This window comes from Helianthus annuus, chromosome 17, assembly GCF_002127325.2.
Source record: "Helianthus annuus cultivar XRQ/B chromosome 17, HanXRQr2.0-SUNRISE, whole genome shotgun sequence".
Taxonomy (NCBI): Eukaryota; Viridiplantae; Streptophyta; class Magnoliopsida; order Asterales; family Asteraceae; genus Helianthus; species Helianthus annuus.
The window spans coordinates 11,391,620-11,534,712 of record NC_035449.2 but is presented as its reverse complement, the minus strand read 5'-3'; the positions used below and the strand labels follow the sequence as shown (position 1 = coordinate 11,534,712).

Here is a 143,093-nt window from a genome sequence, read left to right as displayed (position 1 = left end):
ACGGCTGGCAAATCGTGTCTTAACAGGTTTCTGACGGCGTGTACAACATAAGTTTCAAACATGATTACGACTCGTTTAACTACTTTCTACGTTATAAAATAGTTTTATGTTTTATGTACAAAGATGAATAAATGATACATCCTAACATTATAATTTTAATTATTTTAAAAATTAAAAAAGTCAAAGTGTGTATTTTTCAGTTAAACAGGTCTAATCGTGTCTGAACAGGTACCCAATTGCCAGCCCCTATGGCTTATATCTCTTGTACATAATGCTTTAAAATTTATACGTGTGTTAAAATTACAATGTTGTACATCACATTTCCTTTATATAGTATATTATAGATAAAAAAAAATTCTTTTGTTAATGTAAATCAAATTTGTTCGCCATAGTCGACCACATAAGTTTCTTTTTTTTCTTTTTTTGTTAAATATGAGATTGTAAGACTTAATATGATCTAATAAAGTTTATCATGTTTTATTTAGAGCTATATGACTCCTAAGATAATATGACTTATTAAAACATGTATTACTCTTTATAAGTTATCATTCATTACAGTTTGCCTTGGTCAGCTAAAGTCGCTACTGGTTCATCAAAGTCGATCTTTGGCAAACATAGTTTATTTTATTAGTTATAAACGGTTATGGACATAATTCATCAAATCTAAGAAGTCGCGACGTGATATGATTTGATAATGATATCATATACCATCAAGAGTTGCCAATTTTTTAAAGACCTGTTATACCTCATTTATGACATGTATGTTTAAGTATAACTCATTACCATGTATATTTGTCAGGTAAAGTCATATTGGTTAATAAATTCAAACCTTGTTAAGCAAAGTCACTATTGTTCGAACCACCTTTGACAAAATAGAGTCAAAGTTGGTCACTTGTTGACATAATTCATCAAATCTTACACATTAGAACCTAATAATCCCTAAAATAGTAAGGTGTTTATGATGGATGATAAAAGTATTTATAATGAATAGATACATGAGTACTTATAATACATAGAGATATTGTCAATCCTGAATAAGATTGGAAAATAAATTTAAATTACAAACTTGAGTTTGTTTGTTAAAATTACTGTAGCTAAATTTTATTTCACTCTTTGTTACCACGTATCACTCCTTTATGCCACGTATATTTTTTCTTTACAACTCATGTCTACTTCTCATGTGTGTTTCTCTTCTTTATTCTTTCCAGTGTTCCACACTCCAAACTTTAGAGAGAATGGAGATTCCTGCTGCTCCATTCAGCCAACTTTGTTTTACAGTGACAATTTTAAGCGACAAAAACACATATGGGCACTGGCTTGTCTAGTTGGGCATGTGGTATGAAAACGCCTCATATAACTACAAAATAAACAACTAAATGACCTAAGGATAAAATGCACAACAAAAATCCTCTTCCATAACATAAATGAACATAGTAAAGCCTTGGTATCGTTATTAAACAAATTCTTGGAATTGGGTGCACAAAGAATATCACACTGTAATGGAAAGGATTCAAGAAAGGGTGGCCAAAGAAGTAGACTAGTTTATAAAACGCCATATTTTGCATCTTGTTGATTTGGTTATACTTCGCATGTTTATATAAAAACACCTGTAATTTTTTTATTTTTCTTGTGTATGGTTCAAAACGCCATAATTTCTTTTTTATATGACACAAATTATGTTTATATGTAACATAAACACGAACAACATAAAATTCTATCATGCTATCACATAAAATGGCAACAACTGCAAAACCTATATTACTAAAACGCCATGATTGATAAAGTAAGACATCAAGACAAAAAAAAAATACATATCCATCATATCTTCTAGCTTTTCATTGTCACTACTATGAAAAAGAGACTCTTCGTAGCATACAGTACTATTAAAAAGAGAATTCAGAAGGTATGTTGCAAGTATTTTTGTTTTGGCGCCAAAAATGTATAAACAGTCGAAGTATTAAAAGCAAAATTTATTGCCCATCTAAAATCACACCAAACACACCATTATACAATGAAAAACACCACAATACAGAGGTTCATCATTAGCACTACAAAAAACACAAAATAACACATAAAATGCCATACAGACTCAAACATATGGCCCAAGTTATTTCATAGAGGTTCCAGAGGTTAGAGAGCCATTTCGTTATAAAGTTCTCTAATAGGAGAAGTGTGAAAGCAAAACTATTAACGCCATCCTTCGTATGGATGAGGCAGTTCAGAGGGGGGACATTGGCCCTTGGTGTTCCAACGGCCAATGGGTGTGAGAGGACTGAAACAGTAATTTAAAGGTTAAATAGAAGACTTCCAGCTAAAAATGATGATGGTTTTGAGCAACGAACCGTTACAGGTTGGAGTTTGAATGAACAGATGAAGACGATGGCAATTACTTATAGAAACAGAGAAGATGATCGCTTCATGATGGACCAAATTCTAAACACAGAGAATATTACCTTCAACAACTCTGTGATTTAAGGGCTTCAAACCCTGTAAGAAACATGATTGTGGTTCTGTTTGAAGGAAGGATGGGAGGGAGGTTGCACCAATTGATGGCATTAAACTCTAATGTGGTTGATGATCATGAGTCTAATGAAAGTGATGAGTATATCTCTGATGATCCGTCAGATGAAGAGTATTAGATTGTTTTGTTTTATTGCTTTTAAATTGAAGTGTTTTGTTTGTTATTATTAATGAATTATGATGTTTTGAAAGAATGCCATGATCTTTAAACTTTGATTTTTTTAGGGAGATTAATTGTCGTCGATCTAGAACACGAAACAAACGCCAAAAAAAGTGTGATTGAGTGGATTGGATCCTCGCAACATTACAAATACATATGAATCATAATCAAAAAGAAAAAAAAACTATGCCAAAATTTAAGCAGAACAAAAAACGCCAAAAAAAGAAGCAAAAAGGATGATGATAAGTAACACACAACACATGATTGTGGGGAAAATAGAAAAAAACAAAAAATATAGGAAAGAGAAGGAAAAAGATGAAAACGCCCCTTCACCTGAATTATAGCGCGTGCCACGTGTTGTTAGAAGAGCCGTTTTCACACTTTATATCGTTTTCTCCAAACTTTTTTTTTTTTGGGTAAAGGGTTACCCCGGTAAATCTATTATAAACCGCAAATAAGTACAAGTAGTGAGGATGAATTCCACACTAGTTCATATACAGGACATGCCCCGTATATGTAAGCCAACAAATAAAAAAAACACCTAAGACATTCACATCAAACCTAGCCTACTACACATCATGCAAGATATCTAGTAGACAAAACAAAAACAAAAACATAACCAAAATCTTCAACCGCCATCATCGAAAATGAAGTTCCCACAAAAGGGCAGCCCCTTTAAACGAACCGAATGCAAACTAACCATTGAATCTCTTTGTCGAAGAGGTGCTTGCCCCTGTTCTAGAAGACGAAGTATATGTACCCGCATCTTTGGTTTCATCATAAACAACTTCAACCCCATCCTCATCTAAATCCACATGAGTCTGACTACCCCTTTTGGCTCTCTCTTGCGTTGCAGCCCCACGTTCTCCAACACCCTCAAGAGCAGAAAACGGATTATGAGTTTGGACTTTATGGGAAGTAGAAACCTGCTGAGGCGCAACGGCCTTTTTCTTCCTATCCACCGGTCTGTACTCAAATTTTGGCTTTTGGTTATTAACTTGAAAGCCATTCTTCTTTGCACTTTTCTTAACCGGAACATCAGTGAAACCATCCTCGTCTACTGTTGGCCTCGATGTTGTGCCAATACGAGTAGGACATTCCACAGAGTCATGCCCAAACACACAGCAGTGAGCACATCTCGGAGGTTCCCATTCATACTCCACCCGAATAGTAACCGTAACATAATTGTTCCCATCCAAATCAGGAATAGCCATGGTTATATTACTTTTCAACTCTTGATCAGCTGGTATTTCAATGAGAGCCCTAGCATAGCTGCTCCGACCCCAAGCATCATTACACATATCAACAGTATACGAATCCAGCCGCACAGGAGAACCAATTTTTGAAGCCAGCATGCTTAACCCATCATCAGAATATGCCACTAGGGGCACGTCATGCAATTTCACCCAAACCGCGACGTTTTTAAACTCTTCTTTCTTAAGGCTGTTTGTAGGGGACCAAATGTTGAGAAACAAGGGTTTGTTACGAATCATCCAAGGACCCCCTTCAAGAACAGCGTCCATTCCCTTTCTATCTTCAAACTTGAAGAAGAAGAACCCATTTGAATTCATCATCGTTTTCTGAAGACCATGTTTCTTCCAATTTGTTCTCACAAAGTAATCAACAACCGGATATGCAATTCTATCCCCCAAGAAGTAACCATAAAGAGTATTAGCTAACCTGTTATTAACTTGACGAATAGAGTCAATAGGCAGCACTACATCCACACCCTCCAATGAGGCATCCGAGCTTAGCTTCCGAAAATTGACTTTCGGTACTTGGTTAGCCACTTCATTGGTTTTCCTAGCACTTTCCTCTTCACTATGAGCCTGGTTTGTATTACCAACCCGTTTAGGGCCATTCTGATCAACCTGTTTGTTTAGAACCACATCAGCATACAACTGTTGCTGTACTCGAGCATTTTCAACCTGTTCCTGCTTTCGGACACGAGCCGGGCTGACATCATTTAGCGGAAGCACAAATGATACCTTTCTCTTATCAAAAACCATTGCATAATCCTCATCAGGTGAATCCGAACAGCCAAGAACATAATCAGTATCATTTAGCGGAACCATGAACCGAACCTTCTTATTCCCCACTTCTGAAACGGTAGGGATTTGTGAATTCTGTCGTGGCTCAAAAGGTTTCCCATCAATGCTTCGGATCTTCCTCACAAAGACATTTGAATCCTCCTCAGTTCGTTCATCCATTGATCAAACGTATGACGGCTGGAAACAAACCCTAAATCGTCCAAGAATTGAACCCGAAACAAAAGTTTGACACAATAACAGCCGCCTCAAACAAACCCTAATCAAACTGAAATAACCCCAAATCCACAATTACTGGTATTCGAGATCAATAATCAGCAAGAAAAACGTTGGATTACCGCCGCAACCGTAAACCCTAATCGAATTGAATGGAAAAGATGCAGCCGGTAAACCCTAATCGAATGAAACTTAATCTGAATTCAGAAACGATTGACAACCAAACCCTAGCGCACGTAACTCAATCTGATTTCAGATGATTTGAATCTAACGAAACGAATTAGGAATCCTTAGACACTAACCAGAATCGATCAAGACCAAGTTGTGATTGAATCGGCTAGGGTTTCACGAATTCACCAAAGTCGCCCAGAGCTTTTTTCTCCAAACTTGTATACACACACGCACATTATATGTGTGTGTTTGAATTGAGGTATAAATACATGAAATGAAGATAAGAAACATGAAATGGAGGTATAAAAGCTAGAAATATATGAAACTGTGAATGGTTCGGTTTGGCATGGTTATTTTTTGTTAACCAGGGGTACAAAAAAAACGTGATCACAAATTTTCGGTTACTTGGTTTTCGGTTAATTCAGTTGATTTCAGTTCGTTTTCGTCCGTTTTCGTTTTAGTTTCGATTAGCAATTTAGTTATTACGCATTGCACATCCCTAAACACTGTTAATCATGTAACATATGTTTTAAAACTTGTAATTACTTAAAGTCTTAAAAATATGTTAAATTACTATCATGTCCTATTTACATGCACTATAATATAGTGTAGATAGATATATACACACTTTATTTGTTTGATTTTTCTAACTGGTATGAATGAATTTGTAATATTGATAATAAGATAGATTAAATAGTTAGACTGCAAATGTATTTTGTGGACTGTTTGGTAGCATATCTATTTGTAAGATGCCATTCTTGCTTACTTGTGGACTGTTTGGTAGCATATCTATTTGTAAGATGCCATTCTTGCTTACTTCTTTGAATACCTAATGTATTAAATATTTTTAGGACAATTTGATCCTTGAACTTAATGAAATAGACATGATTGTTTATACCATGCGTAGTGGACGTATTTTTTTTTTTTTTAAAAAAGCCCCCAAACGCGCGCAATCATGCCCCACCCCCACCCCTTTGGGCGTTTTTGGGCGTTATTTTCGAAAAAAACTCCGAAGCGTGCTTTAAATCACGCCAAAATGGAAAACTGTTGGCCAATCACACGCATCCCTCTTTTTCTTGGCCAATCCCCTTTTTTTGGTTAGTTTTTTTATTTAATTCTTTACACCCCTTTTTAACATAATACCCACATTCCCACTACACCCATTTTAAAAAAACGCCCAATAATGCCCCTTGCTGACTAGACTGCCACATGGTGGAAAACGCCGAAGGGTGGGGGCATTATTCACCTTTACTACTACGTATGGTCTTAGCATTTGTGTAAATAGACTAAGACAAAAAGAGTCAGCCAGGATATGCCAGACACGGTCTGTGGGCTTAAATAGGCTACACAGAAGCTCATGGTAAACAGTGGCGGAACTAGCCCACTAATTTAGGGGTATCCCGAAATTTTTTTTATCGTGCAATCATACAATTAAAAAAAACGATAATCAATAAAGTAGAACAAATACCTAATAGATTTGTGCTCTTCTTTTTTTTCATAGCTTGAAATCGTTCCATCACATCGTCATGTTTTGCTTTATCAAAAGTTTCTTTTTCAACCGCACAAACCATAACATTGTTCAAATATTCCGGGCCCATTCGATTGCGTAAATCCGTCTTAACAAGCTCCAATTTAGAAAAAAAAACATATTTCTACGGTTGCGGTTGCAACCGGTAAAACCAAAGCTAGCTTCACTACCCGATAAACCAAAGGACAAGAACCATGTGTTTCAGTTTCCACCATAAAACGAGCAATATCACTTATTCAATTATAATATTGTTTTGGGTCTTGGGCTAACTTTATCAATTATATTTAGGTATTCTTTCAATTCTATTATTGTTAATTCGGGCTTATTTTATCATTCGGACTTAATTATTATACAAGTTTTCGGGTTGTAAAATGTTTTGGCTTATAAAAATGAGATTTTAGTAATATCAAGTATCTTATTTTTTGGTTAGGAGTATCCTCGTATTTTTTAGGGGTATCATTTGTATAAAACCGGAAGAAAACACTACGAATACGAGGTTGAGCCGTAGGCCGTGCTACGACTCCTAACTTTGTGGTTCCTCCCCTGATGGTAAAGCACAATAGAGTCACATAAAAACCAATAAAAAAGTCGCATTTAAAGCGACGGCTAAACAACCGTCAGATTGAAAAAAAATCGTGGGTTAAAAATTAAAGGCTAAAAATTTAAGGCTATTTAGCCTTCGTTTTACACGTAACTCAATTTGACTGGATACTATGTGGACGGATCTTATTTAGTAGGCTATGTCTTAGCCGTCGGATCCTATTTAGCTTGTCTTTATCTATTTTGTTAATCTAAATATGCATGATTATTTCATTAAAGCCAACAATCAACTTATCTATCAATAATTTTGTCAATATTGTTATTTGTATACAAACACACACAATTTCTCATATCTTCTTCATTTTTTTTTTTTTTTGACATTGGGGTTAATCAAACTAAAAAAAGTGTAGTTTGCATTGCATTAAACCCATAGTAATAAGAGGATTCATGTTTGCGACGATAACCTCTAATGTAAAAGACACCTAGAGGGTGTTTGGGATTACGTTTTGAAGTAATTATTTGATTATTGCGTTTGTAAAACATAAATAATCAAAAAAAATGTTTGGATGAAAAAGTGATTATTTGCATCCAAAAGCATATACCTACATGTTTTTTTCAAAAACGCAGTTTTAAAGACGCAAAATCTATTTTGAAAACGCAACCCAAACACATCCCTACTTAAACTTATATCTGAATAATAAGGCTTATGTGATCACAATATCCACACCAACCACATAATACTTCTATTCTCTCTTATATTTTACTAGTTAATTGGTATTAAGTAAATTGTGCCTGGCTTCATGATTTTCTACTATATTTATTCCACACGTCTTAAATATATTATATTCAACAAAATCATATAAACTATATAAACTTATATATATTATAATAAAGTCAACCAACATTCTCAAAGCAATGGAAATGGACAAATTTCCGACATAATTTCAAAGGGGGGTGGGGGTTACGAAATACAAAAGGCGAAGAAAGTCAATTCCCGAACCAAGAAACTTATCTGGTGCGCTCTTGACTACCCTCGTTAATATGCACTCTCTTCCCCACCATCTTCCATTGATTGATGTTGCAGACTCACTCTCTTAACTACCAACCACCTCTCTTCATTACACTCTGACCCTTCAGAACCATCATAATGTCATGTAAGTTAAAGACATTACTACCCTTTTAACCCTACCCTACACAAACCACACTCATGCATGCCCATGAAGTTTTAAGTTTGCTCAAAAATAAGAAGAAAAAGCATATATAATAGTATTTTTTTATATAGGTTAATTAATAGTTTAATTAACCTTGGAAGTTGCGCTTGAATCCACTTTCTTGGATGGCCTAGTAGTTGGTGGCTCGTCAAAGCTACCAACATTGTTGCCATCATCAACACTGGCGGTGCTGCCACCGCCAGTGCTGTTATTGGTGGCAACCCCGCCAAGAGTGGTGATGATCTGTTGCATTGTAGCTTGGATGTGGTTGTTGACTGTGTTGGCACTCATGAGGTTTAGTTTCGCGGTGGGCATTGAGTTGGCTAGCACTTGTAGTCCCACAGTTAATAGGCATCCTCCTCCGGATTCGGCGGTGGTGGTGGTGGAGGTTGAGGTGATGTTGCTGTTAGGGTTTTGTCCCAACGGGATAATGACAAACCCTAAAGGGAGGAGAGGGATGCATGATGGATCTCCACCGTTCATTGTAAGTTTGATGGCATCAACCTCGACTGTCGAGTACACCACGAGGCTGCCAGAGTCATCCGTGCAGCTCTCCTGTAGCACGAGCTCAACATTCTGTGACGAGTTACTAGCCACCTGGTATTAGATAGAATATATTAGTAACGGTTCATTATAATTATAACTATAATAATTTAAATGATTTAACTAGGTTTCCTTTGTAATTATCCTAATTTTATCGCTATACATAGTTGATTTATGTATTACATCTTTTAATGATTCGTTTCAGGCTATCAAAATTAACTCAAACGATTCACTAGAGACTCGCGGAATAATAAACTTACATTCACACGAAGCAAGGAGATACAATTTCCCGGATGAGAGCCATTTGCAATGTGAGCAACCTCTTCCAATGGATTCCCATTTGAGAGAATATCAAGCTGCCATTATCGATACACCAACATATATATTAGAACCAAAGTGAAGCACATAACTCCTTTGACCCATTTCGGGTCATTATGTTTGATTATTCATGACTAGTCAAATGAGCCAAACAACTTATAACCAAGTAGATCAAAATCTGTTAGCTAAGTGTACATTAGTATATATAGCCTCATAATTTACTCCAAACAAATATGATGTTATTTATTGAATTATATAATTTTCGGGTTAAGTACTTTGTTAAAGTTAAATTTGGACTGGGACAGGCCAACCAGTTTTTCGGGTTAAAACACCTGCCTGCTAAAGTATATTAGTCTAAAAACTTGTGTGTGTATTAGCGAACCTGAGATCGGCGACGTTCATCCCTTAAAAGATCAAAAACTTGATAGTGAGGATAAGGAAGCCAGGTTGTTGATACTGCTGTCAGGATCAAACCATTGGGCTGGCCTGGTTCAGTGACTTTTCTAGTCGTTATTCGAACTGTCTCCTCAACTGAATCCGAAAGGGCTGTCCATGATTGCCCACACGAGCCAGTGATGTGAAGGCAAAACATCCTTACCATCCTCTGAGCCACATTCATCAAATTTGTTCTTGCTTCTGGTGATGGTATTGCTGTAAACATACATTTATATAAGTACCTTGTCATGTTATTAAATGAATAAATATACGTTTGTTGGTACCTCCAATGTCGGATATATTTCGGGCCATAAGACTTGCAAGCCTCTCGCATTGGCGTTGTAAAACAGCTAGCCATCGTCGAGCTCCAAATGCCATTCCACTGCTAACATAATCGGTAAAGATCCCATGGACCAGCTCATTCTCAGCCTCAGCATGCTCAACCCAAGTAACCTGATTCAATAAAATGGTTCATAATTATATAACAAGATCAATATCAAGAAGTACACAATCAATATATAATACCGTTTGTGTTTTATCTAGAACAAGAAATGTCTTCTGAAAACTTGCAAGTATATATAAAAGGCTCACACTATCTACACACCTTGGCAGGCTATCTACACACTTAGGGTTTACATACGCTGCGTAGAGACCTCTACGCAGCGTATAGGGTTACCTATATACGCAGCGTAGAGACCTATACGCTGCGTATGCAAGGGGCAGGTACACGACCAGACAGTCAAACCTAGTACCATGTCAAATCAGTCTGACATACGGTGCGGTGCGTAGAGACCTATTTGCTAGGGTTTTGCTAGGGTTTGGTGTGCCAATAGGCACACCCATATATAAAATGATGTAGATTTCTCACCCTTGAATAGCCATTAGGCATGTCTTGTATAATGCAACCAGAGGGGTGACGTTTGTATCTAGTAAGCGATGGCTGGAAAGTCTCGTGAAAGCTATCTAGTGGGAAATCAACGATTGCCCAACTTCCATCGTCTGAATTTCGCGCACAATAACGAAGGAAATGAATTTCTCTAGTTGGCACAAGTGGAGATAGCATTTGCAGTTCAGCATACATCTGTTCATAACAAACAAGTGACAAAAATTCTATAAATTCTGCCAAAATTGGGCAAAAACAAAGCCATTACATATTTTGTTTGATTAATTTCCATTGTTTCATAACTAAAGATATATAGATATGACAATTACAACCCAGGCTTGATTTTAGTTATAACTTTTAACATGTCAAATAAACAAATTAGCAATGTTTTAATAACAGATTAAGTTTTCAAAACAATGCAATCTGGCATAAAAGAAAACGAATCAAACGAGTTTGAAGTTCGCTCAAAGCCTCAAAGTATAATCATGTTTTTAATACTAAAAAAATAAGACTCCCAAATAGTTTATAGGAAATTCAAATGAACTTTCTTTCTTTTTTTTTGTTTTTTGTTTTTTTGGTAAAAAGTGTTTCAGGAAAATTTACCCTTGTCTAAAAGTTCCATATTTAACATTTATTATATGTTCAACACACCAACCTACTTATTTTAGCACCTCTAACTAAGAACATATAAATACTCACTAGCTGCAGGGAAGCATTCGGCGTTCCATTAACACCAGAAGTGATGACTTGAAGCGTTTTTGCACGCGAGATGATTGAGGGAAACAACTCCATCCATTTATCCTATAAATCCCAAAAAAAAAAGATAGATTAAAAACCAACAAAATATCTATTTCCAAACAAGAAAAAAACATAAATTAACATGAACATGACATACTGCATCAAGAAAAGCATCAACCAGAGTGATACTATTAATAATCACAACTGAGCTAGCTCGAGAAGCTTCATATCGCAACTCATTCGAATCAATTTTCCTGCTAACCATACTTGGGAACATCTTAGCATGTTCATCAAAGTTAAGCACTTCTTTTCCAGCATCATTAACCTGAGTCCAAAGTGGTTCTCCAATCCTGCACATCTTAACAACTTCATCCATGAAAGATAGTGCATATTGGATTGCAAGAGGCTTTTCATCATCCATGATGATTAACCCATTAGCAGCAGCAAAGTTGGGACCTTCAGGTGCCATTAAAGGATTGATCTGCAAAATGTCATTGCAGTTTGGCATGCCATCTTGTTCATATGGTCTAGGATACATATTCATATCCAAGTCCAGGTTAGCGGTCATCATTGGAGGTAAATGACTTTGTCCTTGAGTTTGCATTGGATTGCTACCACAGAATTGACTTGCCATAAGGCAGACACGATCCAACTGCGAAAAACATCAGTTTCATTGTTAATTACAATCAAATCACAACCTTATTCTTTGTGAATTGAAAATAGATCAGTGTTTTAAAACGCGGTAGCGTGGAGATATCATGTGATGATCAAAAGATCTTCTAACGCTTAACAGGTTAAAGGTAGATTAGGACCAAAGTTTATGTAGAAAAAAAATGGTCGTTAATCCGATTTGCATCCAAATTATAAGAGTCGCAAATTTAGTGACCGTCCAAAATCTGGTTGCAAAATAGCAACCATAGTTTCGATCACAATTCAGTCGCAAAAATCATATTAAATAATTAGTCAAAATTAATGTATAAAGATTGATAAAGTCGAAAACATAAGTGTTTATTTAACAGATAGTGTATATATACATGGATCAATCACCCTTCAGTTACATGTTACACACTCACACTAACTACACTATATAATCAAGACAATGTTACTAGCCACCCAAATATCTAGTCACTACTACAAATCACTGAAATTATTTTTATATTAAACAAAAAAGCTAAGTATATGATAGGGACTATTATATACTAAAATAAATGAAACTAAAATAATAAATTTATGTATTTATTGTCTAAGAAGACTACTCAATCTTACTTTTTAAATACTTTCTAGCTATAAATGCAATTCCTTCTATTTATGAATGATTTTTTTTTTTCTTAAAACTTGAAATTTACTTGTAAAAATATGGTATAGTTTCTGTTAAGTTACTAGTTTGATACGATACTCAAACACCAAGATAATTAATTAGTTACCTCCTCTTTGAGCCGAGCGTTTTCCATCCGAAGTTGTTGCTCATCAAAAGATATCGAAGACCCTCCGCAGTTAGAGCAAACAAGCGAACGCAATGCATTTTCTAGTCGACTGTTTTCGTTTCTTAGATTCTCATTATCGTTTCTAAGAATAGCATTATCCGAACGGTCTTGTTGTGCCTACATAAAATAATAAACTCTAAATGGATTAACCCTCTCTAAAACACTTAATGTGCAACTAATAACACACAATAATTACAGTTGGGCATGTGGTACATACATGATCAATAATACTACAAAAGTGGAGCCCTTTAATTGATCAAACACAAATACTAGTAAAGTTACAAGTAGCAAGCAAGTAAGGTGGTAATAACCCTAACCCTAAAAGGACATGTATATTAAAAGAATGTGCTACCCTTGTGGGAGGCTCATTTAGTCATGTTGTAGGAGGGTGTAGGGGTTGACCGTGCACCCCACCAGTGTATATTAATGGGAAAGAAACCAAATTTAGTAAATGCATCTCTACAATCACCAAAGGCTCATAGTTGTGGTTAGCGTACGCTTGCAGAACTTAACCCAACCCCACCCCGACCCGACCCCTACCAAGTTTCATCATGTTTAAAGTACTCAAGAGAAAATGTTACTGTCACATTTATTAAAAACAAACTTATAAAACTAGTCTGACAGCATTTATATGTATGTCTTAAGCAATATAAAAAGTAAAAAAGAAATGTTATGTCTATTTAATACTTATCAAGTATTCTAAAATTTGTAAAATTTGTAAATTTATATTTATATGTATATTAAAATTCGTAAAGTTTGTAAATTTATATTTATATGTATTTTTTTAACGATATTGGTCACCCAAAAAATACACTAGTGGTGATTATTTTCCCTTATGTGTTAAATATTGGACTTTCAATAAAGTAAAACACAATTTATATATGTTATTTTATTTCATCTTTTCCCATACATATGTCACTTTAATTAATTCATTATAAACCGGAAGCTTGAATTAAATATTTTATGGTTTATAAAACTGTTTTGGAATTTAAATTAATGGTGATATATTGTATATTTAAAAATAAAAAAATCAAGCAAAATCAATCCAATATAACACACATGTGTATGAGAGAGACTGTGTAATGTTATGCTCATTTTTGTTATTTTCATGAATAAGATATCTACACAATCTTATATTCTTCTATGTTTTTTAAATCAAAACACCATTTCCGTTTTGCAAAAGGAAAAAAGCCATTTAAAACAAATATACACATAATCTCATATCCTCATATTGAGAATTATACCAAAACAATCTTGAAAACGTATCAGATAAAACCAAAACAAACTTAATATTCTATGTACACGTTATTCCCGTTATAATATAATGATATTATTAGGGATTATTATTATTATACTTGCAAAAAAACAAAAAATAAAAACTGAAAATCAAAACACGTCTTCTTGATATCTGTGCTGGGTGTATGTACGTTTCAACAGTATGCATTAAATTGTAGGTTTAGCCAAGAAAACAAGAACATGTATACCCAGCCAAAGTAGAAGAAAGGATGTAGACTAACGTGCGCACCTTCATTTGGGTACGCCGGTTTTGGAACCAAAATTTCACTTGACGTGGCTTCAGTCCAAGTTCTTGGCTTAATCTCATTCTTCTCTTATCATCTGGATGTGGACATTCCTTAAACAACCTGCCAAAAACACCAAAAAATCAAACATTTATATATAGTTTATTAATTTATTAATTTATTCACATTTCTTTATATGTATCATATATACGTGTGATGTTAATTTTATGTTCTTTTTGTTTAAGATATTTATGTAAAGAAGCGTGGAGCGCGTGCAAATCCTGCACGGTGTAGGTATAGGAGTATTTAGGAATATGTTAGTTTGTCGTTAAAAAAAATTAGCATACGCTTCCATTTCTTGGATCTGGTGAGCCGTGTGTCTATGATAACGCTTCTTCTTCGTAGGAGGCTGTTGTGGATCGGTGTCCACCTCGTTTCCCGACATTCCTCCTTCGATTTGATCGCTTCCGGAGCCACTTTCCATTTCTTCTTTTCCTGATCTCACCATGTTATCCATCTCTTCTTTCTGAAAATGTTTAAAACAATCAAACTATGTATATGACTAGAAAGAGAGAGAGAGAGAGAGAGAGAGAGAGAGAGAGAGAGAGAGAGAGATTACAGGCATGATGGAAGAAAATTCAGTGAAAGGCATGTAGTTGAAGTTAGGAAAAATAGATTCAGAAGAAATTCCAGTTCCACCACCATTCAAGCTTGACATCACTTGACAATCTCCACCGTACATCTTCCTCTACAAAACAATTAAAAGATTAACATTCAACACCAAATGGAGTATATAACATCACTAAGAAAGTAACAAATCATAATTCACCTACATGCAATATGTTAAATCATACACAAAAGCCCAAAAAAGATGAAAAATCCACTGAAATCAGGAACCAAAGACTGTCCCAGATACAAAAAGATTAAAAAAGACTTTTGACTTTTTATGTTTTTCAACAATTAGAAATGTAACAGTCAAGGTCCTAGCACATGTCTAAAGACCACCATCAAAGATGAAATATTTTATTAAAGATTTACACACATACATACATATATAGAGAGAGAAGAGAAGAGAGAGAGAGAGAGTAATGAAGTTACTTACCAGTGTCGGTGTAATTTCTGATATGAAGCTCCTTCTCTAATTTCTTGTAAGTTTTGTGTGTTGGGTTGGTGGTAAATGAGCACTTAAATACACTCAGTGGAAACCGATTGACTCCTCTTGACCTACTTGCCTGTTTCTGACACGTGGCAGAACTTCATTTGATGATGCGTGCGTTTCTTATATGAAAGTCAGCTAAAAAAATTGAAGAAATAAAGCTTAATAACATTTTTTTTTGAAAGGCAAAGTGCATTTTTTCCACAAAGCTTAATAACATAGTCTACAAAATATAATTGTAAATGTTATTAAAACATATATACACAACTACACTCACGTATGTGTTATCTGAATTTGTCATAAGATTAATTAATTAATACTTATCAGCGTGATAAGAAACAGGAAATATAGGTCATTTAACTAGTAGTGAAAAGTTTAAATGAAAAGAAATTTTTTGTATGAATAAAAAAGAAGAAATTTTCAATCAATAAGAATCCTTCATTTTACTTCATTTAATTTTTGTATTTAATATTAGTGTAAGGGTATATTAGTAAACTTAGATAAATCATTAATTGGTAATCTTTCTTTTTAATAGCTAAATACATTAAATTTGTAACTTATTTTCAAAAAAAAAACATATTTTTCGAAAAAAAATAGATAATTTAAAGTGTAGCATAAATTACGAGGTGTGTAGGATGAATTACGAGCTGTGTAGGATAAATTTCAATATGTGTAGGATGAATTTCAAAACGTGTAGGATAAATTTTGATGCATCTAAGCAAAAATTTAAGTGTGAAGGATGATAAGGTTTATGACTAGTTAATTAGTCAAAGATAATAATAAATGGGTTGAGAGAAAAACTATTTAATGTTTTACATTTGTATCCTTTGTTCTTTTTATTCTTAATTTAATTTTCTTCTCAAATGAACCTTACCCTATTAACTAGTATAAACCCAAAAAATTTGATTGGAAATTATGAATTTATAAATACCCACTTATATTAATATAATCTGTGTATTTTGTTTGTCTACAAAATATACTGATACCAAGCAGGAAAATGTTGTTTAATGTGTAATGGCATTGTTATGTATGTATGTATCAAACTACAGTCAGATTTGATTTATATATGTTGACCTTTAGTTACTTAATTATTCAGATTTGATCATATGTTGACCTTTAGTTACTTAACTGTTGGTAAGAAAAACTTGTAATTAATAACTTGTTTTTTTGCAAATTATTACATACATAGTCATCGTATCTATACTATATAGTAAAAGAAGCCAATTGAGGGACACATATCATTCATTAGAGTCATTTATTTTTTAGCTTTTTCATCTTTATCCTCTATTTAATTATAATTAATATTAATTAAAAGATAATTATAAAATAAAATTTAATATAAATTTAAACTATTCGTATAGGAGATAAGATAGTCTTTTGAGATATTTATTAGTACACTAAATATAAATTAATAAAATATAAAGAGTTAAATGTCATTTTAGTCCCTATGGTTTGAGTCATTCTGTCAGTTTAGTCCAAAGATTTTATAATACACTGGGTTTATAAAGATATAACAAAATATAACTTTTTATTGATTGATATATAAAATTACATGTGCTCAACCCATACAATACTTGAGGTTCTTAATAATTTTTTTTACTTTGGTTTATTTTATTTATTATCAGGTTAGATAATAATCACAACGATTCTAAAGATATCGTTATTATAACTCAACACCCATAAATCAAATTAATCGGAAATTTATACATATCGACAGTGGTCCAGAAATTCCATAACTTATAAAGATATAACAAAATATAACTTTTTATTGATTGATATATAAAATTACATGTGCCCATACAATACATGAGGTTCTTAGTAATTTTTTTTACTTAGCTTTATTTTATTTATTATCAGGTTATATAATAATCACAACGATTCTAAAGATGTCGTTATTATAACTCAACATCCATAAATCAAATTAATCGGAAATTTATACATATCGACAGTGGTCTAGAAATTCCATAACTTATAAAGCACAATTTATTCTTTATATGTTTAAAAAAACACTTAAAAATAATTTTAGAACTCAGAGCCTTCACTTTATCATTTTTATATAGGTATAATGAAGTTTATAGGCTACGTTATAATTCAGTGAAATGTTTGTAAATCTTGCTATAATAATAAAAATCTTTTTGGACACGTATCACTTTCTTGTGTTTTCTCATCTTATTTTCTTATTTATCTCTCATATTAAATAATAATAATTTTAAACAGAATATTATATAAGAATAAATATTTGTTATTCTATAATAATTTTAAACAAAAAAATAGATAAGGATAAACGTTTGGTTTTATTATGATCATATTAAATAATAAAAATAATTTTAAATAAAAAAATTAGAGAAGAATAAATATTTGTTTTTATATAAACAATTTTAAATAAAAATTTAAATAAGGATAAACGTTGTTTTTATCATGTACTTAATAATTTTTTTTCATTTTTAAATAACTATTCTAGGTTGGGCGCATATGCTTTTATCAAATTGCAAGTGTTTTTAGACGCATCACTGTAGGGGTCCGGACTCACCATTATAATCGCACAATTCTTCCAAATGTCAAATCCGGACAACTCAATTTCAACTATGTACGTAATGTTAGACGTACTATTATAATTGTTTTAAACCTATTATTTATCGCACATTTGCATCAACATGTAGAAAGAACACCATTTTTAGATATAACAATTCTCGATTTTACGGTATGACATTTTATTTTATTCAACACGTGCAATATATGAGTTTTTTCAAAAATATATATTTTTTATTATTATTTATTATATAAAATTACATTTATGCAACCCGTGTAATACACGGGGTTCTAACATAGTAGACTATATATAGAGGGTGCAAAATTTCTTTACAAAATGTTAGTTTAATAATTTTTTTTTTTTTTTTGGTTAAAAAATCAGAAACTATGTATGATCCTTGAATAAGATGATTTATACTCTAAAAGTATGCGCAATATAATTAATCCGCAAAAGGTGTGCAAATATAGAAGTTTAATTCCGGAAAAATATACTCATTAATACATTTTCTTTTTAAAGTATATTCTATTAAATGTATTCTTCAAAAAAAATTGATTATCCTTTTTCTTTTTACTTTCTAATACATCAACCAGCATGTTTTTACTTTCTAATATATCAACCAACTTTATGTGGCAAATGAACGTTAATTAAATTAAATCCAAAATCGAAAATATTTAGAACGGGTATTCGAGTATGAGACAATTATTTGACGAGTATAGTATGAAATGATTTGACGAGTATAGCATTAAGTGATTTTTGACCCGATTAATCGAAATGCATATTCATTTACCTGTACTATATCCATGAACATTTTCTTTTTATTTATTATTTTTATGTTTAATAGAATAATTTACTAATTTACTAAATTTTTAGTTTTTATATTTCTAACTTTCTTTGGTAATATAATTATACAAATATGGGTGAGGATCAGATAGAAAGTTTATTTTAGCTAGGAAAGATAGGAAGCGAATAGGATTTTAACATGTGACAAAATTTAAAATAAAGAGGAATGGTATTTAGTCAATTTTACATAATCTTCTCCCTTCTTCTTCTCTCTGTAACTTCAAAACCCACCATTTTCAAAACTCACCATCTTCAACCTTTTCTTCACTTTCTATCTCAATAATCACTACATTATAGGGCGATTTTCGTCACCAATTAATGATTCAAACACCCAATCAACGTGTTCTTCAACTTTTTTGAAATACCCAGTTTAATTTATACAATATCTCATTTTTTTTCTTGTGATTTTGAAGCGAATCACTCGATTCGATCGCTGATAAGTGTTTCTAACATTCAGATTTCGTCAATCGGTAATTTGTCACACCCCTATTTTCCACGTGTCACCGGTGGGCCCGGTGAGGAGTATCATGACGTAGTTGATATCATCATAGTCAAACAACACAATATTTAAATGCACAGCGGAAGCAAAAGATAGATTTTTTTTTATTTCAACCGAATAAAAGTGTAATTTTAAGTATCACATCATGGTTGAGTAATATCCATAGGAGGATCAAAGTAAAGAGGAAACTGTTTAACAGACTTTAAAGGCATCTAAAGCTTGCGAGACTTGAGTAATGATGCCTGGAGTAGCCAGCCTATTTCGTCTAGTACCTGCACTTAGCCTTTTTCGAAAATACGTCAGTTTGCACTGGTAAATACAACTTAACTGACTCATTTTGAAAATGGTTTGAAAATTGATTTGAATGCACTTCGGCAAAAATATTTTTATAACTTGTGACAATTATTTAAAAATAATCTTGTATACAGTTCTACTCATTTGTCGTCCATTAGGGCCGGTTTGTAGGGCCGGACTTAAGTTAACTGACACGCCACAGGTATAATGCCCACAAGGTTGATTCCTTTAAGTGGGATACCAGTTTTTACATAATGCATCTGTCAGGTGTACGCCTACACCCCGTGCTTAGGTCGTGGTCAAGAATGATGCCAAGGATATCCGGGACATGGTCATTTAACCCCCCAAAATCCATACACCAAATAATACATATTAAACAAGTTATGTAAATACATCAATCACAGTATGATTTAAATGACTACATACACCCGACCAAGCGGTACTTTATAGTACCGTATCCCAAGCCCGTATAGGGAAAATAAGTTAAGGGTATTTACCTGAGCAAAGTATAAATCAAATACAGCAAGTGCACGTAGCTTTTACTGGGCTCCTAATCTGGAATGAAGGTTTTTTTTTTTAATAATAACCTATTAGAATCCTAACGGGTCTTTAATTAAGCTTAGACTTAGACCGGTTAGTTTTCAAAAGAAAGACATGGATCAAACGCATGATAAAGTGAAGACCGATTTAGAATGTGGTTTTGACCCCACAAGCTTGCATGCTTGATTAATATGGGTATCTTAAACACATTCTGGAAATTGAGACAAAAACGATATGGTTTGACCCGTTTCGGCTAATATATGCAAACTAGTTACAATGCCGATCCGAACGCGAAAAGTGCGTAACGAGTAACCAAAAGAGTCATATGCAAGTTTCCTGAGTTAATATGCCTTAATTATGTTGTGACATCAGTAAGATATCTTCTATTATGCCCCAAATGAATTTAAACTCAAATTATGCCTTGTAAGGGCATTTTGGTCATTTAAAAGGTTATAAAAGAGTTTAAATATAATTATGAGTTTCGGGTCTGATGTAATCAGTAAAAAAATACTTAATTTTCTAAGTTATATCAGTAGGATATAACCTATATGTGAAATTTATCATTTCTAACCATTCTATGCACCGAAAGGGCATTTTGGTAATTTCACCTAAGGTTTAAAGGTCAAATCTGGAAATCCGAGTTTAAAACTTTTGCCTACTGCTAAAGTATAAAAATTTACTTAAACATCAGTAGGTATCATGTCTTATATATCTAAAATGGTTGTAATACATATTATGCGCTAAAAAATGCTTAAAAACGCTTAAAATGGCGATTTTAAACTATTTCCGGGTTCTTAAAGGAAAGCTGATATTCTTACTATTCCAGAAGGCTTAAAATATCCTATTTATCATATTAGATTAGTAGAAAAAAGTTTGGTATCAAAAGATTTGGTAAAACTCTTTTTATAGCTTAAAATGGTAAAACCAACAACCACCGAATTAAGCTTAGAACTCTAGGTTATGATCAGCCTAAAAATAAATAAAAATCTCCAAAAATCCCAAAATATTATTTTATATCAGTAGGCATAAAGTTTGGTATCAAAAATTGGGTTTAGATAGGCTATATGCTAATTACGCCATTAAATTACTAAAAAGTTTCCCAATTACGCTAATGAGCATAACTCTTAATCTAGTCCCCAAATTGATGCCAAATTTTTTGTACATGTTTACAAATCAGTAACTAAGGTTTCTACTCTTTTACATTTTCAAAATTCATGCTTTAGGGTCATATGGGCATAATAGTCAACATTTAGGCATTTAACGGAAATATGCATATGAATCGGATAACTAATGGACCAAGTTGTATAATCACAGAGGGTTATACTAACATGAAACTAGGTCCAAAAGAAGCTCTAAGGCAATTTTAAACTAGGCTTAAACGGGTCAGAACTGAAAGTCAAAGCATAAGTCAAACTATGCGACTTTCGGTCCCGAACCGAGCTTAAACTGAAAATTGTCAAGTTGAACATGTTTAGATATGTTCTAACATTAATTACCAAGTTATATTAGTGATAAAACAGGTTGCATAGCTTCTACATTGCTAATTATGCATTAATTTGAAAATTAGCTTTCTGTTGACTTTTTTAGATTAACTTTGACTCGACAATTGACCTAGTTAGAATGGGAACCAGAGGGTGCCCTTTTAAGGGTTTATTGCCCACATAATTACAAACTCATAGGTATTTTCAATTTGAATTTTGACTGGAGAAATTAAGATTAATGACGAAGTCAAATCTTAATTACGACGGTTTGACTTCAAGCTAATAAACTAAGCAAAGCTGAATTAAAAGGATTAAGGACACTTACAAGAGTCCTAATTATGAATCCCTAAGAAAACTTGTTGAAGTCCAGGGAAGCTCCAGAGCAATGATCCAAGTGAGTTGAAATGAGCAAGTTCAAAGTCACAACTTTCAAATCTTTATATAGTGATCCAAATGTTACAAGATCATGCCAAATCACCCTACAAGTGTTGCAAGATCATTCCAGGTGTCCCTATAATACCAATACCACTTGCAAGAGCCCCTGAATTCGAAAACCATCCATCTAAGGCGGTGTAACCGGATATAACAGGCAACTGCCAATTTCTGCTGCCAGCGACCTCCTTACGGACCGTAAGCAGATCTCTTGCGGACCGTAAGCACATTCTTACGGACCGTATGCTCTTGTCTTTGCGGTCCGTAACCGACCTTCTTCTGAAATGCCCAGTTACCATCCTTACGGACCGTAAGGCACCTTCTTTGCGGTCCGTAAGCCTTCATCAAAAGGCAAAAATTTTGCAAAGCTTTAAGGTTTTATCCATGTAATTTCCTAGTCCGAATCTTGTGTCTTTTAGCAACAGAATGGGACCACTTGACCATACTTGGCATGCCCTTGCATGTGAGCCATGCACTTATACAACTTGGATCCTTATGGAAAGGTTGGCCATGCTTTCAAATGAGGTTTAATTCTTTGAACAAGAATTTTAATTATGAACCTTGTAGTAACATTTTAAAGAACCCAATTCCTTTGTAGATTTGAATTTATTCATTTAGGAATAACCGGTTTAGTATATCAGATGTTTATCATAAATGATTTCAGGTCTCGGGATTTAAAATTTTGTCGCTCAGAGGTATTTTAATAACATGTCGACATTTTAGATCCTACCATACATCTTTTACTTGATCCGGGATTCCTGACACGTTTATCTTACATGACACGTGTCTTTATTTTATTGGGTAAAATTTTACGAGGTGTTACATAATTAAAATAGCATAATTCTCTGTAATTCGGGTCACGTTAGCGTTAAGTGTTGCGATAATAAAGCATTTAAACGTGCAGCGGTGCGGTGTGATGAAAATGTAATTAGTTTAACATAACCCTTTATTTATATCGAATCTCAGAGTACAAGACGGCTACAAATCGAAGCAAGTAGTAAACGGATAACAATCCGAAAAGTCGGGTTGTTACAGTCACCCCTACTTTAGGGAATTTCGTCCCGAAATTAAGTAGTGAACGTAACAAAGAGTTGCAGATATTTAGCTTTCATATCACTTTCGAGTTCCCAAGTGAACTCGGTGCCGCGTTTGCCTTCCCAGCGAACCTTCACTATGGGAATGCGAGAGCGTCGGAGTTTCTTGGTCTCTCGATCCATGATTTTTACTGGCTTCTCCACAAAGTGCAGAGTCTCGTTTATTTGCAAATCCTCGAGAGGTACATGAAGATTTTCTTCAGCTAAGCACTTCCTGAGGTTCGAGACGTGGAAAGTCGGGTGTACGTTGCAGAGTTCAACCGGTAACCGGGAAAAAGTTCAAAATACATGCACCTGGTTTTTCTTCATATTAGATGTTATCCTTGTTTTCCAAAGCAAAATGTTTGTCCAAGACAAACATGAATGTACCTACAACTCTCACACGCGTAAAGAAGCAAGCTTCTCACAAGAATTGAAATCTATATACTCATTTTATCGTTTCATGAAAAAAGTTTACCAAGTAATCTATTATTTAATTTGATTAGTTGAGAAGAAAGTAATTTACAGCAACAATGTTCAAACTCATTTTCGTAGGAATCACAGTTGCATTTAGCGTATGCAAGCAAGCCCTTTAAACCTCCCGATAGCTCAAGATGACGAGGAAGGTCACGTAAAGGTTATCTAGGGAACACACCCACAAAGTTCATTTAACTACACAAAAAGCAAATAAAAATAAACCAAAAGAAATAAATAAAGAAAAATAAAATAAAATCACATAAGCACTCAATAAAAGAAAAAGAAAGAACAATTATACAAAGTTCATTTACAAATTATCTCTTTTAACTATATGTGAAATTGGAGATTATGTCCTTTATCTTTACTAATTACATTGTACTTACCTCCTTTATTTGAAACTTTTGCATCTTTATGTCTTTTCCATTAACAAAAGTTAACTTTTTGTGTTAATTTTATGTAAATGAGAATTTTTCCTTTATTTATGCAAAAATATAATCGAATACTGTTTACAAAATCATTATATCAACTATAAACTGGGCCTGAATTAATAAACGGTATTGAGTTGTGTAGGGGTTCAGATTGAGGCCCACTGGGTATCAGCCCAATAGTTAGGCATGGCAATTGCGAAACAGAAGAAACGAACAAATCAATGGACATAGTCGATTAGCCGGGTCAGCGTACTTATGTCATCTTCTTTATGACTAATCGAATGGAAATTTATTCCTCTCATTTAAGTTAACCCTTGCAAAAAAGACGGTTCAGTTCAGTTAACGAGTCAGGTCAAGACAACGAGTCAGGTCAAGACAAGTTGTGGTTAAAATTAGTTCCCTATTCAAAAATAACAAAAGGTATTAATATGGGTTCACCACCCATATTTTGCTTTTATGGCTAATAGGGTTGACGGTCGAGGTGACGACAATAGCAGTGGAGGTGTCAGACACTGCGATAGTTGTGAATACGATAGTTATGACCGAGGTGGCGGTGATGGCCATGGTGGACGGCGGTGTAGACTCAAATTGACTGGTGTAGTTTTAGAAAGCCCAATATATATAAATTGAAATAATTATTGGATAGATGAAAATATGTACCCAAAAGGCGAAAGACGAATAGATGTTAGGCGTGGGGTCAATTGATATCACAACTTTTAACTCTATATACATGTTACATGTTTTATCGTTTTTCCAACTAACCTCAAAAGTATTTTGAACGCCGACCTCTATGATAACTATTTACGACCCTTATACCCAAACATTTTTTATACATTTTTAGCTCGTTAAAAATTGAGGCACGAGACCATTTTTTTTAGTAAAATAACAAGCCCAAAATATGTTTACCAACTAAACATGCATTTTTATTAGATATAATGAGCCCAAAATCATTTCGCACATTTGAGAGCGCATGGCAGAAATCTGAAGATCAAGTGCCCGACCCTTCGAACTTTTCGCTCACTAGTGTTATATATGTAGTTTCCGTATAGAAATTTTTGGGTATATACGTTCCCCCCCCTACGGCCACCGGTCATTCGGGTCAAGCTTTGCCACTACAGAAGATGCATTTGTGATCACCGGTTTTAATAGTTAGAATAAAACTAGAAGATTTATGAATCATGTTAGTGATGAGAATATTTTTACAACAAGCCACTTTAAAAATGTGAAGACTTACTTAAAACTGTATCAATCTATACATATACTATTTGATAAACAAATTGAAAAGCAAAAAAAATGAATATTAAATTTGGACTATCTGACCCTACTCTAGTTGGTCTAATCAATACGGGAGTTGTTCTTAATTATCTCGTGAAAATATATTTTTATTATTCATTAACTATGTATATTTATGTCGTATTTTATACATCTGACCTGAGCCGAACCAAAAATTTGGACGCCAAATTCAAATAAATTCAAGCATCGAGAAAACCGACACTGGTAAGAAAAAAAATAAGTCTACCACTTTGAATCAACCCGTTTTGTATGTGCCTTTGTGTGCCAAGCAGGGTATTCAGATTTTACTTATTTAGACAACCTATTTATTACTATTTTTCTTTATAGTAAATGAATATTTTTAACGTTTGAATGAAAAAGAAAGCTTGTGTTTATTTTGGTTAAGAGTGGAGGGAACATCAGTGGCGGACTTAGAAATTATTTGTTAGGGTTGCGAATGAGGTGTTCAACTATATTTTCAAGGGGTGCGGTCGGGTTTTTTGCCTAAAATATACACTAATTATTTTAAGGGGTGCGGCCGCCCACCCTGACCAAAGGGTAGGTCCGCCACTGGCGGACACCCATCTTTGAATCACTTTCGTCCTTGAATCCATTCAATAATATAATGTCATCTCATTTCAACCCAACTAACCCTAAAGAAAGGGACATTTATATATCCTGTTGAACTCGTTACTTATTTTAACCAACCATCCAATAAGGCAATAATATTGAGTCACGTCACCATCCAATACACATATTCCAAAACTAACTGAAAAAATCATCTATCTTGAATGGCTTCACCCAAATGTTCATGAACCGACGGTTCAACCCACTAAGGGAACCTGCATGGGTTGCGGCGGTATTCCTTTGCCAACCAGACCCGGCCACCCTAATCCAAATTATTTGCTTACTCTTAAAGAAAATGTTTTGAAAACTAAACACTATCGATAGGCGTTTGTATTAGTTCACTGGTTAGAACAGACTCAAAAACTAAATGACATGATAATTAGTTAATAATCAATATTTATACATTGTCCTATATATTAAAAATCAAAAGTTTTGAACAGTAAAAAAAATGAACAGTTCCAAACTAGAAAGAGTTAAAATAATATATATATATATATATATGGTTTTTTAAGACTATGGGTATAGGTCGGGGGTTGGGACGTGGGTTGGAGAGAAATGCCCAAGTCACCATCCTGGGTGGGCTTGGGTTTGGGCGTGGCCCCTTAGGCGGGAGTTTAAGGCCGGGCGGGGGGCATGCTAGCGATCCTATGTGGCCGGCTCTTATTTGTTTGTTTGCTAGGGCATAGCGGGCCATGTTTAACTTTTAAAATAGCCACGCCCCAAACCCCCGCCCCACCATACCGTCTTCAATGTGGGTCAGCCCAGCGAAGCCCACCCAAGCCACGTGTCAACCCATGCGCCAAACCCCCGCCCCACCATACCCCACGGTCTTAATAGTTTTATTATATTCTTTACTTTTTAAGTTAGATAAGCTTTTGTCAACCGGTACTGGTATCAAAAATACCAGTACGGTTATCGGTACATAAAGATAAAAATCGTCACCAGCCTGGTACAGAAAACACCAAAAGTCGGTATCGAATTGACCTATATATTAAAAACAGAAGGGATTGAACAGTAACAATAAATAAATATTAAAAAGAGTCTTTAATGAAAAGTAATAAAAATAGAAATGAATGAATAGTATTGGGTATCGGTATCAAATTTACTAAACTGAGTGTATTTTCGGTATTCGTTCGGCACCGGTATTCATCGGGTTTTACCCTTAAATACCGGTGCCGTACCAGTACCGACCGTATAAAGCCGCACTGTACCAGGTATATTCGGTACCGGTACCCATTTTGGGGGATTTCGGTAACGGTATTTTCGGTACCGGTTGGTACCAAGCTCACCAAATCCTGTAGCAACGTAGCAATGTAAGTAATTGCACAGTTTAGATTACTTTTCATACACACAGTAAGTAGACTTTATTTCGTTTGAATGAGGTTTTATATACACAACAACTTATTTTGCTATATTTTTTGTCTTTTTACGTAATAAATGAACTGTAGCATGTAAAATTAAGTTGGATATTTAGATTATTGATGAGAAAATCGTAGCAAATCCTGTAATCAAACCGGTATCGTATCGATACCAAATTTACTATACCAAATCATTTTCGGTACCAATTTGGTACCCACCTTTTGTCGTTTTCAGAATCGTTACTTTCGGTTCGACACCGATCTAGCACCATACCTATATTTATTGATTTTTACCTTCAAATACCATGTCGTATTGTACCGAGCATTTTCGGTGCCGGTACCTAATTTCGATGATTTTCCGGATCGGTACTTTCGGTACCGTTACAGGTACCGAGCTCATCCATATTTTAACGTGTTAGCACCGTAATAACTGAACTGAAAACAACCGAATTTCCAACGTGTAGTACGTGTGGGTCATATTATTATATATTAGGTTATTTAAAATCGCTTTTTTAGGACGGATTGACTATCCTTTTCACGACATTTTTATTTATGTTTTGATATTCGGTATCTGCTTGCCGTTACTGACACGCGTTTTGCAGTCATTGGGTCCCCGCCGCAATGCGCGGGCAGAAATTTAACTAGTTATTTAAATTTAAATACAATATAATAGTGATAATTATATTGGGAAAAAAAAAAGAAATATTGTTATCTAAAAAAAAATTTGAGTGGAAAGTATTGAATTCATCCTTCTACAAATACAACCCAAGCATTTCCCTAAATTAATTGATAAACACTTTGCGTGAAGGGCCAAAATGGGAAGAATTTCTACGACGGTGGTTTTGAAGAACCGTAACATTGAAATAGAGGAGGTGACGTGCTCGTTGTGCAATTCGGGAGACGAAACGGTTAGTCACCTTTTCTTGTTTTGTATTGTTGCGAACCAGGTTGGGCACCATGTGAGTAGATGGTGCAAAGTTGCTCCATTTAACACGATCCCGTTCAGAGAATTGTCACTACTAGAAAACTACTTTTTTTCCTACAAAAGTTTCCTACAAATTTCCCACAACTCAATTTTTTTAACAATTTTCCTACAATTTATTAGAAAACTACATTTTTTTCCTATAAAAGCTCCATGACAAAGTTGGATTGCAGGGATTAGCGAAAGAAGTTTTCCATGGGATAGTGTTGGTGGGGTGTTGGAGTATATGGCGCACACGGAATAAATTAAAGTTCAAGGGTAAGCAAGTTCGGGTGGAAAACATTATAAGCGAAACTAAATCTATTGGGTATCTTTGGATTAATAATAGGGATAACAATAGGTCCTTTATTTGGACTGAGTGGTGTAGTTTTGCAATTATGTAATATGTCTTGGTTTGGGCGTCCTGTTTTGTGGGTTGGTTAGTTTCTAAGGAAGTTTTCGTTTAAAAAATATAGATAAACGCTTTAATATGAGTATAAGATGCACAAAGTTCGAATCTCATAATTTTAAAGAAATTTTCAACAAAAAAAAAAATCTCGTCACTAAATTGAGTCGCATATCGTAAACTACGGGCCAGTTCAACCCATGTCAATCGTCCAGCTGAGCCGGTTAGGGCTGGTTTCTGGTTCATCAAGCACGACTAACCAATTCATATCTTGTGTATGGGTGTGACTCGTTTGTTTTGGTCAACATCCTAAAATGGGTATTGTAGAACTTTGAGTTGGTAAAAGACTTGCCATCACATTGTGGGAAAATAAAGAGATTGTCCCCTTCAAATGTACTTGAAAATGGATAGGACCCTCAACATGCCAATTAGTCAAACTAATTCTGGTGTCAAAAACAAGCTGAGTAGAAGTCAAAGGGCAGATTTGTAACTTCAAAAGAACGTGTGGGACCTCAAAGTCGTTGGGACGGCAACTGCAATTTGGCAGGATCCCGGTTTAACATATTCTCTACGAAGATTAATAAATTATTATTTTTAATGTTCCAAATTAGCATCAAACCTAGATATATTGTGTTAAAAAATGATAAATTCATATTCAATTCGAAAACCCCATTTGAAACTCGATTTGAGAACTCGAAATTCGAATTCAGTATAATTCGTATTTCAGGTTTTCTTGGCATGTAAGCGAATCAAATAAAACGAGAGTTGTTTGGGTTTGTTCGTCTAACTTCAACTAAACAAATAAACATGAAGAGTTAAACTAACAAATGATCATAATGAACATTAAACAAACAAAATGAAAAAAGAAAGTTTATCTATTTATTATATTTAAAAACACATTATGAAATGATTCACTATTCACTAAACATCTTATTCATTTACAAAGGTGCGATTTAATCCGATTCGAATAGCTTAACACTCTTCTTTCCGAGGGTTTGGTTTCATTTGTATATTGTTAAGTTTAATTCCATTACCTACATATACATTCACAGGTCAGGGAATAGTGCCAGGCAATGTTACTTTCCTATTCGACCAACCTATTTTTTATTTAATTTTATTTCTAGTTTAAAATTACGTCCTTCGTTTAAAATTACGTTTTTGCCTCCAGCTAAAAATAAAATTATCATTTTGCCTCTAGCTCAAAATTACGTTTTTGCCCCCGGTTCAAAAACTCATTTTTAATTTTGTTCTCAGTTTAAAATTACGGTTTCGCCTCCATTTAAAATTACGTTTTTGCCCCCAGTTCAAAATAAAATATTGTTTTTCCCTCTAGCTAAAAATTACGCTTCTGCCCTCAGCTCAAAATTAAGTTTGCCTGGCACTTCCCTATTAGACCAACCCACTTTTATTTTAATTTTATTCCCAGTTTAAAATTATGCTTTCGTGCTTCGTTTAAAATTACGGTTTTGCCCCCAGCTAAAAATAAAATTATAATTTTGCCTCTAGCTCAAAATTACGCTTTTGCCCTCGGTTCAAAAACTCATTCTTAATTTTGTTCCCAGTTTAAAATTACGGTTTCGCCCTCCGTTTAAAATTACGTTTTTGCCCCCAGTTCAAAATAAAATGTTGTTTCTTACTCTAGCTCAAAATTTCGATTTTGCCCCCAGTTCAAAATAAAATGTTGTTTCTTACTCTAGCTCAAAATTTTGATTTTGCCCTTAGCTCAAAATTACGTTTCTTTCCACAGTTCAAAATAAAATTATATTTTCTCTCTGGCTCAAAGTTATGATTTTGCTCTCAATTTAAAATTATGATTTCGCCTCCAGTTCAAAATATAATTACGATTTTACTCTCTGTACAGACATACATGTTATGAGAGAGAAATATTCGACCTATTGCCCCGCAACGCGGGCGGGGCAAAAACTAGTTCGTGTATAAAATACATAACCTATAGATCAATTTAAATATTTAATAAATAATTGATTATATGATGTATTTCGATTATTCTTCGAGTTCTTACTTATCAAGTCATACGCAGATGGATGATAAAATAATCCAATGTGGCTTCCTCCAATTTGTAAACTAGGGACATGTGGAGGTGTTATGGTGCACAGCCGATGCAGTGAATCGAAACCAATATGTACCGGTTGCCCAACTTTTTAATTCTAGAAAAAAAAAAAAAAAAAAAAAAAAAGCGGTTGACGGAGTCCAGCTAATAAGACGTGCGCGGCTTCACGCGATTGGCGCTATATTTTTATTCTTTTTTTTTTTTAAGGGAAATTGGCCTGTAATAATCCCACCTAGACCTTATTGGCCATTAATAATCCCACCTCAGAATATTCCCCCCACCAGTCCCACCTTTCACCTATTTTTCCTACAATGGTCCCCCGTTAAAAAAACTTAACGGAGTTAAGCTTTTTTCCAAATTACAAACAGATTTTTTAGGGCTTTTGATTAGAACAACGATACGAGTCCATTGATGTAAAACTTGCCTCGAAACAGTGCTCCGAACGATGAAAATGGCGCTTCAATTCGGGTGTTTAAATTTCCAATTAACCAAAATTAAGTCACTTGGAGCACCATTTCGAAATAAGTTTTACATCAATGGACTCGTATCATCATTCTGATCAAAAGTCCTAAGAAATCTGTTTGTAATTTGGAAAAAAACTTAACTCCGTTAAGTTTTTTTAACGGGGGACCATTGTAGGAAAAATATGTGAAAGGTGGGACTGGTGGGGGGAATATTCTGAGGTGGGATTATTAATGGCCAATAAGATCTAGGTGGGATTATTACAGGTCAATTCCCCTTTTTTTAATTCCAATCTAGTAAAAATAATATCAAGATGCAATAAAATGTTTTTAAATCAATAATTATCACCATAACCATAAGGTTTATAAATTATAACCACTGGTCACGAGAGCTGCACAAACCAGGTCTAAACCTAAACCGGTACGAGTTTAAAACTGTTTCGTATGGTCAATAAAAATTCGGTTTGTTCACCGGGTTTTTACCAATTTTAAACTGTTTTTATAAGTTGTTTACCGGTTTGGTTCGGGTTCAAATCCTTTTTAAAGGAAACGACTACAATTGGTCTCAAACTTGCGATTTCTATCGGACTCAACCAGCTTATCTCCATATCAGTTCTATATTTGTTTGCTTTAAATTATAAACAATTTTTTTTTTTGTAAACTAAATAATTTATTTTATAGTTCCTTTTGCTTTTATTTGTTTTTAAAAAAGAATTACTAAAATTTAATATATTACAGATATTTATTGTTTTATTTGTCTAATAAAAACCCGTCAACGGTCCTCTCCACAATTCAATCGATCCATTAAATGTGGAAAAAGGTTAACTACCAATTCACATACATACATACAAACTCATCTACCTTTCAAAAAAAAAAAACATACAAACTCATCTCTTCCTAAATTCAACTAATTGTTTCTCCAAATATTCCCATGAAGTTCTAAAATTACCAATGAATTTCCATACAACAATGAGCTCCGGACAACAACAACAACAACAGCAACAAACGGTCAAACTCGACGACGAACAGCTAACCGAACTCCGCGAAATCTTCAGATCATTCGACCGAAACAACGACGGCAGCCTCACGCAACTCGAACTGGGTTCGTTGTTACGATCGTTAGGCCTTACACCGAGCCCTGATCAGCTGGATGCATTGATACAGAAAGCGGATACTAATAGTAATGGTTTTGTGGAGTTTTCGGAGTTTGTGGCGCTTGTGGCGCCCGAGCTTCTGCCTGCGAAGTCGCCTTATACGGATGATCAGTTGAAGCAGTTGTTTAAGATGTTTGATAGGGATGGGAATGGGTTTATTACTGCGGCTGAGTTGGCGCATTCCATGGCGAAGCTGGGACACGCGTTGACCGCTGAGGAGTTGACGGGGATGATCAAGGAGGCGGATACGGATGGGGATGGTCGGATTAATTTTCAGGAGTTTTCGAGGGCGATTACTTCGGCTGCTTTTGATAATTCTTTTGCTTGAAGGAGGGTAAGTTGTAGACAGTCGTTTGATTTTTTTTTTTTTTTTTTTTTTGTGTTTATTCAGGTATGGTTTTCAGTTATTTGGTAACTGCTCTATGTACGAGTCTCATCTTTATTTATTTGTGTAGCAAAATTAACATGAGTAGAATTCCACTCAAAGCCACTCTATCCGAACGAAGAAATAGAGATGTTGATTCCACTAAGACCTGACTCTAGAAAGAAACTGTTTTTTTTTTACATGTAAAGTGAATGATTAAATTGTGTAGCAAAATTGAATGATTTCGGTTTTTTTTTTTTTTTTTGGGTTTACAGATGATGTTTATAGGTGATTGAAAATGAAGTTGCATCTCCCCACCTGAGTCTGTGTGATTTAAGGCCTGTTGTTGAGGGCCTTGTGGCAAAGATGATAGATATGGTGATGTTGAAGATGTTGAAAATAAACACCCTTCTGGAACCAAATGACTATAGACAATGAAGCTTTGTTTTTTTTTTTTTTTTTTTTTTTTCTGATTTTGGATTACCTGCTTGTTTGGAGATAGAAAACTCGTATTACTATTATTATCCTAATTTTGTAGTTATTTTGATTGAAGGTGTTGAGATGCTTTCTTGTTTATAAGATTTGATCATGAGATACTGGTTTTGTCATGTAATGGACTTATCGAACACCCCACCACTTGGGTACAAGCACTCCTAACACACATCCGACGGATATGTAACATGAACCCATGAGTTTACGCATGTCTCCGATTAGAGTCGCTCTTCAAACATTTGACTAGTCACCTTAAACTTCTTATCGCTCCCCCCCCCCCCCCTCTTGCATTTGTAGATAGCCGTTTGGACAAATATGCGAACTCTATTAAGTCTTCCGCTATATATTTGATTTTGAAAATTGTATAACTTTACAGGAAATATTATGAACAGATCGAACAATATCATTTTAAAAAAAATACAATAAATGGTTACTACATATCATATCCTCCTAAAATGGGACAATCCAGCCGGACCAAACTAGATTTTGACTTGTTTCCTACACCTGTGCATTTTGTCACATCTATTTGAGTCTAATGAGAGAAATCAAGTGAAAATCATGATATTACATATTTTTTTCAGTAGATAAGTACCCAATATGCAAGTTATAAACACAGTTGCTGATGATTAAACTCATTAAAATTTAACAAAAAAAAGTCATTATTGCCTGAAATTTTGACCCGTAACGTTGTCGTCGTCGTCATCATCATCATCATCATCGTCATCATACTCAGTAAATCTCACCAATAGCAAAGCTAAGGTAGGGTCTGAGGAGGGTAAGATGTAGACAGTCTTACCTCTACCCCGTAGGAATAGAGAGGCTGCTTCCAGTGAGACCCCGGCTCGATAGTAGTTTTGCATCAAGCCTTGGACATAAGGCACATAACACTCAGCAATTGAGACAACTGCCGACTAGTGCATGTACCCCCTTGTCTTTCGGCTATCAACGCCACCACATGATGCATGATTAACCATCCCCCTCTTTTAACGTTATTTTCACTAAATTAGTAAAATAACGTTAAAATTAATGCACTTTCACTTTTGACCCGTAACATAACCAGTCAAAAACAGTTTTAAAGATGGACTCCCATTTTTCGAGCACATAAGTCCCCCTAATCGAACGAGGGGTTTTTCCCCTATTCTACATTTTAAACCTGACGAGCTGACTGCAATCAGTTTCCTCCACAAACGCAAACACCGATGGTTTCTTTCTACACAGTTAATTTCATCACACTTCTATTCTGGTCTTATACTGTAATAACATATAATGCATTTTCATGACAAGACAAAGATCCAATGAAGAAAATGATAAACAAATGTCAACTCTTTTTTTTTATTACATCCCAATAATTTTGTATATCATATGCAAAGTACAACGGTAAAACATGCTGTTAACTTGTTCAGAATTCACATTAAAAACCATTGTGTTGAACAGAAAAATAAACTGATCCTAAAATACCTCAAAATTTAGTGCAGATCTTGCATTAGGCTTTCTTCTTCTTGGATTTGAGCATCACGTATCCAATAAAGACCGATAAGAAGCAAATAAGACACACGCCAGCATAAACAGGTAGCAAGATTGCATATTCTTGAGGTAAGAAGTAATTGTGTACAAAGTGGTCCTCGTCAACAAAGGGCTGAAAGAGCCATATAATATTTAGTTCATCGCAAACTTGGAAATTTGGAGATAAAAATGAAGTAAATATAGAAGACGATATTAGAAAATGAGCATAACTAACCAATATAATCACCCAAAAGGTGTAATAGGTGAAAATGGTCACACTAATGCTTGCTAAAATGAACCCGATCGCCCTGTCTGCCAATTCCATTGTATGTTCTCTTGTAGGTGAGCTGGAAGGTACGTTTAACAATGTTAACGATACAGAACTTCTCTCCAACAGTACAATTTTTTTTATCTAAAGCACATTGTTTAGGCACGGAGGGTGTAAATGAGCCAGGCCGAGCCCGAGCTCGGCTCGTCATGTTTTTATGAAGCTCGAACTCGAGCTCGGTTCGAGCCTACTTATTTGAGCTCGAGCTCGGCTCGCGAGTAAAACCCAAAACTCGAGCTCGGCTCGACTCGGCCCGAGCTATTTTAAGAACAACCTCAGACGAGCTAAAAACTCGGCTCGAGTTCGCTTAAACAAGCCAAAGCTCGGCTCGCCAATGTTATCATCATTATTACTATATTATATATAAAATATTTAATTTTTTGTTTGGGCTCGTTTAGGCTCGCGAGCCTAAACGAGCTTTGTATTTCAAGCTCGAGCTCGGGCTCGATAACTCAAGGAGCTCTATTTCTGGCTAGAGCTCGGGCTCGGGCTCGGGCTCGTTAAAGCTCGGCTCGTTCGAGCTTTTAACCGAGCCGATAACGAGTAGCTCTCGAGCCTCTGCGCTTGTATACAGCCCTAGGCACGGGATAAAGTGGTTGATAAATTTAAGGGGATGGCGCAGGGGTAAGCGTTTGATTCTCTTTAGCATTAGCGGAGGTATCAAGTCCGGATCCAGCTTTCACATGTTTCTGCCTTTAATCCCTTAAAGGCCACCTGCCCAATGCAAGCTGTGTTTTACTTACCTGGTCCGATTGTGCAAACGACGTGTTACTTACCTGGTCGGCTGGTCCCATTGGTAAGCAAGGTATTGGTGGGGGCCGTGAGTTTTTTAGTGACGGGTTATCACAGTTATTTAAAAAATGTTAACTAGGGGTGACTTTTTATTTTGGGAATATGCGGTTAACCGTTATGCATGTGTATAATATTCACAAATCATCTTTATCGTTTATTTAAAAACTAAATACAACCTTGACATTTTAAATGAATAAAAAACAGTTCAGATCGCCAAACCAGACCGGTGATCCAACCAACCAGACCTGTTTGGTTTGCAGTTTCGTCAAATTTGTCGAACACGGCTCATTAACACCCGCCGTGTTCTTTATAAAGTATACTTTAACTAATCAGACATTTTCTACTAAGAAAAAAAATATTAACAATAAATTACATTTACAGCATACTATTATACTAGGGAGAAGATCATGAGAAAACTAAAAAACTAACAAAAAAAAGCTTAAAAAACACACCAAAATTTTATTTTTTTAAACAACTTTTTGGCTGTAAGTCTAGCATTTTTAAGGTAAAAAAATTTAAAAAATAATACTATTTTTTTTTTTGTATTTTAAAAATCGTAGATTTACAGCCAAAAAAATGTTTAAAAAATTAAAAAATTTGGTGTGTTTTTTAAGCTTTTTTTTTTGTAGTTTTTTTGTTTACTCATTTAAATAAGTTTTCTCAAGATCCATCCTGTGTTATACTAATGCAAATTTGAAATAACTAAACAAGGGCCAGATCCTAAATTAAGAAGGAAAAGGGCTGAAAGAAGAAAATTATGAATTACAAATTCTAAGTACACGATGTAACAACGAGATCATACTAAAAGTAGTCTCTATTGGCAGGCAAATGTTCACAAAATTAATCCTAAAATCGTATCAATATCAACGAAATTGCGATGGCTATAACTTCAAATACAAAACCCTAATTTTTTTTATAAATTTATATTATAAAATATAATAAAGATCGAGAAGAAAATTATTGTAAAGACTTATAACAGGTAACAGAAACTTACTCGATTGGCGATTGATAAAAAATAGGGGTTTTGTTGAATGATCAGATCACAACCACCTTCAAAGATCTTTCTTTAGTTGTTGAAGATGAAGAATGAAAGAGAAGTTTTGTTCACGCCTTGGGGATAAATTATGACCCGACCCATATCCGTTACCAAACCCAAACCAAGCGACATATTTTTTTAAGTGCAATGGGCTGTTTATTATAAGAATCTTAATAGTTCAGATCCCTTACTGGTTCAGCACTTAATAATTCATACTGTTTGTTTCACGAGCAGATGTCTGAATGGTTCAGACATTGCCTCTAAATAGTTAAGATTTATACAGAGTCTGAATGGTCAACACCTCTAATCTGAATTGGTCAGACATTTGCCTCTAAAAGGTTAAGCATTATACAAGCTCTTAATGGTTCAGATCTCTTACTGGTTCAGCAGTTAATGGTACAGACCTATTATTGGTTCAGTATTTAACCATTCAGATGTTGCCAAACAGCCCGTAAATTAGAAAAATCGTCCTTCATGTATGTCACTTATTGCAAACTATGTACTTTGTCTTCAATAATTACAGAAAACGTACTCGATGTTTGCAAACTCTTGCAAGATATGTCCTTTAGCCCTAACTCAATTAATTTTGTGGTTAAATCTGACCAAATAGACCCCACATAAGGGTATTTTGATCATTTTACTCTCACGTAGGGTCTATTTGGTCAGATTTAACCAGAAAAATATCCTCATGTAGGGTTCATTTGGTCGGATTTAACCACAAAATTAACTGAGTTAGGGCCAAAGAACATAACTTGTAAGGGTTTGCAAACATCAAGTACGTTTTCTGTAATTATTAAAGACAAAGGAAACAGTTTGCAATAAATGAACGATTTTTGTAATTTACTCTTTTTAATGGCCAGTGTTCATTACTTGGTAAAAGAATATTTACATAGTACTATGTGATTAAAAAAATATGGAGGACATATAATTATTAGACCGCGGGGAGTGGTGGCGTTGGTTGGGAGGGGAAGCCAGCCAACGCTGGCTAAGCCACTTCGTGCCAGCGTTGGTGTTGGCATTGTCCAGTCAGTGTCGCTATAGAGCCTAGCGTGGGGCGGGGTGATGTGGCTAGCCACGATTGGACCTTCATTTTTTACTGTTAGCATAACCGTTTGGCATGGCGGTTTAATAGTAAAAATTATTTTTTTTTTCAAAAAACCTTACAAATTTTTACTTATAAATACCCCCTTCAATTTTTGCAAAATTCTTCAACCCGCTCTCACACAAAATTCTCAATTTTTTTCAACCAAACAACGAAACCGAAAATGATGAACTGGACGGAGGAGGAGATCGCGCTCGTCAATTCGATCGTCGACGCACAGCGTACGTTGCAACGCGGTCAAACCGCGTACTGGGGACAACCTTCCAACAATACCAACAACACGTTGGTAACAATCGTCACAATCTAAACGTGTGCCAACACAAGTGGCGCGACTAAGACCAAAGCTGGATCGGTTTAAAATTTGTTTCGATTGTGTCCGTGCGGGGGACCTAAGCCACGACGATCGGAGATCGCAAAGATCGAGTGGAGGCACGACGGGAATCCAGAATTTAAGTGGGTTCCCCACTTTATATTTATAGAACTTTGTAATTTTTTTTAGGAATTATTAACTACTTTTTTTATTTTATAGGATTTAATAAGCAGTCATTTTTTATTTTTTTAGGATTTATTAAGTATTGTTTTTTAGGATGTTATGTAATTTTTTAAATAATATAAGTTTGATTTTATTTTATAAATCTCAACTATTTAAAAAATAAAGTTAGCCAACACGGCTGCCCAAAGCCCCAATCCAAGCCTCCCCATCCCCCCTGTCCCCGTAATCTTACCTTATTTTACAAATGAACTTAACATACTTAAACGTAAAAACTAAAGAAGATTTTTTTTTTTTTTTGAAAGTTTTTTACCGTCTTGTTAAGCATATGTTTTAATCCTAGAATCTAAAAAATAATTTATGTTTTTGCATTAGCAGAGTAATTGTGTAAATACTTTAGAGTAATTACACATAGTTACTCTGCTAGAGTACATACACGATTTTTTTTTACATTTTGCAACTAAATATCTTTTTATGTTTAGTAATTAATACTCATTTGTGTTTGATCTTTAACGATTATGATATATACATATTATTTATAAACCTCCATAAATAACTATATTAATTTTGTTGATAATATATAGTTTTTTAATATGATAATATTATAATAGATTATTATTATATTTACTTTTAATCTTAAACATATTTTGATTTTAACTTTTAATGATTTTATTTTCTAATTACTGATACGGTTCGAATGACATCACTGATACCATATAACATTGATTTAGTTTTCTTTTTTTTTTTATAAGTTAATTACTGTTTTCGTCCCTGTGGTTTGTCAAAAATCACTATTTCAGTCCATTAGTTTAAAAATTGCGATTTCAGTCCCTGTGGTTTCACTTTCGTAACCATTTCAGTCCACCTTGTAATCATTTCAATCACTGTACTTAGCAGAATAATGGATTGAAATGGTTACGAAAGTGAAACCACAGGGACTAAAATGGTTACGAAAGTGAAACCACAAGGACTGAAATCGCAAATTTTAAACTAATAGACTAAAATAGTGATTTTTAACAAACCACAGGGACGAAAACAGTAATTAACTCTTTTTTTATATATAAAATGGCGACAATTACCATTTTCGTAAGAAATATAATGCAATGTTTTATTAAATTTCAAATATAATATATTATCTATTATCTGTTAAATAATATTTCTAATCAAACAGGCCAAATATATTTGCTTTTTTTATCATCACAACCCGAACAAATATCTATCTAACAACAACAATACATGTATTGTATTCGTTTTTATGGTTTCACGACCTGACGATATAAAAATTCGTTGAACATTGAGTTGTATTCGCAATATAGTATTTTTTGTATTGTAACCTATATCAATGTCGGTACTAACTGAACATCGGTATTGGTACGATTATTCGTTTTATGGTTTTCTCTTAATGTAAAACATGCGTCGATTGCTATGTCGGGTGTGAGTATCATATTGGTACTGTAATGAACCAAACCAATATTGTTCGAGCCCGCCGCAAAGCGCGGGGGAATACAACTAGTTATATCAATGGTTTACATTTTATAATTTTATAGGTCTTATACACATGTGTAAATTATACAAAGAGTGAATTTCAAGTTTTGTCCTTTATCTTTAGGCCACTTTGCAAGTTTTGTCCTTTATGTTTAAATTTGACGAGTTTTGTCCTTTATGTTTAAAAACCAAGCACGTTTTGTCCTTTATGCTTGATTTTTAAGGACAAAACGTGCTTGATTTTTTAAACATAAAGGACAAAACGTGTTTGATTTTTAAACATAAAGAGTAAAACATGCTTGATTTTTAAACATAAAGGACAAAACTCGTCAAATTTAAACATAAAGGACAAAACTTGCAAAGTGGCCTAAAGATAAAGGACAAAATTTGAAATTCACTCTTATACAAATAAAAATCTCAAACTAATTTGTTCATATATGTTTTAGTTTTGCATCATTAGTTACATGTTAGTAGGTTATGTACATAAACGAACAATCAAGCTAGTTCGTACATTTACTTATATTTTTTTGTGTTGTTTTAGATGAGTGAAAAAACAACAGAATTAACATTTATACCATATTTATTTTTTCTTAAGATTGAAAGCTGATTCTTTTTTTTTTTTTTCTTATTGTTGTAGCAATAATTTGTATTCTGTATAAATCTCTCTTTCTTTTTTAATAAGTAGCAGTCTGTTAGTTTCTCATGTTTAATGAAGAGTAACCTATAATTCTTCGACTTGAGCTCGTTTATAAAATGAAATTAACTTTAGAGTTGAGCAACTCTATTCAAACTTTTAACAATCAACCACAGCTACATAATGTTCATGCTCAAGCTATTTAATCACATTCGATGGCATGTAAGAAGAAGCTTTCATTTGACAGTTGACACCAATATTTCTCTTCAATTCACATTCAATGGTGTGTAAAAAATCAATGGTGTGTAAAAATCAGGGTTTCAGAAACCCGTTTAAACCGGACAGTTGAAGCTTTCCCCGCACGAATCATATCAGTCAATTGAGGGAACGGAAAAGAAGTTGTACTGCCGGTAAAATGGGTTACACCGGTACCGGGCCAAAGTTAAAAATTGGACTTTTAATCTTTTCTGGACCCAAAAATGTGACGCTTTACTAGAAATGGCAATCAAACCCGAACCAGCTGGGTAAACCCGAAACCCGACACATTTAGGACGGGTTTTGGGTCTGTTAATCGGGTTTGGGACGGGTTTGGGAATAGTTTTTATATTTTTCGCGGGTTTGGGACGGGTTTGGGATTTAGTGATATACCCGTTTACCCGACCCAATTACCCGATAAAGTGTACCCGTTTACCCGATTGTATACCTGATATAATTTCTTTTATATTATTAAATATGTATATATATGATACATCCATTTCTTTACACATATAGGTATTCTATTCCGCATATATTGTAGTTATTTGATATATATTTTTATAATAACAATACAAAATGTAACCGGTTAGTAGTTACCCAATAAATACCCAATGGGTTTTGAGATGAGTATACCCGAACGAGTAATCTTTTTAAATTAACGGGTTTACCCGAAACCCACGGGTATACCCGATACCCGATGGGTATTTACCCGCTAGAGACCCGACGGGTTTTGGGACGGGTTTGGGACAAGCTTATCTAATCGGGTTTGGGTTTGGGATTACCTAAACCCGTCCCAAACCCGACCCATTGCCATCAGCACGCTTTACCTTCTTAGTAAAATCTAGTGCCCACAATCCATATCAATCAAACTTCATCCACGATTCACATCGATCATTGGGTTATTTTTTTGTTACGGATTAACTTTTGAAATATTTTTTATTGTGGAATAATGTAGTTTTGGATTATTTTTTTAGTTGAAATTGTATGTTTAGGATTTACAGGGTTAATTAGTCAACCCGGTTGAACCGCCTTATGTTCAACCGGTTAAACCATTTTTTAGTCTAACCCGGTATGATTTATAAAAATACCAGGTTATAACCCCGTGTATTACACGGGTTAAGTGATAAATTTATATACTAAATAATAAAACATTATATCTTTAAAAACTTCCTTTATTGCACGGGTTGAATAAATATAATTTGATATACTAATTAATAAAAAGTTATATATATAAGAACCATATTGTACGGGGTTGAATTAATGTAATTTTATATACCAAATAAAGAAAAGTATATCTTTAAAACCACATGTATTACACGGGTTGAATAAATGTAATATTGTTTACCAAATAATAAAATAATATATCTTTAAAAAACCTCATTTATTACACGAGTTAAATAAATGTAATTTTATATACCAAATAATAAAAAAATTAGTAAATGTAATTTTGTATAGTGAAAATAAAAATATTTAATATATTAATACAAAGTTTGGTTTTCGTGATAAATAATTTGTTTTATTTAAAATGTTTTAAATTAACAATTTACAATTTCGGATAATATTTTATTAGAAAAATAGAAGAATGGTATTCGAAATTTAAAGTAGGATAAAATTTAATATTAGCTCATTATTCATTTATTTATTTAAGTAATATAAGATAAGTTTGGAAGTGAGGCAAGAAAATCATAAAATAAATACCTACAATGAACGACATGTATCACACATTAATGTTTTATATTATATAGTATAATATAGATAAAAATTTAGATTGATATAAATAGATTATTTTGTTGTAGCAAAATTTGTTAACGAAGTCTCAATAAATTTAACCCATTATTTAAAATTCCGTAAATGTATAAATGATAAATAATATTAGTTAGAGTAAATTACGATTTTGGCCCCTGTGGTTATATCACTTTTACCCTTTTAACCCAAAAATGAATTTTTTTAACATCTAAGCCCCCAACGTCTTTTTTCTAACCCTTTTGGCCCCTAACACTAACCCCATCCATTAAATGTCAGGGGCCAAAAGGGTTAGAAAAAAGACGTTAGGAGCCAAAAAAAATTAGAAAAAAAGACGTTGGGGTCTCAGATGTTAAAAATTCTTTTTGGGCTAAAAGAGTAAAAGTGATATAACCACATGGGCCAAAATCGTAATTTACTCTATTAGTTAAATAAATAATATTATAAATGAGAAGGATATTAAACTAAATAATAATTATCCATAAGAAATTAAACTAAATAATATTTAGTAGGAGGATTATCTATAATTAATTAGAAAAGATTAAATTAAAACAATACTTATCTATAAAACATGGCCTAATATGATGACAAGTGTCCCCAAAATGGTTTCTTTTATTATATAGTATAGTATAGATTACAAAGCTCTTGAGAAAGACACGGGCATTAATAGACATTACCATATTATAAATTAAGAAAATGTTTGTGCATTATGGTTTGTAACTTAAGCATGGGGAGTGTTTCAAAAAAAAATTGTTGATTTTTCATTTCTAACCCAAAGGTTTTAGGTTTTAACCTTTTTGTTTTTTTTTTTTTACTTTTAACCCAAAAGTTTTCATCTTTTGCAATTTAACCCAAACACAATTTTATTTTCAACTTTGATCCATGTATTTTTCATCTTTTTCAATTTTTTCGTTTTACGTTTTGTTATACTTTTGCGAGTAAACACGCCATAACGTACGTGTGGGTTTCAAAGTTTTTTCGACTATTTTTTCCTGTTTGACAGGACCCTCACAACGCGTCTATTTTCCCCGTTTGACAGGTTCGTCGCAACGCGCGTGATATTAGATCGACATAGTTATTCTTTTCTATTTTTACATTTTAGTCTTAATTTTTCGCATTAACATGTCGCAACTGACATACGTGGTTCGACGATTTTACATATGCTTTTTGTTCGGTGTTATTTGTTCTTTTTATTTATTTTATTTTAACGAGCTTTTCTGATGTTGTTGATCGCTGGTAGTTGTGTAACATTAGTGCTACTTGACACGGTGTATCCCCCACCTCCCAGGCGCCCCGCAACGCGGGGGTAGACATTACAATTTACAACATTTTCTTTCAAGTTGCGTGGTTGACTTTTCTTAAAGAATTAATTAATAGAGATGCAAATTTAATTACAGAATCATTATCTTCTCCTACAAAATAGTTCTTTTTTTTATCACTTCACTTATTATATATGCTAATTTGTGAGACTTTGAATTCCTCGATAAGAATTAATGTTATTGAGCAACTTGAACCTCGACTATGATGTTTGTTGCCATGGCTTCGGTTCGGTTGATTCAAGTTGTCCTTGTGGGTGTGTGAGTACAAAGATTTTGATTATACAACTTATAAAAAATACAGAAAGCTGGCATATTTTAGGTCCATGATTTAAATTTTTAGTGAAAGATTGTTTGACATCAACTTGTGTTTGTGTTTAGTAGGTAAAAGATATTTCTAAATCCACTTCATTAAGTTTCCAATATAAGATAAACTATTTTCTTAATAGCAAGTTGATACGTATACATATCAAACTTTTTCTTCACGAAAAAGATTCACAAAGCCTAACCCTCGTGAAACAATCACAAGCTAAAGTGCCAAAGTAATTAAATATTTATAGATTTTTTATTACATATAAATAAATAAATAAAACTTTATGAATAGACCATTGTTATCAATAGTTTGCAATGACTAGAGTTTAACATTATATTCTGCTAATAAAATGTTTATCCAAATTTAGATTATCTCATATATTTATAAGTTATGTGACAGTTTTTTATCTTTGCATACATAAAAACAACGAATAAATTTCGTGTATTTACTAGTCATATGAAGATCATGTATGAACACCAATAAATAAACCAGTAAATATATGGAACAAATAGTTTCACATAGTTCAAATTCATGACAATGTAAACACAAAGATGAAGTTTGTCTTGCAACAATCTAACAAATATAAAGTTCTATAACCACCACTTGATGACGGGTGTACCGAATCCAATTTCCCAAATAAAAATGTGTAAACCGAAGCAGAATTTCGTGCTACAGAACCAAACCTGTCACTGGTGCGGGCTTCGAAGGATGATGTTGCTCATCAGGAGCGGTTGGAGACTCGCTTAAGTGAACTTCAGCATAATCATCGACCATTTTCCTTCGTTTTTCGTCTTCAGCTTTTTCTACTTTCTCTTTAGTTTGTTGACCAACTTCACTAGCTGCTTTAGCTACTTTGTTAAAAGCTCCGGTTACCCACGAAGCACTAGTGAATACATAGCGGTTTTTCATGATAGCAGATCCCGCACTTGTTACGGTATTCTCAGCAGCGGTTAGAGCGGATTTGGCTTTCTCGGAAACCTGAAGTTTCTGGTCAACTTCTTTGACTTTGTCACTCACGATTGACGTACCCACGTTGACTTTTTCGGTGAATCCAATTTTCTTGTCGATTGACGCAACTTTAGCAGATGCTGTGGAAGTCAAACGGTGCTTTTCGTCGAAGGTTTTTGCTTTGCCGATCGCGTCTTTACCCAACACGAAACCTTTTGCAAACATGCTCGTCACAACATCCTCTGCTTTACGTAGGGCAGAGTCGTTTCCAGCAGGAGCATTGCATCCGATCGGCTACAAAAAGATTCAGTAAATTCTTAGAAAGAACATAATTTGAAATAAATTAAAAAAAAAAGTTTGTAGAAGCTGAGCTTACGGGAGAAGCGGCTGTAGCTGCGGGTGGAAGCTGGTATTCTGGGTCTAGGGTTACGGTGACAGTTGTATCAACGATCGTTGCGCCCTGTTATATGTAACAAATGTAGGTAAACTTAAATCAGGTTATGTTCGATTTGGATAAACCGACAAATGACAATGATATCGCCCTGTTATATTTAACAAATGTAGGAAACTTAAATCATGTTATGTTCGATTTGGATAAACCGACAAATGACAATGACGTCTAAGCTGAAACTATAAATAATATCATACGTACACAATTAAATTCTTTGCTGATATATGCAAGTGGTAAAAAACATGACATTCAATAACTTAAGTGATGACTTCATCTATTTTGCCGAAAATATTAAATTACTTTAATTAAACTTATAGCTTCTTTTGAAAAAAATAATATTTGATTAGATCTAAAGATGAAAGCTAATTACCGAAAGAAGAACAGCGGTCTCAGCTCCTTGACTATCCGTGAAGGTGACAAACGCGATTTGAGACCGCTCATTATGGCTGCAAGGACAGAATTACAATGGTGTTAAGCGTTAAACCATAATAAAAAAGATAAAAACTCATTATTACTCATCTAGTACACTAACCTTTGAGTCTCAACATAAACAATATCTCCAGAAAACGAAAAGAACTCCCTTACATCTCGCTCCGAAGCCCCTAGCGACAGATTGCTCACTTTCACAGTCTTAATCTACACAAATAACAACAAATAACATATTACATACGTGTGTTAACTCCTACACATATCCAATACAGTTTGCTAATTAAACTTTCATATATATCTTCAAATCTATACATCAAACTTGTGTTACATAATAAATATATTCAATCACAACATGTAGCATCCACGATGATATTAGATCCTTCTGATAAACACATCAACCGTGATTTTAAACATCCTACAAATCAGATCAATGAAAACTAATCCTTAATTATTTGCTTAAATTATTATCTAGCATCGGAACAATCTGGATCAATCAAATCTGTAGCTTTCAACAATCGTGACCTAAATCAGGTACTAACAATAATCAAGCTAACTAAACAGATCTACACTGATTCATAATTAATATAACGAATTAAGCATTTAAGCTGACAGAATCAATGAAAGATAAGTCGGTAACATCAACAAAGAACATACGATTAATACTTACCGACATTGTAACGAGTTGTATTTGTGACGGAAATGTGACCGGAAAATGTTGAAATTAACGGAGAGAGTTGAGAAAGGGGTTTTTTGAAGGGTTTGCGTTGACGGAGCTGTGATTGAATTTTACGGAATTGGGAGGTATATATGAAGAGAAAGTACAAGTTTTGAAGCACAAGGTACAAGTGTGGAGGCTTTGATGTATTTGTACGTATAGCGCGTAGGAAGACGTGGAAGCAAGTTCTGACGTGTTATTGCAACACGACGTCTGATTTGGGTCGTATACGGTGGATCTCATTGGACAAGAATCGGAATAAATAGATGATATTGTGTTGAGTATAGATGTGAAGTAATAAATAAGTTTAAAATAGGCATTCGTACACCATATATTTTGTTTTTTTAGGTTGATTATTTATAAGGCTAATATAAAATTATGTTAAAATATAATCACGGAATGAAAACGTATCAAGGTGTAGTGTTTTTTTGTTTATTGTGGCAACCAATAACCCCATATAACTTCCAAAGTATTGTAACGATGGTGAAAGTGATTAGACTATGAGCATGGGCTTTCAATTTAGGCTACATACCTGTCAATCTCATATCACATGTAGAAAGGATTTTTTTTTTATATATAATCTTACCCATGTACAAATAATAAGTATGATTATATTTTAAAAGAGTATTGAACGTAACATATTTTGTTTGCTCCTTAAGGTTTTCTTTTACAAATGGTTATGTTTTGAGAAGGAATGAAATATCATTCATCTTATAAATTGAAAACTGACTTAATTACTCTTATACCATCAATTGGTAAATATTCGATTACCCTTATTAGATAAGAATAGGAGGTGGTGATATGAGTCTTGGTGTTTCCAAGCTTAGACTGGGGTTTAAGTCTCACAAGAGACAACAAGGGTGTATTTTAGGAGTAATAAAAGGAAGTAAGATTTCCATTAAAAAAGATAAGAATAGAATTTCCCTTAATTATATAAATAGAGATTATTAGAGAAGGTTTCAAGGGTTGCACTATATCATAACATCATCATCATCATCCTCTAACTCGCTCCTCTCTCTCTACAAACTTGACCATCAAGATCACCTAGCCATCATAACTGTACACCCTAAACGAGAATTTGATCAATCAAGAACTTGTCTACATCAATCTCAGCGATTTTTGGATTAACAAGTACACATGTTCTATCATCTTCTTGTTTCTATCACAGTTTTCTAAAGAATTGATCAGCATCAGCTTCTATCTATATTTAGCATAATAGGTAATCAAGAATTCCCTCCCACAATACACACGATACTAATTCTGTTGGTTTACGCATTACTTAGTTTTGTAATATACCAGGTGCTTTGGCTGGGTGGTAGAGGCCTTTTCTCTTTGTAGAAAAGACCATAGTTTCATTCCTAGATTGGTATATTTTGATTTAACTAATTTGATATAATTTAAGAGTATAAGTAGAGTAACATTTTTCGTTTAAAAAACAGTTAATCGATACCATTAAGGTTGGACGTTGTGGAGTCACGTCCCGTCCCATCAACATTTAATGAATTTACACACCGTCCCAAAGCCGTTAAAGATGGGTCACTTAGCCCTGTAACATAATTTGATATAATTTAAGACCATGGTTTCATTCCTATATTAATATATTCTGATTTAATTAATTTGACATAATTTAAGAGTATATGTAGAGCAATACCATCAACCCAACCTAAGTCCCTCCACACCCCGTAGTTTAACACTTAAACATCCCCTTTCATTTTAATCCACAACTTATAGCCAAGTATAATGTATTACATGTAATAATAATAATAATAATAATAATAATAATAATAATAATAATAATAATAATAATAATAATAATAATAATAATAATAATAATAATAATAATAATAATAATAATATGATATGATAATAATAGTTCAGAATAGTTCAGGGACCTAAAATGTAATAAATAGAAGTTGTTTGTGGTAGTTATTAGCTGTTAAAAGTATTAAGGGTCTGAGTTGTAATAGTTACTAGTAGAAGGACCATTTGTGTAAATGTTGTAAGAGAGGTTGTTAATAAAATGGGCGGGAAGCTAACTGCTGTTAGTTAGCTTGTTGTTGGAAACTTCTCTCTCTTAGTTCTCTCTCTCTAAACAATCAAGCCTTAACATTGGTATCAGAGCTTGTTCCGATCAAGCTCCGGTGACCTAATTCATCACAATCCGTTCAATTCGTTCCTGTGAATCGATCATTGTGTCGATTGGTTCACCTTCATTTGGGTCCGCTTCAATTCCAATTCGACGAAATCGATTGTTCCGATTTCAAATTCCTGTAATACTTTGCTAATGGCGAATACTCGACAACAAGAAATGGAGAAACAGTTGAAAGATAATCAATTGGCGATTGGAAAAATGGAGATTATTGTGCAAGATCTTCAAGCAAATTCCCAATTGATTAATGAGAGCATGCAGACGGTGGCTACCAGTACAGAGGAAAATAAGGCTGCAGTCATGCAGATACAATTGCAACTACAATCAGTTTTAGACAAAATCACAAGTATGGAGGCCAATAGGGGGGTAATTGCTAATACAGGCCCTCAAGACCAAAGGTTATCAAGATTAGGGAAGTTGGACTTTCCTAAGTTCAATGGTGATGATGTAGAAGGCTGGATTTATAAGAGTAATCACTTTTTTGAAATTGATCATACCCCTGAAAACATGAAGTTGAGATATGCAGTGGTGAATTTGGAAGGAAAGGCCTTACAATGGCACCAGGGGTATTTGAGGAGCAATAACCTAACTATTGATACTATTAGTTGGGATGAATATAGAAGATCTGCTGAGGCAAGATTCTCTGTCAACCTGTTTGAAGATGCTTTAGAAGAATTGAAGAATTTGCAGCAGACAGGTAGCATTCAAGATTACTGTGATGCTTTTGATGCTCTTCTTAATAAGACAAGTCTGTCAGTGGATCAGGCTGTTAGCCTCTTTGTGGGTGGGTTGAAAATGGAAATAAGGTGCTTGGTTAAAGCCTTTAAACCAAGAACCTTAAGGGAAGCCTATGCTGTTGCAAAACAGCAGGAGAACATACACAACACCTTGTTTGGTCACACCTCCTACAAGAAATTTAATAACCAAACCAACACTTCTTCTTACACCAAACCTACCACCCATACTTTTAAACCACCAACTAATGCCAACTCTTTACCACTATTACCTAAACCACTTAATTCACAACCAGCAAAAACCACAAGACGCCTTACAACTAAAGAGATGGCTGAGAAAAGGGAGAAGGGAGAATGTTTCTGGTGTAATGAGAAGTTTACACCCTCTCACAATTGTAAAAATAAACAACTGTTTTGTATTGAGTTGATCAATGAAGAGGAGCATGATGATGAGGGGGAGGAAACTGGGGTCAATGAAGAGATACCACAGATTTCAATACATGCAATCACAGGAGTGACCTCCTATTCCACAATGAAGATTGTGGGGTACATTGGTACTAGAAGGTTGTTCATTCTAATAGACTCAGGGTCTACCCACAACTTCATCAGTCTTAAGTTGGTAGCTAAGCTGCAGTGTTCCTTACAACCAGTTAATTCAATGAAGGTGACAGTAGCTAATGGAAATCAGTTGGAATGTGGCCAAAAATGCAGTGGGTTCAAATGGATGATGCAAGGAAATTGGTTCAAGGCAGACATGTTGGTCATTCCCTTAGACAATTATGACATGGTGCTGGGAATAGAATGGTTATCCTTATTGGGAGATATTGTGTGGAATTTTGCAGAAATGACTATGCAATTTGTGGTTCAGGACAAGACTTATACTTTGAAAGGTACAGAAACAAATGGTGTCCAACTTTGTTCTACTGAAAAGATGTCTCATCTGCTCAGTGGAGGGCCAGGGGTAATTCAGTCACAAATGTTTAATTTGCAGCTTAAACCAGATGAGAACCATGACACCTTTGGGTCTAAGGTGTCTGAACCTATACAAAATGACAAACTAAGGCAGTTATTAGATGAGTATGATGATGTGTTTCAAGTCCCTTCCACATTACCACCTAAAAGGCCCTGTGATCATCAGATTGTCCTTAACAATGGGGACAAACCAATTAACCTCAGATCCTATAGATACCAGGCTATTCAAAAAGATGTGATTGAAAAGATGACTCAAGAACTGCTGGATTCTGGGGTGATAAGGAGCAGTAAGAGTTCATTTGCTGCACCAGTGGTATTAGTAAAGAAAAAGGATGGTTCATGGAGGATGTGCATTGATTACAGGCAGCTTAATGATGCAACAGTCAAGAACAGGTTTCCCATTCCTTTAATAGATGAATTGTTAGAAGAATTGGGTGGGGATACTGTTTTTTCCAAACTGGATTTGAGGTCTGGTTACCATCAAATCAGAATGTTTGAGTCTGACATTCATAAGACAGCTTTCAGGACTCACCAAGGTTTATTTGAATTCTTAGTCATGCCATTTGGCTTGACTAATGCACCAGCTACATTTCAAGCTTTGATGAACCACACTTTTAAACCATTTCTGAGGAAATTTGTCCTTGTATTTTTTGATGATATCTTGGTTTACAGTCAAGATATTGATCAACATATACAACACTTACAACAAGTTTTACAAACATTGAGGAAGGGTCAGTTGTTTGCTAAACTTTCAAAATGTAGCTTTGGTGGGGCAAGGGTAGAATATTTGGGCCACATAATAGACAAAGAAGGGGTAGCTACAGACCCTTCCAAAATTGAAGCAGTGATTTCATGGCCAGTCCCTGACAATGTCAAGCAGTTGAGGGGATTTTTGGGCCTCTCAGGGTATTATAGAAGATTCATTAGATCTTATGGAATTGTGGCTAAGCCACTTACTGATCTTTTAAAAAAGGATGCATTTAAATGGTCTGCAAGTGCACAGAATTCTTTTGACCAACTTAAGAAAGCTTTAAGTTCAGCTCCTGTGTTGGCCTTACCAGATCTAAACAAGACCTTTATAGTAGAGACTGATGCTTCAGCTTTGGGAATTGGAGCAGTCTTAATGCAAGATCATCATCCTCTGGCCTTTATCAGTAAGGCTTTATCACCAAGGCAGCAGGTACTCTCTGTCTATGATAGAGAACTGTTAGCTATACTGTTAGCAGTCAAGCATTGGCATTACTATCTCATTAGTGGGCATTTTATTATAAAAACTGATCAAAAGAGCCTCAAACATTTGTTAGATCAGAAAATCACTACACCATTACAACACTCTTGGATGGTGAAGTTGATGCATTATGATTTTGAGATACAGTACAAAAAGGGCATAGAAAATGTGGCTGCTGATGCTTTGTCTAGACTGCAGAGTTCTTCAGCTTTGTTTCAATTGGCTGTGTCATCTTTTGAACCACTGTTGCTTCAAAAGATTAAGAATTCTTGGCAACATGATATCAACTTACAACAAGTAATTCAAAAGTGTGAGGCTCAAGGGCAAGATGGTCATTATACCTGGGATGGGGTAGTGTTAAAAAGAAAGAATGTGTTGGTAGTGGGCAATGACCTTCAGTTAAGAAAAGAGATCATTCAGTGTTGTCATGATTCATCCATGGGGGGTCATTCAGGAGTTCAAGCTACTCTACAAAGATTGAAAGGGCTATTCTATTGGAAGGGGCAAGCTAAAGGGGTCAGAAACTTTATCAGAAATTGCCATGTCTGCTTACAGGCTAAGTATGAGACTGCAGCCTACCCTGGGCTGCTGCAGCCCCTCCCTATTCCTACTTGTATCTTTTCTGATATAAGCATGGATTTTATCACAGGATTACCAACTTCAAAGGGTAAAAATGTCATCTTTGTTGTTGTTGATAGGTTGACAAAATATGCCCATTTTGTTGGCATGACCCATCCTATTTCAGCCACTTCAGTTGCACAAGCCTTTATTGACAATATCTATAAGCTGCATGGGTGGCCCACTACCATTGTATCTGACAGGGATTCCATATTCCTAAGCAGATTTTGGCAAGAGTTTATGAGGTTGCAGGGCATCGAATTGGCCATGTCCACTGCATACCATCCACAAAGTGATGGCCAGACAGAAGTTGTTAACAGGTGCTTGGAAACTTATTTAAGATGTATGGTCTTGCACTATGCTAACTCATGGTATCATTGGTTATCTTTGGCAGAATGGTGGTACAACACCAACTACCATTCATCTATCAAGAAGACTCCTTTTGAAGCTCTTTATGGGTATGCTCCACCCCTTCATGTGCCTTACATTCACAAAGATACTTCTGTGGCCAGTATAGATGATGAGATGTGCTCTAGGGAAGAAGCCTTGACCATATTGAGAACAACCTTGCAGATGTCTCAGAACAGAATGAAGCAACAGGCTGATAAGCACAGATCAGACAGGTCTTTTGCTCCTGGTGCTTGGGTTTACCTGAAATTAAGACCATATGTGCAGTCTTCTCTTCGAGGGGCAGTCTTTACTAAAATCTCCCCAAAGTATTATGGCCCATTTTTGGTGGTACAAAAGATAGGAGAGGCTGCTTATAAATTGGATCTACCTGAGGAGTCACAGTTACATCCAGTTTTTCATGTATCACTGCTTAAATCTGCTCAAGGCCCTCCCACAAAGGTGACACCTTTACCTAAGGCTGCAAGATTTTCTTTTAAACCATTGAAGGTGTTGGACCACAGAATGATAAGGCAAGGAAAGAAAGCTGTAGCTCAAGTACTAGTCCATTGGGAAGGCCAAACTGCTTTACAAGCTACATGGGAGAATAGACATGAGTTTTTACTTCGATTCCCTGATTTTGAGCTCTAATGTGCCCTTGAGGACAAGGTCTATCTTGGGAAGGGGAGTATTGATATGATAATAATAGTTCAGAATAGTTCAGGGACCTAAAATGTAATAAATAGAAGTTGTTTGTGGTAGTTATTAGCTGTTAAAAGTATTAAGGGTCTGAGTTGTAATAGTTACTAGTAGAAGGACCATTTGTGTAAATGTTGTAAGAGAGGTTGTTAATAAAATGGGCGGGAAGCTAACTGCTGTTAGTTAGCTTGTTGTTGGAAACTTCTCTCTCTTAGTTCTCTCTCTCTAAACAATCAAGCCTTAACATAATATTATTATTATTATTATTATTATTATTATTATTATTATTATTATTATTATTCATACTAAAAATAATGGGAAAAAAGAAAAACCTTTCCATGCAAAGTTACAAAATCACCTATATTTGGGTGCAAAAGCATAAACTACGTGTCCACTTTTCCACGTGTCCACTTTAGTTTACTTTCCGTTCGTCGGCAAAATGTTATCACACACCCCTCACTCATCGCCCCAATTTTCGCATTTCCCGATCAATTCAATCTCCGATCACACACGTTCCTGATCATCTAGACCTAGGGTTTCATTTCAATCGGAATCCTTCCTTATTTCGGTGATGAGTTTTCAAGATATCGAAGCCGGTCGCCCGATCAATTCGAGGCGTGGTGTCATTAGAAAACAGGATCCCACACAAGCCGTTGCTTCTGGAATCTTCCAGATCAATACGGCAGTTTCCACGTTCCAGAGGCTAGTTAACAACCTTGGTACTCCAAAGGATACCCCTGAGCTTCGAGATAAGCTGTACGTAATTTCTTTCATTTTACTTTTCATTCAGTTATAACATTATTATTATCTAGGGTTTGAAATTGATGTAATCTGCGTTAGAAGTGTGTAGTTCTTTATATATTATTATTGATTTGAATTACATGTTGGAAACATATTGGTGTATGTGATTGCTATTGAATAATTGAATTCAGTGAATGCACTTTATGTGAGAGTTTATTTGTTCCTGAAATGGCAGGCACAAAACTAGACTGCATATTGGGCAATTGGTGAAGGATACTTCAGATAAACTTAAACAAGCTAGTGAAACTGATCATCATGCTGGTGTTAGTGTAAGTGACCCCTCTCTCCTTCTTCATTTTAGTACACACACAGAGAGAGATCCATTAAGTGTTCGTAAAGTGTAGAATAAAGGATGACCCTGTGTAATTGGCGATAGCTCGATGAAGTGTGTTAGACTTGCCATAGAGAGGGGTGGTACCCTGTGACCAAGCTCAGGCGTGAGAATAAGTGTCTACACTGAGAGAATAGTAATAGTGAATTGTGTATTACGTCATAAGATATAGGTGTAAATTACTTTTTGAGTCTCTGTGTTTTAGAGGTTTTAACCACTTGAATCCAAATTCAAAAAGTTTAACGGCTTGAGTCCCTAACCACTCATTTTATAACGTTTAGAGTCCAACTTTTAACACTTGTACTTTTGATTAGAGTCCAACTTTTAACACTTGTACTTTTGATTTTGGACTCAAGTGTTTAAAACCACTAAAACACAGGGACTCAAAACGTTATAAAATGAACGGTTAAGAACTTAGAGCGTTTAACTTTTTGATTTTGGACTCAAATGGTTAAAACCACTAAAACATAGAGACTCAAAAAGTAATTTACTCAAGATATAGATAGTAAAATATGATGTATTGAAGGTTTACACTATGTATTAAATATAGGGGTCTTAGTTTCAATAGTAGAGTGTATTTAGAGTCATATATATGTTTAAAGAGTGCACATTTGAAAGTTAGAACCTGATTTAGGGTTAAAGTGTTTTTTTTTTTTTTTTTTTTTTTGAAGCGGTCCATCCCTGCAATAGCAGTATAGCACCGATTCATTGTGTGTGTATAGGGTGTCAAACAAAGTCAGTCGGATGTGTATGTATCAGAGAAGTTAAAATAATCAGGCTCAGTTTGTGATAATCATCTTATTCATCAATCAAGTGTCTTTGATTCCAACATAATATGTATTTATACCTTACCTAGGTCCCGACTTGATGTGTGGTTCCCTTCTGAACTGAGATTTATTAGGTTGTTACATGTCACCGTTGTTGTGCATTGTAATTTTACATCACCTCCAAAAGAAATAAAGATCCTAGTTGCAGCACGTGGACGTAAGTCAACTTAGACCGAACCACATTAATCCTCGTGTTCTTAAGTTTTCGTATTTGTGATTGTGTGTGAATACCCAAAAACTGTATAATGATCCTGTTTCGTTATTCGTCGAATCTTTCCTTTCCTATACACGTTGAAATTCTGACAGTGGTACCGTACCTTCCCATCCGAACCGATACATTTATCCACGAACAGATCCATTTGGGGTGTTGCCCCTTCATAAAGTATCCTTGTTCTTGTTCTTGTTGGTTGGATGATTCTGTTTTGTGCAGGCCACCAAAAAGATCACAGATGCTAAACTTGCAAAAGATTTCCAAACAGTTCTACAAGAATTTCAGAAGGCACAACGCCTTTCAGCTGAAAGGGAAACAGCTTATGCACCTTTTGTTCCTCAATCTTCTCTTCCTTCACGGTAATCTTCAATCGCAACCAAATTCAGTTTTCTACAAACCATTTCTAACTAACTTTGTTTTTTGTGTTTAGTGATCCCGCCAGTGAAGCAGATGTAGGCTCAGACAGAAGTCAAGAACAGCAAGCTCTTCTCGTGGAATCTAAAAGGCAACCTTTTGAAAACAATGTCTTGTTAGTTGGTTTTATATACGAGATCCATGTGTTACAATCTCAAGTGGTTAAGTTGTTTTTGGTCTGCAGGCAGGAGGTTTTGCTGTTGGACAATGAGATCGCGTTCAATGAAGCGATCATCGAGGAAAGAGATCAGGGAATACAAGAGATCCAGAACCAAATCGGTGAGGTCAATGAGATTTTCAAAGATCTTGCTGTTTTGGTTCATGAACAGGGAACTATGATCGGTATGGTCGTATGGATATCTTTAATTTTGGCTTACTTTTAAGTATATCTAAGATGGTGATGCATTACACGTCGGTAATGTGTTTCAGATGATATTGGGTCGAACATTGAGAATTCTCATGCGGCTACTTCACAGGCAAAATCTCATCTTGCAAAAGCATCAAAGACTCAAAGGTCAAACTCTTCCATGGTAAAGTTGTTTTAACTTTGTTTGTTATAACGGGTTTGATAAAACTTATACGTTAAGAATACTCATGCTGCTACAACACTTGTACATGTGCGTGCAGACGTGCTTTCTTTTGGTGATTATGGCAATCGTGCTTCTCGTTGTGGTCATAATTCTTCTAGTTTGACCTGAAAACATGTGCTCGTATATATAAATAAGATCAACACTTGTTTACGGGATTACTAGAAACTTGAAGATGACCCTTTTAAGCATCTGTGGCGTGATGGCTGATTCGAGCCATCCAGCTAGCAAATCTTGTTTTCATGTGTATTGAATTGTTTTTGTAAATCCGATAAAATCCGTTTTGTTTTGTTATTATGTTGTTGGTCCTTTTATGTTTGTAAAAATCAAAAGCTTTATCATTTGTTCAATTGTTTTCTAGAACAGGAACCAAGTAATCGCTTGCAACCATCGTTTGATCATACGAAACAAATACTTGATCCAACAAAAGCCAAGAAAACATGTACCGTAAGATTAGATGTTGATGAAGATCTGGGCAATGGTTTCATCTCTTGCTACATCCTTTGAAGCATTTTCCACATCGTCACACTTGCCTTACGCCCAAGGCACAAACTCCTTTCTAAAGCAAGGTAACACAACACTATATAACCCGACCCATTTATAAGTAAATAGGTCGAAATCATGACCTCAAATACACGTCGAGTTTCTCTGTGCTATGAATGTTTGGAATGTGGTTACAACAAATGGCACAAGTAAAACACCATATCAGCTGACTACATACTAAAGCAAAACAAATACTCTCAGTTTCTTAGAAACTGGTACTTAGATTCCACATAATTTTCAGCATCCCACAAAAACGATCCAAACGCAACCGCCTCAAGAATCAACATCGTCAATCCAGAAAACGTCACAGAAACCACTTCATCATTACCCGCACCTAATAAACCATCTTCAGATACTTTAATATCCGGTCTTCCAAACAGAGCCTGAGTTTGCTTTTCTATCAAAGAAACCGTTTCCTTCGATCTTATGGTAGCATATCTCTGAAGCGTCTCTACATCCAATTGCATAACATATGTTCTTAATCTATGCGATTTACCATCATCACCATACGCACCCTTTAAACCTTCATCATCGTAGTCGGGTTGGATCCGTATCAGTGACTCCGGGTCCAAAAATGGGCTTAGCGGAACCGACGATTCCATAAAACTCGACTGCTCATCCTTAAAACCTTCCGGAAGCGTGTTCATTGACCTCTCCAGTTGAAAACGCTCATCTACGCGTTTTAGAAAGTATCCGTACATGATCGACGCAGCATATAGTTTTCCAAGTTTGATTTTGCTGATCTGGATGAGGGAGTCTAACGGGTCCACAACGCGGTCCCCGATGACTAGCGCCACATGGTTTTGTATCATCTCGAGTGCTTCGGTTGAGTGCACGGATTCTAACTTTAACTCTTGGTTTGGCCAGAAATCGACGCGTCCAGTAGGATCTGAGCTGGCGGATAATTTTGGGATCATTGAAATCTCTTTGTCGATAAACTTTTGAACTATCCAACAATACATTATTTCTTCCAATACTTTTTGCCGATCTTTTTCTTTCACTTCCGCTATTCTCCTGAAATTTCATGAACGATTGAACGCTACATATTATCTTTCATGCGGAACAATTAGGGGGTATGCTGTAAAAAGAAAGAAACTTACCTATAGAGGCTATCTGTAGATGAAGGAGGCGGTTCTTGTTTTTGAGCGTCTCTCTCGTTTTGAAGGTTGTCGAGCTGTTGATCAATGGCTGCAGGGAGCAGATGAGGATGCGTTTGCATAATTTGTTCTAGGAGTTGACCAACTGGAGACTCGAGCTCAAGCGGTGCTACAGGAACCAGATCGTGACCTGAACCTGAACCACCTGATGATGCTTGGGCTATACAGCTCCATGCTCGTGATGTTTCGACTCTAGAGCCCTGTCATTATGTTCTCAAGACAGTTGATAACATTGACAAGCAAGATGAATTCCTGCTAGGTTTACAAACCTAATGTCATGTTTCATGTGAATTTTCCTCTTGTCACAATAAACTTATTCAAGCTTATGCAGATTAAGTGATATAAACCTAAGAAACTAGTCACTGTACTAAATTAACATAAGAAAATCAGTTATCTACGCATACTAAGGGGCTGTTTGTTTACCTTTTAATGAGGCTCTTAATGGTTCAAATCTCTTACTGGTTCAGCACTTAATGGTTCTGACTGTTTGTTTCACAAGCAGATGTGTGAATAATTCAGACATTTTCGTCTGAATGGTTAAACACTATACAGAGTCTGAATGGTTAAGACCATTGGTTCAGCACTTAATGGTTCAGACATATTACTGATTCAGCACTTAACCATTCAGAAGTTGCCAAACAGGCAAACAGCCCCTAAGTGATTAACCTAAAATACCACCCCCTGTGCTAAACCGTACTAAATTAACATAAGGAAACCAATTCTCTTGGCATATATTACACAATTTGCATCATTATTTAGTTCTATAAACTATAAAAATATGCATCGAAATAGTTTGAGCTATGGAATCTGAAATTGAAATAAATGAGCTTCAATTTAGGTCACCGGATTGCAGGCACCTAATCTAACAGTTGAAAGAAACTATATACTAACAGTTGGTTTACATTACTTGATATGAATTTCAAACAGTTGAAAATGGTAGATGAATGGAAAATAAAAATGTAATGAAAAACGTTACTTACTTTAAGAAAGGGTGGGGGTTTAGAGTCGGAAAAGGTGTGGAGATGCCGAAAGTCAGGGGACCTAGTGAAGGAAGGAGGCGTCGGAGATGGATAGAAGAGTGCCGTGACGTCGGTGAATGCACCGCCGGAGATTCGCATAGTCGGTGGTGGTTCCGGTTGTTCAGGTCCCTGGAGGTCAAAGGTCCAGTGCTTGTCACCTGTTCACGTATTCTTTTCTATTTGTTCTTCTCTCTTTAATTCTAAGGGTGTAGGGGGTGCTCACCTAAGAGGTGAGTCTCCTCTCTTACGCCCAACTAATTCTCGTGTGCCACGTCAACTCCCCTCTTAAACTCCCCTAACACCCTAAATTGATGACGGCACTCCCCTCTTAGGTGACTTGGTTTTTATTAAAAAAAAAAAAAGTTTTGATTGGTCCACTCATCCTCTCTCCTCCCCCTCTCTTCGGTGAAGCCCCACCGGTTTCACTCCCTCTCTCTACCTCACCGATATGTTGGCGGTGCTTGTCCCGCTCGGCAAGAGGGGTCCCCGCGTGGGTTTCGGTGGGTACCCCGCCCACCCTAATACCACCGGTGCGTTTGTTTTTAAAAAATTTCAAAAAAAAAACATCCGAAAACGCCCCAAACCCATTATACCCCGGCGTGATGTAGCGTTTTCGGAGAAAAAATTTGGCCCGTCGTGTTTCAAAAAACGCCTAAAATTGAATTGGGAAAAGAGTTGACCGTTGGCAACGGTCATTTGTTTATTTATTTTATTTTTTTCATTCCAATATAAACACACTGTATATATTACCCTCTTGTTTATCATTTTTTATAAAAAAAACCCACTTGTTCTCTCTACTACTTCTACAATTTATAAAAAAAATGCATCCATTCCGACCCCCATTTGGTGTCCCCTCAAGACCCATGAACCCGAACACAACCCAACAACAACAACCCTTTAACCTTCAAGACATGGACCCGAACATGTTATCGTACGCGGCTTACTTGAGTGGCGCTACTCCATTCGTGCAACCCACTTTCGGATTTGGTCAAGCGGGCGGGTCGCAACCTTCACAACAACAAACCGAACCCGATGTGGATATCGTGCCGGAGAAGCAACCCGAACCGGAGCGAGAGACATCCAAACGCGGCAGAAGGTCGCATAAGAAGAAGGAAACGAACGAACCTCGACGTAAGCATTCTTACCTTAATTGGACGAAGGAGGAGGAATACACGTTGGCTCGGGCGTGGCTCGAGGTTTCGGAGGACCCCGAAATTGGTAAGTTTTATATTTTTTTTTTTACTTATTTTTTCGTACACGTCTATTTTGTTTTATTTTTAACGTACAACTTTTATTTCAATTTGTAGCAAACTTTCAAACGGGCCCCGAATTTTGGAATAGGATTCGTGCACTATTTTATAGAACGTGGGGTAAAGGCGAGCATCGTGACAAAGATTCCATTTCTAACAAATGGACCGACATCAACAACAAGTGTCACTCCTTCCAAAAAGTGTATCAACGTAACTACGATAATCGCCCGAGCGGAGAAGGTGACGTCGGGGTTTTAACGAAGGCTTTGGAAGAGTACGAGAGAACGAAAAGCGCTTTCCCGTACTATAAGTGTTGGGATCTACTACGAAAAAGTCCAAAGTGGGCGGGCGTAGTGACCATGACGTTGAGCTAAACGGTCAAAAACATCATCCTCCGTTGACCCTGAAACACCGACTTCCGATGCCCGCAATGTCGATCTAAATGAGGTTGTGGACGTTGACGAGCAACTTGAAGAAGAGTTAGCTCGACCGCCCGGTAGAAGAAAGGATAAGCGAACCGGGAAAAAAACGGTGGAGTCGTCTTCCGATCTCGAATTGAAGGAAGATTTCGAGGAGATGAACTGTCTTCTCCAAGACATTCGAGACCTCGGCCACCAACGTTTGGAGACTATGAAAGAACACGTCGCCGAAACCAAAAAGTTTAACGAGATGCAAGAGGCGAGGCAAATGGAAAAGGACATTGAGTTTTTGTCCAAACTGATCGACCACCTCCAAGGCGACGCGTTGATCCTTGCGCAAATGCATCGCCAAAAAATTAGGGAAAAATACGGACTCTAGATCTTCATCTTTTTTTTAACTTTATTTTTTTTTATTTCCGTTTTTTAATTATCTTTTTTCTTTTAAGTTAAAATCATATAACCTTACATAAAATATTTTAAAAGCTCACACTTTTAGTTAAGACAAAAGAAAAAAAAAAGGTAAATTACAATTTTCGTATGTTTGTAAATAGATGACCTTTTTCTTTAGTAATTACTAAACGTTACAATTTTCACCAAAAAACCAGTTTAGCCCAAACTAGTTTGGACCTGACTCAATTTGTCACTTCGTAGTCTTGTATCCTAAAACCATTTTGGACCCAACCGATCTGATAGGTTGGAACATTTTTTCTTCTAAATCGGTTATACCCTTAGCTAGAGATGGGCATAATAACCGGTTTCAAACCCGACCCGTTAGAACCGACCCGTAACCGGTTCCAGTCTCAACCCGGTATAAAAAAAAACCCGACGGTTCCTACCCGGTTCCATATTAAAAAAAAAAGTTCCATACCCGGTTCCAACCAGTACCCAGTTCCTACCCGTACCCGGTTTCCGCGTGTACCCGGTTCCTCCGTAATAAAACAATACCCGGTGCCACTTTATTACAGTTAGAATCGATTTGTTACTGTTGGAATCGATTCTAACGGTCAAATTCAGCATTTAATACAATTCTTACCGTTGGAACCGGTTCCGACTATAAAAACTTTGCCATTTTTTCAAGATTATCACACAATTCTCCCTAATCTTCTTCTTCTAGCTTATTCTTCTATCTTATTCTTCTATAATGGCTACCAAAAATTTCAAAGTTACAAACTCCACATCCGTCAACAATGGTGATCAATCCGCTCCATTTGTCGTTGGAACATTATCACACAATCGCAATATTGAGGTGTGGTGTAATTGGGACTTGGTCGAGTTGAGTGATGGTTCGCAAAAGGCCCAATGCAAACATTGTGGCTCCTTGTTAAGCAAGGACTCTAACTCAACGTTAACCAAGCATGTTAAGAAGTATTGTAAGGCATTAAAGGAGGCGACACCCGGTCAAGTGCAACTCTCAAAAGACGGTACGATATTCCGTTAGAACAATGTTTTTTTTTATAGATTCAACTTCAAGTATAGAACAAGGTAGCACAACTTTTTTATTAGAACAACGTTTTTTTTACATCACAAACAACCTAAAAATGCAACATTGAACAAAACACATAAAACATCAAACATAATCATAAACCACACAAACCGATGTTACATAAAACACCTAAACTTTAGACGAGCCGTCCCGGAGGCTTCACCCTTTTCACTTTTTTTCGCCTTTGTCAACGGACAATGGCGGTCGGTGTGCTTCATTAGCGTCGAGTTAGCCGACGCCTTCATAAACTTGCCGCAACCTTTGCATCTACCCATCTCGTGGCTATCAAACATTAAGCATAAATCAAAGTTCTTCCAAATCGCCGGGTTCCTTTTTGTTTCCAAAACCGTAACCATTTCATCGTTGCATGCCATGATATCTCTTAGCAACTATGAATTATAAAGGGTGTTGTACTTGTAGAGAGGTTTAAGAGTGTGTTTTTGGTAGAGATTAAAGTGTTTAAATAACCAAAAAACCGATTATAATATTAAAGAATCGGTTTCAAACATTAATGTAACTTTTAACATTGATTTGACTATACCCGGAAGAACCGGTTCCAACAGTAGAGATGCCATGTTTTGGAAGAACCAGTTCCACACAGTAGAGATGTCAGACTTTTTCTTCACATATACGACAGAACCGGTTCCGACCTGAACCCGGTTCTTTTGAAACTCGGTTCCACAATACCCGACTACCCGTAACCGGGTACAACAGGTTCTGGTTTTTTTGACAAATACCCCGGTATGACCCGGAACCGATTCTAAGAGGAACCGGGTACGTTCAAATTTAAGGGGAGCCGGGTCCGGGTATTAAAAATACCCGATTATGCCCATCCCTACCCTTAGCCGGTTGGATACTTTTTTAGTTTCTTTGTTAACGGGCCTCAAAACCATTGACCAGACATCCAGGCCTTTATTTTATCACATTTTCTCAGTTAATTAATGGGCCTCAAGCCCAGTTAGAAGAAAAGAAAAGCCTGGACACTTTAGTTTCTAGGGTTTTACTACTATAAATTCAACCTTACTCCTCTGTCCATCAAACCCTCACTAGAAACATCCTTCTTCATTCTTCAGCAACAGGTTTGCTTATCATGAATTGTTGATCTGCTGCTGTAACTTTGTTATGTTTTTTATTTTGTAGTTTGATTTATTGTTGTGCCTGTGATGGTTATTAAATATACTTTGAGCATTTACGCCCTGAAAACAACCTAATCTGAGGCACTACATATGTCAAAAAAACATCATTCGATGATTTTAGTTGTGTGTACTAGAGATGAGCAAATGGTATCCGGTATTTGATACCGGTACCGAATTTACCAAACCGGTACATTTTCGGCACCGTCTTTTGAGATTTTCGGTACTGGTACTTTCGGTACCGGTTTGGTAATGGTCGGTACCAAGCTTATCCCTAGTACATCTGTTGCAAGTGATGATAAAAAGACAGGGACATCAGATGTTCAATGTCTTTGGATTAATGATTGACCAAGTCTATAATGGGAATCTCTCTGATGCAATTTTTTACTGTTTTTTATTATATTTTAGTTTTGCTAAGTGTTGCCTATGATGGTTTATAAATGGGTGTACCTATTCTATTGGCACACTAATGTGTCTATATGCACACTAAAAATTGTTTTTTGTTTTATATGCATACTGTTTTGGCGAGCTTTGGCCAAAGCGCGTTTTTGTATGGTTGATCGGACCAAAACGCCGCGCTTTGTCCACAGCTCGACATTGTACGGTGTGCATATAGGACAAAAAACACTTTTTTGGGTCGTTATCGGTGTGCAGATAGTTTGAGCCTTTATAAACATACTGAGTTTTTTTACAGTGCACACAATTTAATCTGAGGCATATTTTTTGTTTTCTTCTATTAATATACTTTTTTAAATATTGATTTTATTAAGTTTTTTTTTTTGTGTTTTTTGTTACTAACAATTAGCAAGTGATGATAGACCAGACAGGGACATCTGTATTCTTTTTGAACATGATGATTTGTCTGTGGGAATCTCTCTGATGCTTAGATTTCTATGAATATTATTATTTATTATTATTTTTGTTGTGTTTATAACTTTTTTTTGGTAGAGAGTTTGCCAATGATGCATTATATTTGCACGTATTATCAGAAAAAAATAGTTGATGATAAACAAATATTGTCACTACCTCTGAGGCAAACAACTATTAAGTATGTCAACATTTTGTGTTTTTTTAATTGTCTTAAAGTTTTTAATTATTTAATGAATTTTTATGTGTTGATTTATTTTTGTGGGTGTTTTTTAATGGCCTGATGATTGATTCAGAAGAACGGAGATTTGAATGATAGGCTTTGTTGAAGCTAAACAATTTTATATTGTTGTGCTCCAAAGTTATCTACATGTAAAAAAGGCTCTACTTTGAAAATGAAGGCTTTTGTGTTTAAATATTTTTATTATCTGTATTTTAGCTTTTTTTATAATCTGTAGTTGGATATTATTGTTTTTTTTCAGCTGGTGGAGCAATACAAGAAAGTTAATTTGGAGCAATAATGGATGGTTTATTGAAGAAAGTTGGAGTAATGCTTGATTATTTTAGATTTTATTCAGAGAATTGTAGCACAAGAACACAAATTCTCATTTATATGCTATTCATATTTATTTGCTGTTTTAACGTTTTACTAAATGTTTGAACTTGTGTTTGATGAACCAAATGATCATACATGGTATGTATTGCACGGACCTTCCATCCGTCGGAGTATTGCAACTCCGCAAGCTAACAACGTCCCAATGTTGCCTGGCGGTGAGTACCCACGGTGAAGAGCCCCAACACCCCAATAGGGCATTGCCGGGAGTCGAACCGGTGACCTCAAGAAGAGGCCTGGGTGGGACTGGCCAACTGGGCTACCCCAGAAGGGTAACTTCCGATATATAGTGTTTCATAAAAAAATGAATATGGTTTTGCGATATGCTTATTTTTATCTACGATTTGATATAAATTTTATAAAAAAACGGAGCTTCAAAAGACAGTTGAATACTTGAAAAGAGAATTTGAAATGAAAGACCTTGGGAAGACAATTTTGTCTTGGATTACAAACTGAACACCTTACGGGTGGGATTCTTTGTGTATCAAGAAACTTACATAGAGAAACTACTAAAAAGATTTTAAATTGAAAAATCACACCCATTGAGTACCCCAATGGTTGTAAGGCCTCTTAAAGATGGAGAGGAAATCCTTGGTCCAGAAGTACCATATTTAAGTGCGATGATGCATTAATGTTTCTTGCTAGCCTTACACGACCTGATATATCATTTTCTTTAAATTTGTTGGCAAGATATAGTTCATGCCTAACAAAGAGGCATTGGAATGGGGTAAAACAAATATTTGTATTTTACAAATCAATCAAAAACAGGTTTGGTTGGTTTTGCAGATGTAGGGTATTTGTCTGATCCTCGCACTGGGCGATCTCAAACTGGATATTTATTTACAAGTGGAGGTACTGCAATTTCATGGCGTTCGGTAAAGCAAACAATCACAACCACATCATCTAATCATGCAGAAATATTGGCAATACATGAAGCTAGTCAAGAATGCATTTGGTTAAGGACTGTAATACAACACATTCGTGGATCCTGTGGTATTTCTTCGGGAGATGAGGGACCGACAATCTTACATGAAGACAACGCAACATGCATTGCTCAACTAAAGGAAGGATACATCAAAGGTGATAGAACAAAACACATTTTCCCAAAGTTTCTTTTTACACATGATCTACAAAAGAATGGAGATATTATTGTCCAACAAATTCGTTCAAGTGAAAATTTAACAGACTTGTTCACTAAATCGTTGCCGACCTCAACATTCAAGAAGTTAGTTCATGGGATCGGGATGCGTCGACTCAAGGTGCTTAAGTGATCATCATCAGGAGGAGATAATACGCACTGCACTCTTTTTCCCTTAGTCAAGATGTTGTCTCATTGGGTTTTCCTGACAATATTTTTAATGAGACAACATTAAGCGTATGGAATTGATAATCAAAGGGGAGTGTTATAAATAATTAATGATATTATGATTATCAATTCATAATATAGTCCAACTTGTTCTCCAAGCATTTCCCCTTATAAATATTCAATGTATTCTAATGTAAAATATGCATCCATTAACAATAAACATCTTCTCTCCCAATATCTATTCTCATCTTCTTGCTATTAGGCTTGTTCATAATAGTATTCATTTTTTTTAATAAAACATGTTATATATCGAAAAACACAAATTTGAATTTATTAATGTCACATTATTTGGTATAAATAACAAAAAGTTAGGTGTAAATAGAATCACTCAAACAAAAATAAGAGAGTTCTATTAGCTAAATATTTTTTCAGATGTATCTTGTAAGTTATATCATCATATAACTAACTTCTTTATAAAATGAAGACACTGGAAAAGAAACATGCATATAACATCGGGTGCAATTCTCTTTATGAGAGCTTGAGCTCAATTAACTTATATGAGAGCTTGAGCTCAATTAACTTATGAGAGTTTAAGCTCGGCTTGGTATGAGCTCTATCTTCAAAACTCAAGCTCGACTCATTAGTGCTTGGCTCGTTTATTATCTATTAGTTAATATATTAAATAAAAATAATATAAATTACAACTCGTTTAGGCTCACGAGCTTGATATGTGAAGTTCGAACTTGTTTACTAAACAAACTTATTTTAAGGTTCTGGCTTGACTCGTAAATAATTTTAAATAAGCTCGACACGGCTCATTTACTAAACAACTTTAAATAGGGACGTAATCATCATATAAGTGTAAATGTTATTAAATATTAATAAAACTAATATTACTCTAAGACTCAATAAGGTTTGACGAGCCTGACAAGCTTCACATTCTAGGCTTGAGCTCGATAAATAAACGAGCTTTGTTTTAGGTTAAAGCTCGGCTCGGGCTTGATGACCAGATTCTTTTGTGAACTTTATTCTACATCTGTATTTGTGAACTTGATTCTATTCGCTTAACCAGATTCTTTGTCATCTTAATTAACGCCACACATTACAAATTTTTTAAAATTTTACACTAACAAACAATCGTTCACATGAACTTCTAAAGCCAACAAACAGATTTTTAGCAAACTGATAAAGTTACTATACACCCCAAGAATAAGAATTCAATGGTAGTACCCCTTTAACCCGAAATTAAGTTTCCCTGTAAATTTGAGGAGCATAATTGTATAATCTTTGTTGTAATCATAAAAAAGTAACACTAGGTTTATACATCATTTTAGATCCATATTATCAACTACTACATTTATATGATGATTACGTCATCATTCAATAGTTCTTAGCCTCAATTGGCTAAAAAGTTTTTGTTTTTTCCCCTGGCACTCCCCTATTGGCCCAATAAAATTACGATTTTGTCCTGCTTTAAATTTACGCTTTTGCCATCAGTTCAAATTTATGTTTTCGCCCCCGCTTAAAAATAAATTTACGCTTTTATTCCCAGCTAAATATTTCGATTTTGCCCCCGGTTAAAAATTACGATTTTGACCCGTTTCAATTTACAGTTTTGCCATTAGTTTTTCCCCTTACAATTACGATTTTGCCATCAGGTCAAAGTTATGTTTTTGCCCACGCTAAAAAATAAATTTAAGCTTTTCCTCCCGGCAAAAAATTCTAATTTTGCCCTCGGCTTAAATTTACCATTTTGCCCTGTATAAATTTATACTTTCGCCGTTAGTTTTTTTTTTCTCACAACCAGGTTACGATTTTGCCCTCAACTTAAATTAACATTTTGCCTTCCTGGTGATATTACAAGTTTGACCCGAGTGCAAAATCACAGTCGTGCCGACAACTTCCTGGCACTCGCCCGTTGGTCCATTTAATTTACAATTTATCCCTGAATTAAAAATATGATTTCGCCCCCAGTTAAAAATTACGTTTTTCCCATCATTTTAGTTTTTTTTACCAAAACTATAAAGGTTTTTTTGTTTTAATTGGTTTACTCGATTTTATTTTTTTTCGTGTCAAGGAGTTGCCTAACACTGGCTCATTAGTTCTGAAAAATTACAGTTTTGCCCTGAGCTCAAAATTACGGTCTTATCATCGTTTTTGTTTTTTTTTCCTTAGCAAAATTATAATGGTGTTTTTTTAATTGGTTGAAAATTATTCGGCTATCGCCCCGCAACGCGGGTGGGGCATCTACTAGTTTACTTACAAAATGCCTTTAAATTTCATACAACACATACACAAGTATTAGTACAAAAAATAAAACAATAACACTTGGGCTTTAGGCTATGCTGGTGGGTGCGGGGTTCGTCCCGGGCTGGCACCCGATGACGTGACGTCTACGTGACGGATCATCCCAAAAAGATCCTCCACACCCACCAGCCTTAGCCTTAGAAATCCCAAAACCCAAAGCATCGAGAATACACACAACACAACTACCTAGTACTGTAAAATTAACCGTCGAGTACAGAGAGTACAAAAATACTTGCGTTTAGTCTTATAATACAACGGAAGAAAACACAATCTCCACTGGCTTTCAACATCCATCGCCTTTATCAACCCGCCGCAATACGGACACGATCCCGGCGCCTGTTGTTGCCCCACGACCCGCTCATCTTCATCGCACACAAACACTAAACACATCTTCAATTCTCTATCCAAACAACGATGATTATTGGACACGCAGCAGTTGATGGTTTTTGCACAACTATCTGCGATCAAGGTGGATGTGATATTTATTTATAGGATGATGTTTAAGGTTTGATTTTGAGAGATCAAGTGTCGAGAATGTTCTACAGAGTATAAAGTTGAATTTTCCTCGAATTTTCATCATAGAATACAATATTCTAGGTGCTATGCAGGGGGTGTTGTATGCTGTGCAAGTGAAGTTGTACGGTGATTTGGATTGGGGGTACGTGTCCGTAACGTGTTGATGTGTACAAAATAAGTTTATGTACGTTGTGTATAATTGAATGAATATGGCTGAATACATTATTGAGACTTATCGAACGCTCCATAATAAATTCGGCCGGTTTTACGGTCCGTGTTGTTTTTAATGTGGATACAGACGTTCAACCTTTTGATTTTTATATAGTTTACATTAAAATATGAACTTATTTGCCGATGGTGGATTGGTAAGGGAGAGACCTGATGTTTCAATGACCCAAGTTCAATACCTGCTTCCACCCATAGTTTCGGCGGCACTGGGTGATGATGAGAAACTAGACAAGTAAGTGGTGATTGATTGTTCGATCCTTGAAGTGAATGGATTTTACCTCATCCGTCGTGCCTTTGGGCTAATGTTCACGGATTTCGGCCATAGGTGTATCCCGATGTGGTGAATTTCGCCAGTAGTCTATTTAGAGGATTGGTTGTACGTCCAAAGAAAAATAAGTACTTATAACTAGTACATATGTATTATAACTAGTAAATTGCCTTGTGCCTTCCGCCAAGAAATCAGATGGGTCGGTTTGCACGTTGCATCGATTCTCAACAGACTCGTATCAAGATCAAAAATCATACAAAATACTAACATAAAGTAATATTGTTATTCTTTTTGTTATCAAGTGAAAAGAGTTGAATATGTTTTTATTTGGCCATTCTGATGGTTTTAGTCTAAAAACAGTTTTGTTTTGTTTTTTTTATAGAGTTAACTGCTATTTTTGTCCATGTATTTTGGTGGAAAATGACACTTCAATCCATAAAAAAAATTGCGTCAGTTCCGTTCTCAACATTTTTGACCACCAATATTGGAAAAAAATGTAACTATTGACGAAACCAATTAATGACGTAAAAATTGGTTGTACTCATCCCGGATTTATCTATAAATTGGCCGGATCAATTTGTTTAAGCGAACTACATTTACTTAAATTGTTATAATTGAAAAATATGCATTTACCATGTAGTGTTGCTACAAAAAAGTTTGTGGCAAGGTTTGAGAACCTCATATTGTTGAAGAATCAACAGAACACCAGTTCTAGATCCTCTTATTGAGTTATGATACAAAGATTAGTCTTTAGACTCGTTACTCTAAAGGGTGAGTTTTGTCATATAACCTGTCTTCTACACAAGAGTAAGTATTGCTTATGAGATAGTGTGTGCGAGATTATTGATAGCAAGGATAGAGTTTCTAGCAGTTTTTTCTCATACCCGGTCTGGAACAACAAGTAATTACCAACCTTCAAGTTTGTGAAAGACATCAAATCACTTAGTTTTTTACGGGGAACAGCAAGTCATTACCTACCTTCAAGTTTGTGAAAGACATCAAATCACTTAGTTTCTTACGGGTCTATAATTAGTCCTCCTTGATGTGTGATGAATCTAGAATGGTCTCATTAGTATACTCTTAATTTTATTTTGTGCCCAAACGATAGGGGTGTGCAAGGTTTGGTTCGGATTTTGGGCAAAACCAAAATTGAAACCGAAATGTCGGTTTTGTTTTTTTAAACCGTTCGGTTTCGGTTTTTACACCGGTTCGATTTTTCGGTTTTTTGAACAAAATTATGCAAGATTCAAAAAATAAAAAGCATAATTTAAAATTTAAAAATCTTCTCTTATATGTTGACATTTAAGTTATTATTATTAATATTGTTTACATAGATCTAACCTTATAATCAATTTTAGTGTTTTTCTAAAGTTTTTATTAAAACATTTACTTTTAAATTATTTAATTTTTTTATTAAATTTGGTTATTTCTTCTAGGCAATTAATAAATATTTTTATTATAAATAAACAAGTTAATGATTTTATTATAAATACTTAACATTCAAGAAAAAAATTAATGTTAATGATTTTATTATGAATAATACTTAACATAACATTCAAGAATAAAATTAAACACAAATATATGAACTAGGCCTACTATGTAACTTACCAGTTCGATTTTTTCGGTTATTGATAATGGTTATTCGAAAATCGAACCAAAATTTTTGGTTATTAAAATTCCGAAAACCAAACCATCGTTTTTGTTTTGATTCAGTTTCTTTGATTATTTGGTTACGATTCAGATATTTCGGTTTTAGAAAAGATTGAAATACCCGAATCAGTCGAGCCATAATCCAGTGTGGACGGAACCACAACCTACAATTACAAATCGATGGCCACTCTACACTCACCACGTTTCATTACACATTTTACATCTTTCAAAACCCACCCAACGACGTCGTACTGGAGGCCACTCCATCTCCACATTTGCCGCAGCAGCTCCGCTCCCATGGCCTCCACTACCGACGCCGCAGAGTCTCCGGCCGCCGCCGTGAACTCCGAACCAACCTCCGACGTGCTAGTGCAGTACGTGGTGCTCCGACGAGATCTGATTGACACGTGGCCGTTAGGTAGCGTTGTTACTCAAGGCTGCCATGCCTCCGTTGCTGCCATCTGGTCACACAAAGAGGATCCTCACATTATTGACTATTGTAGCCCTGATAATCTGGATTCAATGCATAAGGTAATTCTTTTGTTTGACTTTGACCGATTTATAGTTTGAATTTTGTGAATTTAGGCTAGGTTTTATGTGTTGGTTGATTGAATTGAAGAATGTAGAGTGTTTAGTTTTTGATTGTGGAATATATTAGGTTATTCTTTGTAAGGATATGTTGGTGTGGTAACGAACCAAACGAACACGAACATGACCTTGTTCGTGTTCGTTTGTTAATAAATATGTGTTCACGAACAATTACTCAACGAGATTTTATGTTTGTGTTTGTTTGTATTTAAATAAAATATAAAAACTAAAAACACTAATGAACTATCGAACACAAACGAACACATTATCCAACGTTCACGAACATAAATGAACGAAGGCGGTCTCTGTTCATGTTCGTGCATTTAACTAAACAAACGAAATTTCTTGTTCGTGTTCGTTTATTAAACGGACGAACACAAACAAATTTCCCGCCGAACGGTTCACGAACTGTTCGCCGAACGTTTGGTTCGTTTGCAGCCCTAGGTATGAGACAATACACATTGCATTTTTCTTCATCTATCTTTGCCAGTGCTATGCTTCTGATCCTATTAACATACTACCATAAAGTCTCCACTGTACATTGTTCCACTTTAACATTCATAACATTGTGAAAAAAATGCAATTAGTTGTTATGTGTAAACTGTAAAGTTAGGGTAATGGAGTTACTAACATATATATTAATATATCTGGGTTGGGATGGTACAGGTAACTCTAGAAGTAAAAGGAGAAGTGCAGTTAAAGAACTTGTCCGAGAAGCTTACAAGCAATAACATTGCTCATAAGCTGTGGATTGAACAACCTGAGAACTATCCTACTTGTCTTGCTTCTAAACCGTACCCTAAATCTGTTGTTTCACCGTTCTTTAAGAAGCTGAAACTATGTAAGTGATTGAATTTTGTGCTGCCATATTGGCAAAGTTGAATGTTGTTAGCGTTCGTTTTTATTATGATGATTATACAACCTAGCTACATATGAGTGTTGCTGTTGCTGTGTATACATGGCTGACTAACTGATTTAAGTTCAGCTGTGACCACTTACGAACTGGTATGACCTGTTATGATGCTTATGAGATATTTCATTTGAATTCATAGTCACTTAAAAGTCAAATTACTAATTTATAATAAAAGAAGGAAGTAATGAATGAAATATTTTTATTCAGAGTCAATTACAGACACAAAATACCTGCTACAATACATAAATTCCAAGTAATGTAACAATAAAAACTCATGGCTAATTATTCAACTTTTGATTTCTTTAATTTGACATTTTAGCGGCTGTTTGGCAACTTCTGAATGGTTAAGTGCTGAATCAGTAAGAGGTCTGAACAATTAAGTGCTGAACCAGTAAGAGGTCTGAACCATTAAGAGCCAATATAATGGTTAACCATTCAGAGACAAATGTCTGACCAATTCAGATTAGAGGTCTTAACCATTCAGACTCGGTATAATGCTTAACCATTCAGAGGCAAATGTCTGAACGCTCGCGAAACAAACAGTCTGAACCATTAAGTGCTGAACCAATAAGAGGTCTGAACCATTAAGAGCCCCGTTAAGAGGTAAACAAACAGTCCCTTAAGCTCACTAAAATAAAAGATGCAAACCATCGTGTGTCTTCAATTTCAGAGAAGTTCGAATAACTAAAATACGTATACCAAAGATATAAGAGAAACCAAACAGAATATGTGGGATTCGAAAATTAGAGAGTCAGCTTTGGTTGAGGCGTCGCGTGGTAGAATAGTTGGTGCAATGGTACTGCCGGAGATGACTAACGAACCACTAGTTCTCTTATATGGAACTTGTAACGCCCTGTGTTTTGTACTTTCTATTTATAGCTTGTCTTACTCGTGTTGCTAATTTTGGAAGCTTTGTATCATTGTACTCGTTCCTTCTAGTACTCGTTGTAAACTCGAGATTTTGATCATGAATGAAAACTTGCATTTCCTTGTTACATACTATACATACACCATAATACGATTAATCATGAGATCATTTGATACTTCTTTGTGATACTTACAAACATATGTTGAACTTGTAAATATGTGACATATACTTGTCACTTACAAACATGTTACATACTTGTACATTACACTTTTTACCTAGTTAAATCATGTTTTATTTCATATTTCACCTTATTACAAGTTAGGGGAAACATTGTTGCATATTATTACACAACTTAACTAACAAAGTTACTCATTATAATGTTTTAAAAAAATAAAAAAATAAAGAAACATGGCAGCCCAAATTCAGCAAAATTCAGCCCCATATAGTTGGGTTTTGTGGGCTAGTTTCAAGGTGTAACCCCTTCTAAACACTTCCAAAGCCCAACCCATTGAAACCCTAATCCTTCCCCCTATAAATACCACTTATAACCAGCCTCCCTACCACTTTTGCAACACTAAAAACTCTCAAAACATCCTCCAAACCGTAGCTGAAAGCAAAGGTTCGAGTAGATTGACACCCCTTCACGAAAATGAGCATAACTCACTCAATTCTTATCCGATTCACTCGATTCTTTTTCCTACTTGCTTGTATAATCATGGGGTTCGATTCCTAGACTTCTCCTTGGAGAAATCAGACCTGGAAATGCCCCGAAATAGTCCATAAACTTTCTGTTTGTTTTTATGTTCATCAAAAACTTGTTTAAATCTATGCAACTTGTGTCCAACACATCTCATACCTATGTCCTAATGCTTACAACTTATCCCATGGTTGGTTAAGCTTAAAAACAAGGTTGAGACATCTAAATCAGAGGTTAAAACCTCATAAACTTTCTGTTTTTAATTAGGGTTTTACCCACAAGTAATGTTCAAGTGTGAAACTTGTTGAATGTGTGATGGTTGGATTAGCTTGGGCTATCCTTCATAAGAATCCACTCATTACTTGATGTTTTGCTATAGATTAGTTGTTGTTAATACCTTGATACTTGTATGTTCATGACCCTCCTTGTTGTTTATAACAACAAGTGTAGTGGTGAACAATAGAGGTGCCTAAATGGAAGCTTGTTCTTCCTACCTCATGTATGTATTCTATGACACAAAGAGGTACCTAAATGGAGACATTAATCTCCTACCTCATGCTTGAATCATAAGACTTGTAAACTATATAATATCTAAGTTATTCTATATGTATACATCTAAGTAACTAAGACTTGATGATGACTTAATAGTTATTTGTTAAGTGGACGTTACATCATCTATGACCATGCCCTTGTTACGACTCTAATGGATCTTAGAATCCATGAAATCATACCAACTCTTTTGAGTTTCAATAGTGTCAAGAACAAGAGTTATGCGTACAAGATGATTATTTTCACCTATGTTACTTTCTATATATTAAAAACTCCGAATCTATAATCTTCCGTTATACGCCAAACTCACACACCTACGTTTCCTTGTGTAGAAGGACAAGGTGCTCCGAACTAATTCATCTACAAACTTGCTCTCGGAATTTCAAGTCACCACTTGTAAACCGTGAGTATACTCGTATTTCCCCCTTTTTACTTTTACCACTTTTGGGGTGTAACATGTTTACCTATTAACTTACACATGAACACTTTGTTAAACACATGAACGTTCATATAACATGCTTGTATACGTGATGACTTGATACTTTAAACTTGGGTTATTCTTATGTGTTGAACTTATCATTAACTTCGTACGAGCCAAACCTTGACATATGTAGCGCTATAGGATTAACGACCCGCCCGTAAACTTGAGGTTATGTCTTGAGCATATTGCGTTTTCTTGGTTTGATATGTTAGACACATGCCATATTTAATGTTTATCTTGAATCATATGCTTGCCATGAGGAATTGTTCACACTTTTTATCTTATGCTATGTACGTACCAAACTTGTATACTCGCCTTTGCTTTTGCATTGAATTGTATTTTTAAACATGTTACAGGTTGATGATGATGAAATGAAAACGGATAGCAAAGATGCCTAAATACTCACTTAGACGTTTAGGTTTAAAGTGTTGTATCAATTTTGTTTATGTTATGTTGAACAATGTTGTTATTTGCTTTTCTTGTAATGTTTTGACATTTATTTTGGAAATGAAATTTGGATTATTAAATTATTGTCACAAATAGCGTTATGATGTCTCGAGCAATCTTCACACTTCGTCTCATCCCGATGTTTCCGCCATTGGTTGGGGTGTGACAGATTGGTATCAGAGCCATAACTATAGGGAATTAGGAAAATTGCCATGCTTTTGCCCTAGTCTATAGTTTTAGAAACTTTGTCTCTTATTTGTTGTTTAAAACATTTGTGCTCTATCTTACATGCTTCCTAGCTACACTTCTTGTTAATAAATTTATGTGCCTTTCCTAAGGCTAACACGAATACACTTTTGCTATTTTATACTCTTGTAACATCAACGAGACAACTTTACCAAAATAGGCGTGAAACCCACAATTTGGTAAACGACTCTCACTCTACCTTTAATCTATTTTTGCACGAAATTTCACCATTAAGCTAGGAGTGACATCCACAACTTAATGGTAATTTCCATTTCAACTCTAGTGGACCCTTGTCAAAGTGTCAAAATTTTATTTTGGCCGACAAGTACCAACCACATTTAGGGTACGAAATCGTCAAGTTAGGGGTGAAACCCGCATCTTGTCGATTAAGTCCCATTCCTTGATTTTTGTTCTCGCCAAAGTCCCGAATGTTCCAATCATTTAGAGATGTGTAGTAACCGGAAGGGTAAGATACCGTTAATCGCTTCTCGACGAGAGTATCTTACTTATAGGCCAAAGCACAATATCTCTAAATCGAAAGGACTTTCGACCCACTTTGGAATTGTCGACGTTTCTCTACCCGAAACATTCCTATGTTTTATTGAGCCTCTCTTTTATGTATCTCAATTTATATGTGATTTTATACTTGAACATTCATTCATTTCGAAATGTCGTTTTAATCATGTCGCACATTATCGCAATCACAAACAATAATAATTCTCATGAACCAACTAAATTTATATTTTCCTATTCGCAACTTATGTGCTATACATGTTGAATGTGTGTTGGGAACCTATGCTTTATGTGAACTTTACTTGGTACTTGAACATCTACTTGCGTTGCATACACGAACCTTGTTTTCAATTAATGATCAAAGTCTCATCCTTTCCCTTCTCTTTCAAATCTTTTAGATGTCTTCTAGTTCATCCAAGAGACAAAGGTCAAAGAAGGGTTCGACCTCCTCCGCCATGTCCCAAAAGGATTGTATGAAGTTTATGGCTAAACAATTTGCAAAGGTCCTACCCGACATTGTTAGCAAGATCCAAACCGATTCACCACATGGTTCGGTCGACTCAAAGGCCGACAAACCCAAAGCCACCTTCCAATTCAAGCAATTCATGGCTTGCAAACCCTTAGAATTTACCGGCAAGAATGGCGCTACCGCCATGATGAATTGGTTTGACTCCATCGAGCTTACCTTCTTACAAAGTGGTTGCCCTGACGAGTTGAGAACATTGAATGCAACCGGTGTGTTTCGTGAAAAGGCACTTGAGTGGTGGACAACTGAGCGTAACAAGAGAGGAAACGAGGTCGCACACGCTATGCCGTGGGACGATCTCAAACAACTTATGAAGGATCACTTTTGTCCCCCTCACGAACTCCAAAAGTTGGAAAATGAATTCTGGAACCTCACGCAAAAAGGGAGTGACATGGATGGTTTAATTACACGCTTCAAACAGCTTAGTGTTCTATGCCCTGGTCAAGTAGAAACCGCCCCCAAAACCGTGGCCAAGTTCATTCGTTGTGTTGCACCTTCCTTAACAAACCATCTTGCATCTGCCAACCCTCAAACCATTGAAGACGCGTACCGCATAGCTACCGAACTTAACAACAATTGTGTTCTTCATGGAACCTTTGACAAGGTTTCAACAAAGAATGCGCACCAAGCCACCATTGACTCTCCTAATGAGTCTAAACCCTCCCAGCAATCTAAGAGAAACCAAGGCAAGAAGCGGAAGGCTTCAAGCCAAAACTGCGCGGTCGTCACTCCGCCAAACCCACAACCCCTTCAAACTGTGCCTGCTTTCAATGGTGAACGCAAGGTTTATACTGGAACGCACCCAAAGTGCGACAAATGCCGATATCATCACCCCCCAAACGCTCATTGTCGAAAGTGTGACAAGTGTGGCCGGTATGGGCATCTCTCGCCATACTGTCGTATCCCCCCACAGGCCTACCAAAACCAAGCTCTTTTGGCTCCAAATCAAGTCGCTCCTGTGCGAGCATGCTTCACGTGTGGTGATACCAACCACATGGCCAATGTGTGTCCTCAACGATATCAACCACAACAACCTCGACAGCAACAACCACAGCCACAACCCCAACAACAACAACAGGTTCAAGAACCCGCTAGGGGTCGAGCTTTCCTTCTCACCACAGCTCAGGCTCAAAATGCAAACGACGTCATCACTGGTACGTTTCTCATTAACCATGTCTATGCTTCATGCCTATTTGATACTGGTGCCGATAAAAGTTTTGTGTCGTTAGAATTCGAGTCTTTGCTCAAGTGTAAACGCTCTAAGTTGCCAAAATCTTTCGCTGTCGAAGTTGCTAATGGTAAAACCGTCAATGTCAATTCTGTTCTCTCCAATTGTTCTCTAATCCTTAACGATCATACGTTCTCAATCGATCTCATACCTATGCAAATGGGTAGTTTCGACGTCATAGTAGGTATGGACTGGCTTGGGCGAGTTCGTGCTGAAGTTGTCTGTTCTGAAAAGTTTATTCGCTTGCCTCTTCCAAATGGTGATTCTCTACACGTCTATGGTGAAAAGCCTTCTCAAGGCCTTAAGCTTATGTCATGTATCAAGGCAAACAAGTGCTTACGCAAGGGTACCTTCGCCTTTCTCGCCCACATCGTGGAAAAGAAGGATAAAGGCCCAAGCATAAGTGACGTTCCTGTTGTACGTGACTTTCCGGATGTATTTCCCGAAGACCTTCCTGGTCCTCCTCCTGCTCGTTCTGTCGATTTTCGCATCGATTTAGTGCCTGGCGCTACGCCTGTCGCTAAGTCCCCCTATCGTTTAGCACCCTCTGAGATGCAAGAGCTCTCGAGTCAACTTCAAGAGCTTCTTAACAAAGGCTTCATACGCCCTAGTACTTCTCCTTGGGGCGCTCCCGTGTTGTTCGTCAAGAAGAAAGATGGATCCTTTCGTATGTGTATTGACTATCGTGAGCTCAACAAGCTTACTATCAAGAATCGATACCCTCTTCCTCGCATTGATGACCTCTTCGATCAATTGCAAGGCGCAACCTGCTTTTCAAAGATCGATCTTCGTTCTGGGTATCATCAACTTCGAGTACTCGAAGAAGATGTGCCTAAAACCGCCTTTCGTACGCGTTATGGTCATTATGAGTTCGTGGTCATGCCCTTTGGTTTGACCAACGCACCTGCTGTCTTTATGGACTTAATGAACCGCGTGTGCAAAGCATACTTGGACCGTTTTGTGATCGTCTTCATCGACGATATCCTCATCTATTCCAAGACGCAAGCAGAGCATGAGCAACACTTGCGCCTTATTCTTGAACTCCTTCGTACTGAACACCTATATGCCAAATTCTCCAAGTGTGAATTTTGGTTACAAGAAGTTCAATTCCTTGGTCACACTGTCAACAAACTTGGTATTCACGTTGATCCCGCAAAAATCGAAGCTGTGAAAAATTGGGTCGCACCTAAATCTCCGTCCGAAATCCGTTCGTTTCTTGGTCTTGCTGGTTACTATCGTCGTTTTATCTCCAACTTTTCGAAAATCGCTGTTCCTTTGACCTCCTTGACTCAAAAAGAGAGACCTTTTGTTTGGGGTCCCGAACAAGAGGAGTCTTTTCAAACGCTCAAGGACATGCTTTGCAATGCTCCTATCCTAACGCTTCCTAATGGTAACGATGATTTCGTTGTGTATTGCGACGCTTCAAACCTTGGTCTTGGTTGTGTCCTTATGCAACGTGACAAAGTTATCGCTTACGCATCGAGGCAACTCAAAATTCATGAGAAAAACTATACTACTCACGACCTTGAACTTGGTGCGGTCGTTTTTGCATTGAAGATTTGGCGACACTACCTTTATGGTACTAAATGTGTAGTCTTCACCGACCATAAGAGCCTTCAACACATCTTCAATCAAAAGGAACTAAACATGCGTCAACGTCGTTGGGTGGAATTGTTAAACGACTATGATTGCGAAATCAAATACCACCCGGGTAAGGCGAATGTAGTAGCCGACGCCCTTAGTCGTAAAACTCACGTCCAAAGTATCCGTTGTTTCCAACTCGTCCACGATCTTCAAAATCGCATACGTAACGCCCAGTATACATCCGTTAATGAGGGTAACCTCTACAACGAAATGCAATGTGGTGCTGAGAATAGTCTCGTGTCCAAACCCGATGGTATTCTATACTATCTCAATCGCATCTGGATTCCCAATCGTGACGATCTTCGCAATTTCCTGATGAAGGAGGCCCATAACACGAAATATTCTATTCACCCTGGTGCTGATAAGATGTACCATGATATGCGTACTTCCTATTGGTGGCCTGGAATGAAGAAGGATATAGCCACCTTCGTTTCTAAATGTCTTACGTGTTCCAAAGTAAAAGCCGAACATCAACGTCCCTCTGGCTTGCTCGAACAACCAATAATTCCCGTTTGGAAGTGGGAGAGCATTGCCATGGATTTCATCACTAAGCTTCCTCGCACTACAGCTGGTCATGACAACATATGGGTCGTCGTTGACCGATTGACCAAATCAGCTCACTTCCTCCCCATTCGTGAAGACTTCAAAGTCGAGAAATTGGCTAAGGTCTACATGAAGGAAATCATCTGTCGTCACGGGACGCCCATTGATATCATTTCTGATCGTGATGCTCGTTTTACGTCTCGTCTTTGGGAAACTTTTCAATCTGCTATGGGTACTAAGCTTAACCTTAGCACCGCCTTCCATCCTCAGACTGACGGTCAAACCGAGCGTACTATCCAAACCTTAGAGGATATGCTTCGTTCATGCGTAATAGATTTTGGTGGCAACTGGGATTCATACTTGCCCTTGGCTGAATTCTCGTACAATAACAGCTATCACACGAGTATCCAAATGGCTCCTTTCGAAGCATTGTATGGTCGCAAGTGCCGTTCGCCTATTTCTTGGCACGAGATTGGTCAAGCCCAAATCACCGGTCCCGAGCTTATACAAGAGGCTACGGACAAGATTTTACAGGTTCGAGACAACTTATTGAAAGCCAGGAACCGACAGAAGAGTTACGCTGACAAAGGACGCAAACCTATGGAATTCGAGACAGGTGACAACGTGCTTCTCAAGGTATCCCCTTGGAAAGGCGTGGTTCGATTTGGCAAGAAAGGGAAACTCGCACCTCGCTACGTTGGTCCTTTCAAGATTCTCGAAAGGATTGGCAAGGTTGCGTATAGACTGGACCTGCCTGAAGGACTCAGCAATGTACACCCTGTCTTCCATGTGTCCAACTTAAAGAAATGTCTAGCTGACGAAGGACTCCACGTTCCTCTCGAAGACCTGCAAGTCAATGAAACGCTTCATTTTGTGGAAAAACCGGTCGAAATCGTGGACCAAGGAACCAAGCAATTGAGGCGCAGTCGAATTCCTATTGTCAAAGTTCGATGGGAAGGAAAACGTGGCGCTGAATTTACTTGGGAGCTCGAAAGCGAAATGAAATCGAAATATCCTCATCTTTTCCCTGAGTCTTCCTAAATTTCGGGACGAAATTTCCTAAAGGAGGGGAGACTGTAACGCCCTGTGTTTTGTACTTTCTATTTATAGCTTGTCTTACTCGTGTTGCTAATTTTGGAAGCTTTGTATCATTGTACTCGTTCCTTCTAGTACTCGTTGTAAACTCGAGATTTTGATCATGAATGAAAACTTGCATTTCCTTGTTACATACTATACATACACCATAATACGATTAATCATGAGATCATTTGATACTTCTTTGTGATACTTACAAACATATGTTGAACTTGTAAATATGTGACATATACTTGTCACTTACAAACATGTTACATACTTGTACATTACACTTTTTACCTAGTTAAATCATGTTTTATTTCATATTTCACCTTATTACAAGTTAGGGGAAACATTGTTGCATATTATTACACAACTTAACTAACAAAGTTACTCATTATAATGTTTTAAAAAAATAAAAAAATAAAGAAACATGGCAGCCCAAATTCAGCAAAATTCAGCCCCATATAGTTGGGTTTTGTGGGCTAGTTTCAAGGTGTAACCCCTTCTAAACACTTCCAAAGCCCAACCCATTGAAACCCTAATCCTTCCCCCTATAAATACCACTTATAACCAGCCTCCCTACCACTTTTGCAACACTAAAAACTCTCAAAACATCCTCCAAACCGTAGCTGAAAGCAAAGGTTCGAGTAGATTGACACCCCTTCACGAAAATGAGCATAACTCACTCAATTCTTATCCGATTCACTCGATTCTTTTTCCTACTTGCTTGTATAATCATGGGGTTCGATTCCTAGACTTCTCCTTGGAGAAATCAGACCTGGAAATGCCCCGAAATAGTCCATAAACTTTCTGTTTGTTTTTATGTTCATCAAAAACTTGTTTAAATCTATGCAACTTGTGTCCAACACATCTCATACCTATGTCCTAATGCTTACAACTTATCCCATGGTTGGTTAAGCTTAAAAACAAGGTTGAGACATCTAAATCAGAGGTTAAAACCTCATAAACTTTCTGTTTTTAATTAGGGTTTTACCCACAAGTAATGTTCAAGTGTGAAACTTGTTGAATGTGTGATGGTTGGATTAGCTTGGGCTATCCTTCATAAGAATCCACTCATTACTTGATGTTTTGCTATAGATTAGTTGTTGTTAATACCTTGATACTTGTATGTTCATGACCCTCCTTGTTGTTTATAACAACAAGTGTAGTGGTGAACAATAGAGGTGCCTAAATGGAAGCTTGTTCTTCCTACCTCATGTATGTATTCTATGACACAAAGAGGTACCTAAATGGAGACATTAATCTCCTACCTCATGCTTGAATCATAAGACTTGTAAACTATATAATATCTAAGTTATTCTATATGTATACATCTAAGTAACTAAGACTTGATGATGACTTAATAGTTATTTGTTAAGTGGACGTTACATCATCTATGACCATGCCCTTGTTACGACTCTAATGGATCTTAGAATCCATGAAATCATACCAACTCTTTTGAGTTTCAATAGTGTCAAGAACAAGAGTTATGCGTACAAGATGATTATTTTCACCTATGTTACTTTCTATATATTAAAAACTCCGAATCTATAATCTTCCGTTATACGCCAAACTCACACACCTACGTTTCCTTGTGTAGAAGGACAAGGTGCTCCGAACTAATTCATCTACAAACTTGCTCTCGGAATTTCAAGTCACCACTTGTAAACCGTGAGTATACTCGTATTTCCCCCTTTTTACTTTTACCACTTTTGGGGTGTAACATGTTTACCTATTAACTTACACATGAACACTTTGTTAAACACATGAACGTTCCTATAACATGCTTGTATACGTGATGACTTGATACTTTAAACTTGGGTTATTCTTATGTGTTGAACTTATCATTAACTTCGTACGAGCCAAACCTTGACATATGTAGCGCTATAGGATTAACGACCCGCCCGTAAACTTGAGGTTATGTCTTGAGCATATTGCGTTTTCTTGGTTTGATATGTTAGACACATGCCATATTTAATGTTTATCTTGAATCATATGCTTGCCATGAGGAATTGTTCACACTTTTTATCTTATGCTATGTACGTACCAAACTTGTATACTCGCCTTTGCTTTTGCATTGAATTGTATTTTTAAACATGTTACAGGTTGATGATGATGAAATGAAAACGGATAGCAAAGATGCCTAAATACTCACTTAGACGTTTAGGTTTAAAGTGTTGTATCAATTTTGTTTATGTTATGTTGAACAATGTTGTTATTTGCTTTTCTTGTAATGTTTTGACATTTATTTTGGAAATGAAATTTGGATTATTAAATTATTGTCACAAATAGCGTTATGATGTCTCGAGCAATCTTCACACTTCGTCTCATCCCGATGTTTCCGCCATTGGTTGGGGTGTGACAGAACTGATCAAAAGTCTAGCACATGGTCTGTTTTGCATATGACACGGACTTGGAGAACTTGGTCTATTAGTTCGTGTGTAAATTGTAATGGAACCAAAGAAGAGAGTTCGTAATACAGACCATCCAAGCGGTTACTCGACTCTTGTAACCTGTTTTGGGTGAATGAATTAAGCAAAGTTAGAAGCAAGTTCTTTACATTTACGTTACTGCTTATTTTGTTCAATTGGAGACTGCCGGTATATCTCGAATTTGGCTCTATCAGTTCGTTTCACATCTCAATTTTAGCTCTTAATATCCACATAGTTTTAGGAATGTTTAAGAGTTAATTACACAGATGGACCCTGTGGTTTATAGCTAGTTTCGCATTTGGGTACTAACTTTTTTTAACATGTTTGAGGCTTGTGATTATCAGTTTGTAACGAGTTTGGGTATTAACACTAACTTCTGTTAATTTTTCTGTTAAATTTGAGTAGAATGACTAAAATACCCTTTTGTAACTATAGTGACTATTTGTACAAATCAACATAATGATATTGCAAGGACCAAACCTGCATTTTTGTAAGGTGTTTTAAAAATGCTAAGAAACTGTAGGGACTATTTTGTCAAAAAACACAAAACATGAAGTTATAAAAAAAATCAGCGCCTTCTTCTCTGTTAGAGCATTCACATCCAAATAATCAAATTGTGTGTGGTGTTTTTAAAATATAAAAAGTATAAAAAGTGGTTGTGAGTGGAGGAGAGAGAAAATGTTACTGTTCATCTGTATATTTGGGGGACACTGTTCACCCCCTATAATTTTTTAATATATTTTGAAAGTGGTTGTGAGTGAAGGAGAGAGAAAAGGTAATGATAAATGTATAAAAAATATTATTTAATTGAAAATGAGAGAGAAAATGTAGTGTTTTTTAGTGTAATTTAGGGTGAAAATATGGTGGATTGGATGTGAATGCTCTTAAACCGTCCGGTAAGTTCACCAACCACCACCATCACAACTGCAGACAACCCTTTCCGACCAATTTATGATGGGTTCAGGCGATGGGCATCAGGCCTGATGTGTGGAGGCTATGATTGGAGACGGTGGAGGCGGTGGTTGAGGGGTGGAAGATCTGAACGCGATTTCAGATATGTTCGAAGATGGGGGTTCAGACGTGGGTGGCTTGAGTGGTGGTTTTCGTGTGGTGTGACGGTGCTGGATAGAGTGATGATGCGGTGGTGAATGGTGGTCAGATGTGGTGGTTGGGAGAAGGGTTCCTGGTTGAAGAGGTGGTGGTGGACGGTGATGCTTGGGGTTGAGGAGATGAAGTAGGAGGGGAAGGTGGGCCCCATTTGTCTTTATAAATGATTTGTTAATTATTAATATTTTATATATTTTAAGAAAAAGGTATTTAAGTCATTTCACACCCACTTAACTAAGAAAACTAACTAATGTTAGGCCTAGAGAGTATCCAAGAACGAATTTGCAAAAGTTGGGGACTATAGATATAATTTTAGAAAGTTAGGGACTAAAGTGAAAAATGGGCAAACAACAGGGACTATCCGAGCACTTTTCTCTTAAAAATATTAAAGTTATATGTGAGAGAGGACGTCCCCACCACTTCGGTCCGTTGGAGGTCTGGTTATGCGGACTTGGAACGGCTAGACACCACCCCACAACGCAAGCTGCTATGTGAGGGTGGTCCGCAAATCCAAACCGGTGCCAAATTATCGCGTTGTGGATGCTCTAATAAATAGCGTGGTTAAATGACTTATAGCATAATCAAACATAGTTAAATGCAAGTGAATAAAAGTCGATGCATAAATGTGGCCATGAAGACAAGGACTTTACACACTTAATTCGAAGAGGACATACCTGGGAAAAATTCAAGCCTTTAGTTGAAATTTCACATTTTAATTTTAGTGTTCGTAGTGGGGCTAGATCTAGTTTTGAGTCGACCGGAGACTGAAAAGTCTTGAGACGGAGGAGGTGTTGTGGATGAGGAGTTAAGATATGTTGTAATGCTTTTTACGTCTTATATTTGTTTCGTATGTATTGCAAGTGTGTCTGGCGTGAAGAGGCTTTCACACCACCTTTTCACGCCCACTCTGTGTGGTCTAAAACATGTTTTTTTACCCTTTATAATAGAATGGAATTTGAAAGAAAAAAAGTTATATTTGAAACTTTTCAGCAATTACTCTTTTTTTTTTTTTAAATGAATTTTTCTTTACACCTAAATACCATGTATCTTTTTTTTAACATAAACTTTTTATACCTAATTTTTTCTAGACTCATAAAAATTTGAACCAACATCACCTTTGTAAAGAGGAATCACCATACTATTCAGTATTTTTACCTTTGGTGCATGAGTTAAGATTGTAATATATAATTGCTTTAAAGTACATGTTAAAGATTTTACCATCAATACATGTTCAAGATTTTACCATCAAATGAGGTATAAAAAGTTTATGTTAAAAAAAAGATACATGGTATTTAGGTGTAAAGAAAAATTCATTTAATGGATATATATATATATATATATGGGTTAGGTTATTGTACAAATGGATAACATACAAATGAGTCTTAATATGAGAAGTGAATGAGGGAAATGGAAAAGCATGTATTTTAGTTCTAAAATCTAAAAAATAAATAAATAAAAAATTCATGTAATTACACTGGTAGAGTAATTATATAATCATTCAAGAATAATTATACATGATTACTCTACTAGTATAAATACACGATTTTTTTTTATACATTTTTCAACTAAACATCTAGATGGAATTTAAAAAATAAAATAAAAATCTTTCTTCATTTTTCATGTTAAGACCTATTTGTATGTTAAGACTTATTTGTAACATCATATATTATATAAGGCTAAAGACAGGGTTTGTGTTATTTTTAGTCTAAACTGACATTCTTATATAAGGTCAAGCTTGAAATTAATTGAGGCGACTCGGCTTGGCTTGACTAGAGCTCTAGTTTGAAGTTAAACGAGTCAACGAGCCGACCCATGAGCCAACTCGGCTCATGTCATTTCAAATTAAGTTTTTTTAGCTAGTTTTTCTCGAGTTTCTTTCGAGCGAGTTACGAGACGCGAACTTTGTGAACAGGCCTGAGCATAAGCCAGAGAAAGAACCAAATCCTTAAGAAACATGAACTCCAATTAATACATTTGAAATTTCAGTTTATATAATTCTGAAAACTATACATCATCTTGACATCTTAGGCCTATATAAACTAAGTTTAGTCTCACTTTGCATTCACCCAAAACCACAATGACCACCTCCACCCTTTCCACTTTCCTTCTCTTTGCTCTACTTCTTCTTCATTCCACCAGTGCAGCCGTTTTCAATATCCGAAACAACTGTCGATACACCGTTTGGGCTGGCGCGGTTCCTGGTGGAGGCCGGCAGCTTAACCCAGGCCAAACCTGGGCTTTAACCGTCGCAGCTGGCACAAAAGGAGCCCGTATATGGCCCCGAACCGGTTGCACCTTTGATGGCTCAGGGCGAGGCAGGTGTCAAACCGGTGATTGCAACGGTCTCCTCCAATGCCAAAATTATGGTACCCCACCTAACACATTGGCCGAGTACGCTTTGAACCAATATCAAAATCTTGATTTCATTGATATCTCTCTAGTGGACGGATTCAACGTGCCGATGACATTTAAAGCCAGTTCTGGGGGTTGCAGCCGTAGTATCGTATGTACTGCGGATATCAATGGTCAGTGTCCTAGCCAGTTACGGGCTCCGGGTGGGTGCAATAACCCTTGCACCGTGTTCAAAACTGAACAGTATTGTTGTAACAATGGACCTTGTGGACCAACTGATTTTTCAAGGTTTTTCAAACAGAGATGCCCTGATGCTTATAGTTATCCTCAGGATGATAGAACTAGTTTATTTACGTGCCCTGGTGGAACCAACTATGAAGTTATATTCTGCCCTTGATCGATCGAGGACATTAGATAAAAGAGGTGATCGAAATATAATAAGAACTGCAATATAGAAATGATGCAGTAATATGAAGTGAATAAGTAATTAAGGGGCTTTTCTTCCTTGATTATATATTGTAATACAGTAATGTCATCTTTTATCCAAACTAGTGGGAAACCCGCGCGTTGCGGCGGGCTCTACAATACATGACTGACTGGAACATAATTCAAACCTTAAAACAAATTAAAAATCACCTTTAAGTTTTAACTGCCAGGGCCGTTCCTAGGTTTTTGGAGACCCTAAGCGAACTATGAAGTAGGGGCCCTAATTCGCCGATAAACTCTCCTCCAATCCCGACGCAATGGGTGATTGCCCTTACTTTTTTCGTTTCGTGATAGCCGCTAGCCGAGAAATTGAAAGCAAGTTGCGATGGGAAGTGGGAACGATGATTGCGGCTGTATTTAGGGGCTTTAGGCCGCTAAATATTGATGACTAGGTCGATGGTTGTTGTTTTGTAATAGTTGGAAATCAAGGCGAAATCAGTTTAGTTTTGAAATAAACGTATTTATTTGGGCCTAATACATACATATAGTATATATATATTTTTTTTAAACTTGGAGGCCCTTATTTTTTGGTGGCCCTAGGCCCGTGCCTAGGTCGCTAAGCCTATAGAGCCGGCCCTGTTAACTGCTATAAGGAATAGTTGGAAGATAGAATGCTATGTTCCTTACACATTTTGGCACAACAAAATGTTTAGATGAGTCTTTAGTTTACATTAAATGTGGAAAGTGAAAATCGTAAAAAAAGAGAGTCTCCTTTAAATTAATGTCTTTCATATAGAAGTGTGGTTTCCAAAAAACACCGGGCATGTTTCTAAAGAGCATTTATCTTCAAAGACGAAATAATAAACCTAGTGTATCCGTAGCCGTGCATGATACAGGGACACCCCCTCCCATGGGGTCCCATCACGCCACCGCACACCGCCCTCGGCGGCGTTATACGATGGAAACCGGGATTCTCGCGATTGTGATAGAGGCGCTACCATTTGTCTCTCTCTCACACACACACATATATGTATATGTATAATTGAAGAGGTATAACCCCATTACACACTCAAGTTATATAACCCCCCTTTCTTACGCAATTGTCACATGTTGTATAACCCCACATCTATGGGGGTTACAGGGTTTGACCACTACACATGGCCTTATACTTTATAAAATTATAATTAAAGTTTTTATAACAAAAATGAATAATCATCAGAAAACCATAAGGACCTTGAGGGTGAAGGGGGTGCACACCTAATAGGTGAGTGCCCTCTCTTACGCCAAACCAATCCCCGTGTGCCACGTCAACTCCCCTCTTAAACTCCCCTAACACCCCCATTTGATGGCGCCACTCCCCTCTTAGGTGAATTGGTTTTTTTTTTAAAAAAAAAAAAAAAAAAAAAAAAGAAAATCTGTGATTGGACAAGCCCCTTCTCTCTCCTCCCTCTCTCCTCGGTGGCGGCTCACCGTTCCTCTCTCCTCTCTCTTGGTCACCGCATGGTTGGCGGCACTCTACCGCTCGGCATCTATCCTCCCCGATCCCCTTTACCGATTGTGCCCCGAACCCCCTCACTGAGTTTTTTACCGAAATAGTGCTAATATCAAAAATGAAATCAAAACTAATGCTGGTTCCCAAATTATTTCACAAATACTGCCATTGCCAATAAAAATGGCGATTTTTTTAGAAGGTAGTAGGCTGTGCAGGTTTATCAGGTCTGTGCAGGCTTTTTGCAGGGGAATTCCCAGACCAATCATTGCCCAGGAAGCTTACAGGCATTACCAATCATTGACCTGTACCTTATCAGCCATTTGAAATGGCAAAAAGCTTTAGTCTGACCATTCAGCCATTAGAAATGGCGAAAAACTGCAGAAATTGCCATTTTTATTGGCGAAAAGCTGCCAAACCTGCAGACAAGCCATTCTTAATGGCAAAAATGTGACCAATTTGCAGAAAATGCCATTTGAAATGGCGAAAAAGTCTTAAATTGCAGAAAATGCCATATGAAATGGCAAAAAAGTCTTAAATTTGCAGAAAATGCCATTTTAAATGGCGAAAAAGTCTTAAATTGCAGAAAATGCCATTTGAAATGGCGAAAAAGTCTCAAATGCCATTATTTGAAATGGTGAAATATTTAAACAATTGGAGTATTGCCATCAATATGAACCAGAATGTGGTTCTGTGTTATAAGGAAATTAAAGTTTTCGCCATTATAATAAACTTCTGTTTGGTATATCCATCATACTTGAGTGGATCAAGAGCGTTCATGGAAGATACTTCTTGTGGCCTTGGGTTTCATAACTAGTGTTTGTGATGCCACATTCTGAGAATTGAACATGCATTGGAATGTTAATGTAACTCGAAAATCAAGGGAGACGTATTCTTATTTTGATCTCGAAATACTTCTTGTGGCCTTGGGTTTCATAACCAGTGGATTTGTAAGGATAAAACATCCGAACTGGTGATATATTCGCAGCTTGTCTGATGGTATTTTGTAGTTATAACTCATATCCCACTTATATTGCAAAACCGATATGGGTGGTTTGTCATTAAACAAGGAGGACAGAATTGGTTTTTGGTAAGGGTTTATAAATTGACTTCAGTTTGGATTTTGATGCAGACAGCTAATGATGGAGTACATATCAACCCTTAAAGAAAAGGTATGCTTCTACTAGTTCGATTTTTCTATATAATACTCTTGAGGTCCGTTGCACAATTTTGTATACATGAGTATGTTAGACCCCTGGATAAGTGATCCGTCCCAACTCCCAAAATATATGTCTAGAAAAAAAACATGTAGCTTTTGACATGCATGGAACAAAAACCCCAAATTACATTGACCCAAACCATCTACTTATACTACAATAACTTGCTAACCAAGACAACTCATTAGACTCCAACTAGACTGGAACTCTTAATCCAAAGGAAGAGATTAGAACGTATGGTTTTTTGTGGGTTAAAAATAGGGCGGAATGTAGCGATTTAACTTGGGAAGCTTGGTGTAATTTTGATTTGGCTTGTATGGGGGTTTAACTTATGTAATGCTGGTGTTTAACGTCAAGTAAACGGTTGTTTATCCTGCGTTTTTTTAAACAAAAGTTTAGTTTGCCTTTCAAAAAAAAAAAAAAAACAACTCTTAATCCACATCAACATAAACAATGTAACAAACTTCTGTTTTCCAGTCCTTTTTAGCAGCTTAGCAGCTTTTCGCCATTAATAATGGCTATGTGTGCAGGAAATTAAAGTTTTCGCCATTCAGAATGGATTACTTAGCAGATTTTCGCCATTAATAATGGCTATGTGTGCAGAAAATAAGCTTTTCGCCATTTATAATGGCTATAACTGCAGGAATTTCGCCAATAAGATTGGCTGATAAGGTACAGGTTCAATGATTGGTCATCTGTAAGCTTCCTGGGCAATGATTGGTCTGTCTATTCCCTGCAAAAAGCCTGCACAGCGCTGAAGATTTCTGAACAGCCTACTAGCTTCAACAAAAATCGCCATTCAGATTGGCAATGGCAATATTTGTGAAATATTTTGGGAACCAGCATTAGTTTTGATTTCATTTTTGATATTAACACTATTTCAGTAAAAAAATCACCTTCACTGGCATAACACATACATTAGTTATGATCATGTATTCAAACCTTCTTTTTCTTTCCCTTGCTCTGCTTCTGCACGTAACATATGATTCATGTGCACAAAATGCTAATGAGTGTTGATTAGCATCTATCACAAATAGTAGACAAATTTTGAGCCTTGTGGAAAACATACCTTATCCTCTTTGGGAAGGTGACTTTTAACGAGCCTCTTGATCAACTGTGACAAAGAAGTATTTGAAATTCATAAATTTGACAGTTGTGATACTTTATAGAGGTAGATGACTGATTATAGTGATGTCTAAAGCTAGACTTTTCAATTAGCAAAAATTCTTTTCACTAATAATAAAAAAAATCGTTGTTGGCGCATGAATTAAAGGCGTAATCTCTAAAGTCTCATCTTGTAGCTTCAACCACGGTATGTTCGCATTACTCTTGTAGTCTTGTTCAGTACATCTAATATTAGTTGTAAGAAAAGGATATAATCTGCAAGCTTAAACAATAGAATTAATATTATTATGAAGACAAGTGTTTTAATTGCCTAAGTAGAGAGGCAACCTGTTAGCATGATGTTAACATTGACACGTAAAGAGCCCATCAGGCCGTGCAAAAATAACACTATGCATTACAACACTGTAACCATTAGGATGACTAATTGTCTTTCAGCTAGAGGTAGGCATTTCGAGCCGTTAGTAATATATAGATGACCCGGGTTGTTTCTTTTCTTATTTCAAACGCCCACTAAAAATATAGCTAAAGGGAAAACATGTTTAATGGGCCCAATGCATTCAAAATCGTCCAACGTTTCATACACCTCCTATATCATTTAATTAATATTTTTTGCAAACACAATTAACAAAGACAACTTCAGCCTATCATCCCTCAATACAGAACTCATGTTCATCAAATTTCACTAAGGCCCAGGCTGCTACTACCACAAGTCGACTTGGAAAAATAGAAGATTTTACTAAAGGAAAGTAAGAACGCAGTGGAATGTGCAAGTACAGATACGCCTACACACATGTAGAGATGGCGTAAAATCATTAACAAAGACAAAAACAAAGGCATATGGCAATGGAATTAGCGTCACAGAGCAAATGTCAACCAGTCCCTTGGTTTTAAAAAAAGCACGCAACCTGCCTAGGTGCAAGACGACCTAAGGCGCATAGGCTAACGCTTCACACAACAAAAGGCGAGGGATGTAGCCTTTAACTTGTTAGTTAGATACATTTTTTTTTTTATTTTTTATACCCAGGTTGACAGTGAACTGCTTCTGCCACTTATCGTCTCAAGGATGAGGACCCCAAAGCTATACACATCGACCTTCAAAGTCAACCGACCACCCAATACATATTCTGGGGCCAATTAACCGCTGAAGGGTAAAAACGGAATTTCATCAAACAACATTCATGTTCATTAAACTGAGACTGGATTTCCAATTTGTTTATTAGTGTATGCTCTTCATTTGGTCTCATAAATATAGATACACATGGTCAGCTATTTGAGTGAGGTGGCAATTCAGACTCATTTTACTTAGGGTGCACGGGGTGCCTTCGGCAACCCCATGCGGTGACCCATTCTCCCGAGCGGTAAGACACCGCCAACAATTAGGTGACCGAGAGAGAGGGACGAAACCGGTGGCGGCTCACCGAAGAGAGAGGGAGGAGAGAGAGAGGCGGCGTCCAATAGCTGCTTTTCTTTTTTTTTTTTTTTTTTTTTTTTTTTTAAACCTATTCACCTAAGAGGGGAGTGCCGCCATCAATTTCGGGTGTTAGGGGAGTTTAAGAGGGGAGTTGACGTGGCACACGAGGATTGGTTTGGCGTAAGAGAGGGGACTCACCTATTAGGTGAGCACCCCTTACACCCTTATAAACCGGTTGACTTGGTTTATATTTTATTCATAAAAGGTAAAACGCGCAAAACTTATAAAAAAGGAAAAAAAAAATAACATACGAGTAGAACATGTTAATGGGTCAGACCTACAATTCAAAAGCGGAGATAAGAAAGAAAACATAGATGGTGTAACTATAATTAACTGGACTTAGTGGAAAAGTTACGACTGATTTATAACCACTTAGCTTACTAACAAAATAACCTAAATCACCCCTCAAAAATGAATATAATTATCAGAGAAGAACAAACAAAAACTGAAAGTCGATTTCATCTTAACTCACCAAATTGACGGATAATTTTCCAACAAGGGTGGATCGTCAACACATTTTTTGTCCACCCATATCTCTTTAACTTGCATTGAAACCTAAATAAGATTATAAGAAGCATCTTTATAAAATAATAAACTTAATAACTACAAAATACATATTAAAACCAAAAAAACCATGAAACTGAAACAATTAACTCCTAATTTGTGCATTGTGCATACCTGGTGAGACAGGCGGCGGAGTAGCAGTGCTAGTGGCCGGCGAAACAACAACATAATTCTCCGGCCAGGTCAACATTCTAAACCCTAATAATACCCATCTCAAAGAATCGATGATTTGTGCTTGATAATGGACGGTTCAAGTCACTGATATAAATGTGATACAAATGCAGGGTTCTAGAATTCCATGGATGAAAGGGTTAAATGGGAGTCAATCCACGTCTTCAATTGCTGATACGAACTGTTTAGAGAGAGATTAGAGAGAGAAGACAAGAAAATTAGCTCACTCAACACTAACTACTTTCATTAACAACTTCTGTTTAAGTACACAATCATCAACTAACTCTTAACTACCTAACATCACTTTAGACCTAACTCGTCCCTCAACTATTCATTATTTACAATATAGACCCTTTACTTATTAATACCGTATCAATACCCCTCCCTTCAACTAATTTTGACCTCAAAATTATTAGTCAAAATGAAACTCTGGAAATCGAATCATCATCTCTTCCAAATTTTCCCATGATGCATCAGTAATTGGTAAGTCATTCCACTTAATCAGCACTTCCATACTCGTCCGATTATTCTTTTTCACCATCCTTTTATCAATCACGGTAGCCGGACTGTAACAAAACCTTGGTTGAACAGGTAAAGGGAGGATGACTGAATGATCACCATGAGCTGGCTTTAACAACGACACATGAAAGACTGGATGTAATTGAGCTTTTTCAGGTAAATCCAGCTTATACGCCACTGCTCCCACTTTTTCAATAATAAAAAATGGTCCAAAGTATTTAGGGCTCAGCTTGTGATGTTTGTGATTCCTTAAGGAGTTTTGTCTATAATCTTGCAATTTCAAATACACCCACTGCCCTACCTCAAATTCCCTTTCAGACCTCTTCTTATCCGCCTTTTGTTTCATCCGATTAGAAGCAGTAAGCAGATGTTTCCTCAATTCTTTAAGCAGTTGTTCCCTTTCCAAACACAACTGATCAACAGCCTCCATAGTGCAGTCTTTAGGAATATAGGGAACAAATAGTGGAGGTGGATAACTATATAAGGCTTGAAAAGGAGTGGTTTTAATGGCTGAATGGAAGTTGGTGTTATACCACCATTCTGCCAAAGATAGCCACTTGAGCCAAGATGTACTGGTGCTCAAAGTCATAGCCCTTAGATAAGCTTCAATGCACCTGTTTACAACCTCAGTTTGACTATCAGACTGAGGATGATAAGCAGTTGACATAGCCAATTGCACACCATGCATCTTAGTGAATTCTTTCCAGAAATTACTCAAGAATATAGGGTCCCTATCACTCACAATCGTCTGGGGCCACCCATGAAGCTTAAAAACATGATCCATAAACAACTGAGCCACTGTCATTGCAGAATAAGGATGACTAATAGGAATAAAATGACCATACTTAGTCAATCTATCCACTACTACCATCACAGAATCCTTTCCATTCACTTTAGGGAATCCACCAATGAAGTCCATTGATATATCAGAAAATACTGACTTTGGAATAGGCAAAGGCTGTAAAAGGCCAGGGTATGCTACATTTTCAGTTTTAACCCTTTGACAGATATCACATGTTCTGATGTACTATCTGACCTGCTTGTGCAGCCCTTTCCATTTAAACATTCCTTTTATCCTTTGAGTAGTTGCATGAACCCCTGAATGCCCCCCATTCCAGAACTGTGGGACAATTGAATAATATCTTGTTGTAACTTCACATCACCACCTATGACCACTCTATTCCCTTTCATCAACAACTGCCCATCCCATTTATACCCTGGAACAATTTCCCCTTTTGATAATTTCTCAATCTTTTCCAACAAGACATGATCTTGTGACCAAGAATCCCTAATTCTTTGCAATAATGAGGTATCCAAAGTAGATAATGAAATAGTCAATAATGCAGGCCCAGATACTCTAGACAAAGCATCTGCCACCTGGTTCTCCTTTCCTTCTTTATAGAGTATTTCATAATCATACCCCAACATTTTTGATAACCAAGCATGTTGAAGAGGGGTAGTTAACTTCTGTTCCATGAGATATTTCAAACTCCTCTGATCTGTTTTTATGATGAAGTGACCACTAGACAGATAATAGTGCCAATGTTTGACAGCATAGATAATGGCCAATAGCTCATTTTCATAAACTGAACATGCCTGCTGTCTTGATGATAGAGCTTTACTGATAAAAGCTAAAGGATGGTTGTCCTGCATTAAGACAGCACCAATGCCTAAAGCTGAAGCATCAGTTTCTAAGACAAAAGTCTTATCAAAATCTGGTAATGCCAAGACAGGTGGTGAACAAACAACCTCTTTTAACTTCTCAAAAGCTATTGTAGCTTCTTCATTCCAAACAAAATTATCTTTTTTAAGTAAGGAAGTAAGGGGTTTAGCCAAAATACCATAAGATTTAATGAACATTCTGTAATAGCCGGATAAACCCAAAAATCCCCTGAGTTGCTTAACATTTGTAGGAACTGGCCACTGTGCAACTGCTTCTATTTTCTTTGGGTCAGTAGCAACACCATCTTTAGAAATAATGTGACCCAAGTACTCAACAGTGGTACCCCCAAATTCACACTTTGACAGTTTAGCAAACAGTTGATTGCTTCTCAGAACCTCTAATACTGCTCTCAAATGTGACACATGCTGATCCACTGACTGACTATAGATGAGTATGTCATCAAAAAACACCAGCACTGATTTCCTCAAGAACGGCTTGAATGTATGATTCATCAGGGACTGAAATGTGGCAGGTGCATTAGTTAGGCCAAAAGGCATAACTAAGAACTCAAAATGTCCCTCATGAGTTCTAAATGCTGTTTTGTGGACATCATCTGGAAACATCCTAATCTGATGGTATCCAGATCTCAAGTCCAACTTAGAAAAGATTACAGCCTTACCCAATTCATCCAACAACTCTTCTATTAAGGGAATTGGATACTTATTCTTCACTGTAGCATCATTCAATTTCCTGTAATCTATACACATCCTCCAGGATGCATCTTTTTTCTTTACCAACACAACTGGGGCTGCAAATGGACTAGAACTACCCTGAATTACTCCAGTATCCAACAGTTCTTTAGTCATCTTCTCAATTATGTCTTTCTGTGCAGCTTGATATCTATAAGGTTTCTGATCAATAACCATTGACTCATCCTTCAACCTTATCTTATGATCAAAAGGCCTAGCAGATGGCAAGGTAGTAGGAACTGCAAAGACATCCTGGAATTCCTCAATCAAAGCTTTAATGGATGGATACTCCTCACTTTTGGTAACCACTGATCTATGTTGGAACTGATCAGACTTTCCTTCTTGTTGTAAGCTAAACAATTGGGACTGCACAAGTTGACTTCCCTGAAGACCTAACAGATGATCCATTAATTCAGTGGAACATAATGAAACTCTATTAGTGTTGCTGCCCTTCAATTGATACACCTTCTCATTCACTTTAAACTGCATGGTCATATCTTGAAAGTTCCATACTATATCTCCTAATGGTGACAACCATTGAACCCCCAAAACCATGTCATAATTTGCCAAGGGTAATACTAACACGTCTGCTTTCATCCACAACCCTTGCATCTGCCATTGGAAACCTGAGCACATCTGTCCACACATTAACTGTGACCCATTGGCTACCCCAACTTTCATGCCCTCAATACTTTGCAAAGAACATTTTAGCTTCTTAGCCAATTTTTCATCTATAAAGTTGTGAGTGGAGCCAGAATCAATCAAAATTTGTAATGGTTTGGTGCCCAAATTTCCTACCACTTGCATAGTAGAAAATGAGGGAATCCCGGTCAGAGCATGTATAGAAATAAGTGGGTCATTTAGTGTGGTATCTATGACTTGTTCTTGCCCCATAATGTCAATGAATTGTTCCCCTTCTTCATTTTCCTGTTGACTATCATCTTCCCCACTCCAAACTTCCAATACATACAACTGTTTATTGGGACATTTGTGAGCAGGAGTGAATTTATCATTGCACCAAAAACATTCCCCCTTAGCTCTTTTGGTTTCTATTTCTTTACTAGTGAGCCTTTTGGTAGTAAACTTTTGGTTTGCTGGTGGGTTGGGTAGGGCAAATGAGAAGTATTAACAGGTGGTTTAAAAGTTGACAGGGGTTTAGGGTTGGCCACAAAGGTTGATGGGGTAGGCTTAGAATTGAATGGGGTTTTGTACTGATTTTTGACTCTATCATTAGCCAACTTTTGTTTCTTGGCCAACATATAAGCTTCTTTCATAGTTTTAGGGTCAAACATACTAACTGGACCTCCTAACTCTGGTTTAAGACCCTTAATGAAGAGACTAATTGCATACTCTTCTGCAATTGTAACCCTTAACAGATTTTCATCAAACTCATCACAATATGTTTCTAAATCCCCAGTTTGAACGGTGGATGACAACAAACCCATAGCATCTTTGAACAACTGAGTAGAAAATCTGTCTATTATAGTTCTAGAATATTCTGCCCAAGGAATACTAGCAATGGGTCTAGTCTTAACAAAGTTGTTATGCCATTTCATAGCCTTACCTTCCAAATTGATGACTACATAACGAACCTTGTAAGCTTCTAGGGTGTCATCCATATCGAAGAAATGTTTACATTTACACACCCATTCTTCCACATCCGCTGACCCATTATACTTGGGAAATTCAATCTTCCCCAATCTGAACAGCCTATCCGTGGACCTGTTGATCATTTCTTGATTGGTTGAAGTTCCCGTATCATCTGTATTGCTGTGGTTAGCCAACTTTTCCAGCAATTTCTTGACATCCGAAAAAGTATTCTCTGTTTTCTCCATGAAAGCATCAAATTTCAATAATGAAGTTGTATGATCTTTCAATGTCTTTTCAATTTCAGCTTAACTCCGAGTTGTCATCTTGAAATTATCAATTGAATTGATGAATCCAAATGAAATTTGGTTAGAATTGCTCGAACAATGAACAATCCTGAGATGAATTGAACTGAATCAATCGAACAATTGATTGATTCTACTGAATTGAACGCTCAGGTAATTAGTAATGGAGCTTCCGAGGATCGGAGAGCTCTGATACCAATGATACGAACTGTTTAGAGAGAGATTAGAGAGAGAAGACAAGAAAATTAGCTCACTCAACACTAACTACTTTCATTAACAACTTCTTTTTAATTACACAATCATCAACTAACTCTTAACTACCTAACATCACTTTAGACCTAACTCGTCCCTCAACTATTCATTATTTACAATACAGACCCTTTACTTATTAATACCGTATCAATTGCATTCAATGCGAAAATTGAATAGACATTCAATCATGAAATCGTTACACACTTCATGATTAAAAAAAAACTAGAAGAAATCATTGAATCTTCTTCGAAGAAGGGCAGATTTGGAAGTGGGGATGAAAATAAAGGGAATTAAGCCTGACTTTTCGTATGACGTCTTAGGCCGTGGGGTATGGGGCGGGACTTTTGGCGTGGGTTGGGGTAGAACGCTGTCACCACCCCGGGTGGGCTTGGGTTTGTGGCGTGGCCCTTGGGGCTTGGGTTTCAAGCCGGGCGTGGGGCGGTTTGGCCAAGCGAGCTGGCGGACTCTGATTTGCTCACCCCGCCACGTCAGGCGGGTGTTTTAAATTTTGAAATTTAAAAAAACCATTTATGCCACGCGGTTCACCCAACCCAAGCCCAACCCACGCCCCGCCATACCTCGCGGACACGTAACCCGGCAGTGGGCTGGCTCCGCGGACACGTGTCACCAAATGCCCAACCCAAGTCCCAACCCCCGCCCCACCATACCCCACGGCCTTAATATTCAAGGGGAAAATTACATTTTGGTACACAGAAGATGCTTTATATAGTTATATATATATATATATATATATATATATATATATATATATATATATATATATATATATATATATATATATATATATATATATAGAGAGAGAGAGAGAGAGAGAGAGAGAAAGGTTAACATACAAAAAGCCTTATCGTACTTCACGTACGTGACAAGCGTAACCATCAGATCAGGGCCATAATCACGCATGGATCAGTTAATCACGCATGGGATCAGTTATTTGGTGATAATCACGCATGGGAGCATTAATAACGCATGGAAATGTAATCACGCAAGTTGTTTTCCTGCCGCAATCACGCATGGGAGCATAATAACGCATGGAAATGTAATCACGCAAGTTGTTTTTCTGTCGCGTACGTACGTTAACGTACGTTAAGCCCTTTTGTACATTATACTTTCTCTCTCTCTCTCTCTCTATATATATATATATATATATATATATATATATAAATAGATCATTACTGATATAAGTTTTATGATGTCCTACTGATATAAGTTTTATGATGTCCTTATTAAGTTTGAAACCCCGTCTAGTTACATCAAGCCTTGGACGCAAGAGACATAGCACTCAGCAAAGACCGATTATGTACCCCCTTGTCTTTCAGCTATCAACGCCACCACATGATTCATGATTAACCCCCCCCCCTTTTGACACTATTTTTACGAAATAAGTAAAATAACGTTAAAAGTAGTGCACTTTGACTTTTGCCCCCTAGAACGCATACATATATACATTATATGCGTATAGCGAAAGCGGAGCGTAAAATCCTAGTCAATACATTGTATCTATAAAAGCATGATGCATGCATGCGTAAGTTATATTCCTTTTATAGTAAGTGGCCGTCTGCTAAATAAGGAAATAGATTGAAACCAAACTATAGGATAAGCGTTACACAAATGGGACTGACTTCATTGTCTGTTTGTTATTATCGGAAGAACTCTATCCTATATATAAACTCATAGTAAAATTAGGGCAAACTGGGTGGTGTTAGACCAATTTGAGAGGAAAGATAAATAATGAGAAGTAGAATTCAAGAACGTAAAGGGGACCGTTAACCTTGTACACAAACAATTCTCAAATATATATGGACAAAGCAATCCTGATAAAAGTAAAAAATTTAACCCGATAAAAAAATTATAAGGTTATAAACTATATTCTTCAATGTTGTTTGGCCTAGGATATCCTTCAAGAGATGGAAAACTCCTTTTAGCAGGGTCATCTTCAGTGTAGAAGGATTTAATCTCATCTCTAACTGCTATAAGCTCTAAAGGGTACTGAGCACTTGCAGGAGTGATGGCAGTGTTTGGTTTTTCAACTTGAGCTGAAGAAAGAGGAACAGGGTTTGGAATAGGTACAACTGGCAGTAATTGTGTGGATGTTTATGGTGGTGAAGTCTCATCATCTAGGACAACATTGGTTACCGTTCTCCTTTTGGATTCAGGAGAGGTTGGTGGTATTTTGATGGATTGAGTGGTAGTGATTTGAGTGGAAGGTTGCTGACTAACAGTTGTTGGAACAACTGGTGTTTCAACCACTGTTGTTATTATAACTGATGATGTGTCATCGAAGTCTTCTGCTTTTTAGCAGGAGATGATGATGGTGATGAAGTTGTTTTTGGTGGTGAGGTGATTTTTGGTGGTGATGATGTTTTTGGTGAGGCAGTGATTAAAGTGGGAGCAGTAGTTGTTGGAACAACTGGTGTTTCAACCACTGTTGTCATTACAACAGATGATGTGTCATCTGAAGTCTTCTGCTTTTTAGCAGGAGATGATGGTGGTGATGAAGTTGTTTTTGGTGGTGAGGTGATTTTTGGAGGTGATGACGTTTTTGGTGATGCAGTAGTTGAACTGAAAGCAGTAGTTGTGGTGTATGTTGAAGTGGTGGCAGTTGTTTGACTAACAGCTGTTGAAACCACTGAAGTACCAACAGTTGTTGATATAACAGGAGTTTTAACATCTGTTGGTTTGGGAGATTGATGTCTAGTAGGCTGCTTTCTTTTGACCTTAGGATTTTTTTCATCCTTTGGTTCTGAAATACCCTGCTCATTCATTTCCATAAAAACTCTCTTCTTCTGTTCAAACCTTGCTTTGTCCTTTGCCTCCATATCCCTTTTTACACTTGCTTTTGTATCAGCAATGGCATTTGTGGTTACATCAATCTTTTTGGAACCATCTGGCAAAGGGATGTCTGCAAGCTTACTTGAATTGCCTGATGCAATGTACAATCCATCTTCATATCCCTTCTTTGTCAACTGCTTCATTTTCTCCCCCTTTTTGGCATCAGCTGGTGGTGGGTTGTCCACAAAGATGATAGAGGGAGGAGCAGTGCCAGTGGTGTTTAGTAAATGGGCCTTGATTGCCTTGATATCTGACTGGGTGTCTTTAAACCTTGCTTCCATGAGATTTCTGACCTTTGGAACTTGTATCTCTTGTTGCCGACCAGCTAATTCTCTTTGTTGGTGTAGCAGAGGTTGAAATAAACTCCACAGCTCATTTGGAGTGGGAGCAGATGAAGGAGCAGCTGCTGAAGTTGGTGCAGCAGTGGGTGGTACCTTTTGTGCTTTCAACAACTGTTGCAGCATGTCTTTGATTTCTGCAACAGATGTATCAAGCTTGTCAACTCTATTCGTCAATTCTCGGTACATTAAACCATCACCGAACTTAATGGAATCATCTGATTTCCCACTAATAGTGGTTGTATCAGTGGTTGCCTTAGGAAAATTTTCCCAAAAGGTATCCAATGATGCCCCTTGTTCTCGGTAATGAGCACTTCTTTCCTCAGCAACTGATAACCTTTTAAATGTACCAGTGGTTGGAACAAACACACTAGTGGTTATTAGAGTTGCTGCAGAGGAAATTGCCTTCAAGTAAGTCTGATTTATGAAACAACTGGCCAGGTGTAGATCAGTGGTTCCAACATCTGTAGTTGCTGCTTCGCTTGAACTACTGACAGGAAGTACTTGTACATCCTGCAGTGTAACCTCCTTTGCTGTTGTTGGTGGGTTAGCAATGATAGGGAGTTCAAACTCAGTCACTTGTGATGGCATGCACTCAGTGATAGGTGGTTGAGAGGAACTGATTTCTGTCTGAGCTATATCAACTGCATCCAACAAAGTTTTTGTTTGTGCAGCAATTTAAGAGGTGAGTATGAGTGTGGAAAGAGAAGTTTCCCCGGGAAGTGGGATGTGAATGATAGTATCAAGTGATTCTAGAGCATCATAATTTGGTGTCCCGGTTCTTACAACCTGTTCTTTTTTAGAAGAAGCAGGAGGAGTTTGAGGCTCGGGTTGGGATGTTTCTACCATCTGCTGTGAGGAAGTAGCAGCAGTGGTTTCTAGTGACTTTCGTGTTGTCACTGGCAGTTGCTCTGGGATCTCATCTTCCAGAGTTGCCTTTGTTTTAGGTTTGGGGGGCTTTTGTATTTTCTTTTGTCTTGGTCTTTTGGTGCATTTAGGTGTGCGTTTCACAGCAGTTGTTTTTCTGCTGTGATCACCTTGAGCAGTGGGCTTAGCAGCAGGTGCCTGAGGAGCAGTGGTAGCTGCTAAAGTCTGCTCAGGAGCCTTTGCTTGTGTTTTGGACACTTTTGATAGCCTTGTAAATGTTACAGGTGTAAGGCCATTTATTTGAAAAGGTTCACCCTGCATGAGTACATGAGCATCATACTTTCCAATTTTCTTTTGAAAATAAAAGCTTAGTGTAACAACTCTCACTAAAATTAATATTTAGTATAATAATTATCCAATAAGGAAACCCTAATTAAGACACCCAAGTATGTCAAGCAGGTAGGTAGGCATGTCAAGCAGGTAGGTAGGCATGTCAAGCAGGTAGGTAGGCATGTCAAGCAGGTAGGTAGGCATGTCAAGCAGGTAGGTAGGCATGTCAAGCAAGTAGGTAGGCATGTCAAGCAGGTAGGTAGGCATGTCAAGCAAGTAGGTAGGCATGTCAAGCAGGTAGGTAGGCATGTCAATTGAAATCCCACATCGATCAGAAGAAATTGTTGAGGTGCTTGCTTGCTTGCTATAAATAGGAACTTAGGATTTCATTCTTCGTTGCTCATTTCTTTCTTCTTTTCTCTATACGTTGGTGTTCTAGCCAATAATCACCAAAGCGATGTTCTGTCCGATCGATTCAGGAACCATCTAACGAATGCCGAAGTGCTGTGCTTTGTGAATTTCGGAATCCAAAGTACTATACTTTGTGAGTTCATTAAATGGATACCAAAGTACTGTCTGAATAAGACTATACTTTGTGAAATTCGTTAAGGTTCGAATCTCGTGACTACCGTTAAGGTTTGATTTGGGTTTTACACAAATACGTATTCCATTCTGTTAAACTATATGCTTAACTACCGAAAATACTCCCCACTACACACACGCGAATCACTAATTAGTATAGCAGGGTGCTGCTACGATACAGGGTATTAACTCGATCGCTATTACGATTCATTTTCCGACCGATCAATATATCCAATGGATGTTTAAGTGCCACCCACATTAGGGTTATACTTTGTCGTTCGTCGTTAAATCAATGGTTGTTTAAGTATCGCACTTTGTCGTTCGTTGTGAGAATTTGATCTCGTGAGTTATCGTAATTGTTGTATTAAGTTACCTACCTAGTTCGTGTGCACTAGGTTACAAGGCTAAATCAATAGGCTAAGCTCTGCCTGTATAAATCTGCAATATATCAAGGCTTATCTGTAGACTAAACTTTGGCCATATGAATCTGCATGTTTATAATGTGAGTCATTCTCTTTTTCTCACAGTTTGTGAGTCATTCTCTTTTTATCAATTGTTTTACAATACTCCAAATTATTTTTTGAATTATAAATTACAGTGATTAAGTTTATGTAATCACCAAATTACAGGCAGTATGTGGGGTATTGTGCACATTACTACTGTTTTAATCACGTTAGGTGGGCGAACCTAAAATTAAGTGATATACGTCATTCATTGGGGCAGCCAATGGTGATATGACCACAGTCACAGATCCGGTCGAGTGACAAATACTGTGGGTAGTTGGTAGATATCATAAACATATGTAAAAACTCTTAATACTGTAAATTATAACAAACGAGTCGTTTTAGTAAACTGAATGATTCACTCAGTATTTCCCACTGACAAAACCTTTTTAAAACGCGTTTCAGGTAATTACAGTAGATTGGAGTAAGGATTGGATCCGGCACTAAAAGACTTCAAGAAGTGACTTATTTTATTAATTAAATCAAATTAAGAAATATTGTTTTTATTAAAAGCTACCTTTGTAACAATGGAATTTATTCCATCTATTTAAATAAAATCCGGTGTTTCTAAACTCTGATATTTTTCCTAACTCACGGTCCTGATAAAATTTCCGCTGCAATATTTTTCAAAATAACTCACCGATACCACTGGACTGCTCGCGGCTCCCGATTCCGTCCAGGATGGGGTCGGGGGACGTGACAGAAGGTGGTATCAGAGCCACTGCTTTAAACCTATAAGTGTTGTGATAATAATACTTAAGCTTAAATAAAAAGAGTTAGGAGATTACTGTTAAATGGTAGCACAGCCGATAGCAGTTAGACTTGAACATAAGAAAAGATGCCTTAGTATAAGCTAAGCTACTTGTTTACGCAATTAGGTGTTATAATAATACCTAAGTTTAAACGGAAAATTAGAAGCTTAATATTATCTGATAGCACTCCGGATGATATTTAGACTTGAACTTAAGAATTTTGCCTTAAATAAACTTTAAGGTAAATTACTTATATAAGTACAATGTAATGGATATTGGTATTCCATAAAAATGACGATTAGCAGGCAATAGCACGTAATTGCTTCTTGCTTATTGATATTATTTGGTCGAGAATAAGATATGTTAGGGAAATACAAATTTCCTTGATTCTGGATAAAAGTCCTAATAAAAGAGGCACTTTTAAAAATCTTGAAAAGATACTATTTATGGGAAGTAGAAAATTTTCTCCGGCAAAACTGGGTATAGAGTAGCAGACTCTCCAGCTTGTCTGGATATACTGAAGTTACCTCTCCGACGCGAACCGGATAAGACGGGGTAAATAATATGTCAAATCAGTGACAAGATTTCCCTAAATAAAATAATGACCAGATATTTGACTTGTTTTTGGAAATATGAATCTGCTAAATACATTGATCTTATAGAAGGTATGTATATTACAGCATGTGAAATATATAATTATATAGATATGTATATCTATAAGGAATTCCAAAAGTCGATTAGGAATAAAACACAAGCATATGTGTCTAGATTTCTTTATTAGGAATCTCTTTTCCGATATCAAACATTATTTCGTTTGATCATTTGTCTCGTAGTTCGTGTGACAAAATAAACAATGGAAACTCTATAAATTGGAACACCATCAAAAATATAAGAATTACCAATGCGTTATCATAAACTATTAACGCAAGTAAGAAACATCTAAAGTTGTGCTAATGCACAAGAAAACACATAAAACTTAAATTATATATATCCACGGACGTCGAAGTTTATCACACATGACTTCCAAGGCAAGACCTTTGGAAAATATAAATTAGGCACGATGACACCAATACTAATTCCGTCAGTAAAAGAACTCCTAATAAAAAAACGACACTTTGCCACATGATCTTACAAACGATCACAATATCGCTGAGGTACGTTGGAACAATATTTCACAACCATCGGTGCACAGTCTAATTATAGTCATAATTATTGGCACTACAAAAGAAGTCATCTACCTTTGCAAATCCCCTATTTCATTTCATTTCATTCGACATTCCTTGGTAATGTCACTTAACAAAGGTTATCACACGAGATTTCAGATAAAGTTCTTATATTTCTTTCGTTGCAATTCTGACTTCTGCCTATAAATAAGTTGACTTTCGTGTTTCTACTTCTTTTAATGATCATCATACCATAAAGATTTCTTTCATAATAGCAAATATTGATTCATTTCATTTCTTGATAAATCCACACGCTACACATGCACTGTTTGTTACGCATGTGGTTCATTTGAATTATGAAGACCATAAGAGGGCATCATTCCAATTTGTTGTTTTATCAAAAGCTCAAATATCATTACTTGATCTTTTCATTGTAAACCGCGTTTTTACAAAGCGATGACTCTTTAATATCGAATCAATGAATTTCTTGAAAAACTCGATTTTCTTTTGAAGAGTATACATGATTTCTGTTGTGATCATGTCCGAACTTCCTTATTAAAATTCGTTTTTATCCAAACCCAGTTAACTTGCTCGCAATCCGTATTCAATTCAAAGTCCCATATGATATTTTAAGCCATCATATCCGAATTCGGAATAATCCCAACAAGCATTTCGATTCTCTTGAACTATAACATGCTTTCTTGGCCTTCGACTTAACTGAATTATTTCTTTGATCACGTTCACCTTGTAATGACATTTTCACAAAATTTGAAGATTGCGCTAATTTAGGATTTAATTATTTATTTATCTATATTGAATCTGCTTTGTTAATTTATTTTATAAAAGCAATCTTAACACAATTATGTGCTAAGATAATGATCCACCATTTCATGTCCTAATTCCTTAGTCCTTACAACCTAAATCGAGCCTTTCGTGATATTTCTTACCTTATCATCATTGATCGAAAAACATTATATAAATTTAATTGATTATATATAGAAACTTCCAATATAGTATTCCTGTATTTAAAATTTTTGTTAAAACCATTAAGGTAAAGAATTTATATTTTTACGTATAAAATTTTCTTTGAAGTATACTCTCATTTAAGTTTATGCATTTATTATTGGCAATTAATATTAGTTTTATTATTAGTAATATTATTAGTATTATTATTTTTAGATACTAGAGTTATTATCAAGGGCATGTATTGAATAGCCTAGCCTTAGTTAGGCATGGACTGGCCACCTATGCTTAAACAAGGCAGCACTAACCAATATCCAACCATGATAATAACTATTTAATATAAATATATATAAATTAAGTCATCATACTTATTTAGTAAATTTCAATTATATATATATATAAAAATATTTTATATTATATATAGAAATATGTATACTTTGTATTGTAAAGAGAAGACATATTTTCATAAAACAATCAAAGGGACGAATAAAATTATCTAAATAATTGTCTAAGTATTCATGAACAAGACATATTATAAATAAATGTTCATCTTTATTAATATTTCACAACTATTAATAGAAATATTCTTTTATAAATATATATATTTATCAAATGTTATTTACGCAAGCCAATATATAAGTATGCTTGATATTAAAATAAACATTTATTATTTTACTTTTATAATTTAAAATACCCTATTATAAAATCTTATAATTAAACACACTTGATTTTAAAATGAGTTCTACGATATTGGGTAAACCTATTTATAAAAAAAATATATCATTATTTTGTCAAAATTTACCCCGGGTTTGATATTTTAAACCTATCTATATTTATTTATTATTCTACTTTATGATAACATAAAAGGAAAAGGTATTTAGTAAATCAAAATATCACCTATCTTTAATCAAACATTTTGATTAAAATCATCTGAATACAATTATGTATTAAGACAAAAATATACTAACTTTATTGTCTTTTCATATATTCTTACAAATCACCCATCTCAGCACATTGATTTTCTCATATCATAATTCAATATTTGACAAAACATTTTCATGATTTCATTTTGAACCGATCAATCTTAAGTCTTCCTTAGGTACCAATCAAGGTAAGTTTTCTTCTGACAAAGAATTTTACTAATTCCAAAAAGTTCTTCACATTCATTCTAAACATCTATAGATCATATATCTTTTGGCTTAAACATAATCACCTTGGAAACTATATCATTTCATCGGAATGTCTCATCTTTTGAAATATCTAGATTCGCTTCCTTGAAACTCTCAGTTAAATTCGAAAACGGTAAATTTATCATAACAATACCTTGCAGTATCCATATACATTTGTAGCCTGTGCTAATAATAAACCCTATTCATACGCCATTCATTTGATTTGTCATATTCTTGGTACAATTATGTACTCAGATTACGATACACTAAATTCTATTGTCCAGTACCCTTTAAGTAAACGATGTTGATTTTCGGATAATCATTAACAAATCATTTTCCATACTCCCATTCACAAATAGATATTTATCAATTCGGAATCTCCCTCAATTGATCAAAGTAAGTTCATTTCGAATATTGAATCCAATTGTTTCTATAAATCATTTTTATTTTTAAATTTTCATACCCCTCAAAATATCTTTTGATTCCATTCCACGATACATTATTTTTCTTAATTAAAAGAAAAAAACCTAAAGAAAATATCATAGTCCAAATCTCGAGGACGAGATTTTTTATTAAGGTGGGGAGGATGTAACAACTCTCACTAAAATTAATATTTAGTATAATAATTATCCAATAAGGAAACCCTAATTAAGACACCCAAGTATGTCAAGCAGGTAGGTAGGCATGTCAAGCAGGTAGGTAGGCATGTCAAGCAGGTAGGTAGGCATGTCAAGCAGGTAGGTAGGCATGTCAAGCAAGTAGGTAGGCATGTCAAGCAGGTAGGTAGGCATGTCAATTGAAATCCCACATCGATCAGAAGAAATTGTTGAGGTGCTTGCTTGCTTGCTATAAATAGGAACTTAGGATTTCATTCTTCGTTGCTCATTTCTTTCTTCTTTTCTCTATACGTTGGTGTTCTAACCAATAATCACCAAAGCGATGTTCTGTCCGATCGATTCAGCAACCATCTAACGAATGCCGAAGTGCTGTGCTTTGTGAATTTCGGAATCCAAAGTACTATACTTTGTGTGTTCATTAAATGGATACCAAAGTACTGTCTGAATAAGACTATACTTTGTGAAATTCGTTAAGGTTCGAATCTCGTGACTACCGTTAAGGTTTGATTTGGGTTTTACACAAATACGTATTCCATTATGTTAAACTATATGTTTAACTACCGAAAATACTCCCCACTACACACACGCGAATCACTAATTAGTATAGCAGGGTGCTGCTACGATACAGGGTATTAACTCGATCGCTATTACGATTCATTTTCCGACCGATCAATATATCCAATGGATGTTTAAGTGCCACCCACATTAGGGTTATACTTTGTCGTTCGTCGTTAAATCGATGGTTGTTTAAGTATCGCACTTTGTCGTTCGTTGTGAGAATTTGATCTCGTGAGTTATCGTAATTGTTGTATTAAGTTACCTACCTAGTTCGTGTGCACTAGGTTACAAGGCTAAATCAATAGGCTAAGCTCTGCCTGTATAAATCTGCAATATATCAAGGCTTATCTGTAGACTAAACTTTGGCCGTATGAATCTGCATGTTTATAATGTGAGTCATTCTCTTTTTCTCACAGTTTGTGAGTCATTCTCTTTTTATCAATTGTTTTACAATACTCCAAATTATTTTTAGAATTATAAATTACAGTGATTAAGTTTATGTAATCACCAAATTACAGCCAGTATGTGGGGTATTGTGCACATTACTACTGTTTTAATCATGTTAGGTGGGCGAACCTAAAATTAAGTGATATACGTCATTCATTGGGGCAGCCAATGGTGATATGACCACAGATCCGGTCGAGTGACAAATACTGTGGGTAGTTGGTAGATATCAGAAACATATGTAAAAACTCTTAATACTGTAAATTATAACAAACGAGTCGTTTTAGTAAACTGAATGATTCACTCAGTATTTCCCACTGACAAAACCTTTTTAAAACGCGTTTCAGGTAATTACAGTAGATTGGAGTAAGGATTGGATCCGGCACTAAAAGACTTCAAGAAGTGGCTTATTTTATTAATTAAATCAAATTAAGAAATATTGTTTTTATTAAAAGCTACCTTTGTAACAATGGAATTTATTCCATCTATTTAAATTAAATCCAGTGTTTCTAAACTCTGATATTTTTCCTAACTCACGGTCCTGATAAAATTTCCGCTGCAATATTTTTCAAAATAACTCACCGGTACCACTGGACTGCTCGCGGCTCCCGATTCCGTCCAGGATGGGGTCGGGGGACGTGACACTTAGGAACCTTGGAAATAGTAAAAATGATTTGCTAGTAACATTTTTTACCAAGTCATCAAAGATCTCCTGGGAATAGTTAAAGTTTTCCCCATGCAAGATAGCATAACCCAGGTATTGGATCTTTAACGGAATTTCATTGAAAGCAGTGGTCTTATTAGAAACACACATTAAGAGGGTATGAAACAAAAACCTTGTGGCAGGGGAAAACTGCCTTTTTACAAAGTGTCTTTTTTCATTTACTCTGCATACCCTTTTTCTAAAATATCTGTTTGATACTCTACTTTTGGGAAAGAAGTTTTACCTAGAAGATCATTGAGTTCAAACACTTCAGAGATTGTTTGTGGTGTGATTTTAACTTTAACACCCTTTATCGAGGAATTGATGGCTATGGGTATTTCATCTTGAGATTCAAGTTTTGCATTTTCCCAAAATTCCCTCTGGGTTGCCAAGTAAATCGGAGCATCAGAAGTCAACAAAGTTTTGTACTTTGAAGACGAAAGAGCATCTATGACGGAATTGAAGGTTTCAGTGTTACTTGGTTTTGTCAATAGACCCGAGTAGTTACGGGAAGCTTTGTATGGAATTTCTATGGCCTTTTGAGTGGATTTTCTCAGATGATGAAGACGGTGATTTTGCCATTTGAGGAAGAAGGACAATGAGGAATTTTGAGAGAAATGGAGGATAACTGCTTTGAGAAAGCAATTTTGAAATCGATTCGACAGTAAAAACCCTGTTTGGGGGTTTTTGATCAGGGTTTTATAGGGGAAAAGTGAATGCTGACATGGCAGCGGTTACAAAAGATCTGACCGCTATGTACTTTCCACGAGCCAACCCCTGATAAGTAATGGAAGACAGTTGTTTTATGAAGCCAGTGATGAAATAATATCAGTGGTTGTAATGGTTACAATGAAAACAGTGGGAGACTTTAAGCCATCAGTGGATAGCCTATCAGTCCTGATGGTGCAATTTGAGATTATTAAAATAAACTATTACAATGGATTTTTGATTTCCTGAAAAGATTTTGATGCTTATAATTCATGAAAAAATTTCATTTTAACTATTTTTAAGATGTGTGTTGAGGTTATTAAAATAAAGTATTACACGCTAGAGTTAACACTTGTTAGGATTTCGTAGGTAAAATTGTAACGATTAAGTAAAATTGTAATTTCATTGTAATTCAATTTTTTAACTATCAGTTGATAGCATACATTGATTGAAACACAAATGTTTGGTCACTCAGTGGTCAACATGAAAAATGAAGAAACAGAGGTTGTCTTTCAACAGTGGATAACATTTAACAATCAAAAGTTTGAACCAAAACAGAGGTTGTAACTATTGTGAGGATATTTGACGTTAAACAGATATTTGACCTTAAAAATCTGTTTGGACGTAAACAGATGTTTGCACTTAAACAAAAATCCCTTTGAGAGGAAGCAAGTGTCCGTCTATTCATTTGAGAGGACTCATTGCATTACATCCCTATTGAAAAATAGAATCCATAAATTTAGGGAAAATGGATTTAAAAGATGATAGCCCAACAGTGCAGGATCTCATTCTACAGCTCCGATCAATTCAGGGGTATTCTCAAATAATAGTTCCTAGATGTATAAAGAACGACAAAGACAAACAAATGTACACAGTCCTGCTTCTTTGAACTTTTTTCGGTCTTCAAACATCTACGAATCTACGAAGCATTATCTTATTGGAATGTAACGATTAGGTAAAACTGTAATTTCATTTTAATTCTAGTTTTTATTTGATAATTTCATTCTATAATTAATTAACCACATCAACAATAAAAATGTGAGCAGTGGATATTTTTTAGGAAAACCAATGATTGTCAATATCAGTGGATGTCAACAATAAAAATGTGAGCCATGAATATTTTTTAACTATCAGTGGATAGCTAACAGTGATCGAAACACATATGTTTGGTCAATCAGTGGTCAACATGAAGAATGAAAAAATAGAGGTTGAACATCAAACCAATCCTTCACAATATTAAACGTCTGTTAACTTACGAAACAGATGTTCAGACAAAATTCAACATCAACATAATCTAAATCTTACTCAAACACTAAATAATAAGTAAAAATAAAACACAACTTAGATTCATAAAATTAAATTTATTCATTTATTCATGATCTTAAAACTAAAAGTCCAATAATTACATCACACACTGAACAATATTAAAGTTCAAATCTAAGAATAACAGTAAGAATTAAGAAAGTTTAGTTTCAACTCCATCGATTGCTGAGCCTCTCGATATATGTCTTTCAGCATCGCCATGAACTGCACGTCTCTATCACCGCAGTCTATATTACTGACAACACAAATAAGAAACAAACCTAAAATGAAAATGTCTCTTCTCAACTGTTGTAGCACATCTGAGTTTCCACAATATTGGACGAATCTATACTTTCTATAAAAGGAGAAAATCTTCCTGACGCAAGAAAACCTAACTTTCGATTTAACAAAAATACATATCGTCCGTTGAAGCTGCAACTTTTCACGATAGAAGATACATATCGTCCGTTAAAGCTGCACCTCTCACATGAAAGAAGGTAGCATATGCAACTTCTCACGATGTTGCAACAATGATACTGCAGCATCGATATTGAAATGTTGATGTGGGATGCGAATTTTCATTGAAACGACGATGTTGGAACAATGATACTGGAACGATAACATATAAACATAAACAACAAACATTCGAACAAAGAAGTGTAATCGGAGATTAGCGGCTGAATCACGAGAAAGATGCATTTGAGAGAGAGATATACGCTCACATATATGAGCGAGTGAGATTTGAATGTGACACCAGATAATTATATCTTATTTATAGGATTAGAATAGAATAGAATAGAATAGAATATATGGTTTGAATTTTGAATTTCAAAATTACTGATATTATCAGTAATTACTGATCTGATTTGAAAGCAATTATCATGACGTTTATTGGGAACTGATGTTTATTGGGAACTGAAAGGTAAATAGTGTATATCCTTATTTTCAGCTTTATTAAGCTAAAAAAATATTAGAAATGAAATGCAAAGTAGGAAACAAAAGAGAGAGAACATCAATTTTAAATTACCATTTTGCATATTTTGAATTTCAAAATTATTGATATTATCAGTAATTACTGATCTGATTTGAAAGCAATTGTCATGATGACTTTTCTAATTTTTATTTTAACTTTAGTTAAGAGATAATAACCGTCAGTTTGAAATTCACATTTTCAATATTTTAAGTGTTCAAAGCTCAAGAAATTAACATTAATTACTGATTTCATTTGCAACAAATAGTCATCAAGAATATTTTTTTATTTTTTAATGTAACAATTAGGTAAAATGGTAATTTCATTGTAATTCTAGTTTTTATTTGTTAATTTCAATCTATCACTAATTAACACCATCAATAATAAAAATGTGAGCAATGGCTGTTTTTTAGGAAAACCGCTGATGGTCAATATGAATGGATGTCAACAATAAAAAAGTGAGCAGTGGCTATTTTTCCTACCAGTGGATACTGATGTGTGTTGGTGTGTATATAATTTAGATATATAGTTAAGCCCTTTTTACACCTTTAGCCAAGTTTTAAATTTATAAAACACGATATTCACTAACACTAAACACACATATGGGCAAGTGCACCCATCGTGGACGTAGTACAGTGTTGGTAAGATACCGAGGTCGTCCAAGGACACAAGAGCTTTTAATACCGGTTTATCCTCAACGTCTAATCAAATCAAAAAGTAAGAAAAATGTTTTTAAACTAAGAAAATAAAAACTAACTAAATGCTGAAAAATAAAATAAAAATAAAAACAGATAGACAAGATGAATCACTTGGATCCGACTCGTGTATTAGTATAACCTTTTATTTTCGCACTTTTGCACTTGTTTAAGAGATTATCTTAGTTATTGTAGTAGGCCCCTCTTTTGAAGGCGACGTTACCCTCAACCCAGTAGTTTGAGTCAGCAAGGATACAATCCTAAAGGGTCGGATTATTGGAAGATAATGAATTAAGTTATTAATGCAAATTATGGTAGGCCCCGCTTTTGGCGGTGACGTTACCCTCGGCTAAGTAGTCTGAGTCAGCAGGGATACAGTCCTAAATAGCCGGGTTATAGTATTAATAGTAGTTAACTTATGAGGGGGTCAAAGAGTTTGGATCCCCGCCATCCAATACCTATGGGCATTGAAGGAGATCCTACTAAATTTGACCCAGGTCCCAAGCAGGACCTCTAAACGCTGAACAAGGGCAAGACCCTTACCAAACCGTTCCCTTAACCCCCGACCAGGTAGCCAACATACCTCCATATAGACCGTGGAGATATGAATGGTGAAAATCTTTTATTTTATATAGACAGTAAAATAATGCCAAGACACCACGGACAAACGATAAGGAAAGATCACCTTCAACATAAGCAACTAGTTATTAAAGTCATTAATACAAAACCAAATAAAAAGTGCAAAAGATTAAAAATAAAAAAGTATTATACTAAACACTTGTCTTCACCAAGTGATGTAAGAGACTTAGGCAAACATGGCCTTGATTGTCAAGAACTCTTACGATCAATCTTGGATCCCGAGACGACTCACACACTCTATGATGAACAATGGATGATGGTGGTGGATGATGGTGTTATGGTGGTGGTGGGTGGTGGACGAAGTGTGAGAGAGGTGGTATGCCAAGGGATGAGATGGAATGAAACCAAGCACCCCTATTTATAGGCTGAACAGAAGGCTGGGCACGGCCCCGTGTCCGCTGGACACGCCCCGTGCCCGTCTGACAGTCTCTCTCCTCATTAATTGTAATTCGCAATTACAATTAATGCGCCTGCTGTACTTTCACCACGCCCCCGTGCTCACTGGACACGGCCCCGTGGTGGGCAATGGAAGCTTCTACCAGTTTGTCTTTTATGCTGCTTCTTGGGCACGGCCCCGTGCTGGCTGAGCACGGGGCGTGTTCAGGCTTCTGTTTTCTCTTCTTTGCTTTGGAGGATGCCGTTGAGGGTCCGGGCAGTCTACTTTTATTCCTTTTCTTGTATTTATGCTAGAATTAGTTGTCTTTTTGCTTCTTTTGTGAATTTGAGCTCATTTCATCCTGAAAATACAAAAGGAAGACAAAAACACTCTTTTTCCAACATTAGTACTTAAAAAGGGTTAGTTTTGTGCCTTAATTTATGTGATTTATATGTTGCATTTTACACACATCAAATACCCCCACACTTGAACTTTTGCTTGTCCTCAAGCAAAACTCTTTAAAATGTGGCTTACACTCCCAAATGGAATAGGTAGAAGAGAAAGTTTTTGGTTTGTCAGAGAGTGTCGGGAATCCAAAGATCTTTTTAGGTTTTATTTTTATTTATTCACAATCCTATTCGTTATGATTTATTGAGAACGTCTCATAGGATAAATTACTTATTTGGACATAACATGCCTTTTTTAAAATTTTATTTATATACAAGTTCACATACCTCACGGAATAAATCACTCAACACTCGGCCGTAGGTGTATTTTTAGTGAATCACTCGAGAGCAGCATGGAACTCACGCCTTCCATAGGCTTGCCAAGCAATCAATCCTCCTCCTTTTTAACTTTATACCTTTGTAAATATCAAGAGGACTTTTTGGGTGAAGGGTTAGGCTTGGGTTAAAGGTGGGTGGTTGGGTTAGTGGTTAGTAAAAGGGCGAAAAGTGTAAAAAGCATCGGTTTTCGAAAAAAAAAAATTTTTAGTGACTTTTTATTTTGAAGTATTCCTCCAAACAAGCTTTTGTTTGTATAGCTTTGTTTGTTTTTAACTTCATCATCACATATATATATATATATATATATATATATATATATATTTTTAGTCACATAAAAGAACGAGCTTGCGAAAAACCGAGCTTTGTTACTAAAATAAGGGGTGAAAAATAAAAAGGTAAATGGTGGGTAAAAAGGATTTTTTAGGGTAATGAAATGAAAGGTTTAGGCTCAAAGGGGTTAACTAGGGGGATTTTGGGTAGGTGGTAAAAATTGAAAAATAATGGTGTAGAAAGAAAAATGGTTAGTCCTAATGCCTCCATCATTTACTTACTTGGGTTTAAGTTGGTAAGGACCGGGAATGAATCGTCGTGGCAAGTTCTAGAGTTGTAAGAACCAAGCGGTTATTCACACAAGAAACGAAAAAAATGAGCATTTAGTCTAAAGATGTAAATTTGTATGCTCAATAAAGGCTCAAAACTCACTTTTGTGGGAATGGGTTTTTAATGTGATCAAGTATATATAATTAAATTTTAGCTAGACTTGTTATGCCGTTTCATAATTTTCTTATGTTGGTTCTTGTTATCACGACGCTTTCGGTTGTAATTTTTTTTAAAAATATAACCTTATTAATCTTGTGATTCCCAACTTAAACTTTAGACAAGTAAAAATGAAAGGATTTTTGAAAAAATTTGGGGTGTTTAGCGGTTCCAATAGAGTTTTGTGTAAGGCTTGTTGTTAGGACTTGCAGAATTTCAAAGTGTTAGCTTCCCCCCCACACTTAAATTACACATTGTCCTCAATGTGTCCCAAAAATAAATTTTTAGGTTGATTGGATGTGTGATGTGGTGTTAAAAAGCAAAGATTTATGTTACTGGCAGTCTGGACACGGCCCCGTGGTCAGGTGCCAGTAGCAGAAATTAAAGAAATGAGACAGAAGCCTGGACACGGGGCGTGTTTGGTGAACACGGCCCGTGTCCAGTTACCTAAACTGGGCGTTTTTCTGCAGGTGGCTCAGCACGGGGCCGTGTTGGTTGGGCACGGCCCGTGTTGAGCCTTCTGTGATGGAGATTTGTGTCGGGTTGCTCTGTTCTTTGTGCATGGGGCCATTTTCTCGTTCCCTTTTTCATCCATTACCACCATAAGTGTGTTTTATTCATCAATAACCATCAATCTTAGAAACTATCATATCATTGCAAACATAGAGAGACATTACATAAAACTAAAGATGAAAATACATAAATATTAAACCATGGAGTTTTAGCCTTATGTTTTATTTTAATTAGCAAAATTTCCAAGAGGCTACTAATCTTGGTTAGATAAGGCTTTTAGAAACTCCTTCTTCCGGGCGTGGTCCTCCTCACATGTCGGCGAGCCACTCCTCCACCTCCCTCGGAAGGAGAAAAGAGGGCTCATTTGCATTAGTTTGAGGAGTTTCGATTTCCGCTGGAATTTCTTGTGGGTGTTCCATGGGAGGTTCCGCGGGAAAATCTTCCCACCCGGTAGGGTTGTTAACCCCGAGTGCCAAGTTCCAGTCCTGTTGTGGAAGGATTGGTTCCATCGGGGGTGCTACAAGAATATTTAACCTCTGGTGCAAGAGGTTAATTTCTTGGAAGCTACTTTCGAGTCCCACCGTAAGATCGTTAATACGGTCAATCAGGACCTCCTCTACTGACGTCATTTCGTCGAGAGCTTCCCTTAATGCTATCACATAGTGCACAAGCGTAGCTTCAACGGAGGGCCTTCTTCCCCTTCGACTGTTTGATGAATGAACGGATGATGTTTCGCTGTTTTCACTCGCCATTCTACGAAAAATAAACCGAAAAACAGTTTATGTGATGAAACAGTATCTGGACACGGCCTCGTGCTCATTGAGCACGACCCCATGTTCATCTTTCTGCAGAATTTTGAAGCAAGGAATCTTGGGCTTTTAAGTTATTTTCTGAATTTATGTAGGCTTTTTGGACATTAATAACTTTAAACAATGTTACACAACATGTTTTTACCAAGATTCCATGAACAAAACTCATTGTTTCCTACCACAAAGGTTGAAGAATTCAATCTTTTGATGGTAGTTCTTGGAGAAAGATGAAAAAGAAGGAAATGGCTAGAAGAGGAAAGGACAAGATGTGTAACATCCGCCAATTTTAGAGCTGTAGGTTGTAACGCCCCTCCCGTATATACGGGTATTGTTAGGTTTAATCTATTAACTCTATTACCACCCTTTCGAGGGTTAGGCTATGTTAATTGCGTAACTATGGTTTGGACATGTGGATTTCATCGTTACGAGCATGACAGTTAATTGAATATCAGTTGTTCACATGGATTAGATTTGATAAACTATTTAACTCTATTATGCTATATTCAAACCTGTATACTCGCCAGCAATTATTTGTTGATTGTATTTTAAATGCATACTGCAGGCTGAGGATTCAAGAAAACAAGAAAAGGCTAGGATGGCTTAGAAACCCATCAACTATTTAAATTTACAATCTATGTTATGTACTTTTTCATTTCCATGTATTGTATGAAACTTATGAATATCAATGAAATAAACTTTAATTATTGTCACAACTAGTGTTATGATGTCTTTGAACAGTTTGTACGTCTCATCTCGATGTTTCCGCCATCGGTTGGGGTGTGACAGATTGGTATCAGAGCCATAACTATAGGGAATTAGGTAGGATTGCCATACATTTCCCTAGTCTCTTGTAGGAATACTCTGATACCAGATTGGTATCAGAGCCATAACTATAGGGAATTAGGATTGCCTTGCTTTACCTAGTCTATAGTTTAAGAGCTTTCTCATTTACTTGCTGTTAAAGACATTATCCTTTGCTTTCTTCTTTGCTTCTCTCTATTCTTTTGGACTTCTAATATACAAGCCTTTCCTAAGGCTAACACAATACACACTTGGAAGCTTTGAAGACACTCTTATAACACAATCGAAATGATTCATCAAGATAGGGGTGATTCCCACACTTGGTGATGATTTTCACTCAGCTATACTTTGATTTTGCACGAAATCTACCCTCAAGTTAGGAGTGATATCCAAATCTTGATGGGAGTTTTTCCATTTCCTAATCTAGTGGACCCTCATCTTTGGATGGGTACTAACCACGTTAGGGTACGATGTTATCAAGTTAGAGGTGAAACTCGCATCTTGTTAACTAGACCCATTCCTTGATTTTCGATCTCACCAAAGTTTCGATTTACCCAATCGATTAAGGACGTGTAGTAACTGGAAGGACAAACATCGTTAGTCGCTCCTCGATGAGAATGTTTGTCTATTAGGCCAAAGCACGTTTCCTTAATTCGAAAAGGACTTCGATTCACTTTGGAATAGTCTATGTTACGTTCCGTGACACTCCATATTTATTGATAAAATCTCTTTTTATGCTATCTCAATTATCATGTGATTTATATTTGAGCGTTATCTTCAATTCAAATTTGGGAACACGAAGCATGTTATTATCGCAATCCAAAACAATTAATAACTACTCTCTTTCGTGAACAAACTAAATTTATATTGCTTTCATTATTCTATGTGAAACATCATTCTATGTGTAATACTATGTTAAACTATGTGAAACTATTTGGTGATCCATGTGAGAAACTATGTGCTATGTGATGCATACATGAAGTCAATTTTCCTAAACAAAAACATTATGATTAAAAGTCTCATCCATTTCTTGTTTTGAATTTCTAGATGTCATCATCTCGTCAGTACTCTCACTCTCCCAGAAAATCCAAGTTCCTTTTTATCAGATGTACACTTTATTATCTTCGATCTTTTATGATGAAACTCTTCCTTGTCAATTTTGAACCATTTTTAGGATTTCACTTTTGCGCATACATCATACGATTATACATCATTAGCATGCATAATTTCACTTAATTTTAATTACACTTTCGTAACAACGAGTGAAGACATATCATCGAGATAGGAGTGATTTCCTTACCTTGACGATTAACTTCGCTTCTTTTCTCATCTTACAACGACCTCACCAACGGATTTGGGGTGATTCCCTTACCTAGGTGATCGTTACCAATACTTTCTTTAATAGATTATATTGCGTAAACACGATCATGTTTATACCTAAATCATTTATCATGTATTTCAAAATGCTTCATTTATTTAGACGTATCTCCTATTCTATAATCTATTTTCACATCGCTCGCATACACAAAAATTTTCAATGTTACCAAAAACGCGTATTCCTCGATTTCAAAAAAATTTCACAAAATACTACTGTCACCCTAATCAGTTTAATAAATCTATTGCCCATAAAATTTCGTATTCCACGTAATTACTAAAACGCACTCATCTCGCATCACTATACTAAAGAATTCTAAATTTCCAATTGAGAATCAAACCAACTTTTCATACAGAATATTACAAATATTATCCGATCAGTTATCAAAACTCTTTTCAAGATCAACAAAAACATTTTATTAAGGACACCTTTCACGATCACCAGGTTCATATACCAAAATTCCTTTTCCTAAGGTTAAACCTTTTCACTAGAATCTGTAAACTTCGAAGTTAGTAATACAAAAAAAAAAAAAAAAAAAAAACTTCTTAAAACGATGCAAACTTTTTAATTCGAAGAACTTTTCAAAACCTCGCTTGATACGTTAATTAAATTCAAAACACGTGGGCAAGGAAACTTTATAAGGACAACAAATTTTCAGCTATGAAATTTTTTTTTAAAACCATAATAGCACTTCCATTCTTTTACAAAGTATCCTTTCGCATAATCAAAAGATGTTTTCCTTTATATTCTCTTTACAATTCACAAACTAGATTCTACATTCCTGACAACTCAATCTAATTTAACTTCACGTTTTGCACAGACAACTATATATGTATATCATTTTACACGTTTTAGTCAATATCTCACAACAATCTCACGCGTGTCACTCGTTCTCTTTTTCCTTTCATATTCAAAACTTTAAACCTTTTATGCGCATAAACTCATGTATTTTAATCATTAATCCCTACGTCCATACTTATACATTTTATGCTTTCACTTATGTTCACACTTACGCATTTATGTTATACTCACGATTCAAAACTCATACGTTTTACGTTTATACACACACTCACAATTATACATTTACGTGATACTTAAATTCATATTCATACACCTTCGTTTTACTTATAATCATATACACATTCATACGTATGCAATTTGCGTATACGCTTATACCGCTATGTTTATACTTGTATTTATATTCAGACACATTCTCACGTCTGTTATGATCCTCGTATTTATATACTCATAACTACCACGACACGTTTCGTGTCTATACTTTGACTCATATTTACACACGTACTCCCCACAATACGTTCGTATGCTTACACTTGTACTCATATTTATACTCATAGTCGCAACAACATACTTGTACTTGTACTTATACGATCACGTTTACACTCATATATATATATATATATACTCATACATTCCATTCGTACTTAAACGTTCATGTTTTACACTTAATTTTCACATTTACAACCATACTCATGCATCTTATGTTTATACTCATATTTATACTCGTATTCACACTCGTACTTGTGTTCATACTCTCATTTATACGAATTTTGTCCATACTCACGTCATTCGTTTGTGCTCAAATTGTGCTCACATTTATGCTCATTTTAATACACGTTATGCTTATACTTTTGCTCACACTCCTGGCATGCGTTTTATGTTTATGCTCACGTGCGTGTTCAAATTTAACCTTATACTATGCTCATGCTTTTTACTCAAAATTTATACATTCGCACATGTACACGGGCGAAACCCGAAGGATTCGTTTACGTTAGTCTTATACTATTTGGAACGCGAACATGCTTACATGTTACATTTTTATACGCACACAATCTTATTTTCAAAATTTATGTATACCTTGATTCATACGCAAATTAGTACAAGCTATGCGGATCATGCGACGATTGGTATAATCGCGGGTGCACACGGGATTATAGTAATAAGCGCATGAGAACCATAGAGTGTACTACTGTGTATGGTAAGACATGGAACGTAACATGACACGAATAACGAAACGGACGTAACATGGTCAAAACATGGTGGATACACCGCTGGTACATCCTATATATAAGTGTTTTCACCACGTTACCAAACTTTCGTGAAACGTGCCATGAGAAATTCAGTGTTTTGCACACCTTTTTGGACCTAATGCAAATTTTAAACAACTTACAAACGCATTATGTCCGATTATCCAAGACGAAACTCCATTCTTACTACGCAACTTTTGTATATCCAATACTTATGCCATTCTTATACTTGCATCCACTTAGAGTCAATCGTTCACTTCCATACTCCCACTATTCTCTATTATTCCATGTCTTTGATATGACTCCCATTCACAATCAAGTTTCATCTATTCTCTCTGTGGAATCCTTGGATGCCATCTTTTCAACAGTCTTCCTCTTAGATTTCGAGGACGAAATCTCCTAAAGTAGGGGAGACTGTAACATTTCGTATTTTCGAACTTTCCATTTTTTTGGAAAGTCTACTTGTACTTTCTATTTTTGTAAGTTGTACCTTTGTCGTACTTGATTCTAATTCCAAAATTGTACTCGAGACTTGAAATCATAATGAAATTGCATGATTTTATCCATATTTTGTGTTTGAATACTATGAATCATTGAAACTATGAAACTATGTTAAACACGTTGAAACTATGTTAAACACGCAAAAACAGAGGAATTCCATCTTAATTTCGACTCTTTAATTCATCATTGCCAAGAGATTACCCTAAACTGTTCAAAATTGGGAATTTATACGCTAATTCGGTAAAAATATTGAAGTTTGGGTTAAATTTGATTTTTATATTATTTTATTATTATTTTAGATGAAGAAAATAATAATTTAATAACTATTTTCTGGATTTTATTGGTTTTTAAGCAAATCCGTTGGTTAATCTAACCCCGTTAGTGAAAACCAGGTTAAATCAGCCTAACCTGGTTAGTTTTATTAAAGGGCAGCACTAACTGAGTTAGAAAACTCAGTTAGTGGCTAATCCAGTTAGTTAAAACTAACTGTATCAAAAAAAAGGGGATTTAAATCCCAAGGTATGCGTGACCCGGGACTCGAACCCGCGACCAGAACGACTCAAACACACGTGCATGACCAACTGGGCTACAGCCCAACATGTGAACAGATTGAATCTGTTTATTATTTATTCACTCATTAATTGCGAATTTGAAACAAACCATAACCGCCAACACCCTTCGTCTTCCCCGGCCTGTTCTCCTTCTCCGGCAGTTATACGAACCGGACTGACCTCTCATTATCTCGTAACCGGCCACCCACACTACTATAAAAATCACGTCCAACCTCACCCATTTTCCGTTCCTTTGCTCCCGTTTCTCGAACCCAAGCCGTGAATAAACCGAACCCGTTTCGTCTCGTCGCCGGAACGTCTTCATTCGCCGGAGAAGCTTGCACCGGACACAGCCGCTGACCACCTGCCACCACCTTCTCCGGTCACACCTGTTTCGTCCGATCCGGTAACGTTTACCGATCCGTTATCTTTTCCGATTACTATTACTATTATTATTATTATTATTATTATTATTATTATTATTATTATTATTATTATTATATAATTCAGTATTATAAGATATAAATACATAAAATCAGGTTTATATATTATAAATATTAATATATAATACTGAAAATTTTTATAAAAAAAAATCAAATATATCTATTTAGAAAACAAATATACTAATATAATTATTACTAAACATATTTAATTATTTTAAATCTGAAATATTTATTTAAAATCAGAAATTTAATAAAACAGATTTATTTATTAAAATAATCAGATTTATAATTATTATCTATTTATTAAAACATATTTATTATTTCGGAATTTTATTTAAATATTTCAGTTTTATAAAATCAGATTTATTAAAAATCAGTTTTTATTTATTTATTTATTTCAGAATTTATTTCTGAAATTTAATAAAATCAGATTCTATTTATTTATTTATTTCAGAATTTATTTCTGAAATTTAATAAAATCAGACTTTATTTATTTATTTATTTCGGAATTTATTTCTGAAATTTAATAAAATCAGATTTTATCTAGTATTTATTTCAGAATTTACAAATCAGAATTATTATTTAATAATATTTAGAAATCATATTTTTGTATATCAGAATTTTATTTCAGAATTATATTTTAAAATCAGGTTATTTATTTATTTTCAGAATCTATAAATCAGAATTATTTATGTATTTCAGAATTATTATCATAAAAATCAGATATATTGTTTTTATTAATTCGGAATATTTATTTTAAATGTTGTTTAAATTATAAATTAATTCTGAATTACTATTTAATTATTATTTGATCATATTTATTAATTTCAGGATTTATATTCTTTAAATCAGAATTATTGTTTATTTAATAAAAATCTAGAAATTTTATTTTCAGATTTATTTATTTGTTTTATAAACTAGAAACTTTATAAATAAGTTATTTGTTTATAAGATTATTAACTAATGTTGTGGTAATTATTCTAGATTGTTAAAATAATTATTTATCTATTTAAATTCCTATTTATTTTATTGTTCCAACACTTTAGGAATTTTGTATTATTTATGTCTTATTATCTAAATTATTCTATAAATTCCCAAATAATTAATCAAATCCTCAAATTAATAGGGTAATTCTCTTGTGCACGATCTTCTTGGAAAATCCCTGATTCTATTATCTTTTTCCAATATACGCAACGCAACCTAAGGTGAGTATACTTGACCCATTTTCTTTTCACACGTTTGGGTGTAGTATGCATTTCCTTATCAAAAACACAATGATAAACACTTTCATTGCACAATCTATCCATTTAAACATGAACATTTTTTTATGCAATGCACAAAATAATACATTATATATGAATACTTTGATACATCTTGATGCTTGTTAATACTCATATTCCCAAAAAAAAAAAAAAAAAAAAAAATGGAAACTTATCATCAAGATAGGGGTGATTCCCAAACCTTGATGATTAGCTCCACTCACTTTCTAACTTCACCAACGAGCTAGAGGTGATTCTCTTACCTCGGAGGTAGTTACCAACTTTTATTCGTTCTCAATGAAATTTTATGATTGAACGTTCCTTTTCAAAAATTTTAGAATTTATTTCACGTGCATGCTAATACGATATACTGGATTCGTGTCACTTGGGTTAAACTTTATGTGATAAACTTGTCATTAACTTCGTAAGAAGCCACACCTTAACATACTCGATGGGTTGACCTGTGTATTCACATGCCAGGGATACGTTAATCTTGTTAACTAAGTATGGCATGTGGATTGTTCTAAATTTTTATGAAATACGTTAATCTTAGATTTCGAGGACGAAATCTCCTAAAGTAGGGGAGACTGTAACATCCGCCAATTTTAGAGCTGTAGGTTGTAACGCCCCTCCCGTATATACGGGTATTGTTAGGTTTAATCTATTAACTCTATTACCACCCTTTCGAGGGTTAGGCTATGTTAATTGCGTAACTATGGTTTGGACATGTGGATTTCATCGTTACGAGCATGACAGTTAATTGAATATCAGTTGTTCACATGGATTAGATTTGATAAACTATTTAACTCTATTATGCTATATTCAAACCTGTATACTCGCCAGCAATTATTTGTTGATTGTATTTTAAATGCATACTGCAGGCTGAGGATTCAAGAAAACAAGAAAAGGCTAGGATGGCTTAGAAACCCATCAACTATTTAAATTTACAATCTATGTTATGTACTTTTTCATTTCCATGTATTGTATGAAACTTATGAATATCAATGAAATAAACTTTAATTATTGTCACAACTAGTGTTATGATGTCTTTGAACAGTTTGTACGTCTCATCTCGATGTTTCCGCCATCGGTTGGGGTGTGACAAGATGGGTTGTTGGAACCTTCTTTTAGACTTACCTAGGATTGTCTGAGAGAAGATTCCTTCAAATCTCTGTCCCAAGTTGGTCCAAATGTGCAGAATTCTTGGCTGCATTTATAGAAAACGATAGCCTTCTGGACACGGCCCCGTGTTCGCTGGACACGGCCCCGTGTGCAGATGAAATTCTGACACAGTTTGTCCGTATTCTGACGTTCTGATCAGAAGGGAATCTTTTGGTGGACACGGGGGCGTGTTGGCTGGACACGGCCCCGTGTCGAGTGGTTTCTATATTTTTATGAAGTTGTCTAGTTTTTTTATGGAACTTATCTGTTATCGGGTGGCTCTTGATTGGTTGGGACAACCCCAAAGTGCCTAAGATACCGTAATTGTCCTATACTAAGGCGAGAACGCAAGAGGTTATCGGTGAGGGTAATTCCTATTTTCATTCTAGGTGGACAAGTCCAATCCTTTTCCGGGCTCTCGTTAAAGAAGGTGTATGCCGAATCGCTCAGGTCTATGTATGCATCGAACGAAGTCGATGGAGAGTCCTTCACGGCACAATCGGCACAGGGACGACTATCGTCCAAGTCTTTTCTAGGTATGAAGGTATTTTTGGGAGCAACGAGGTTGTCGGAATGCGGTTCCAACATTTCCTCATGGTCATCGTCTTGGGGCGGATCAATAAAATCCTTCCTAAGTTCCTTTGACCAATTTAGAATTAGTTCTTCTAGTTGAAATAACTCGTCAAGGGGCATTTCCCCTAGAATATCTGGCTGGGCGCATTCGAGGGAGAGATAGTGCTTATTTTTACTTTCGCCCCTCTTAAGGTTATAAGGAATCGATGGGTCTATATAGTGGGGCCTATAATTTAGAAAATAACATTTTAATTCTTCATGTTCGCCTCCACATAATCGACACCACGTACCATAAGAGTTTCGAAAGTAAAAAGAATTACTATCACTCATGTTTGTGTCAGAAATTACCAACCGCCGGGATCTAACGGTTCTGTTTTCAGTAAGAGAATCTTGGGCACGGGGGCGTGTTGAGTGGACACGGCCCCGTGTTCAGCTTACTGTCTGACTTAAAACAGGATTGCCAGTTCCAATGATTGAGCACGGGGGCGTGTTCAGCGGGCACGGCCCGTGCTGAGCTCTGCAGAAGCTGAAAAACTAAGAAATATCCTAAAAATTAAAAAGAAAAATAAAAATATGATTAGGCCGTTGATTCCTAACTTTCTTAAAATCCTTGTGTCCCCGGCAGCGGCGCCAAAAACTTGATGTGTGTTGGTGTGTATATAATTTAGATATATAGTTAAGCCCTTTTTACACCTTTAGCCAAGTTTTAAATTTATAAAACACGATATTCACTAACACTAAACACACATATGGGCAAGTGCACCCATCGTGGACGTAGTATAGTGTTGGTAAGATACCGAGGTCGTCCAAGGACACAAGAGCTTTTAATACCGGTTTATCCTCAACGTCTAATCAAATCAAAAAGTAAGAAAAATGTTTTTAAACTAAGAAAATAAAAACTAACTAAATGCTGAAAAATAAAATAAAAATAAAAACAGATAGACAAGATGAATCACTTGGATCCGACTCGTGTATTAGTATAACCTTTGATTATTTTCGCACTTTTGCACTTGTTTAAGAGATTATCTTAGTTATTGTAGTAGGCCCCTCTTTTGAAGGCGACGTTACCCTCAACCCAGTAGTTTGAGTCAGCAAGGATACAATCCTAAAGGGTCGGATTATTGGAAGATAATGAATTAAGTTATTAATGCAAATTATGGTAGGCCCCGCTTTTGGCGGTGACGTTACCCTCGGCTAAGTAGTCTGAGTCAGCAGGGATACAGTCCTAAATAGCCGGGTTATAGTATTAATAGTAGTTAACTTATGAGGGGGTCAAAGAGTTTGGATCCCCGCCATCCAATACCTATGGGCATTGAAGGAGATCCTACTAAATTTGACCCAGGTCCCAAGCAGGACCTCTAAACGCTGAACAAGGGCAAGACCCTTACCAAACCGTTCCCTTAAACCCCGACCAGGTAGCCAACATACCTCCATATAGACCGTGGAGATATGAATGGTGAAAATCTTTTATTTTATATAGACAGTAAAATAATGCCAAGACACCACGGACAAACGATAAGGAAAGATCACCTTCAACATAAGCAACTAGTTATTAAAGTCATTAATACAAAACCAAATAAAAAGTGCAAAAGATTAAAAATAAAAAGTATTATACTAAACACTTGTCTTCACCAAGTGATGTAAGAGACTTAGGCAAACATGGCCTTGATTGTCAAGAACTCTTACGATCAATCTTGGATCCCGAGACGACTCACACACTCTATGATGAACAATGGATGATGGTGGTGGATGATGGTGTTATGGTGGTGGTGGGTGGTGGATGAAGTGTGAGAGAGGTGGTGTGCCAAGGGATGAGTGATCATCCCGAGTAAACTAAATTGAAAGAAAAATAAATTTCAATGTTTGGGTTGATTGGTTTTAATTAACTAAATTAAACTAAATTAGATTACAAATCAAGGTTAAGTTTTGTAACAAGATAAGAGGATAGTGATCATCCCGAGTTTCAGGTTTTAAGGAACAACTAACGTTCATGTTCAACTGGAAAGAACCACATAGACATGGCTCATGTAAGATCAATTGTTTGTGATGAAAGGGAACTAAGTACTCGGATTCCTAGAACGCGAGGTTGTTACCCGATGACCAATCAACACATATCCAACCCTAATCCCTCCCATGATATCTCGATTGCCAACGACACCAAGAACGTATGGTTTAGAACTATGATCAAACATACATCAACAATTTACAAACAACCAATCAAACACCATAATAAACTAACAACACATGCACAGTCTAATATTCCAGAAATTAAAGAACAAACATAATTGTCACAAATAAAACCTTACATCCGAGACGATCACCAAGCAAACCTAGCCGCTCATAGTGTTATGAACCATCATCACAATCGAACCTTTGTCCATTGGAATCAAAAACAAAGTCTTCATGTTTAGATCACTCAAGAACACCTTAGAACACCCCCAAATTCTCCCCTTAGGAGTTACAAAACGAATGGGAATGATTAGATGATGAAAAGGCACCATAAACAACCTTAAATGAGGGAGTTACAAGTTTCACGCTGGCCTCCACCGTAAATTACGGTACCACCGTAAGTTACGGTGGCTTAAAATGGTTTACGGTGGAGTTAAACTGAGTTACGGCATCAATTTTTGTCAGAGTCTACCGTAAATTACGGTACCACCGTAAGTTACGGTAGGCTTCAGCAATCAGTTTTTGTTTTCTTCATAACTTTCTCGTTTCAACTCCGTTTTCTTCACCGTTTTCGCCTGCGTTCTCGTAATTTCATCCTCTATGATGTTATCTTCTTAATTCTTCAATTCCAAAATTTTATTTTTTTCATTTTTTCTCCGTCTTTCAATCTACAATCCAGCCGTGTCTATTCGAAGCTTTATTTCCATACTTTTAAGCTCTAAATGTACCTGAAACACAAGCAACCATAGTTATCTAATTCAAGACAATTACATGATCAAATGAGGGATTCACTCGTCTTTTAACACACTTAAGGGTTGTCCCATGGACCACCCGTCACATCCCCACACTTAACCGTTGCTTGTCCCAAGCAACCCATTACAAATCATTTTCAAAACAAGCGATCAATGTAAACCAAGCAAAAAAAAAAAAACAATCCTTTTACTAACCCCTTTTTAACACCCAACCAATGCACCCCTCGCTATGTCTCTCATCTCGGCAACAAGTAAGCACTAGCAACTATGAGCTAGACACACAAAAGGCAAACGGGTGGTTCACAACTATAGGCTTGTACCTAAATCGGTCCTTCTCCTAACAAGTGCCAAACATGAATGCAAATCAAAGGGCTTTAAGGTTGTAATGTGGCTAGGTGTACGGGTAGGAAATGGAATATATATGTAGTAGCGAAGGACTTAACCCGGTCTTTTATTACACGATGAAACATACAATAAACATGACATAACTTCTATATACAAGACAACTCAACATCACTTTTTTTTTCTTTTTCATTGCTTTTTCACTTTTTTTTTCTTTTTTTTTCATTGCTTTTTTTTTCTCTTTTTTTTCTTTTTTTTTTCTCTTTTTTTTTCTTTTTTTTTTCAATCAAATATTCAACATAACAATATAACATATCTACACACTACTAAAACAACTACTAACACTATAAGACCGGGTTAAGTCGGGTAAATTTTTGGGAAACTAGCTAAGGGGTAACAAATGATCGGCTTTTAGGCACAAAATGGGCAACTAAATGTCCAAACCCCCGCCCCTCTGACGTGATGTCGTGGGTCACGCAAATTTAATCCCCAAACAACTGTAGTTAGTGGTAGTAGGGTATCGAACTCAGGGAGTATGTGGAAGATGTGTCGATTATATAGCTTTGTACTTAAACTAATTATTAAACTAAATTGCAGAAAATTAAAATTCAAGAGTTTGGATTGTTGTTTTCGAAAACTAAATTAATAACTAAATTGCAAATCAAAGAGTGTTTTTGTAAACAGATTAGGAACAAGCGACCATCCTAGATTTCAGGTTTTAATCCACACTAATGTTTATGCTTACTAGAAAGAACCACATAGACATGGCTCGTGTTTGATTATCTGTTTGTGATGAAAGAGAACTAAGTACTCGGATTATAAAATGCGAGGTTGTTACTCGATGATCAATTGACAATTATCCAACCCTAATCCCTCCCATGATATCTCGATTGCCAGCGGCACCAAGAACGTATGGTTTAGGTTAAAATCAAACAATAATCAACAATTTACAAACAAATATCCAAACACCATAATAACTCAAACAAACATTCAAAGTTATTATTCTAGAAATTCAAGCACAAACATAGTGTTTCAACAGCAAACCTTACATCTAGGATGATCACCAAAAGTTTAGCCACGCATGACTTGGTACATCATCTTCACACAACGATTAATGTTCATACGAATCGAATACACAAACCGAATGATAGAAATTGTCTAAAACCAAGCCAAGATAGCCAAAATCGCCCCCAAGGTGTTCTCTAACCGTCCAATGATGAGATAATGTGAAAAGACACACCAAAAACCGAATAAAAGATGGCAGTTACGTTTTTGCGATTTCAGCTCCACCGTAAATTATGGCTCCACCGTAATTTACGGTGGACATCAATTTGTTACGGTGATGAGAGCCTGTGTTACGGTGCAGAATAAAGTGGAAAATGGTCTACCGTAAATTACGGTAGAACCGTAATTTACGGTACTCGGCTGCCTTCACTTCTTTGTTATTCTTTTGTTCTCCTCTTGCCCCGTTTTCCACCAAAGCCTCCAAAAGCTGCCTTCGATCCATCTTTTAGCTCCTAATTCGTACCTGAAACATAAGCATCGTAGTTATCTAATTCAAGATAATTACACGGCTAATTGGAGGATTATTTCATATTTTAACATGCTTAAGGGTTGTCCAAAGGACCACCCGTCACATCCCCACACTTAACCGTTGCTTGTCCCAAGCAACCCATTCAAAAACTATTTCAAAACCAAAGCGATCAAACATGCAAACCAAGCTAAATGTGCCGTCCTTTTACTAACTTTCAATCATACCACAAGACACACTCCTCACAAAAATCTCTCGGTAACAAGAATTATTAGCATAATGCTAAACCACTCAATGCGTGTGTGTGTGTGCGACAATAAGCTTGTATACAAATCAAGTTTCCTCCTAACAAATATCTAACATGCTTTAGAATCAAAGGGACTTGCGGGTTGTAACGGGGCTAGGTGCAAAGGTAGGAAAATGGGAAAATATATATGCGAGAGCTAATTGATTTGACCCGGTTTTTATTTCTACCACTAAACAAAGCAACCATCAAATATATACAAAACTTCTTCAACATTTTCACTACTATTGCAACCAATCACTTCTTTTTGTATTTTTCATATTTTTCTCTTTTTTTTTTCTTTTCTTTCTTTTTTTTTTACACATCAAACTCAACAATATATACAAGAACATCAATACTACATACTAAATATCCTAAACCGGGTCATCTCAAAAGGGTAAAAATTTTGTAGGAAGTAGGCTCGGGTCACAATCGAATGGTTTAAGGCTCAACATGGCTTTCTAAGGACCAAACCCCCACCCCTCACAATACCAAGCTCATATATGTAAAGTATGAGGTCCAACCCACCAATCCCGCACTCTCTCACATCTAGACGAGGCTTCCTAAAAGTCCCCTATCATTTTCAAAAGCATGTTAACTCTAGGATTTAACAAGAATTCGTACACAAGTTCTATTAGCACACAATGCACACCGCCACTCAAACAATGAAATATCAATAACAATCATGTGTGGCTCAAATCCTCACCAAGAAAAGACTAGGAATGGGTGTCGGTGTGTCAAATGGAACAATATCAAGTTTTCAAATTTTGACAATTTTCGCTTAGCTTCACAAATTTTTTTTTTAAATTCTCAAAAATTCCCCCCATCCCCACACTTGGGATACATTGTCCCAATGTATGGCTTTGAGGGCTTTGATCACTAAAAATTCATTCAACATCAACAAAAGCTTAAATCTCAAACCCCAAATTTCTTTTTGGTATTTTTCATTTTATATTTTTTTTCTTTCATATTTTTTAATAAACAAAAGCAAACTAATAAACTAACAATATTTCAAAGCTAAAGAACATAACAAGACTAAGGAAAGAGTACATTGACCTGGTGAAGATTGCCACAACAGATGTTGTAGATAATCCGACTTCCTATCACCACCTTCACCCAAATATCCGTACATCTTCCCCACACTTGAATGTCGCCATGGCCCTGAAACATAGAAAGATAAAAAGAACAAGATCAATATAAAACCCCGGGTTGCCTCCCGAGCAGCGCTAAGTTTCGAGTCTTCAGCCAGACTGTGCCACCACCATTTATGGTGGCTCAAAGAATCGGTTCCTATCACCTCCCCCACTGTAGCTTGTCATTGGGCAAAATACATCCATCTCATTTTGACTCGGTAGGTAATCAAATACACTCTTGCTCGCACCCATATATGTTTCTTCACGGTCCGGTGGGTGCTTTTTTCTCATTCGTTGTAACACATTTTTCATACAATCACTAGACTCACCACCCTTCCTCTCAATGGACTCATAACTAATCCCTCCAGTTTGAACATCAAAGTACAACCTACGGTTCTTGTCGGTCATGGTAATAATCTCATCTCTACAATTAATTTGAGCATTTGCTGCGTATAGAAACGGTCGACCTAAAATTACCCTTTGTTGTGATGCCATATTGGTAGAAGCATAGTCCAAAACTAGGAAATCCACTGGGTATTCAAATTCTCCCAACTGAATCTTAACATTCCTAACCATTCCCCGTGGACGCCTCCAACTTCCATCCGCTAAGCTCACCATGGTGTCTATACCTTTGAGTGGACCAAAGTCGTACATATCGTATAGATCGCTTGGTAGCACACTCACGCTTGCCCCGTAGTCCAACAATGCGTGAGGGATTTTTAATTTTCCCACACGGATAGGCACGATTGGCACTCCATATTCTTTATCATTCTCGACTTCGGCATCTTTTTCCAAACCTGCATTCACTTGACACGAAGAAGTTAGACATTTTTCATTAAATTCGGTACTAGGAACGGTGCTTACCACATTGATGTTAATGCTTTTTATGTTCTTGGGATTTGGCACCGTATCACTCGGTAGCTGGCCTTTTGATTTCTTTAGAATCGCCACGTCACTCGCAAGTTGACCCATTTGAGTGGTCAACGATTGGATGCTTTTGTCACGAACCTCGTCCTTTTGCATCCGAACCTCATCACGTTGGTTCATTCGTTGCATCTCCATTTGCATCGCCTTCAACATCTCCATCATCTCATTTCCACCCGAAGAACTTTGACCCGTTTGATATTGCCTTTGAAATCCTTGGTTTCCTTGGAAATTCGGGTTTGCTTGATTTGAAGGGTTTCCATACCGAAAATTCGGGTGGTTCCTCAACCAGGGGTGGTAGGTATTAGAGTTCATGTTATTGTAATTCCTACCACCACCTCCTTGACCTTGACCTTGAACCGCATGGACCTCCTCGTATTGCCCTTCCAACATCCCTTGGCAATTTTCAGCCGCATGACCTATTTCATTACACAAAGCACAAACATCATAAATTTGGTTAGTGGTTTGAACATTACCATCATCTATGGCGTGCACTTGCGGTCGGTTAGTGGTCGGTCGGGCTCTTCTTGAGGCTTGAGCTTTCCTCTTTGATGTAGTTGCCATGCTCTCCAAGAACTCCCAATCTTCATTCTCATAGTTTGTTCCAAAAGTCCCACCGGTGATAGACATCAAATCACGTGCATCTTCGGCACTCAACCCCTCATGAAAGGCATTCATCAACTCCCACAATTCAATCCCATGGTGAGGGCAATTTTTAATCATCATATTGAAACGCTCGAATGCCTCATGAAACATCTCACCATGTTGTTGTTGGAAGCTTCTCAATCCCTTCCTTGCATCGTTGGTCTTTTGGGCGGTGTAAAACTCATCCAAGAAGGTTTGTTGCATCTCCCCCCATGTATATATAGATGCCGAAGGTAACGTGTAGAACCATTTTTTAGCCTTCTCTTCCAAAGAAAATTGGAACAAAACCAATTTGATATCGTCAGCTGAAAACCCTTGACTCCCAAGAGTGTTGCAAATTGAGTCATAAGCCTCTAAATGAAAATAAGGCTCCTCATTTGCCAACCCCTTGTACTTTGGTAAACTTTGCAAAGAATTGGTTCTTACTTCAAATGTTCGCCCTTGATCGTTATGAGGAATGACTACCGGTGAGGGGTTTTGTGTGATTACCGGCCGAAAATGTGCTTCTATGCCCCTCACATTTTCTCTAAGGTGTCTCCTTGGTACACCATACCTACCTCTCGGAATAATAGGACCATTCGGCCTTGGTACTTGCCCTTGTGGTGCGTTCAGTTGGTGAAACTGTTGTTGTCGCATCGGTGGGCGCTGAGGTGGTCTTTGAAATTGTTGTTGTTGTACATGTTGTGGCCGGACTTGTTGCAATGGAATCGGTTGTTGTATTGGTGGCCCTTGTGGTCTTGGCCGAATGTGTTGTGGTATAAGTTGTTGTTGTGGCATTCCACCAACACTTGCCATCCCTTGAGATTGACTTTGAACATAACCAAAATCCCCTTGATCACCATAATCTCCATAACCGTACCCATCATCTTCATACCCCTCAAAGTCTTCGAATCCCTCATCATAACCACCCCCTTGAATTCCTGAAGTTTGCCCAAATGGAATGGTCGAATACTGAAAACCCGATTGTTGTGGTCTAAATGATGAAGTAGCATGCACAATAGTTGAATTCGGTGCAATTGAAAAAGTGGATGTTGATTGACCCGTAGTTGGGGGAAAGAAATGAGATAATGGTGGGATTGTGGTGGATGGATTGTAGGTGATGGAAGGTTCAGTTTGAGTGGTGATTGGTTGGGTGACATTGGATGGTGTGAATTCAGCAGTGGTATTAGGTAATGTGGTGTTTGGTGATGGTTGGGTGGAAGTAGGTATAAAGGTTGAGGATGATTGACCCGTTGTAGGTGGAATTTGGGAATCAGCCATGATGTTTCTCGGTGTGATGGGTGATGTGGGTGAACCAATGATTTTGTTTTCTCGCACTAAAACTCGGTTTTGTCTTAGCGTTCTTTCAATTTCCGGATCGAACGATAGCGGTGATGACCTGTGAGAGCCTCTAGTATGCATACACCTGAAGTACCTGCACACTAAACACAACCAACGTAAACCCGAAAATAACAAACAAAACTATTAAACTAACACACGTTGCGCACTACTCCCCGGCAACGGCGCCAAAATTTGACGTGATGTCGTGGGTCACGCAAATTTAATCCCCAAACAACTGTAGTTAGTGGTAGTAGGGTATCGAACTCAGGGAGTATGTGGAAGATGTGTCGATTATATAGCTTTGTACTTAAACTAATTATTAAACTAAATTGCAGAAAATTAAAATTCAAGAGTTTGGATTGTTGTTTTCGAAAACTAAATTAATAACTAAATTGCAAATCAAAGAGTGTTTTTGTAAACAGATTAGGAACAAGCGACCATCCTAGATTTCAGGTTTTAATCCACACTAATGTTTATGCTTACTAGAAAGAACCACATAGACATGGCTCGTGTTTGATTATCTGTTTGTGATGAAAGAGAACTAAGTACTCGGATTATAAAATGCGAGGTTGTTACTCGATGATCAATTGACAATTATCCAACCCTAATCCCTCCCATGATATCTCGATTGCCAGCGGCACCAAGAACGTATGGTTTAGGTTAAAATCAAACAATAATCAACAATTTACAAACAAATATCCAAACACCATAATAACTCAAACAAACATTCAAAGTTATTATTCTAGAAATTCAAGCACAAACATAGTGTTTCAACAGCAAACCTTACATCTAGGATGATCACCAAAAGTTTAGCCACGCATGACTTGGTACATCATCTTCACACAACGATTAATGTTCATACGAATCGAATACACAAACCGAATGATAGAAATTGTCTAAAACCAAGCCAAGATAGCCAAAATCGCCCCCAAGGTGTTCTCTAACCGTCCAATGATGAGATAATGTGAAAAGACACACCAAAAACCGAATAAAAGATGGCAGTTACGTTTTTGCGATTTCAGCTCCACCGTAAATTACGGCTCCACCGTAATTTACGGTGGACATCAATTTGTTACGGTGATGAGAGCCTGTGTTACGGTGCAGAATAAAGTGGAAAATGGTCTACCGTAAATTACGGTAGAACCGTAATTTACGGTACTCGGCTGCCTTCACTTCTTTGTTATTCTTTTGTTCTCCTCTTGCCCCGTTTTCCACCAAAGCCTCCAAAAGCTGCCTTCGATCCATCTTTTAGCTCCTAATTCGTACCTGAAACATAAGCATCGTAGTTATCTAATTCAAGATAATTACACGGCTAATTGGAGGATTATTTCATATTTTAACATGCTTAAGGGTTGTCCAAAGGACCACCCGTCACCCTCTCGCAACCATGCTCATATATATAATTAATGAGGTCCAACCCCCCCAAATCCCACACTCGCACTCACCAAGACGAGGCTACCTAGTTGCCCTTATCCTTTTTACATTCATATTCAACTAAGGACTCAAACCGTATTAAGGCACAAGTTCTTATGCACCCCCACCCGTTGCCACTCTCATCAAGACAAGTATTATTTATTTACATGTGTGGCTTCAATTCTCACCAAGAACAAAGGGTATTAAGGGTTGCCGGTGCATCATTTGGGGTTAATCCACGGTGTTCAAATTCTCACATTGTTTAGCTCGATTTAAAAATTTTCAAAAACCTCAAAATTTCTCCCCATCCCCACACTTGGGATACATTGACCCCAATGTACGGTTTTGGGAAGATTTGATCGCTTAACTGTTTAACATCACCCAAAAGCTGTTCAACTCAAACCACAAATTTCTTTTTGGTTTTTTTTATATATATAACTAATAACACCACCAACTTTCACAATCCATAAACACATCAAACACATTAAACACCACCCATCCGCCCAACCGTAAACTTAAACATGAATATATACAAAGGTGCACAAAATGAGAACAAGACACAACCTGATTAGTAAATCAGCAGTGTTGGTAGTGATGCAGCTGCAGTAATCGGACCGGTTCATAAACATCTCTTGGATTCGCCGATATCTCAATGGGGATGTTGCCAAACATCCCCACACTTGAATCATTGCATCCACGAGGATTGAAACGTAATAACCTGCCAAAACACAAACACAACACCACAACAAAACCAAACAAAGCAAAACAAAACTAAACAAAACACAAATACTGTAACATTCCCAAAAATTTATTTATATAAAATATATAAAAGGATGCAACATGGGTAAGTTGACCAATGGAAATATGATGTATTTTGGGCAAGCGTATGAACCATTTAATAATTAAATTATAAAAATACATTATATTGAACCTACTCTGTTTTTAATAAAACTTGGTTCAAAATGTAGACAAAAATATTCTCATTCTAAATGGCATATTTATTATTTTATAAAACGTCATATTTTACAAATTATAAAGCGCCACATAAGTAAAGCAGTTAAATTAATATATATATATATATATATATTAAATAAAATCAAATCAAATTAACACATTAATCCTAAAAGTGTACGTATGATGTAATCTTGAATTTAGGATTTTGAATGCATGTATGCTTTACATATAATAATAATAATAAAACAATATTAGATCAAAGCTAACACATATGTTAAGTAGTATACGTGTAAGTATAAGATTTCAACAAATCATGATTCAGTATATTAACATGTGTATACGTGTACATCCTATCCATAAACTAACATTTAAGGAGTAAAATGTACGTGGCCATTATTCGCATAGCCTTCAAGCTAAAATTCAACTATAAAAGGATGGCAGTCATTCACATTCCATTTTGCTTATCCCTTTTCTTTCTCTCGAACGTATACCTCTATTTTCTTTAGTAATTTACTACAAAACCCTACCCCGTTTTAAGTATTGTAGCCCCTGATCACCGATACCCTGTCCGACTGACGTAGGGCCCCGTAACGTATGTCAAGGCTCTGCCTAAATTCGTTGGGGTTCTGTCTCGTGACGTAGGGATAAAGTAGAATTGGGTCACTATACTTAATGTGAGTACACTATATAATTTATTAAATAATCCAGGAGTTGTACCCAAAATATAACAACTTTCCTAAAACACCCATGACACCCCTACACTTCCTAAAATACATCCCGTATGGGAAAACTAAACCCGAAATATAATATAGCATTGAAATAATAGGAAACCAGGAAAAGTAAGTTGAGGCGGGCCGCGTAGACCCACCCCAAACTTAACGCGGGCCGTGTGAGGGTGTAACTGGACTCCGCTGAATTCTTTAGTTCATGCGGGCCGCGTAAGGCCACACCCTTAGTTTATGCGGGCCGCGAGGGTCCCAATTGGTGGCGCAGCCCGGTGATGACACGTGTCATCATCGTGGCAAGGCTAGATCATGACCAGGACAAGCTACGCGTTGACCCAGTATTGACGCGGGCCGCGTAAGCCTTGCCTGTTCTTTACGCGGGCCGCGTGGGAACCAGTTTCAGCAACTATATAAGGAATGCATCGGATTTCAATTCAGTTCGTTCATTTCTCAATTCTCAATCACAATTTCTGTAGTAGGCTTATTATACTCGGGTATTATACCCCTTAATTAGCGAAGCTCTGCCTCGTTGTAAGTATCATAACCCCTGGATACGTATTAGATACTCTGCCCGATTGATCTAGGGTTCCGTAACGGCTGTCGTGGTTCTGCCCGACGTAGTCGTTGGAATGCCGTCTCGGAGAGGGTATTACTAATGTTAAAATGGGTTATTATACTAACGCGTGTGCATTGTTTATTTAATTAGATTATAACCAGGGAATTACAAAGGAAAGCCCTATAATAGCAATGTGAGTGATCCTTCTTTTTGTGTAAATCTTTTTGTGAGTCGATCCACTTTTTGTTAACTATTTTTACAAAACCTTAAATTTCCATGCGAATAACAGTTATTGAGTATTTGTAAGAATACAATTACAGTCGGTAAATTTGGGGTTTTGTATACAAAATTTGTTACCACCTGGTAAAGGAGTAACATGACCCTAAGTCGGAACGACATTACCGTGTGGTGGTAATTGATATAACTTGGAAACAAATGTAATTGCGGATGCGCCCTCAATACTGTTCACTGTGACTTTTTTATTTAAACTTGATTAAACTGGGATTCATTCACCAGTATTTCCTGCTGATAAAATGTTTTAAACACGTGTTTCAGGTAACTTAGTATGAAGCCAATAAAAGCCAGCTGGAGAGCACTGAAGGCTTGGAAAAGTGGCAATAAAGTTACCTAAAATAAAATCGATGTTTTTATTAATTAAATAGGATTTATTCCTATGAAAATGTATGTACTGCAAACACTTGGGTTTTATCTCATGTGTTTAATATTATGAAAATATGGTGGTTTTACTCTGATAAAATATTTCCTAACTACGGTCCTGATGAAAAAATTCCGCTGCCAAATTAGACAATACACGATACCACCAAAACTGGCTCACGGCCGCCCGCTCCCGGGATAGGGGTCGGGGGTTGTGACAGAAGGTGGTATCAGAGCCATGCCACTGGTTCAAGCCAAAGAAGTGTTCTGGTGACACTTAAAGTTTTAAATTCAGTCTGTTAGGAAATAAATTACGGGAATACGTGCATTTGTGTAATTTATAGATTGTCTGGTAGAGACAGCAAATGGAGAAACCGTTAGGATTTCTGAAATCTTGCAGGAAGCAAGAATAGAAAATTTTAATCAAAAATTTATTGCAAACCTTTACCCAATGAATCTGGTAGGATTTGATGTTGTATTAGGAATGGATTGGTTAATAGCCAATAAAGCCCGTATTTTATGTGATCAAAAGTCAATTCAAGTAAATTTACCAAGAGGTGAAAAGATCACAATTAAGGGGGATAAACCATCTAAATCCACGAAATTCATCTTTGTGATGAAAACTGCTAGCTGTATAAGAAAAAGGGTCTATGGTGTATTTGATTTCTATAATCACTAACACTAAAGGAAAAGAACTAAAAGACATTCCAGTAGTATCTCAGTTTTCAGATGTCTTTCCAGAAGAATTACCAGGACTACCGCCAGACAGAAAAGTAGAATTCAGAATCCATCTGCTACCAGGAACGGCATCGATTGCCAAAACACCTTACCATTTGGCACCCGTCGAAACGCAGGAATTGAAGAAACAATTAAGACGAATTGCTGGAAAAAGGATTCATACAGCCAAGCTCATCACCATGGGGAGTACCGATACCGTTCGTCAAAAAAGAAGGACTGATCAATGCGTATGTGCGTTGACTACCGTGAATTGAACAAGGTCACGATTAAGAATCGGTATCCATTACCAAGAATCGATGATCTGTTCGATCAACTTCAAGGAGCTCGATTTTTTTTAAAATCAATTTAAGATCAGGATATCATCAATTAAAGGTACAGGAAGAGGATATTCCTAAGACTGCATTTAGAACAAGGTATGACCATTATGAATTTACTGTCATGCCATTTGGTTTAACCAATGCCCCATCCGCATTTATGGACATGATGAACCGAATATGTAAGCCATATTTGGATAAATTCGTAATTGTTTTTATTGATGATATTCTAATTTACTCTAAGAGTAAAAAGGATCATGCAAAACATTTGCACTTACTTCTAAGTCTATTAAGAAAGGAAAATCTTTACGCTAAGTTTTCCAAGTGCGAGTTTTGGGTAGAACATGTACAATTTCTTGGACACTTAGTAAATCATGAAGGAATTCATGTGAACCCAACAAAAGATCGAGGCAATTACTAAATGAAAAACCCCTGAGTCACCAATTGAGGTTAGAAGTTTCTTAGGATTGGCCGGTTATTATAGAAAATTTATTCGAGATTTTTCTAGAATAGCCATTCCCTTAACCAAGTTAACCTATTAAGTTTGAATGGGGACCGAAACAAGAAGAAGCCTTTAGAATCCTTAAGCAAAGATTAAACCATGCACCCATACTAGCATTACCGGAAGGAACTGAAGACTTTGTAGTCTTTAGTGACGCTTCTAAGTTAGGTTATGAATGCAACGTCAAAAGGTTATAGCATATGCCTCTAGACATCTTAAGACTCATGAAGAAAATTATTCAACCCATGATTTAGAATTAGGAGCTATAATTTTTGCTCTTAAAATTTGGAAACATTATCTTTATGGTAGTAAATTTACCATATTCACAGATCATAAGAGCTTAAGATATGTTTTTGGGCAAAAAGAGTTGAATATGAGACAAAGACGCTGGATGGAATTGCTTAACGATTATGATTGTGATATTCAGTATCATGCAGGAAAGGCCAATGTAGTGGCAGACGCTTTAAGTCGAAAGTATTATGAAAAGCCAAAAAGGGTACATTCTCTTAATTTAAATCTACAAGAAGATTTAAACGATCAGATTAGAAAAGCACAAGGATCAGTAATCAAGGAAGATACTGAAAAATTAAAAGGGATGATTAAGGAATTAGAACAAGGAACAGATGGAATTTGGAGATTCCATAAAAAGAGAATGTTGATACCCAAATTAGGAAACTTACAACATCGTATATTAGAAGAAGCCCATAAGTCTAAATATACGATGCATCCAGGAAGTGATAAGATGTACCAGGATCTAAGAAAAAATTTTCTGGTGGATAGGAATGAAAAAAAAAAAAAAAGAT

At 36.1% G+C, this 143,093-nt stretch overlaps 10 protein-coding genes, 1 long non-coding RNA gene and 5 other non-coding genes across 18 annotated transcripts; 11 read left to right on the top strand and 5 right to left on the bottom strand.

Annotated features, from left to right (window-relative positions):
• Positions 1–8,043: 8,043 nt before the first annotated feature.
• Positions 8,044–15,478, bottom strand: LOC110922021 (homeobox-leucine zipper protein HDG5). Of its 2 annotated transcripts, none has more exons than XM_022166349.2 (12): positions 15,418–15,478; positions 14,935–15,063; positions 14,663–14,841; positions 14,321–14,438; positions 12,736–12,912; positions 11,469–11,963; positions 11,273–11,374; positions 10,559–10,771; positions 9,975–10,143; positions 9,638–9,906; positions 9,198–9,293; positions 8,044–8,991 (listed from the first exon to the last, which is right to left on the bottom strand). In XM_022166349.2, the coding sequence occupies exons 2-12, from the start codon at positions 15,055–15,057 to the stop codon at positions 8,479–8,481; spliced, it is 2,454 nt and encodes an 817-aa protein (XP_022022041.1). In that variant the 5' UTR covers positions 15,058–15,063; positions 15,418–15,478; the 3' UTR covers positions 8,044–8,478. The 2 variants fall into 2 exon arrangements, with proteins under 2 accessions (XP_022022041.1, XP_022022042.1); XM_022166350.2 differs by lacking the exon at positions 15,418–15,478 and adding an exon at positions 15,149–15,322.
• Positions 15,479–32,050: 16,572 nt separating this feature from the next.
• Positions 32,051–33,344, top strand: LOC110922841 (probable calcium-binding protein CML11). The gene is made up of 2 exons (XM_022167040.2): positions 32,051–32,706; positions 33,012–33,344. Exon 1 carries the CDS (start codon positions 32,170–32,172, stop codon positions 32,698–32,700), a length of 531 nt encoding a protein of 176 aa, XP_022022732.1. The 5' UTR covers positions 32,051–32,169; the 3' UTR covers positions 32,701–32,706; positions 33,012–33,344.
• A 1,189-nt stretch (positions 33,345–34,533) lies between these two features.
• LOC110922775 (dolichol-phosphate mannose synthase subunit 2) lies at positions 34,534–37,001 on the bottom strand. The gene is made up of 3 exons (XM_022166977.2): positions 36,846–37,001; positions 34,967–35,078; positions 34,534–34,864 (listed from the first exon to the last, which is right to left on the bottom strand). The coding sequence occupies exons 2-3, from the start codon at positions 35,054–35,056 to the stop codon at positions 34,712–34,714; spliced, it is 243 nt and encodes an 80-aa protein (XP_022022669.1). The 5' UTR covers positions 35,057–35,078; positions 36,846–37,001; the 3' UTR covers positions 34,534–34,711.
• Positions 37,002–44,695: 7,694 nt separating this feature from the next.
• LOC110920697 (binding partner of ACD11 1) lies at positions 44,696–46,870 on the bottom strand. The gene is made up of 5 exons (XM_022164890.2): positions 46,721–46,870; positions 46,157–46,260; positions 45,995–46,070; positions 45,550–45,633; positions 44,696–45,467 (listed from the first exon to the last, which is right to left on the bottom strand). Exons 1-5 carry the CDS (start codon positions 46,724–46,726, stop codon positions 44,895–44,897), a joined length of 843 nt encoding a protein of 280 aa, XP_022020582.1. The 5' UTR covers positions 46,727–46,870; the 3' UTR covers positions 44,696–44,894.
• A 7,083-nt stretch (positions 46,871–53,953) lies between these two features.
• LOC110926307 (syntaxin-22) lies at positions 53,954–57,076 on the top strand. Of its 2 annotated transcripts, none has more exons than XM_022170058.1 (7): positions 53,954–54,311; positions 54,532–54,625; positions 55,945–56,084; positions 56,156–56,230; positions 56,324–56,481; positions 56,569–56,653; positions 56,767–57,076. In XM_022170058.1, exons 1-7 carry the CDS (start codon positions 54,127–54,129, stop codon positions 56,783–56,785), a joined length of 756 nt encoding a protein of 251 aa, XP_022025750.1. In that variant the 5' UTR covers positions 53,954–54,126; the 3' UTR covers positions 56,786–57,076. The 2 variants fall into 2 exon arrangements, with proteins under 2 accessions (XP_022025750.1, XP_022025749.1); XM_022170057.2 differs by having other exon boundaries at positions 53,955–54,311; positions 56,569–56,669.
• Positions 57,077–57,286: 210 nt separating this feature from the next.
• LOC110926306 (UV-B-induced protein At3g17800, chloroplastic) lies at positions 57,287–59,623 on the bottom strand. The gene is made up of 3 exons (XM_022170056.2): positions 59,407–59,623; positions 58,370–58,626; positions 57,287–58,283 (listed from the first exon to the last, which is right to left on the bottom strand). Exons 1-3 carry the CDS (start codon positions 59,542–59,544, stop codon positions 57,467–57,469), a joined length of 1,212 nt encoding a protein of 403 aa, XP_022025748.1. The 5' UTR covers positions 59,545–59,623; the 3' UTR covers positions 57,287–57,466.
• A 733-nt stretch (positions 59,624–60,356) lies between these two features.
• Positions 60,357–61,069, top strand: LOC110923707 (glutathione S-transferase T3-like). Its single transcript, XM_022167769.1, has 2 exons — positions 60,357–60,663; positions 60,753–61,069. Exons 1-2 carry the CDS (start codon positions 60,357–60,359, stop codon positions 61,067–61,069), a joined length of 624 nt encoding a protein of 207 aa, XP_022023461.1.
• Positions 61,070–63,639: 2,570 nt separating this feature from the next.
• Positions 63,640–66,623, top strand: LOC118489094. The gene is made up of 2 exons (XR_004886180.1): positions 63,640–65,482; positions 65,997–66,623. It is a non-coding gene; the product is annotated as an uncharacterized LOC118489094 (long non-coding RNA).
• On the top strand, positions 63,749–63,821 carry LOC118489608. Its single transcript, XR_004887625.1, has one exon. It is a non-coding gene; the product is annotated as a small nucleolar RNA Z267 (small nucleolar RNA).
• On the top strand, positions 64,016–64,111 carry LOC118489619. Its single transcript, XR_004887636.1, has one exon. It is a non-coding gene; the product is annotated as a small nucleolar RNA R44/J54/Z268 family (small nucleolar RNA).
• On the top strand, positions 64,532–64,616 carry LOC118489620. Its single transcript, XR_004887637.1, has one exon. It is a non-coding gene; the product is annotated as a small nucleolar RNA R44/J54/Z268 family (small nucleolar RNA).
• Positions 64,685–64,766, top strand: LOC118489645. The gene has a single exon (XR_004887662.1). It is a non-coding gene; the product is annotated as a small nucleolar RNA snoR122 (small nucleolar RNA).
• Positions 66,624–68,770: 2,147 nt separating the features above from the next.
• LOC110923139 lies at positions 68,771–69,341 on the bottom strand. Its single transcript, XM_022167315.2, has one exon. The coding sequence runs from the start codon at positions 69,211–69,213 to the stop codon at positions 69,010–69,012; it is 204 nt and encodes a 67-aa protein (XP_022023007.1). The 5' UTR covers positions 69,214–69,341; the 3' UTR covers positions 68,771–69,009.
• Positions 69,342–71,616: 2,275 nt separating this feature from the next.
• LOC110923019 (putative peptidyl-tRNA hydrolase PTRHD1) lies at positions 71,617–73,004 on the top strand. The gene is made up of 2 exons (XM_022167213.2): positions 71,617–72,016; positions 72,740–73,004. Exons 1-2 carry the CDS (start codon positions 71,666–71,668, stop codon positions 72,920–72,922), a joined length of 534 nt encoding a protein of 177 aa, XP_022022905.1. The 5' UTR covers positions 71,617–71,665; the 3' UTR covers positions 72,923–73,004.
• Positions 73,005–87,393: 14,389 nt separating this feature from the next.
• LOC110921813 (protein P21) lies at positions 87,394–88,283 on the top strand. The gene has a single exon (XM_022166155.2). It carries the CDS (start codon positions 87,422–87,424, stop codon positions 88,091–88,093), a length of 672 nt encoding a protein of 223 aa, XP_022021847.1. The 5' UTR covers positions 87,394–87,421; the 3' UTR covers positions 88,094–88,283.
• Positions 88,284–135,163: 46,880 nt separating this feature from the next.
• LOC118489450 lies at positions 135,164–135,269 on the top strand. The gene has a single exon (XR_004887471.1). It is a non-coding gene; the product is annotated as a small nucleolar RNA R71 (small nucleolar RNA).
• Positions 135,270–143,093: the final 7,824 nt, after the last annotated feature.

Bases quoted from the DNA above. Each gene is read 5' to 3' on its own strand.
- LOC110922021 (XM_022166349.2), bottom strand. From the start codon at position 15,057: ATGTACGGTGGAGATTGTCAAGTGATGTCAAGCTTGAATGGTGGTGGA. The intron at 14,842-14,934 runs GTAATCTCTCTC...AAACATTTTCAG, and splicing joins AATTTTCTTCCATCATGCCT to AAAGAAGAGATGGATAACAT. The intron at 8,992-9,197 runs GTAAGTTTATTA...ATCTAATACCAG, and splicing joins TCTCCTTGCTTCGTGTGAAT to GTGGCTAGTAACTCGTCACA.
- LOC110922841 (XM_022167040.2), top strand. From the start codon at position 32,170: ATGAATTTCCATACAACAATGAGCTCCGGACAACAACAACAACAACAG.
- LOC110922775 (XM_022166977.2), bottom strand. From the start codon at position 35,056: ATGGAATTGGCAGACAGGGCGATCGGGTTCATTTTAGCAAGCATTAGT. The intron at 34,865-34,966 runs GTTAGTTATGCT...TGGCTCTTTCAG, and splicing joins CCTTTTGGGTGATTATATTG to CCCTTTGTTGACGAGGACCA.
- LOC110920697 (XM_022164890.2), bottom strand. The intron at 46,071-46,156 runs GTTAGTGTACTA...CTGTCCTTGCAG, and splicing joins GTTTATGTTGAGACTCAAAG to CCATAATGAGCGGTCTCAAA. The intron at 45,468-45,549 runs GTAAGCTCAGCT...ATCTTTTTGTAG, and splicing joins CAGCTACAGCCGCTTCTCCC to CCGATCGGATGCAATGCTCC.
- LOC110926307 (XM_022170057.2), top strand. From the start codon at position 54,127: ATGAGTTTTCAAGATATCGAAGCCGGTCGCCCGATCAATTCGAGGCGT. The intron at 56,482-56,568 runs GTATGGTCGTAT...AATGTGTTTCAG, and splicing joins TGAACAGGGAACTATGATCG to ATGATATTGGGTCGAACATT. The intron at 56,670-56,766 runs GTAAAGTTGTTT...ATGTGCGTGCAG, and splicing joins AAAGGTCAAACTCTTCCATG to ACGTGCTTTCTTTTGGTGAT.
- LOC110926306 (XM_022170056.2), bottom strand. From the start codon at position 59,544: ATGCGAATCTCCGGCGGTGCATTCACCGACGTCACGGCACTCTTCTAT. The intron at 58,627-59,406 runs GTAAGTAACGTT...ACATAATGACAG, and splicing joins AACCCCCACCCTTTCTTAAA to GGCTCTAGAGTCGAAACATC. The intron at 58,284-58,369 runs GTAAGTTTCTTT...ATGAAATTTCAG, and splicing joins TCTACAGATAGCCTCTATAG to GAGAATAGCGGAAGTGAAAG.
- LOC110923707 (XM_022167769.1), top strand. From the start codon at position 60,357: ATGGACCCGAACATGTTATCGTACGCGGCTTACTTGAGTGGCGCTACT. The intron at 60,664-60,752 runs GTAAGTTTTATA...TTCAATTTGTAG, and splicing joins TTCGGAGGACCCCGAAATTG to CAAACTTTCAAACGGGCCCC.
- LOC110923139 (XM_022167315.2), bottom strand. From the start codon at position 69,213: ATGTGTTTAGTGTTTGTGTGCGATGAAGATGAGCGGGTCGTGGGGCAA.
- LOC110923019 (XM_022167213.2), top strand. From the start codon at position 71,666: ATGGCCACTCTACACTCACCACGTTTCATTACACATTTTACATCTTTC. The intron at 72,017-72,739 runs GTAATTCTTTTG...GGGATGGTACAG, and splicing joins ATCTGGATTCAATGCATAAG to GTAACTCTAGAAGTAAAAGG.
- LOC110921813 (XM_022166155.2), top strand. From the start codon at position 87,422: ATGACCACCTCCACCCTTTCCACTTTCCTTCTCTTTGCTCTACTTCTT.